Source organism: Micromys minutus (assembly GCF_963924665.1).
Source record: "Micromys minutus genome assembly, chromosome: 12".
In the NCBI taxonomy this organism is placed as follows: domain Eukaryota; kingdom Metazoa; phylum Chordata; class Mammalia; order Rodentia; family Muridae; genus Micromys; species Micromys minutus.
The window spans coordinates 6,697,360-6,841,538 of record NC_137981.1 but is presented as its reverse complement, the minus strand read 5'-3'; the positions used below and the strand labels follow the sequence as shown (position 1 = coordinate 6,841,538).

General features: G+C 39.0%; 1 pseudogene across 1 annotated transcript; it reads left to right on the top strand.

Moving 5' to 3' along the window:
- The first annotated feature begins 34,078 nt into the window (after positions 1-34,078).
- On the top strand, positions 34,079-108,912 carry LOC308428019 (protein FAM98A-like; annotated as a pseudogene). Its single transcript has 2 exons — positions 34,079-34,218; positions 108,147-108,912. The product of its transcript is annotated as a protein FAM98A-like (transcript).
- Positions 108,913-144,179: the final 35,267 nt, after the last annotated feature.

Sequence of the window (144,179 nt, the reverse complement as noted above, 5' to 3'; positions counted from 1 at the left end):
GACACTCCAATATACAACAAAGATACATGCACCACAATGTTCATAGCAGCTCTGTTTATAATAGCCAGAAGCTGGAAAAAACCCAGAGGTCCTTCAGTAGATGAATGGATACAAAAATTTTGGTACACTTACACAATGGAGTACTACTCAGCCATCAGAAACAATGACTTACCAAATTCTTAAGAAAATGGTTGCATCTAGAGAATATCATCCTGAGTGAGATAATCCAGTCACAAAAGAACAGACATAATATGCAGTTACTGATAGTGAGATGCTAACCCCAGACGCTCGGACTGCCTCAGAAACAACTCACAGACTGTGTGAAATTCAAGAAAAAAAGAAAACAAAACAAAACAACAACAACAACAACAACAAAAAAGTCATGCTCAATCCTTACACAGCAAGAAAATGTTGACTAATTCCTGGTTACATCCTGTTTTACATGTACTTTTTGCTCATTGTAACTAGTAAGATCTTAATGCAGAGTATCAAACCTTAAAAAAAAGAAAAAAAAAAAGCCAAGCATTGACACAATTGTATTTGTATACATTTATGCAAAAATGTTTAATTTTTTTCTTTTATCTTTGTTTTTTAAAATAAAGTTTAAAAAAAGAATCATATACACTCTAATCATGTTTTATAAAAATAATATAAAATTTACAAAAAATAGAATTAAGACATGTACACAAATACACTTTTCCCCTTTTACCAAAATAAAAGATAAGACATATTAAAAAATTAGAATTAATAAATTTAGATTAAACTTTCTAGATTCTTTCATTAAAAAAAAAAAAACAAATGCTCTTGGGAGTACATTTCCTAGACAGACATCCATCACAGTAGAATGAAGTACACAGTAGGGGTAGTCTCTAACCTATCTGTGCATGATCAGCAAACAAACACATCATCAAACTTTGTCTGTGAATCTTAGAGAAACTAGATGAGATGTCTTTATCATTTCCTTGTCTTTAGATATGAGAAAAAAGTTTAAAAAATAGCAAAGGCCACACAGATATTTTGGAGTTGTATGCAGACCCTTAGCATTTTCTTCCTATCATAGCAGTTTTCCAAGAAAGGCAGACAGTCACATTCCTTCCCGTAGAATATTACCCTTGAAATTGTCCTGGGGGGGTCTGCCAAAACTACCTTAGAGTACCTCACACTATGGAGGATGTAGAAGTCAACCTTGTAACCAGCGAAAAGTGGGATGGAGAACAAGGTACCATAGGCTCCTGCAATTCCTTGAAGAAGCATTCTGATCTGCCATACAAGGCACTAAACTGGGTAATGGAAAACCGGTGAAAAAGCAAAACACAAAACAAAACAAAAAACAAAACCAAAAACTGAGGCCAGGGCGGTGGCTGCTTCCTCCATTTTCTCAGAAGTTCTTTTATTGGGCAATTGGCCAAGGATTTAGGTGTTCAGGATTAGCTTAAACTTTGTATACAAGCAGAGCAATAAACTCAAATTTACATCCTGATGCTTGTCACCAGAATAGGATTTCCCAGTATATTTCATGTGACTCCTTCTCTCACCCCTCCACCCTCTGTTCTGATGTGATAACTGACCTGACTCTTTCCTTTGTCCTTGTTCACGTCCTGCTCAGTTGCTCTTACTTTTTAAGAAAGAGTTTCTCACTGAATGTTGAGTTCACATATTCAGCTAAGATGTCTGAGAAATAAATTCTAGACATGTGCCAATATGCTTGGAGTTTTTTTTTACATGAGTGCTGGAAATGCAAACACATACTTTAACAGTACAATTTCTAAAAGGCAGGGGTGGGGAAAAAGGTAGGGAAGGGGTCAAGAGAATGGCTCACCTGAGTATGTTTTATTGTGTGTGTTTGCACATGTTTGTGTGTGAGGGGTAAACATGTGGAGGAATGTTTACACCTGAGTGTGCCTGCAGGTATAGAAACCAGAGTATAATCTCAAATGCCATTTCTCAGGCACCATTACCTGTGTTTGATTTTGTGACAGAGTTACTTACTAGCCTTAGACTTGTCAAATAAGGTAGGCAGACTGGCCAGCAAGCCCAAGAGATCTTCCTGATGCTGCTGTTCTAGTTCTGAAAATTCAAGAACCAGTATGCCTAGCTTTTTATGTAGGGTTCTAGGGGTCACACTTATTTCACTGGTGGATGCGTCTCCCTAATCTCCAGTTAATGACTGATTATATAACTCTGTCTTTTACCATGGATGTTATATAATTTATCTCTATGTTATTTTACAATTTTTTCTCCTGTGAATGTATTTATTTACATTTTCATTTCTCATAATTTGTACGATTCCTTTAGTATCATCACATGGAGAGAATGGTGTCAATACTGTAAATTAACATGAAGAGTATTGTTCAGGAAGTATTATGATTTAAATGTAAAATGTTGGTTCATGTGTTTAAAAATTAGCCCACAGCTGGTTGGTTCCATTTTGGAAGACTGTAGAACTGTGAAGAGATATAATCTCAGGAGAGAAAATGGGCCTCTTAACTTTCTGTTTACTCCCTGTTTTCCTAATATGGATACAATATGATCCACTGTCTCATGGTGCTGCTGTTATGTGTCTCCTCATCATGATGGACTGTCTCTTCTCCTCCTCTACAAAAAAATAAATAAATAAACCTCCCTTCTCCTTCTTTAGATTGCCTCTTTTCAGGTATTTGGTAAAATCAATTTGAAAATGTAACTAGTACACCCACAAGCATTGGCTTACTCCCTTTTTATATGTGACATCTCTACCCATTGGAAAACAGATGATGAATCTCAGGACTATGGTCAGCATGAGGTGAAGATAAGTTAGCACAAAGGATATATTGAAAGTCATCTCTTGGCTGACATACATCTCCAATTCCACATCTCTTCCAAAACTCCAATACACATTTAAAATACTAACAGAAGACATAAGTCTACATAGAAGCCCAGTAGACACTCCAAAGTCATGTCAAAATCAAAGGAGTTTCCCGAGAACACCCTTTTGCCATTTTTACTTAATTGAATGGAAACATGTTTCCTCAATACACATCCCTAATCATGACTGACCAATGTTGTCATTACAGATAAAACATACCACAATGTATGCTATGCTGGGAAAGGCAAAATCTTTAGTAGCTACAGTAAATTTGTTTTTAAGAGTTTTACTTTCTATGTATCCCAGCTTGCTAAATGGGCAGCAGAGTGAGTGGACATGTGTTTCTTTACCAAGCTGACTAATCTAATATCCAAGTCACAGAAGTACATAACAAGGGACACTCTGCACTTTATAAGTGATTCACTTGCTATGCTTTCTGCCTGGCACTCCTTGCATACTTGATGGAATTTCCTTACTAAAAATATACAACTTTTAGAAGTAATATTTCAAATTATTTTGAAGATTAAAAACATTTTTAAATAATGTTTGTCAATGAGTATCTCATCCAATTTTCAAATAACTCTGAGGTTGGAAAGGCACTGTACATGTCTAAATTATTTGACAATGATTAAAAATAATTAATAAGAATGGTAATGGTGGTGGCATTTACTGAGCATTTGTCAATGCAAGATTCTGTTTTAACGTCTTTCAGCTGTTAATTCTTTAGTTTTCTCAGCTTATGAGGTGGGTTACTAGTATAAAACACTGCTTAATTAATGAACTGTTAAGCTCTCTGAACTGTTCCTGTGGGTTGTAGTGCATTGAGTAGGATTTCAAAAATGGTTGCTGAGCCTTCATCGCCAGCTCTTCTGAACAAAATCTTTGTTAATATAATTGTCACTGTTATGGTATATATTAAAAAGATAGCTTATCCCTTTATCAAATTGTTTAATCAACTAAAAACAGTGTATAAACCTTAAATCTGTATCAAATGAATTCTATAGTACTGTAAAGGTTATACCTTTAGCTTTGTATCAATTAGAAGGATTCATACCAGTGAAGATATAACTTTAGTTTAGTTACCAAAAGAAGATTATGGCTGCATAATTTACTCTGGCTAATTCCTCTCTGTAATTTTATGACCATTTCTAAATTCTTCATAGAAACAAGCTTATAATAACCACTTTTATCCCCAAAAGTCTAGGGAATTGGGCAACAACTCTTCATAGCTTCTTCAAGCTGGACATATGGGTGTTGAGAATTTAGAAGGCAGAAGGGGAATGAGAAAGTCGGACAGACCTCAAAAAGAAAAGCCACACCGATAACTGTTGTCATCTCTGATGTCTGTATTCAGGTCAGTTTAGCATTTTGATGACAAGCTTCACCATGGTTGTACATTATATATATATATATCACTCAAAAGAAACATTTTAGTATTGAGAAATACTTTGTTTGATCTTTTTGAATTTAGTTTTTCAGGTGGTCTATCTCCTTCAAATCTAATCTATATAACTTTGGAAGGCACACAGAGCTGAATAACACCATATAAAAACACAAATACAAAACCTTTCTCCCAAAATAACATGTTCGTTAATTGGCAACTAGAATATCTTGTATCTTGTAATCTTTCCCAGATAAATAATATAAACACAAATCTCAACATTATATTCATTTTGAAACAATATAAATAATTAAGATAATCAAAAACCCTCATTAGCTGGCATCTGATAAGTCCGTGACCTTAGCAGAGTAATTTACTAAACAAAATAACTTACTATCACTTACCAATCAGTAAGTAAGCAATTTGTAAAACCAGAACCTTAGTCCAAAGTATTTCAATCTGTTCAGCTCTCAATCTGGAGCTTCAGATCTTCATTTATTAATAACTCCCCTAATACATGTCTGTATTCATTCTGTCTGGTGTATAGACTTCTGTTAATAATGGTTTTTTTTTTTGGCTTGTAAAAATAACAACTTTTTCTTGAAGTCAGTGACAAATTTTCTTTATCTAATTTTGAACCAAAGTTTCATACATTTGCTAAACATTTTTTGTAAAACCAAGACTTTAGTCCAAAGTATTTTGATCTGTCTTTTTCTCAGTCTGGAGCATCAGATCTTTATTTATTAATAACTTTTTAAACATATTTTGGTATTTATTTTGTCTGGTGTACATACTTTTATCTTAGTTCTGAACTGAGGGTGAAAATTTCCATGAGATTAGGGTAAACTCTGTAATTTCTTCTAACTAAAAAAAAAAAAAAAAAAAAAAAAAAACAAAAAAAAAACAAAAACAAAAACAACAAAAACCCAAAAAAATAACTTGACTTGATCATTAATTCTGTATAACATCTTTAAAACAAACAAATAAGCTTTTTAATTTTTGAAAATAATTTTGTCACAGAATTAAATAGTTACTGATCTTTCTCTGTGTTCATGGTCGCCTGCCTTTTCACCATAGGACAGCACAGCCTGTCAGCAGAGGTTGTCTGTGGTTCTTGTTTAAGGTTCTAGCACTTCAGACATCACATGACTCAACATGGTGCTGCCCCCCTCTTATTTAGAAAACAAAAACTTTCTAACTAACTTTTAGGCTGATAGCCATAACCTTTTACTGGATTCTTGTCTAACACGTTGGTTTGCCACCTGTTTCGGTAAACATGAAGAAGATGGCTTATCCCTTTATTGCCCCTTCCCTGCGGTCTCACTCCGAGGACACTGCTCTAGTGTGGAGCTGAGCACATGGACTCTGTCTGTCAGTCCACAAGCCACACTCTCCTGGGGATTCCTTTCCCAGGTGGTTCACTCTGCCTCCCTGCTGCCTCTGTCCCAGGTGGATATAAGCACCCCAGCGTGTTTCTTTATCGCACTGCCTGGCACAAACATTACTCTAAAGCCCAATCGATTTTCATGGTAGGTTTATATATTAAATTCTCAATCCACAAATCCTCTGCACAATAAGATTATATCTAATAGACAAATATACAAACTGCCCTTCTATATGAGACTAAAAACCTATAGAATCCCTTAAAATATTCATATCTACCTATCGCCAATTAAGGCCACCCGGGTTTATATCACCCTTCTTGAGCTGCATCATGATTTTTCTTTTTCTCTGCCCCCTCTTCCATTTCCTACCTTTTCTCTACCTACCTCTCCACTGCCCAATTATGCATCCGCTTAACAATAATCCACATGTCACAGATCTAAGTAGGGGAAGAATCCCACATTGAGACCAGCCTTGATTCAGGGTTCCCCTTAGGTCCAGTAGCTGGAGCCTCAGAAGAAAAAGACAGCAAGGATCCTGTGACAAAGAAGTTGGAACTAAAAGAATACTCCTTTGCCCTTTCAGTTTTTTCCTAGGGTATTTTTTTAAACATACTTGCTCACTAGGTAGATGCAACGAATCTAACAACTAAGAACTCTGAACTTGTAACAAAACCAACAGGAGATGCTGATTGACCCACTGGCTTTGAGAAGGCAAAACTAACATACAAGATTATACTAAAACCTCTGCCTGGCAAGAAATGCTGAAGTCCAGCGCTAAGCAGCACTAGCTCCTACCCAATAAGTAGATGTTAGAACACTGGGAGTGATCTTGGGAGCTGGGTAGGAGAGACAGGCCTCTAGGGAGAGAACACACCCATCCTTCTGTTGTCTTCTAAGGTCCTTTTCAGTCCCATGAAATCATTATCATAATATATTATTTGGATCCTCAAATGCGTAACTTGCCACCAAGAGGACCATGAAGAAGTTAATTTCATGTAAGTGTTTCATAAACACACCCTGCTCCGCAAAGGGTTTCATTTCTCTCTCGTCCTCTTTTGTGTGTTTTCAGGAATAAAAGGTATATAATTTTCTTTAATGGCATCATCCTTTGGTTATGAGACTTGGAAACAAATGCAAAACAAACAAACAAATTGCTAATAGTGCAAAGCACAACAGCCTGATCCCACAGCGGCATGAGGCACAGAGCTCAGCAGGCTTTTCTCTCCTGAGGCCTGTGGCTTCTACAGACCAGCTACTGAAGTACAGGGAGAATTTTAGCCCATGTCTCAGGAAGGGTGTCATCTAGTCTTCATACTTCATGAGGAACAACTCAGGGAATTCTGATAGCTGCATATTGGCTTGAGCCTGACTCTGCCCCAAACTGTCCTACACCCAAACTTACCCCCTTTACTGAGAATCTGCAGTATCCTATCTTCCATGTCCCTATCTCTTATAGACACAGAACAATCTCACTTTCTAGGAAATCATCCTAGAAGATGACCATGGATACTTTTTGTCTAAGAACAAACCTAAAACAAAAAGCCCAGATAACTAATCCATTTGTATTGTCTTTGTACAAATGAAGAGATGGTGGTGGGGATAGAACTTGGCCACCTCAATAATGCTCGGCAGCCAGGCCAAGATTTGGCCACCTCAGACTGAAGTCTTCTCTGCTGGAAGATCTACATTAATTTTTTTTTGCCACCTAAAAGGACTCCCCAGTTTAGTACTAGGAAGATCTGTCTACTGTGTGCAGAAGATCTAGAAATCAGTTTTTTTCCCATTTTTTTCTACCTCACTTTCATTTTCTGGGAAAGATTCTGCAGTCTAAAAGCAACAAAGAACCTGTCACCATCCTCTAGGATATAAAATGTGAGGATGCTTTACTGAGCCACAACTTCTAGCTCACCCCCTTCCTGATTTTTATAAGCAGTTAGCATACGTGAAGTTAGATCCAGCAAGAGGAAGGAGGGCCAGGAAGGCTCATGAAACAGTCTGTCCTTGGGTATAACCAAGCTCTGCCATCAATCAAATAGACAAGGTTTGGAAATTTGGCTTTTCCGTTAGACGTAGTACTCATGTGAGACTGGACTGCCACAACAGAAAGGATCTGGTCAGTGTTTGAGCATCACTATCCCTTTTCCTCAAGCATCACCCTGAAATCTACTTATCCGGCATTATAGAAGAACCCTTACCTGATTGATGCATAACCCCTTTTCTTGCCTCAAGGAAGAGCTGCTATTTGTGTAGCAGTGGGGTCCAGCCAAACCTGCCCTGGACTGCAAGTTTGTACCCCTAACCTTACTATGATGACCTCCTGGCAGTTCGCTTACTCAGGGCAGGAAAATCCTTCTTGGAAATTCCTCTGCGCATAGTATGAACCTGGCACTCTGCTACTAAAAACCCTCCAGCACTTTGTCTGGGATAAATGTATACATTTGTCAGGTTAAGATGCTGCTGAAATAACCCCAACATATAAATGGCTAAGCCTAGCAAAAGTCTATTTTCATGTCTAGCTTCCAATAAAAAAAAAAAAAAAACTTTGTAGGAAATTGGACTGTTCCATGCTACCAGGGAACATTCCAATTACAGCCTCTTACAGCTTCTGTCAATCTTTAGAATTTGAAGGAATAATATTTAGATAAGCATTTGTGTGAGCCATTTTTTGAGCCATCCTTGAAGGTCACACTTATATATCTCTACAATATTCCATGCCTTACTGTAGATCTATCTGATCAAGGGTTTGGGAAGAATTGGTAGGTACTTGGCTGAATAAAACATTTTTTTAACACTTGGTGTCAAGGCTATTTGTGACCTAGTGCCATCTATATACAAAGAACTTCATTCTGTTACAACCACAGGCATGTGATTTTCCTTTTCATGATACATTTTTTATTCACTGTTACCTGATAAAATTCTAAACATTCTGTTTCCAACTGTGCCCAGATAGGTAACTAGAAGCATATCTGTTAAATATGTTTCAATGGGACCATCTGCTTCCATTGAGTAGTGTGTGTGTGTGTGTGTGTGTGTGTGTGTGTGTGTGTGTGTGTGTTGTGACTACTGTACTAAACCTGCACTCTCCATTCTGCATCCCACATGAGACTATGAATCCTATGAGAGTAAGTTTTATTCTGTATTGTTTATTGAATTCCTATTGCTTTTCTGTGTTGAGTAAATGGGAGACATTCAGTAAATATTTGTTAATGAAGGAGAAAAGGGAGAAAGTAAGAGAGAAGGGAAAGAGGAGGGGAAGAGAAGGGAGGAAGGGAGAAGAAAAAGAAAGGACAGAGGAAGAAAGTAAAGAGAATGAACGAAAATGCAAGGAGGAAGGTTGGGAAATGAGAGAAGGAAAACAAGGAAGGCATGGGGAGAGATGAAAGGAGAGAATAGTGAGAGTGAAAAGGGATGGGGTAGGGGAGTGAGACTGGCATGAGGAGTGTGGATTGAGGGGGCACAGGAAAGAAGGGTGTTCAGGAGGAGAGTTTCTATTAATGGTAACATGCCACACAGAAATTTTCATCTCCTCATTTTTGGTTTTCTTGATGTTAAGATTCCTTCATTTTTGAATCATATGGAGTCTGCTACTTCTTCAGTTCTCCGGGATTCCTAAACATTTTCTAATTATCTTCCCACCATGGTTTAAAGTAAACAGAATTCAAGTTGCTTCCTAACAAAAGATTTTATGTCCAAGTTTCTCAGATGTGCTCTGCTGTGCTTTGGTTTCAGGAGCTCACTTGAGTCACCTCAGTCACTGATGTCATTTCCTGGCATTGTCTTCACGATGCAGCTATGTCCACAGCACCAGCAACTTCTGTGAGATTGATTTTCTGCATAACTTATTGCTAACATTGCTTTTTTATTTGAGGGGAGTCAACATGTTTTATTTTGAAGTTATAAGACCATCTGTGCCTGGTTTACATCTCACATTAATAGATCAGTTAACTGAAATGTGACTGTCTATGTTTATTTTCTCAAGACAATACATGAACTGTCCCATCCATGTCCAACAGTCAACCTCCTCAAAATTCTATACGTGCTTTTGAGGATTAATTTTATTTTTTAAAAAAAAATTATTGCATTTTACATTGGATCACTCTTTGTACCATAAGAAACCTGGTGTCTCCCAGTTCATTCTATTGTCTATACTCTTCATCATTGTTGATGTGTGTCACACGTTCCAGCACTATTCAGGGATTCACTGTGAGCACAGCTGTTCTCCACTGTGGGAACAGTAGGCTTCCATAAGAGTCCTGTGCAGAGGCACCTATTTTCTGAAGGCCCTTGAATGCCAAGAGCATTGCACAAACTTCTGCAATAATCAATAAGCTCAAGACTGAATCTATTTCATCAAATCTCTTTTGATCCGCAGAGAACTCTAACATAATATCACAACTTTAAGTGACATCACATGACCTGGACTCTACCTGTAAGAATATTCAGTTGCCCTCAAGGAAGAAGCAAATTTCTACCTTTCCAAGTCAAAATAGATTCCATCAATCTAGACACTCATCAACATGTGAAAGAAGAAAATGTGGTACATATACACAGTGTAGTGCTGTTCGAGGATAAAGAGAAATAAAATTATGCAATTTTAGGAACTAGTTGAAACTGGGTCTGTATGGGAGTAAATGAGGACCAGAAAGGGGACAGGGAAGTGTGAGCAGGTATTGGTGAGTATGATCAAAGTAGTGATGTAAATGTCACATTAAAATTTTTAATTTTTTACAATAAATATATAACTCTGCCTATATATGTGTGTCATTATTTCAGGAGTTTTCCACCTTATTTTAGAGAGACAAAAGTGTGCTATATCATCTTCCATGGGAATTAAAATTCTATTGCCTATTTTCCCCATCCTTCTGCTTCACCTGTTTCTTACTCTTGGCCTTCTGGGTTTTGCCAGTACACCTCTTTTGGCTTGAGGTGAGATGAGAATCCACTTGAAGTTTACTGTGAAGCTAAGCACTCTATTGGGGGTTGAATCCGACAGAGTGGGCCTCTGAGAAATAGAAAACACATGTAATCAGAGGTGGTTAATATTTGAAAGTGTGTTCTAAAGTGTTAATAGTATAACAGGTTAACAACGATGTTTTTCATGAGGAAAATAGTTTGAAGGAAACAAACAGAAAGTGCTAGCAAATTATGGAGAACCTATTTACAAGAAAGCTCTGAACTGCAGCCGGTAGAAACTGAAAAGGGAAACGTTTGACCACCATCTGTTTACACTCTGGTCAGGGTTTCATAGAGTACAAGAGATTTAGTGTCTAACCCTGAAGTGTGGTGTTGCTGTCTTGAAGAGGAAAACAACTGGAATATGACACCTCATAGCACGTGTGTTATTCTTTGTGCCGTTTTTGTGATCTCTCTATCAGTTAGCTGAAACTTTCTGAATTGAACTAATACCTATAGATATACTCTGTAGATTATCCTTAAGCTGTTTGTATTTTCATGCTAATTCCACTTCCCCAAGAAGTGCTGCCTCGTCATATACACAGGACTTCATCAAAAGCTTCCCATTTTAATTAGTAAAATAAAAGCAAGAGTTGGTGATTGGGCAAGGTAAGGGAGGTGGAGTGATAGAGGGTGAGAGGTCGGAGAATGAGGGAGGAGAGAGGAGCTCCAAGACGGACCTCGGGAAGGATGAATTCGATCCAGGTGGACTTTATTGGCATTAAGTAGCAATGAAATTTTAAGGGTTTTACAGGTCTAATATCTCATATAGAAGAGCAGTTTGTATCTTTGTCCATTTGATGTAATCTTGTTGTGTAGAGGGATTGTTGGTTGAGAATTGAATACATAAACCTGTATGAAAAGCTATCGGGCCCTAGAGTTGTGTTTGTGTTGGGATTTGGGGTAAAGATACACCCTGGGACAGAGGCAATTGAACAAGCAGAGGAACACCACCAAGGGAAGGGAGTCATGCGAATGGAGTGAGACACGGTTGGTGGCTCAAACCAAGTGACAGAGTCTATGTGCTTGGCTCGTACTAGAAATGGCAACCACAGTGTCAGACCACTGGGCCAATAAAGAGATAGAACCTTTTATTTCTTAATATTTACTGAAACAACACTCTACCTAAGGGTTAATTTCTCAGTTTTCAGACAACTCTCTTTATGAATAGATAGTCAGAAGTCAGCAAAAACCAAGAAAAATTAGTTGAGAAATGTGTGAGGCTCTTAGGAAATCCCAGACATTTCTGTGTTAAGAATTTTCTAGAAAACAGTTACACCTTGCTATCTGAAGTTCTCAGGCAACACTAATGCTAGGCTCACAACAAAACTCGTACAGCTTTTCAGGAAGGAAATGCTGCCCAGGTGCTGGCAGGACTGCAATATTCTGTCTAGTCAAGCAATTGGCAAGACTGTAATGTTAGCAGACATAATGACATTGAATAAACTTACATTAGATTTAGACTCACTGTCTCAGTTTCACTAGGCAGATTTCAAGGGCCACATGTGGCATGATTACCACATTGATGGCAGATTAGAAACTATTTCTGTCATCACCCAAAGTTCTATTGGAAATCTCTGGTAGACAAGATGTAGCTGGTCTTTTGTAGCTTACAAATCCCCAGTTCATGCCCACACACCATCTGTGTTAGTCTTAATAACAAGCATGGACTCCTGGACCAGAACAGTTGCCCTTGTATGCAGAGCATGGTAATGAGGGTGGCATTTGAAATGAAATGAGCTTGGGAGTGAGGGACTGGCTGATTCTAGTCTTCACCCACCAACAGATGCATCCAGGAACACAATGGAAAACCCTGCTAAAGAGCTGTGGGCTGAAGAGAGCTGACAGACAGATGGCATCCGGGTTCCTCATTCCCCAAACTCCCACTTGGTTAAACTTCTGGCCAGCACAGTTCTCAGATAATAAATCATTTACTGTTTATTCATGCAGAATCTTCTGCCTCTGGGTAATTCTCAACTTAGAACCCAGTAAATTCTCTGAGAGCAGAATCCAGAAATATTCAAAGAAAACAACATGCTGAATTTACCTGTCTAGCATGTCTACAAAAAACAAGCCAGTCAAAATAACTATATACCTCTGCTTGAGAACAATGTGTTTGTTCCTAAGGTCAAATAAAATACCTAGCTTATTTAAACTCATTTTTCTGGATCTGAGGTTGTTGGGTTTATGATTCTTGAGTTTAAGGAGGTTCAGATCAGGAAAGAGAGTGACTAGTGAGAGTATCATGGGATGCAAGCCAAATGGAAGAAGCTCTTCACTGTGTTCTTTCTGATGCATTGTAGAAAAGCTCATAGACAACTGGTCTCTTTCACTCCTAGATAGTTAGAATAGACAAAACTCCACCAGCACTACCTATGTTTCAAGATGCATTAGGTGTACTTTATCATTTCAGCCTTTCAGCCAAATTATAAAGTAGGGGATATCATTGCTCCCAATTTACAGTGTGAAACAGAGACACAAAGAATGGGAAGAACTTGCACAGGACCACACACCTTCAAGGTAACAGCCATGGACTCTGCCCTCAGGAATCAATACTTCCCCATCTTCCTGCCTCACCAGCCTTCTTCATGCCCAATACATCTGGAGAATGACAAACTAATTATACGTAAAATATAAAAATTTCAGGTGAAGATACATTATAAAGAAGACATAAAGAATGGTGTGATTCTGGTAGGAACTGGTGTCCCAATTGGAACCAAACCGCTGACCATAATGGTCTCACAAATAAAAACTCAGATCATCAGCAAGAGGCTCCTAAGTAATATGTACTGACTAACTCAACTGACTTTGCTCTTTTCTTATCTAGAGACCAAAAACAGGGACATAGTAACACAACTGTGAAAGTAGAAAGCAGAGCAGCCACAAGTAAGCAAGGATCTAGATCTGGGAATGAGGCTAGTGAGAGAAGCCTGTCCCAGACCAGGCTGTATTGTTTGCCCTGCTCTAGGAAAGCCTGCATGAATGAAAAGCACAAGGTTTCCTTCCTTGGTCCCTGGAATTTCTTTTTGGATAAAAACATTTCTTATTTTCTGAGGTAACCCTTTGCTTCAGTCAGAGGCCAGAGAAAGACAGTGGTATGCAACTTTTCATGGCAGTTCCCTTCTGGTAAGAAGCCACATCCTGAGAGTCTTAGAGCATGCTACTACATTATGGACTATCATAAGCATTAGTGTAAAAGTCATGGATCATCCAACAACTATGTGACAGATGTTCTGCACCCTGTTGTACAGACTGTCACTTTCTCTCCTGAATGATTTTCTCGGTTTGCAGGTGGTTCAGGGAAGGTTGACATTTCCCGGAGACTGCCTATCTTTCTCATTGTCAGCATCTCTATTTCTACCATGCTTGTTCCTCAGCCACAGTTTCAGCATGGGTGATTTATCACTCCACTGACCAGTTGCTCTCTCTCTCTCTGTGAAGTCTCTATCCTCTTCCAGTCCTTAAATAACAAGAACCTCCTAATCTACATTTTAGGGTGTATATAGTATAGACCCAATGATCAGTAAGGTATTATCTGGATTAGGCATTCGATAGCAGGAGATATTAACAAGTGCTTAGTAAGTGCAAGTAGACACACACACACAAACACACACACAGACAGACAGACAGACAGACAGACACACACACACACATGCACGAACACACACACACACACACACACACACACACAAACGAATACACAACTGAATGAGGGAGGTTCTTCCATGGTTAACAATGTCCCTGGGCTCAACAGAGTTAAGCGCCATGCCCACACACACTAATTGAGGAGACTCTGGTCATTAGAATTCTCAAGTCCTCCTGTCATTAAAAACAAAACAAAATGAACAACAACAAAAAACAAGCATATGCCTTCTTCCTTCTGTTTATGCCAGTAGAGATTTATGGAAATAAAGCTATTATACCTTTGGTTTTAAAATAACAATAATTCAAAATGCTATCATACTATTTAATTTAACCAAATTATAAAACATTATGGATCACAAAATTCCTTGAATAACAGAATAATATGATATTGATGGAACTCAAACAGAGTGGTGGGCACCTGCCCTGCTAAGATTTGGTGTTCGTGATAAAGCAACCACAGAAATCCTGTAAATATATTTAGTTCAGGTCCCTCATAGCATTTCTAGTGCCTATGTAGCCGTTCCCAGGAATCAAAGATACAAGCAGTTACTTAGTGATGTGATTCTGAAAGATCTTTCAAGTTTGTGAAATCTGAAAACATGGAGACATGAGTAAGAAAATTGCTACATTAAGGTGCTGTAGTAAATATATTCTTGATCATTTTAAAAGTTTGTCATGTTTAAAAGCATCTTGCCTTCGAGAGTAGTATCCCTGCTTCCTAATATAATAAACCTATCTCAGGTAACATCTTCAGTCACTTACCTTGCTGTCTAAAACTTGGCACTGTTAATACAGAGCATCACTTCTATTTTCATGAGTTTTATTGCACATTTGAGCAGAGATTTTAATACAATGAACTTGTTTTCCTGTCATTTTTATAAGGAGAAATGTAATGCACAAATTTAGAAACAAAGATTAAATTATTTGAGTTTAACACCTGGAATTTCAAACAGGACAAAGTATTATTTGGAGTTTCCTTGAATAAAAAAGATTTATAGTTTTCTGATTTTGAACAGACAAGATCAGCTATGTTCCAGTGGATGACCACACATCTAAGAGAGTGCAGGAAGCACTAGCTGGTTTATAAAAACAGGGAGAAAACAAAGTTGTGTGAGCATGGAATGGAAGTAGACCTGGGAAAAGTTGGGAATGAAGATATTCAACAAAAATCTATGAAAATTTCAAAGGATCCTTAAAAGTATCTTTATTTATTTATTTATTTATTTTTTAAATTGAACGACTTTATTTTTAAAAACAAAGATAAATGTACAGATTTTAAGCATTTGGCATAAAAGTATATGAATACATTTTTGTCAGTACTTGATTTTTTTTAAAGGTTTGATAGTATGCATTAAAATCTTACTAGTTACAATGAGCATAAAGTACATGTAAAACAAGATGTAACCTGGAAATAGTCAAAGTTTTCTTGGTGTGTAAAGATTTAAAAAAGTATCTTTTCAAAGATGTGTAAATATCTTTAAATAGGAAGAGTAGATTGTAGAATTTATTTTAATAAATACTGATGGTTAAAGTTTAAAAAAAATCTGGGTAATCGTTTCTGTTAGCTGACATCTCTGGGAAGAATAGAAAACATTCATGATAATCTTGGGGTTTGCCTTCTTTTTTTCTTCTTTTCCAGACAGCCATTAAAAAGTGGGATAATGACAGCAGGTGGGGTCAAAATATACTCTCTAGGAATATGCCAGGAACATGACGACTGCCTTGGGTTTATTTCCACAGGAAACCATGAACTGGGCAAATGGGCAGGTGGAGGCTTCTCCCACAAGCATATCCAGTGTTATACATGTTCTCTCCACAAAGCATATACATGATAGAGCGTGGAGGAAAGTGGAGAGGAAAATCTTGGAAAGTCGGGGGAAAGGAGAATAACAAAAACCACAGTGTCAGCAAAGAAAAACAAAATTAAACCACCTACCCTGCACTCCAATGGGGTGCACCCTGAACCTTCCACTCCATACTGCATGGCGATATGTTGAGCCTGAGGTGAGTTCATCAGAGCAGACCTGAGAGAGCTGTTCCTCAAGCCTGAGAGAAATTGGTCCTACAGGGAAAAGGCAACTCAGTTCACTTGTGTTACAATGTTTTGCAATATTCTACTGTGCATTTCAAAGTTAGTAGAAGGATTTAGAGTGTTCCAGTCACAAAACATGACAGATGCTCCAAGTGATGTTACGAGTTAACCACCACAAGTCGATATTACAAGGAGATATGCATGTGTCCAAATATCACACTGTACAGCACAAACATGTGCAGGCAAAACAGAATTAGAGGGGGTGGCTTAGGAGGTCAGAGTATGCACACTCTTGCAGAGGTCCTGGAATTGGTTCACAGCATTCACTCGGCAGCTCACAACCATCTTGTAAATTCACTAGACATAAATGGCAAAGATTCATAACACCAAGATGCAATGATTAAGAAGAAATACATATTTAAACCTTGGGTGGAGAAGAGGAAAAGACAGCTGGCTGAGAACAGTAAGGACAGAGAGGTGACAAGCCTTAACCAATAGGACAGAGTAAGATGCTTTGCGATTTTGCTGATGATGCTTCTGTCCAAACTAAAAGTGACCACCTGCCATCAGTTTTGACTACACCAGCACAATGAAGCCTGACACCACACTGCACTGGTGGGAATGGGAAATGCCTGCATCTGAAAACACAGGAGGGTGAACACCTCACAAATACTAACAAATGGAGCAAGGAAAACAGCATTTTAAATGAAGTATCCCAGGATGGACTGCCAGAGTCCTGGTGGCACAGGTGTCATAGAATTGCTGTCATTCTAGAGACTTAAATGGCTGTTCCTGGATCAGGAACATAAGACTTATGAAACAATAGCAACTTCTCATGAATGCTATCACTTACTTGGTTCAACATGAGCTCTGAAGTCAGAGGACATAAATGGAAGAGTGTGTGGGAAATAAAATGTACAAATATGAAGCCTGTATCAGAGAATAGCAGCATTCTGATATTGCTGGGTCATGTCAAGTTACTACCACAAAAATAATATTGCCATGGAGAGAAACAGTTTTAACACCTAAACAGCAGTAGGTCAAATCACACCGTGTGGAAGGAAAAGAGAACTGTGAAAAAGAAGTAGTTCTTATTTCTGTTTAACTGATAGAAACAAACACATTTGTCAAAATTCCTTAAATTCAGGAGTTTTGCAACTATACTTAGATCACTTTCTAATAAAGTGTCCACATAAACACACAGGGGTACATTAGTACTACCGCTTGGCTACATTAAGTATAAGAAAAATAACCTGGCAAAAATGGCAGGCACTAGAACTCTCCAGCATGGCTGTTTTAAAAACAGAAATGTTTGGAATCAAATTGAGAAAACATTAGTATTTGTTACTAAAACTAAATTCACACCTTTGTGATAATCTAATGAATTGACACACCTGTGCTGTGGCCCTAGCTACAGGGCAGATGGTAGGAGAGACCATATACATACATATATACATATATGTATATATATGCAAACATGCATAGTAAATATAAAACAGTTAATTCAAATAAAGAAAGCATGGCACATCTGTGCAGTAAAGAACTGCAGAACCACGAACACAAGTGGTAACTCCATGACATAGGAGAAAAACCCAGGAAAACTCAGCTGAACCAGAGAAGGAGCACACAGAAGAACCTGTGTTGGGTGCTCTCATAAGTATGCGGTAGTAAAGTAGGAAGAATGTAGTCATGGGGTTAAGATAGCAATTTCACAGGAGCAACTACATGGACGGGTAGGAAGAATGATGTTGAGCAAGTGGACCAGGTCCTCCTTATTGGCCTGGCTCTCAAAGCATCAGTCCTCCACCTGTGAAAGTTCACAGACTCTGCAATTACTATGAACTACGCTTGTGCATGTGATCCATAAATAAGAATTTGTCATTTTTAAAAGTAGGAATGAAGCACAGGAGAAATAAGTCAGCCTGTGACTCACTCCTTATTACCCTGACTGGGCTCACAATGGCTCACACATGTGAAACAGCTGCATCCACATGTTAAAATCTCAAGATCTGCCTGGCACCATGGAAACAATTGATGACAGAGTGTGTGACTTGGCCAGCCAATCAGATGGTGTCAGCAAGGAGGGACAAGATGTCATGGACCAGTGGGACATGTGTGGAGGGCATAAAGGCACTCCCCAGTTCTGCAATAAACAAGTCAGCTTCCACACCTTCCCTGACTCCCAGAGTCTATCAGTGATTCCTCACCATCTTACCCCCTACCCCTAGGAACATCTCAAGGGGCCGAGCTTGGGGCAACAATGAAGTGTTCTGTTGCCTCCTTCTTTGCCTTCTCTTTCATCTGCCTCTCCTAAGTAGCTATATGCTTGGATCATTTCTGTGCTTGCTTCCTTGTTGCCAAATGTTTGGGTCACTATGGCGTCATTCTGCCTCACACTCTCCAGCACTTCAACATGTTTTGTTAGAACCTATGGAATATCATCCTGAGTGAGGTAACCCAGTCACAAAAGAACAGACATAATATGCAGTCACTGCTAATTGGATACTAACCCCAGAAAGTTCTGAACACCCCAGAAACAACTCACAGACTATATGAAGTTCAAGAAAAAAAAAGAAAAAAAAAAGAAAAAAGGAAATAAAAAACCATTATGCTTAATCTTTACACACCAAGAAAACTTTGAATAATTCCAGGTTACATCTTGTTTTACATGTACTTTATGCTCATTGTAACTAGTAAGATTTTAATGCACACTATCAAACCTTTAAAAAAAATCAAGTACTGACAAAAATATTCATATACTTTTATACAAAAATGCTTCAAATATGTACATTTATCAAAAGAACCTAAGGGATTTCTCTAGCTGACCCAATAGAGAACTCAAAGTTTAGCTAAGGGTAGGTATTCATTAAAGAAAAAAAGTCAGATACTTCTAGAAGAACCTCTTTTCCTTGACTTAGTTAGAGATACTTAGACCTTAACAACTGTCAGCCTTGGGTAGCCGTAAGGTGGTGGCTGTACTCTGACTGAAGCTTCAGAGTGGAGAATGTGTGGCCTGTCCATCCATGACTGTCACCCAATCACAGGAAGAGAAGCACCAAAGAGGCTGAGACCCTGGTGGGAATTGCTGCTACCAGTGCTTTGGCTGTGTTCACTGGAACAGCGTTGGCATAGTCAGAAGCCTTTGGTGATGTGACGTCTGCAAAAAGATCTGTCGGCTTGTCAGCTGTGTATGACAGGATGGACACAGCTGCAAACAGCTGGAAAACAGAGCTGTAGCTCTAATATACCAGAGGAGATTTGCTCCTACAATGTAAAATCTTGGGCTGAAATGTACAGCATGATGGCTCACCGACTTCTGTGTGTTCACAGCATCCTCTCGCCTGTATCCTCTGCAGTCTCATTTTTATAGTCCCGAGAAGAGGGTATTGGAGAGATCGGAATGCAAATGTGCCCCATAAATTTTCACCTGCATGGCAATAGGCTGTATGATTACCAAAAAAGTCTTTGTTACAGTCACCTGTATTTCTGTCTGCTCACCAATGCACCAGTACACATAGCTTAAAATTACTGTGGTTACAGGTGAGAAAGTGTGGGTACACACACAGACACACATACACACACACACACACACACACACACACACACAGAGGGTAGGAGGATTACAGAGATTGGAAAGGATTTTTAATTAGATTGGGAAGGAATATTTAACAAGATACTTTCATATTGATATTTATTTCATGTTCTTGTTTTATAATTACATTTGTATAAAACAGATATTTTAAATGTATTTTATAATTAAAAATGTTTAAACACATCCTTCTAGACAATAAAAACATGATCTTTGCAAAATCATTTGGGGAGGATGGCAAAAGATTCCATGAAATAATTTTATGATCAATATTTTTCACAAGAAAGGCTAGGTTTACTATCTAGAAAAATGAAAGTTTCAAGTATTCATGATGCAGAACTTTAATGACGTCTACAGAACAGCACGTGGGACACTCTGAGCTTGCCTCATCCTGATATTGACTGCCTAGATTGATCGCAGCCAGAGTAGAAAGGAGTGTTACGTGGATGTGAGTGTGTATGACTGGGATGGGGAGTGACTGATAACTACTGCCCTAGCAATATCATTCTCAGGCACCAGAAGCGTTTTCTTAGCCACTCCATCTTCCCCAATAGAGTGATGATTTGCTTAAGCATTAAGAGTGAGTTAGTGCAAGGCTGATGCTACCCTGAACATCAGCCTCAGTTTGGCATGTGTTTTCTGATACCACCATAGGGGCCCAAGTGTGGAGGGAAGATGTAAACTTTTTTATTCATAGGACAAATCCCCAAGACTCTTAGCTGAAGGCATTATGAGTTGAGTCAATGTGTGTGTGTGTGTGTGTGTGTGTGTGTGTGTGTGTGTGTGTGTGTGTTTGTGCATATGATTAGGTATGGGTATGGGGTGTGGGTATGAGGTTTTCTGATTTGAATGTGAAGTATTCTCTACAGGCTCTTGTAGTTGAAAGCAAAAGTGAAACTGCAAAGACCCATGCAGGGATGCAGCAGTAAAGCCATCAGCTCCAGGAGCCTGGATTGACAGTGTATTCGTTCCCTGGTCAAGGGGAAGAAAATTAGAAAGTCTCTGAACTGTCTTACCAGGACAGCTGACAGCTATGTCTATGATAGTGGCTTTGTGAGCTTGAAATGAACTGGTTGCCCTTCAGCCTTCAGGCAGGTAGACACCGCCTGCGTTTGCACTACTCATTTGCTCAGAAAACTCTTTGGCCCATGGCACTGGCCTACTGTCTAAGGATAGGTTCAGCCCCATCTTCTGGAAACACAGCAGAACATGGCTGGGAGGATTCCTCACCAGCATGATGTGAACATTTCACAACAAAGCGTTGGGCAGGTGGGTGAGCTATATTCTGAGCCAGGGGCACAGCTTGTGCTCAGAGCTGTACTGTAAATGATAGCATTTGAGTATGGATAGGAGACATGCCTGACAATGTAACAGCCTCTGCAGAAATGCACCTTGCTGTACCCACAACGCTTCCTTTGTGGTGTGCTTTGTTATAGAAATTTGGTACAACTGAACAAACAAGACTCAATATCAACTTCTACAAAATTTTTGCCAAGCCAAGCCCTTTGATTATCAAGACAGATAGATGCTGGCACCAAGACTCTTCCAAGTAGAGAATCCAAAGTTTCCCTGTGACTTCTCTACCCTCAGCTGACATGCACTCCCACCCAAGGAGAACTTATCATGGCCACTCATTGCATTCTTCTCAGATCCCATCTCTACCAGCAGGGTGCTTGTGGTGGTTTGAATAGGAATGGCTCCATGTCCCTTAGACTCATGTGTTTGAGTGCTTGGCCCATAGGGAGTAACACTCTTAGGAATTGTGGCCTTGTTGGAATATGTGAGCTCTTGTTGGATGAAGTGTGTCACCATGGTGGTAGGCTTTGAAGTACATCATCTCCTGTTGCCTTCAGATGAAGACATAGAACTCTTAGCTTCTTCAGTACCATTTCTACTTGCATGCTGCCATGTTTTCCACCATGAAAATAATGGATTAAACTTATGAACTGTAAGCCAGCTCCAATTAAATTTTTTGTATTGTTTTTGTTTTGTTTTTTTTTTTCCTTTATGAATTACCATGGTCATGGTGTCCCTTCAAAGTAATAAAAGCCTAAATGAGACAGTGTTTTTTCAGGTTTCCTTTGAAGTAGAAATCCAAATTCTCTTCAAATAATTCTCAGAAGTACGCAGTAAGCATTACTGATGCTACTGGGACTACTTGCCAATATTGGAATTTCAGAGCTTGCCAGGTGGTAAATTCATATCATGATGCCTGCTGAAGAAAATTTCAGTTCTAAACCCCTTTGCTCAGCTCCAATTTGTAATAAAACAAATAGAACTTGTGAGCTAGCCTGTATCCATATGGGGCTCTCAAGAGTTGTGCATAAATTGGCTAATATTTATAACACATCTGCTGGGGTTCTTTGTGTCTTTGCAGTAACTAGAGAATAGCATAGGGTGACCCTGAACAGTCAGGTGAAGTTCTGGCTCAAGCTTCATCATCAGACTTCTTGTATTTATTCTCTCCCATGAAGAACTGCCAATTCCAGAGGTGACAATTCTTTTTTGTTCATGAGAATTATTATTTCTCTCTCTTTTTTTTTTTAAGTTGCAGCATGACTTCAGCCGGACTTGAGGCCTAAGCAAATCTTGGTTTAATTTGCTTCTTTTTAAATCATTTTAATTACATGCAAAAGGTAACATTGGTTCCGAGACAGGGATCAAACGAGATAACAACCAAAGATCCTGTAAACATCTTACTGGAGGTCAGGTGAAAAGATCAGAGACAAAAATGGATACTGCTGCGCCTACATTCTGAAATCCACCCTACCTGGAGCATGAAATACGAATGTACTTTTTTGTGCAACATTCTAAAAGGTCCTGCCCCAAACTACAGATGTGGATGTACTTCCTTATAGCCTTATTCTTGCAAGCCCTGCCCAGACTACAGATAACGATGTGCTTGATTATATATTTTATGTATTTACATTTCAAATGTTACCCCCTCTCCCAGTTCCCCCCTCTCCAAATGCTCGTTCCCCTCCAACATACCCACTCACACACCACGATTATGGCATTCCCCTACACTGGGGAAACAAGCCTTCACAGAGCTTTTCCTCTTTTTGATGCCAGAAAATAACATCCTCTGTTACATATTGGGTTTGAGCCATGGATCCCTCCATGTGTACTCACTGGTTGGTAGTTTAGTCCCTTGGTGAAGTGATGGGCTGATATTGTTGTTCTTCCTATGGGGTACCACGTTTTCTGTATCCATTCTTCTGTTGAAGAACATCTGGGTTCTTTCTAGCTTATGACTATTATAAGTATGGCTGCTATGAACATAATGGGGCATGTGTTTTTGTTATATGTTGGAGCATCTTTTGGGTAAATTCCCAGGACTGGTATATCTGGGTTCTCAGGTAGAAGTATGTCCAATTTTCTGAAGAACTGCCAGATTGATTTCCAGAGTGGTTGTACCAGCTTGCAATCTCCCCAACAATGGAGGAGTGTAACGCTTTCTCTACATCCTCACCAGCATCTGCTGTCACTTGAAATTTTGATCATAGCCATTCTGACTGGTGTGAGGTGGAATCTCATGGTTGTTTTGATTTGCATTTCCCTGATGACTAAGGATGTTAAACATTTCTTTAGCTGCTTCTTGGCCATTCATAATTTCTCAGTTGAGAGCTTTTTGTGTTTAGTTATGTAACCAATTTTTATAGGGTTATTTGGTTCTATGGAATCTAACTTCTTGAGTTATTTGTATATATTAGATATTAGCCCTCTATTGGATATATTATTGGTCAACATCCTTTCTCAATCTGTTGGTTGCCATTTTATCCAATAGATAATGTCCTTGGCCTTACAGAAGCCCTGCAGTTTTATAAGGTCCCATTTGTTGATCCTTGATCTTAGAGCATAAGCCATTGGTGTTCTGTTCAGGAAATTTTTTCCTGTGCCCATATGTTTGAAAGTTGCCACTTTCTTTTCTATTGGTTTCAGTGTATCTTTTTTTATGGGGGGATCCTTGTTCAAGGAGATAGGAATGAATAGATTTTCATTTTTCTGCATGCTGACTGCCAGTAGAACCAGCACTGTTTGTTGAAAATGCTGTTTTTTTTTTCCACTGTATAGTTTTAGCTTCTTTGTCAAAATCAAGTGACCATATGTGTGGTCCTGTCCAGGTCTTTGTTTCCAGGTCTTCAGTTCCATTCCATTGATTTACCTGCCTGTCTCTGTGCCAATACCATAGAGTTGGTTTTTCGTTTGTTTGTTTGTTTGTTTGTTTTTTATCACAATTGCATTGTAATTGAGCTTGAGGTTGGGGATCATGATTCCCCCAAAAGTTCTTTTAATTTTGAGAATAGTTTTCACTATCCTGGATTTTTGTTTTGTTTTGTTTTTCCAAATTAAGTTGAGAATTGATATTCCTAATTCTATGAGGAAGTGAGTTAGAATTTGGATGGAGATTTTTTAATTAATTAAATATTTTCTTCACTTACATTTCAAATGTTATCCCTTTCCTAGTTTCCTCTCTGTAACCCCATCCCATCACCCCTGTCCCTGCCTCTGTGAGAGTGTTCCTCCCCACACCCACTACCTCTCACCTCATTGCTCTGGTATTCCCCTACATGGGCTATCAAACCTTAAAAGAACCTAAGGCCTCTTTCCCCACTGATGCCTCACAATGCCATCCTCTGCTACATATGCTGCTGGAGCCAAGGTTCTCTCCATGTGTACTATTTGGTTGGTGGTTTAGTCCCTAGGAACTCTGAGGGGTCTGGTTGGTTGATATTGTTGTTCTTCTTGTGGGGTTAAAAACCCCTTCAGCTCCTTCAGTCTTTTCTCTAACTCTTCTATTTAGGACCATGTTCTCTGTCCAATGATTTGTTGAGAGTGTCCGACTATGTATTTCTCCAGCTCTGGCAGAGCCTCTCAGAAGACAGCTATATCAGGCTCCTGTCAGCATGCACTTCTTGGCATTCAAAATATTTTCTTTGTTTGGTGACTGTATATGGGATGGATCATCCCCCCCCCCCCCATGCCCCAGTAGGGAAGTCTCTAAATAACATTCCCTTCAGTCTCTGCTTCACAGTTTATCTGTGTATTTTCTCCTGTGATTATTTTGTGTCCCTTTTTAAGAAGGACTGAAGTATTCAGCCTTTTGTCTTCCAACTTCTTGAGCTTCAGGTAGTCTGTGGATTGTATTGCGTTGAATCTGTTGATTACTTTCAGCAAGTTGGCCATTTTTACTATATTAATCCTGCCAATCCATAAGCATGAAAGATCTTTGAATCTTCTTAGATCTTCATTGATTTCTTTCTTCGGAGACATAAAGTTCTTGTCATACAGATATTTTACTTGCTTGGATAGAGTCACACCAAAGTATTTTATATTGTTTGTGATTATTATTAAGGGTGCCATTTACATAATTTCTTTCTCAACCTTTGAGTAGAGGAAAGCTACTGATTTATTTAAGTTAGTGTTATATCCAACAATTTTGCTGAAATTGTTTATCAGGTTTAGGAGCTCTTTGGTGGAATTTTTGGAGAAACTTAAGTATACTATCAGTTCATCTACAAATAGTGGTATTTTGACTTCTTCCTTTACAATTTGCATCCCTTTGAGCTCTTTTTATTGTGTAATTGCTCTGGCTATGACTTCCAGTACTATATTGAATAGGTAGAGAGAGATTGGACAGACTTGTCTATTCCCTGATTTTAGTGGCATTGCTCCAATTTTCTCTCCATTTAGTTTGATGTTTGCTACTTGTTTGCTGTATATTGCATTTATTCTGTTTAGGTATGGGTATTGAATTTCTGATCCTTCCAAGACTTTTACCATGAAGGGGTGTTGAATTTTGTCAAATGTTTTCTCAGCATCTAATGAGATGATCGTGTTGTTGTTTTATTTTTTTAATCTTTAACTGTGTTTTTTATAGTGGTTTATGTTGATGAATTCTGTTTATTAAGCCATCCCTGCATCCCTGGGATGAAGCCTATTTGATCAGAATAGATAATTATTTTGATGTGTTTTTTGGATTCAGTTTGCAAGAGTTTTATTGGGTATTTTTGCTCCAATGTTCATAAGGGAGATTGGTCTGAAGTTCTTTTTCTTTGTTGTATCTTTGTGTGGTTTAGGTATAAGCATAATGGTGGTATGAACACACTAATTAGTGGAGATTAGCCCAAAAGCTAGGAATACCCAAGATACAATTCACAGACCACATGAATATCAAAATGGAAAACTAGAGTGTAGATGTTTCAGTCCTTCCTATAAGGGAGAACAAAATACAAGAAGAAATTCAGGAACAAATAATGGAGCAGACACTGAAGAAAAGGCCACCTATAGGCTACCCCACCCAGGGATCCACCCCATATACTGTCACCAGACCCAGACAGTATTGCAGATGCCAAGAAGTGCATGCTGACAGGTGCCTAGTGTAACTGTCTCCTGAAAGGCTCTGCCAGAGCCTGGAAAATATAGAGTCGGATACTCTCAACTAACCATTTGACTGAGGACAGCGTCTCAAATGGAGGAGTTAGAGAAAGAACTGAAGGAGCAGAAGTGGTTTGCAACACTACAGAAAGAACAGCAATATCAACCAACCAGAACCCCCCTCCCCCAGAGCTTCTTGGAACTAAACCACCAACCAAAGAATACACATGGAGAGACCCATGTCTCCAGCAGCATATGTAGCAGAGGATGGCATTGTCAGGTATCAGTGAGAGAAGAGGCCCTTGGTCCTGTGAAGGTTTGATACCACAGTATAGGAGAATGCCAGCAAAGTGAGAGGATCAGAGAAAAGATGAAGCAGATGAAAATAGTTGGGCTGCCAAATTTTTCATATAGGCAGAAAACATGTTAATCAAGCAATTGATTTTCACTCAGAACCATTATATTATATATGTATGGAGTGGCTAGCCTAAAGGACAGGGCCCTGACCCAAAAGTCAGGACAAGATACCCATATTTAAATGTGAAGGCCTATGCTCACACTGAGCTTAGAAACTGCATCGGTCTCCTTCACCTTCTGCCTTCCTTCCTTCTGAGATAGGACCCTATATATTTGGTATGATGCTCCTTCATTTTCATGGGCATCAGTGTGCCCTATCAATTTTGGCAGGTTGATTCAATCAAATTTGAGTCCTGGGTGTTACTGGTTCACAAATGAGAAGGAATATGTACCAGGGTGAAATAAATCCAGATTCTCCTTTCTATCTAACCTAGATCACTTCTATAATTTGATTTGGGACTTTGGAACCTGTGAGATTTTGGTGTAATTTTTAAATTTGAGATGATACTCTTAAGTTGAGGCTTTGGAGTCTCCAGTGATGAGATGAATTTATTTTGTGTGTGAGACGGACATGAGTCATTGTTACAACTACAATGGGAAATAGTACTTGAATTATTACAATATTTCAAAGGCAGCAAAAGTAGCACAAGCTTATAATCCCAGCACCAAAGAGACTAAGGCAGAAGAATTATGAAATTGAACCCAATTACAAACTTAGGCTATATAGTAGACTCACCTTAATGTTTGTTTCTTTAAAAAAGAAGCAGTAATTTTATGCTAATTTAAGTTTTGTTGCCTTTATTGACAACTATTTAAAATTGAATGGATAATTCAGACATGAACTTTTTTTCTGTCATCCATTTATCATATTTGGAGCAAAATATTTACAGAACCATGTTCTTTCTTCTGCATGTGTGTGTGTGTTTGTGTGTGTGTGTACGCATGTGCAGGCGCACACATGTGTAAGCACATGAGCATCTGTCTGTCTGACAGTCAGTTGCCTCTTAGTCTCTCTAAGCAGACAGATTTTTACCTTGAGATTCTCATTATACAGTGCACTGTGAGAAAATCCATGTATTGGATTTGTTTCTTTGAATTAAGATAGAATCTCTAACAAACCACTGCTCACATCCCTTGACAAACAATTCCTCTTTTATTATCATTCAATCACAGTCATCATTAACCTGCTGTTCTACTCACATAACAATAAATGGTAGCTTCAATTTTTTGCCAAACTAATTATGAATTCTTATAGCTCGATCCTTTCTCACCATAATGGAAGCCTTCAAAAAATATCCATGTTATTGATTTTATGTTGAGAAAAATTAAATTAAACTCAGCTAAGAGTTCTCTAAATACTAAAAAAAAAAAAGTTTTGCTCTTTCTATTCATTTGAGGTCTTAATAATTTAAGTGAACAATAATTTGTGAATATTTATAAAATTTAAAACCTAGTCCATAAATAAATATTATAAAATATATTTTTTAAATTATATTCACCATGATGCTGTAGATTGGATATAAAAAGTCTCAAAGTTTGTGTGTTTCATGGTCCCCAGCAAGAGGCACTTTTTTGCAAGGTTCTGAACATTTCAGAGACAGAGCCTTGATTGAAGAGTGAGGTTGGAATGTGAGTGTTGAAGCCAGCTTTATTTGCCTACTCCCTTGCTTCCACAGCCAAAGGCTAGCTGCTCCTTGCACAGTTCTTTCCTTGAATGATTTGACTCCTCAAAATGAGCAATAATACATTCTTAAGATGCTGCTTTGTAGCACAAAGAAAACTATTAGCCTTTCTGAGAATTATTAAAATGATAATATTCAATTGCAAAACAACTGGATTTTGTCTGCCTTTCTAAACATGCAGATAATTTGATGAATAATGAGTCAGTGCTACAAACAATTCAATGGGAAGGAACATAATTAGTTGATCAAGTTTTTCAATTATCTGAAGTAGGGAGTTAATAGCAGTTTGTTTTAATTGATCTTCTAGACACTACTGATATTTGCAGAAACTGCATAACTTTGGTCAGCTATAAGAGGGTCCTTGCCTTCAGAGCCCACAATCATAACTCAGTTGCAAAATTTCAAATTGCAAATTTGCTGACTAGTGAGACAGGGTCCCCTCCAAGCAATTGCAGAGCCCAAAAAGAATAGTTTTTCTTTCACTCTAAGTTACAAGAGCTCCTAAAGAAGCAGAAAAGTGTGTCGAATTTACTTTGTTAATGTCTTTAGAGAAATCCATAGTGTGAAAAACCAAACACCACTTTATTGTGAAAGAGAAAAAAAGTACAATATTCCTTCAGTTAAACACTTGGCTGGTCTGAACTCAAAACACTTTGCAAGTGGGAAAAGTTCTGACAAACCCTCTTTCAAGCTCATGCACTCTAACCCCAACAATCCGTGCTGCTTAAATACCAGCTCTACATAGGCCACTTAAAAGCTGGGCCAGCAGCGTACACTACTTCCCAACATCATGAGCAGGAACTCAATACTTAGAACCCATCCATCACTGTGGATGTTATCATGAGAAGATGAACGATGTTTGCGGAGGTGAATGCATTAGTGTTGGGATGGAGCTGAACTCTAGTTGACCAGTGCTCACACGCTGGGTTCTGGCCACACTTCTTCTCTCCTAGTAGGCAGTAGCCTGCTGAGCTGAGAGGGAGCTGAGCTGGGGCTATCTCAGTCAGAGCTCCAAGTCAGAGGGTTTGCTCCTAGGAAGATTTTGACATCAGCCATAGGTTGATATAAGCAGCTATGTTGAGGTGGGGGAAGAAGAAAGGAATGACAAAAACAGGGGTGGGCGACTAATTAGAGAGCATCAACTAGTATCCCAAGCTTAGCAACAGGAAACACCAGAGAGTAAAACCTTGCAATCTGACAGCAGAAGAAAAGGTGAGAAAGAAGAAGATGATGGAAAGGGTGTAACATTTCAGGCTTTAATCCAGAAATTCCAGTGAGAGCCAACCACAGTTTCATAGTCAGAGAATTAAGATTCTTTTGTTTATGATTCTTCAGCAGCAGTTATGAGGCTGTGACAAGTGAGAAAAAAGACAGTTTGTAAATAATTCAGGTGAAGACTAACTTTCCAATTCCCAGCTTATTTGTGTCAGTGAGTCCCAAGATAACTGCACATCATCAGACAAAGCAGTGGTCTGTCACCATCACCATCACTACATCATCTTCATGGTGCCTCATCCCTGGACTCATTCCCTTTACTCCTTCTGACAAGGAAGTAACGGTACTTCATCTTCAAGCATGTGTAAAGAGCAATGATAACATTAAACAGAGAATTAATGCTTCCATTTCATTCACTGCTCTTGTTGAAGACCTGACTTGGTTCCCTAGCACCCACATGGTCACTTAAACTGTCTATCACTCCGGTTCCAGGGGATATGGTGCCCTCTACTGGTCACTGTGTGCCCATGCGCTCATTCTCTCTCTCTCTCTCTCTCTCTCTCTCTCTCTCTCTCTCTCTCTCTCTCTCTCTCACACACACACACACACACAGAGAGAGACAGACACACACACAAAGTGCATGTACATACATCCAGGGAACGCATTCATATACATAAAATAAAAATAAATATTTAAATTTTGTTGTCTTTAAAATAGCTGTTGATTGGCCTGAAATACATAGAGAACTAAAGCATTTGTGTGAAATTGCTCATTACTTTGAAAACACAATAGAGGTTGGTCCTATTTTATGAGGGGCTGTTACCCAGTTGAGAGCACTTACTTTCAACTACAGTTATTTGGCTGTTTAAAATTGTTACAGAAACTGAATTTGGACTCCCAGAATACGTATAAAAGCCAGGCCTGGTGGTGAAAATCTATAACCATAGTGCTACAGCTATCTTTAAGACAGGCAGATCCTAGTGGCTTGCTGGCTAACCACTGTAGCTGAAGCAGAGAGCTCAAGGCTCAGCCAAAGCCTGCTTCAGCAAACAAAGAAGGGAATAACAATAGAGGGTTGCTGACATCAACCTCAGGTCTGCATATGCGTGTGTACACAGGTAAGCATATCATTGTACACATATGAAGACACATGTACCTAACATGCATGCACAGCAAATATATTAGAAAGGCTAGATTCTAAATCCTTATGGTGAGATTCTGCTTCTATGACAATGAAAAACGAGACAAGCCATTTGACTATATCAGACAGGACAGCAGGTCTTTTAATATATTTGCTAGGGGAGAATATTCACTATCAGAAAATATTGTATTTTAACCACTTATTACTTTTATTTGTATTTATTTTGTAACAGCTTGTCTAACATGTGATATGTATATATATATATATATATATATATATATATATATATATATATATATATATATATATATATATATATATATATATATACATATATATAACCTATGTGTGATACTCCTTTGAAATTACGTATGACAATAATGAGTGGAATTTATGCTAATGGTAACAATGTTAAAATATGAAAACAGATAAATATAAAAATGACATTTCTTTTCATAATAAATTCAATAAAATAATTTTCTGACACTATAAGGAAAGGTTTCTCATTTCAGATGTCAAAGAATAGTTTGAAATTACAAAATCTGTCATTAATTTCTCTTGTTTATAGTTATTTTTATAAAACAGAAATCATAAATCTTTAAAAATCTTATGTTATACAGAAAAACACTGAACAACCCCCTTCCTCAAAATGGTGAGATTAAGATACTGTTTTGGAATTGACTTACAGGTACATTAGTTTGCTTTTGTTGTCTACTTAACACAACATAAATTCATCTGAGAAGAGGGAACCTCAGACGTGTCTGTGAGACACTGTGTTAATTGATGATTAACATTGGAAGGCTGAGCCCACTATGGGCAGCACCATCGTTAGACAAATGGTTTGTAGCAGGATGAAAATGGTAGCTATGCATGAGCCATTAAGGAATGTTCCTGCACAGTTTCTGCTTTAGTGCCTGCTCCGACTTTTTCAGTAAAATGAAATAAACCTCCTTAAGTTGCTTTTGAAAGGGGTGCTTCTCACATCGACAGAATAAAGTTTGTAAAGGAGCAGATACTGTACTATCTTCTATTTCCTTCAATTATAATATCCTGCTAAATCTATGCAGTATTTCAGCTCCCTTTTGTTATGATTTCTAAAACGCTCACTTTCTACATTTGTCTACTTTTGCTTGCACTGTACATTCACTGCTGGTCAATCACCCAGGGAGAGTTCAGCGTTCCTTTTGTGTTTTACTCACTATTGAACTGTCCCATGAGAGAACTACTGGAGAGGTGGATGGCTGTTTTCAGGAGTGTGTGGAAGAAAGGCCAAGTTCTAGATGAAATGGACCCTTGAAAGGGTGAAAGAAAGAGATTTGGAGCCCAGAAGGAATGGTGATACAACTCCACCATGTCATTTCCAAGGTTCTAGTAACTGGAAGTATTGCATTAAAAATCAAAACTCAATTTGATTTCTCATGGGAAATTACAGTGAGGACACTGTTAATTGTCAGATATTTGAAACATAGATTATCCATTGATAGATACAAATGTTATGAAAAGGAGAAGAAAGTAAGCCTGGCTAGGTGACTGGAGACCCAGTCCATATACTCCATCAATCAGACCTTGAGGAGGAGAAGAGAATATGGGGGAGAGGCAGAAAAGGAAGAGGAACTTATTATTTAGCACTGCAGATTCTCTCAGCATGGATGGCTGTAGAAATATTTTATCCCTTGGGAATAATCTCAGAGTGATTTTTGCCTTCTTCTTCCTTCAGTATTAAATGTATTTATCTATTCACGATTTAGGTAATTCAAACAAAGAATATTATTAGCTATTAAATAGGCCACATGTTTACATGTTAATCATTCTTAATTTTTTCCCCAGAGGCAATGCTATTCAAAAATAGTTTTCTAAACACTGAATCTACCAGGAGTTGCTTGTTTTATTTCATGTCATCAACAGACCACTTGTCATGTGCATTTGGAAATTAAAATTATTCTAAAACTACATGTTATAATTAAATTATTCACTCACTACCTCTAGAATAAATTTGAACCAAGTTATATACCTCAAAGTTGAAACCAATAATTTGTAATAACATTCTGTGAGAGTTTTGACTGGGTGGCATCATTCAATTCTTACACATTTGTGCACAGTAGGTATATTACTACAAGAAATTTTCTCTCTTTAGTTTACCTAGAGGTAGAACAGTATAGGAGCCTCTAGGTGTGGATTAGGAGGAATACCGAAACAAGATTGTTTGAAGATCCATGGTAAAGACAGCCACTTGTCAAGAATCATAGCAGGTGGCTCCTGTTTGTCAAACTCAGGAGCTTTTTGAGTCACTGAGAGCTACTGCTGAAACACACCTGGCATTGTATATGGTACATATCCTCAGAGGCATGCTAGTGTTGATGTTGAGAGTTTTTGTTCATTATTGATTGATTGCTTGATTAATTTTGTGATAGAGTTTTTCTTTGTATCCAGGGAGAGATAGCTTCAAATATAGCACAGTTCCCCTGCCTTAGCTTCATGAGTACAGGAATTATAAGTAGGATGATCAAACTTCTTTCCTAGCTCCAGTTTGCTTCTCCCTGATGATAACATTTGAGGCTCTTCAGTTACTCTGTGACCTAAATGAAATCTGTGTTACAGACCATCTTATACATAAAATGGGCAAAAATTAGATTCAAAAATTATTTGTTCAGAGATAAATATCAACATCACTCCTATTCACCACCCCTTGGAGTGTGCCTCTGTCAGACTCACTTTCAGGAAGCTGATCATAACTTGTAGGACCACCATTACCCACATAACAGTAAACTTTTTAATTCTTAGTTCTTCAAGTGAACTTTAAAAACTTAGTATATGTTCTAAGTACTTTATAAAATGAACAATAATGGGGACAAGAAGCCATGGGCTCTCAAGCATCTGACTCAATATTTCTAGGGCCACAAAATATGTAGGTGTTAAAATCAAATGTAATGTCTTCTTTTATATGTCCTGGCAGCTACCTTCCCATTGTAAAACTTCAGGACACTGTGTCACTTGAGTAATATTAACAAGTGAGGGGTAGTGAAACTATTTTCGGTGACTCATCTTCTACTTCCTATTCTTTCAGCACTGTCATGCACCCAGGATGAGCAGAAGAATGGGGTCAGTGCTACTCTACAAACAGGGATAGTGGGGTTGTCCCAACTGGTTAACACTCATCCTCTAAGGGATAGCCAGGTTGGTTGCAGATTTTAGCTGTTATGGTACAAGTAGCTCTGAATTTTTAAAAGAAACATTCTCTAAGTATGAGACTGGAGCTCTGTGTTGGAATGTATGTTAGGTGGAAGGCATTATATTAGTCACTGTTTATAGATCCATGTCAGACCTATTTTTTATTTGCCCTCTGCCTCTGGATACTAAAGAGCAATAGTCTAGGTTCTGATGATTATCGTGATAGACACATGTCAGAATGTAGAAGTGGAAAGAGGTGAGTGTGTGAGAATATGAGACGTGTGACAGGAGCAGCCTCGGTTGATGGATGTCTCAGCAGCGTAGTGGGGAGAATGGTTTGAGCAGCTGTGGCCAGTGCCTAACTCAGGCGCATAACAAGCAGCGTGGTGTCTGCAGTGCTTTGCTTCAGGAAGCCCGTCACAGCTGTGTTCAGACACGTGGTACGAGGTATGGAACCAGAAAACAGTCACGCCAGAGAGCCAAAGTCCAGGAACTCAGTGTTCTAACAAATTCACTGCAGAGAAAATAAAATAATTATCTACTAATTCGTCATTTGGGGAGATGCGTTGTCCAGTGAACAAATGTCATCCAAAAGTAAAATAAAGTGCAGCTAGAGAATTACAATTAGGAATACCACTCTGAATCTTTAAAATAAAGTTCACCTAAAGACAAAAACAACCTTAAATCTTTAGCTTAACAACAACAGGATATCTACCTATAAACAGAAGGAGGAAGTACAAAGGCTGCAACTATCTCCACCTCATAAAAAACAAACCAGAACAACTATATAATCACTATATTTTTTTTTAAAAAAAAAGGATACCTCTGACCTGGGAAAGGACACAAAACTGCACCAACTAAGTACTACAGCAAAACAGTTAAATCTTAGAAGCAATGCAGTACAACTAGAAGGAGGGAGAGAGAGTTCAGAGTTCTGCAGGTCACCTAGGTCAGCCCTGTCCCTCCCACCTTGGAAAGAGCTGCAGCTAAATGCCACAACTGGCTTTACTCTCTATCACTGAAACCTTGGACAGAGAGACTAAGACACAGTAGTCTCTCCAAACCTTGAAGCCAGACACTTCCAGGGTCCTCACTTTGGTTTCTCATCAGAGGCACAACCTTTGGGGGACAAGAAGTTAATCACAAGGAAGGTTTGTGGTATCATTCAATAGGAGAAATGGATATAGTTGTATTAACACAATTTTAAATGTAGGAGATGAAAATGCTCTGGGACTGGAAGTTGTTGAAGGAAGAAAGACATGGAGAAAGCAAGTGTTACAGACCCCAGTGGAGCTCAGATTCAGGATGCTAAGTACACAGCAGGCTGCTGCTATTACAGATGCTATTCAGTCACAATCCTTGTATTACCTATTAGCTGTGTGGCTACTTATCCATCCTATAGAAAATAGAAACCATATGCTTCTGCTAAATAAATAGAAACCATATGCTTCTGCTAAATAAATAAAACAGCAAAAGTAGCTGGGTGATGTGGAAGACAGGTTATAGTTGACCATTTTAGTTATATTTATCCCACATTCTCATGTACATGATATAGATATGTTGGAACTTCAATTTTGAAAGAAATAAAAGATACATCAATGGAGGTGAACCAGACTTTGGGATTTTATCAGAATTTTTAAAAATTGTAATGTAAATCGTACAATGAATAATTGAGGCTGCATGTAAAGTTTGGCAGATATCCAGAAACTATAAGGATTGAACCAAACAAAAAATGTTATTAGTGAAGACAGAGCCCAAAATTGATAATTGATGAAAAGAACAACACATTATACACAGAAGATAATCAGATATCAAAATATAAGTCAAGAGCTCAAAGTTGTTTATTTAAACTGAAACACTAAGAGGAAAAATAAAAACTGAAGAGAAATCAGATAAAGATCTGTGAGGCACTGCCCAAAAGCCAACAGACAGATGAATGAGACAGAGGAAAAGAGAGAAAAGCCATGATGGAGCAATAGGAGAGAATGGGGGGCCATTAAATCCCATCAACAGAACAATACAGAAAACAACAAAAGAGCTGCATCGGAAATATCAGAAGTGAAGTGACGAAGACAAATGCATTATGTAGCAGCAAACATAGGCAGGTTGCTGTGTTTGTAGTAGGTTCTGTATACTTCAAACAAACATACTTTTAGCCATAAGGAAATTTAATGGTGTTAAAAAGCCAACTCATTAAAAAGTCTTAAATATATAATTGTATCTAATGCAGTATGAAGTGTGTACAAATTAACAACAGTAAAGGAAAAACACAAAAAAAAATTCACTCCTATGTCAGTGATTGCTCAAAAAACATATGGAAAGAACCAGTGAGAATACAAGTCATAAAAGCAGACACACACACACACACACACACACACACACACACATACACACACACACACACACACACAGAGAGAGAGAGAGAGAGAGAGAGAGAGAGAGAGAGAGAAAGAAAGAAAGAAAATTTGTTTCTTTTTTTAAAAAAAAATCAACTCCACAGAGAATGCTTCCAATAAGAAGTTACAAGAAATTTCCAAAGAAGAGTTATAAAACATTTAAGAATCTCAAAAACAGATGCATACAAACAACCGAATGAAATGAAATCAGTTGAAGGTATTGGAACAGAATACTATAGAGCTATAAATACTTTCACAAAAAAGAAAAACAAACTGAAATGATGCTAAAAAGATCATTCAATAAGTAAAATAAAAACCTAGCAGAAAGCCTCACCAGTACAGTGAATTGGGTAGAGGACATACTACTAGAGTGAGAAGCCAAGGCAGAGGAATTACGTCACTCAGTCAGAGATAAGACTTGTGGAAACTAATAAATGGAACATGTTATGTTTTGAGTACTATGGAAATAATTAAATTTATGAATTATGCATATAGAAATAGGAGAAAATACCATGTCAAATACACAAAAATCAAAGAAATGGAAATACCCATTCAAGTACAAGAGGAATAAAGAACAGAAAAAAATGACTCTCCTCATGATAGTAAAAAACACTGCTGCAAGAAAAAAAGGCCAAGTCACAATTCAAGGCATGATGATCAAAATAACAGTTGATAATTCAACATAAATGTTTAAAGCCAGAAAGATTTAGAGAGATTAAGTCATGTTCTGAAGAATCACATTTGCTGACTCTCAATAATATACCCAGCAAAATTATCTATCAAAAGTGGAGTGATAAAACTTTTCTAAGACAAAGGCAGGTTGAAGAGTTTAGGAACACCTAGCTTTCTCAACAGGATACTGAGTAGTAGGAATATTTCTAAATGAGGAGGAAAAAAATTAACAAGAGGCCTCAGCAGAAAAATAAACATTGATATAACAGGAGTTTGCATAGGAAGAACAAAAATATCAACCAACCAGACCCCCCAGAACTCCCAGGAACCAAAACACAAACCAAAGAGTTGGAAGCCAGGGCTCCAGCTGCATATGTAGCAGATGGTGGCATTGTCTGGCACCAATAAGATGAGAGGCCCTTAGTCCTCAGAAGGCTCATTTCCCGTTGTAAGGGAATGCCAGGGTGGCAAGGAGAGAGTGGGTAAATGAGAAGGAAGCATCTCAAAAAAGCAGGGGCAGAGGGGATGGGAGATGGGGGACCAGGAAAAAAGATAACATCTGAAATGTAAATGCACAAAATATCCAATAAAAAGGGGAAAACAGTTAAGTAAACGGGGAAGACTATTATACTACACAAGAAGTAAAGTAACAGAAATAGATGATTTTTGACACTGAGTATTAATAGACTCAGTTATTTAAAAAAAAAACCATAGAAAGCAAGATTTGTGTTTCACTACCTCCAGGAGACAAACCTTACCGTTACCTTAGAGTAAAGAAATTGAAAAAGAAAATCCTAGAAAATAGAACCAGAAAACAGGAAGGTGTGGCCACTGTAATGTCTGAAAGACAGACTTCAAACACAAACTCATCAGAAGAGAAAAAGGTCACTACGTATTGATCAATGAAGCAATCAATCAAGAGAATATTGATACTTTAAACATATACGCCAAATACAAGTATAGTCAGTTTTATCAAATGCCACTAGATATAATATGCATTCACCCCCACATAGTAATAATGGCTGGATTTAATGCTTCCTAAATATTTCTAGTATTAAAATATTAGAAAATAAATTAGTATGACAATGTAATGTACACCTCTACACGAATACATGAGTTTTATTTTAATAATTCAAAATGGATTCACCTCTAAGATGTGAATGTATAAGACATCATTTTAGTTGGATGAAGAAAAAATAAAATCATGCAATCATCAGAACTGGTCCAGAAAAAAAGTACTTCAAAGAAATGAAACTCATGTAAAAACCAGATGGACAGGATATTTGATAGAGGGTATCTCCAACTATGTCAGAAACTATACTCATAAAAATATTGCTAGCATGACTTTCTGCATAAGAGCTGAACAAGAACTACATGAATAAATATGCTAATATATATGGGGTTGGGGCAGAGGCAGGAAGCTTCGGAAACATCAATTCTACACAAAAAAACTTAAGGCAACTAAATAATTCCGAGAGTGGGAGGAATAGTCTTCCTTAAGGAAAAGAATTGAAACTAGCTTCCCCAAATCAAATGGTTATTCTTTAAAACACAATATAAGTAACATTCTACAGACTGAGCAGATAGTATTTGTATACCTAGGAGTGTGTGTGTGTGTGTGTGTGTGTGTGTGTGTGTGTATGTGTGAATGCACTGGTGCATTCATTTATGTGTATGCACACACATATATGCAACAATATTTAATGTAAAAGTGAATTTGAATTTGAAAGATAGCAAGGTAGGTGTTTGGAAAGACAAATGAGAAAGAGAAATGATGTAATTATATTGCAACCATAAATTAATAAAGCTTTAAAATTGAGCAAAAACATAGAACATTTATGACAATCCTATACAGTAAACCCATAACTGCACCGTGAAGCTCTGCAGTGCAACACAGCAAAAACTAATGCACAAGAACATCCAGATTGGAGAATATTAAGTTTTGTTTTGATTATCAACTTGACAAATCTAGAATCCTTTGACAAAAAGATCTCTGAAAATGTCTATGAAGACTTTCCCAGGTTTTTCATATGGAAAGGTCCGTTTTAGTTGTAGGAGAGACCACTCATTAAGCAGAACACCCTGGATTATATACAATAGAGAAGGCACACTGGACACTGGCATGCATACATTAATCTATTGCTCTCTGTTTTTGTCTATGAAATGAAGTGGAAACTTCTGGTTTCTTTGAAGAGTCATTTATGTCAAATGTTGTTTCACTGGGACACACAGGTGAAAGTATGTTTTTGCTAAAGCAGACACAGGAAAGACTGTATTGCTGAAGCAGACACGGGAAAGAATGTTTTGCCATAGCAGAAATGTGAAAGGATGTGCGATGTTTAAAATATAAATATGACCCACAAACAGTGGAAGCTCAAGCACTGGTTGGCCTTGCTCTTCCACACTATTCTTTACTGATGGTGCACAGATACCGAGCTTCTCTTATGGTGATGTCATAGAGAGAAACTCACCACGGAACTTCTCATGAGGTTTCTGCGGCTTTTTGCCACTTCTGCAGCCTTGGGCCAGTTGGTGAGCCTTGAAGTTTCTTCTGGGTTGTAGTGCAGTTGCTGATTCCTGAGTGATGATTGCTGAATTAAATTAAATTCACTGCTGCTGATGGTATGCAGGCACTATGTGGCCAGCCATCAACTACTCCTTTTGCCATAACCTCTTCACTGTGATTAGCTATTTTCTACTAAACTGTAGGTCAAAATAACTCTTATCCCAGAAGTTATACCTTCTATGGCTTTTTTGTAGTACCAATGAGACCAATATATCTAGTAATAACAATATATCTAATAATAGCAATATACCTAGTAGTAACAATATACCTAGTAATAACATTTTCAATAAATATTCTCAAGTACTAACTATTAAAGCAAGAAAACATCTACCTTGCTTAAAGATTTAATTTGTAGGTTCAGTGAGTCCCATAAAGCCTTTTCACTGTTGTTGGAATTCATATAAGATGAACTAAAAAAGACAGTAGGGTGAAATAGTCAAGTTATCTTAGATTAAACAAGATAATGTTGAAAGACATATGCTACCAAATTCCAAGACTTGGTGGATATCTTGGTTAAACAAAATCCAACCATAACACTACCAAGCAGGCCAGTGGAGCACCGAAGACCAGAAAGAGCTGTATACACTGTCAGCACTTTTGTAAACCGAGGAACTGAGTCAATTCAACAGGAAATTATTGTCAGAAAGTGTTATTGCTAAAACTAGATATCCATCTTAAGAAACAAATTAAATTTTGATCCCTGTATTATTCCATACATGAGAATTAATTTGATGAAGATCATAGGTCTATACAAAAATAAGCTTTAAAAAAAACCAACTGGAAGAAAAGATAAGAGTATATACATGTTAAGAAACCTCAGGGGCAAAATTTCTTAGATAAGATGTCAAAACTATCTATAGCTTAAACTTCCACATATTCTAGAATGTTTTATTAGCAAAGCCATTCTAAGAAAAGGAAAGTGCCATAGAGCACTAAAATGTATTTGTGAAATAATATGTAGCATCTATAATATCATAAATAAAAGGGGATCTCATAATATAAATATATCTGACTAGGTACTTTTGCACAAAACTTTTTTTGAAATGCTAATAAATCACCTATAAAAGGTGAACAACCCTCCAAAGGGACACAATATTTTAATATATTTGCAATAAATATATCAAAAAGATGCATTAATATGTCGTGGAGTAAATTCAAATAAAATGTGATGTCGGAACTCTATAGACTATCTAAATGACATCACCAATATTGGCATGGATGTGCAGCAGTTTTCACTCTTAGGTTTTTAACACATGGGCATAACCCAAGCATGGATTCATTTCTAGATATTTACACCGAGAAAGAAAGTATCAGCAGTATATCATGTTGCCAAGTGGCCTTATCTGCAGAAGCTGAGTCTTTGGAGCCTTTTCTATATTGTCATGAGACCTCACTAATTGTAATGCATTAACACAGCTTAACACCACACACCAATAGCAATACTCAAGAAGTAATAAGGGGGAAAATTCCTCAAGGCCAAACACTGTATACATTTACACAGGCAGAAAGATGAATAACCCTAGTTTTATTGTCCAGGGGAAAGTTGTTAAAGCAGGGCTGGAACTTCAGAAGGACATTCCAGGGCAATGCCGTCAGTCTGTTCTCTTCTGAGGCCTATCTACATGGTATTCTCTCTGTTCCTGGAAGTATAGAACTCAGCGCTCTACATGGAATTCATGGCCTATTAGGTACCAATTTTGCTCAGTAGAATATGAAACAATACAATCCTAACTTAGTCTGCTTATCTTGCCATTGTCGGTTCTTCAAAAATTGAGAACCAGGAGTGCATTTCCCTGAAGGCTTCAAGGCCTGAGAGTTTATGACTTCATTCAACTATATTTCCATAAAGGTTTATCTCCAAGTGCCTCAAGAGTAATAGCTTCAATACATAAATTGGGGGAAGTATACAGGCCAACCATATCAAGTAATAAGGAATGTTTTCTTTTTAAAATATTTGTATTTGTAATGAGGAATTTGTTTTTACTTGTTTTGTTGTGTTTCTTTTTTCTTCAAGACATGTTCATGCAACATGAAATTGTAAGAAAAAAAATCAAGTTTTACTTCTGAAAATGTCCCTAGTCTGAACTGAAACAAGTAAGTTTTGTTTTGAAATAATTGTGCCAATGCAAAGGAGGCAACAATTAGCATCTAGAAGAGTAATGGCAATCCAATTAGGAAGCTGTGAACAGCTGCAAAGAATTGTAAAAAAACATTTCATGAAATAGTGTTTTAAGACAAAACACTGCAAATACCAACTATGTTAAACGACCATTTTTCTTTTGAGAAATACAGGGAAAAATGGCATGACTATAATGAAAAATTACGACTTAATCAGATAGTGTATTGAAAAGGTTCAGAAAAATAATTCTATGGGAAGAGTGTTTAGGAAGAAAAATTAATCTGAAGACACAAATAGGCTGTTCCCGGCTCCTAAAATAGATCTCAATTTGAAGAGGAAAATGCCCTCCTTTTCCTGTACTGCATCTGAAATATTCAGGTCACTGCAGGGCTGAAAATATCAAAAAGGGTCTTAGCACCTAACCTTTAATACTTCCCTGGGAAATGTTTTTGTCTTTTCCTTTCTGCAATTAGCTAGCAAAAGTAAACCTCCATCTAGCACAGCTAATATGTAACCAAGGATGGAGAATGAAAGCAGGAGCAGGTGGTGGAAGAGTGTGGCTCCCAGATGTTGGGTATGCTTGAACATGTGTCAGCTACAATAAAATAGCATCAACGCCAAGAAGGGTATTGCATCATTGCCTTCAAAGCAACAATGACATTCATTTTCTCCTCTGTTACTATGGTTTAGCCCCATGGAGATGTGTTCTTTTTCCTTCGTGGCTTTATTTAACTCTTAAAACCTGATTCTGTTCGCAAGGTGTTGCTTCTAGCAATTTCTTTTTATAACAAATTCAATTCAGAGATCAGACATCTCTATAATATTGCTTTTCAGAAAATAAAGATGAGACCTAGGAATGGGAAGATAAATTTAACTATTGAGCTGTTTAAAACACATTTTCAGATATTTGAGAGAGAGTATTTCATGGAAAAAAAATAAGAAATCTGTGTTTTTTTCCATGACACTTGAATAGGCTTATTTAATTTTCTGCAGAGATGATTTACTTATGCTGTAAACAAACAGTATGAAGACGTATTTTATCATAGTGTTTAACGCTTTGTGGGTCAGTAATATAGGAATGTGTAAAGACAGCTGTGAGGAGATTCAGTTCATTATGCACAGAGAAACTTCCAGAGCCTCCGAAACTCTCCATTCCTACAGACTTAGTATCCATCTCCCTGGATTTCACCTGCATCCTCGCTTGCATTTCCCAGGTCTTGGAGTATCCTTTGCTACATAAAAGGCATTAATGAGCCCTAGAGCAGCTTTCCACTAATAGCTCTTGGAGTGAACAGACCTCTCCTATCACTAAAGCAGGAGAACATTGACTTGAACTCGGTATCACTGGCCCAAGTAAGACCGTGATGATATGGCCACTATCCCTCTCCAGTCTCACTCCTTTCCTTGTTCTCCAGGAGAACATCCAGATAGGCCTGGCATTCCTTAATATATCTCTCTGGTTTACATCTGGAGATGTAAGATGTTCGGAAACCACTGCTCATTATACTAGAATTGTTCAGAAATGTACTTGTCAGGGATGATCAATCAGTATTTCGTTAGTTTTGGCTATAAGGTTGACAGTTAGAAGGTTGAACCCAAGTCCTTAACCCAAAGACAAGATTGTCAGAGGTTTGTGAGAAAGGGTAGATTCAATACAAACTTGTTATGATGTACAGAAATGACTTTTTCATTATTCCTCTCCAACTTCCCAACTGTAGGTGTTTAGGAAAAACATTCACCTAGAGATCCTGAATGGCTAGTTATAGCTTTCGGTACTGACAGTCTGTGAGAAGTAAACAAGGTTGGTCTGAATAAAGCAACCTTCCTCCTTTAACTCCAATGCTGTATCTTCTACCCTACCTGGTTTTTAGCTGAGAACCTTGAGAATTTGTGTCCATTTTTTTTTTTTTTCTCTGAGAGGTGCTACACAAAACCAGCTTCCCGAAGGTAACTGTCATAACAGTGACTAAGTGTACTGTGTACAGTGTTCTCCAGACTTCCTATTTTCTTTGATTTCTAGTATTATAAAGTCATTGGAAGAAGTCACAGAATATAGTATAGAAACTAATTCTGCATAACTACTGTATGTCAAAAGCTTCTACTTAGGGTTTACCAATTAGCAATGCAGATAGAGTATGCCAGAAAGCATTCAACTGAGTATAATTTAGCATTTTTCTTCTACTGCCTATGCCTGCTGAACTGCAGAAAGGAAAATTCTGCCTACCATTTTACTTTGAGTTTTCAGAACAAAGGCAAAATCCAACTATCATAAAGCACCATCCAATTACAAAATAATGTGGTATTTAACATCAGAGAGAAGGAGAAACAGAGAGACAGAGGATGGTATTGAAAAAGAAACAGAGGAAATAATGAGAGAAAAAGAGACAGACAGACAGACAGAAGTTTACAATTTACAAGCAAATATTCTTAATAAATGTTTCTTGGAAGTGCAGAGAAGAAAATTCTGATATGATCCAGTTCCTAGCATACAGAAACTTTAAAAAATAGTTTAGGAAGAGGCTTGATGTAGGAGCTTGGCTTCTCTCAGGAGGCTTACAAAGAGTTAGGTTTCCACCTCTGGTCCCCCATGTGACTATTGAAGAGACCAGAAGGAGCCTATATCAACTGTGAACTTTAAGTGTGGCTGAGACATTGTAGAAAATGTCAGCATCTGAGCAAGAACTCTAAGATCTATGAATCTTTCTAGGCAACACTGCTGTAAGTTGATGTCAAGGAGATATATGATTGAACAATAGAGAGTGGGCAGGAATAGAGTTTTGGGGAACTAGAAGAGGAGAAGAAAGTGGGAGATTCAAGAGGAGGCAACATAGAAGCAAATGTGGATGTGTCTCTTGGTGCATCTCTATATGAATAAGGTTGTTATGAATATTTTAGAAGGGATGGAATTCTACAGGATCATTTGATTTATCTAGGTGGGCAAATTATACTGTACCAAGTGGATCAGAGTAGTTTGGTATGTTCTTTGATGTGGTGACTTAATTGAGTTCAAAGCCTGCCATGTTGGGATGTGTACACACAAGGCCTGGCAATGACACATCAAAGGAAAGTGAGTGAAAACAACACACTGGGACAGTTGTGAACCACCTGAAACACAAGCAGCTGAGGCAGGCAGAGTGGATCACGCCTTGGGTCTGTGAGTACTTAGAGGTACTTAGGAACCTCTAAGATAAAGATACCCTGCAGTGCCATGTGGCCCTATGCTTGCAGGCAGTAGCATGGGATTCAAGGTTATCACTTTTTATTTTTACTGCAACAACCATGCCTATCAGAGATTAAACTGTAGCTAAAGCCCAGGGGCCATAACAGAATTAGAAAAGTAAAAAATGCCAGGTATCAAATACTCATTCCTAAGAATAATGCATAGTTAAATCTTCTGTTGGCTTTCTATTGCTTTTACAATGAAACCTTAACTTTTTCAAACTGACAAGCATAGCTTGCTCTCTATATTGCACAAGGAATCTTATGCTTCATTCACTAAAATCCTGCCAGAGTCAGAATTCTATGTAACCAGGGTGATAGTCATCTCTGGACAAGTCACACTGTACAATAAGTATGGGTGGCCACAATATAACTCTGCAATTAAACACACAAAGCTTTGGGTCTCTTTACCAGTTCCTCTTCCACATGTGTGATCTTCTGTTGTTTTAACAATAAACTAACTTACAGAAAGTCCTTAAAACCAAGTTAAATAGACAGCTGCTATCTGGTGCTTCTTTGTCATTTAACGGCCCCATTACTAGAAACTTTTATATGCCTTAAGATTTGATTAAGTACAAAATAGAGTCAAATTTTATAAATTTAAAAAATGATTAAAGCGAAAAATTATTCTTACAATGTTGAGTTTTACATGCTTGTTGTAATTTAAAAATTTGATTACCAAAGTCTGTTAAACTATTTCTCATTTTGTCCTTTTTTTAAACATTATTTCTGTTCAATGTTTAACACAACAAATTTCAGTTTGGGAGAAAGAGATAGAGGCAAAGACAGATGGAGAGAAATGAAGGAAGAAATCTTTAAAGAAACAAAGCTATAAGGAAGTAGGGGACATCTCAAGGACAAAACAGAATTCAGGGATAAAGGAGGCACCCACAAATCAGTGGGGGTGTCCTTAGCTGTGATTCACAGCTTTGGGCATATGGAACCTGAAGATGCTACCCCTTGTACCCAGATAGGAACACCAATGGAGCTATAGAGACACAAATCCACCCACAAAACTTTTGATCTAAAATTCACCCTGTCAATAAGAAATGCAGGGACAAGGGATAGATCAGACACTGAGGAAAAGGTCAACTAATAACTGGTCAAAACTGAGATCCATCCCATGGGCAAGCTTCAATCTCTGACACTATTAATGATACATTTTTATGCTTTAAGACAGGTGTCTTTATGACTGATCACTGACAGGCTTTATCCAGCAGCTGACTTAGACAGATGCAGACACCCACAGACAAACAGTGGGTGGAGCTTGAGAACTACTGGAAAAGAATGGGAAAAAGGGTTGTGGACACCAGGCGGGGGTAGGGCAGAAGGGAATAGGAACTTCATATGAAGACCAACAAAATTAACTTACCTGGATCTTGGAGATCTCAATGACTGAACCAGAAATGAAAATAATATACACAGCCTGGACTTAGGTCTCCCCACTTATATATAGCAGATGTACAACTTGGTCTTCATATGGGTCCTAAACTACTGGAATGAAGACTATCCCAGAAGCCATTGTTTCTGCATAAGATGTGTTTTTGTTTCTGGGCTGCATTGTCTGTCCTCTGTGGGAGATCCTGGATGCACCTAGCCCACAGAGACTTTATATGCCAGGGTGAAGGGATACCCAAAATAGCTCCAACTTACTCAGAAGAAAATGGGGAAAATGGGGAAAAGAACTAAATTATGGGAGTGAGTGACCAGTAAGGGAGCTGTGAGGGAAATGTAAAGTGAATAAGTAAAGTAAAATGAGAGAGAGAGACAGGCAGACAGACAGACAGAGACCAGGCTTGGTATATAATAGAGTCCCAGTTAAGGTCAGGTGACTACTGTGATAGAAAGGAATATTGATACATGAGTATCAGGAAACTTCACAAAAGATAGAGCAGAAGGAATATAAGAACAAGATGGGAAAGACACCAGCTGCTAGATAGTATCTTCTAGACTAACAGGAATGCTGTATCCATGAAATCTCAACAAAAACATCTGTCTAAAGAAAACCTTCTTAATGATCATAGCAGTCAGTATGTCAATGGGGAGAATTTCAAAAGGCCCCACCCTTAGATGAAGAAGTACAGGAAATCAGTGACTAGTGAAGAAGAGAGAACCCATTTTCTTGAGAGACAAGACCCATGTTGTCATCCAACTCCAAGTAGTCAGTCCAAACACATGCAAATAACACAAAAAGATAGTCAATAGGTTGTGTGCGTGCATGTGTATTTATGTGCCACAATAATAATTATAGAAGAAATCATCACTTAGAGGAAGAGTAGGGGACATAGCTTAATGGGAAAGAAGAAAACATGGAAATAAAGAAATCATGTTGTACTCATATTCAAAATTCTTGAAAGTAAATTAAAAGCTATGTAGGTAGTCTTATCAGTCTAATATATATTTTATCTTTATTTCCATCCTATATACTGAAATGTTGCAAGAACTTTAGGGGAATTATATTTACCTTTTCTTTGTTGTAGATGCTATTGTGTTGCACTACCAACTATTAATCACATATTATTTTGGTATAGATATATATGTGTGCATGTGTACACACACATACCTGGAATCAATACATAGACTTGTAGTGTAGCAGACACTATTTTTAGGCAATCCAAATGCCTTCAAGTGTTTACATAAATGTGTAAGCTAGTGTTAAGGTGATATATGATTTGACAGTTGAGAAGTTGGTGGAAAAGGTATAAGAAGGCAGAAGAGGAGGCAGGAGGCAGAGATTGACAGAGGAGAAGATGGAGGCATATGTATATGTTTTTCTCAGCACACTTCTATCTTGATGAGGTTGTCATGATTACTTCTAAGGGTTTCTATGGGCCTAATTTATCTCATATAGATGGGCAGTTTATATCTTTGTCTATTAGTCGTAAGTTAATTATCTTTATATGCTTTATCTCTTGAAAGAATAATTTTGCTGAGTAGATGACTTTGAATGTGTGTATGTATCTATCTGCAAATTTTGAATATTTATTTTTATTCATCTTGAATAAGTTCTAGAAATCTCATAGCACTTAAATCCTTAAATGCCTCCCCTCTTCTAACAAACTTCTCTTTTTAGGATATTGTCATTAGATCATCTCATTGTAATCTGAGTATTGCACCCTTCTTGGAATTTCACATCTTTTAACATTTTAAACCTTTTAAAACCTACTTTTCAGATCACCACTTCTTTTTTCAGCCAAATTTAAGCCAGGTCCAGTTTTTGCAGTTACTCACTGTTTTATTTCTGTAATTTTGGGCTGGTTATTTTAAAATTTTATAATATGGCATGTCTACACATTTTTATTGCTTAATTTTAGCTTACAAATGCAGAAATAAAAGTCCTTTTAAATGTTTGACAGACACTGTGGCTTTGTGTCTACACTTCTATTTAATTTATCTTACCTTCCTTTAAAGTATATCTATAACTTCCTCATAGTTTCTGCTCATTATAATAAAAACTTCGTGAATACATTTATATATGAATAATTTTTATCTTTTTTACAGAGTAATTTTTATCTTTTTATATCTTCTATCTAAAAATCTTTATCTTTTCTAGAAACTGGAGACAATAGTAAATACAACCAAGGCTTAAAATGCTTTTGAATTTCTAAACACTGTTAAAAACACCTCGTAAGCCATTTTCCAAGTTGAGCTCATTTATTTCCTTGACACACGACACCACATTGTCACCAAAAAAGTGAATATTCAAAATCTATGCTACACACACACACACACACACACACACACACACACACACACACACATACACACATCACCACTACCCAAAATACATCCATGAACTACAGGTTTGGAATGTCTAAGAGTCATAAGAGTCCTACAAGCGGTCCTTGAATATTGTGCCTGGTTCCTAGACCTGGTTTCACTCTTTGTATCATTACCTCCTGCAGTGTGAACCTCTGTCTCATCAGACTGCTGCTGTGGAGTGTTGTCTAGCCCTCTATGATGTCTAAACCTTCTGAAGTGAGGGACAGCACAAGCCCTTTCGTCTGACTTGTTTCTGTCAGATATTGTGGTCAAAAGAATGAGAAAGTAACTGATTCAAAAAAGTGGTACTGATAATTAGGGGTCATTGCTCTGAATAAAGCTGCTTCTTAGGCTGTTAGAAATGGTCTCCAGGAGAAGGAAGGCTTCGGGAATATCCTCTGGGAAAACAGTAAAATGTAGTAATCCCACTTACCTGTGATTTCAGTGGGCATTTACAGGACTAAAAATAGAGACAATGAAGTGCAGGTTCATATGTGTTCAGATGGGAACAAAACTCTACTTGAATTGGACTAGATGTAATTTATAAATCTAAGCAAAGAATGTGCTATGGCTTGCCTATGTTTGGAAATATGAATGTGGCTGAATAAAAAATGGCCTAATTAATTTTATGGAGAGGATTTTAAAACAACATAACATTTGGCTGTGGCATGGTCATTGCTGTCAGCTTTAGTTGATCTACAAAGAGAATCAAGAAAGTAAGTAGATCCAGAATGATAATTGAAAAATATATAATTATGGCAGAAGAGGGGTCTATTTAAATCCAAAGGCAGAGTAAGTATTAAAAAGTTTCCAAATTTACTAAAGAAGTCAGTGACATTAAAAAGAAGCCAAACCATTTGTTCTGAGACAATAAGAGAATGCCTTAAAGATATTTCTGGATTGACAAACATACCCTCAAAATACTAGCATATAAAACATCACACTAACTTCAGAAAAGAATCTTCAGAACGCCCTACTACAAAGGAAGCCTTTGTTCTGTCCCACTGCCTAGGCTGGAGAGTGCTGATTATTGCTTAAGCAGGCGGCAGAATTCAGCAGTATCCATGTGGTATTGGTTTAGGAGGCATATGAAATGCGTTATAAAATTAATGGTGTAAGGCAAATTCCAGAAAACCAAGTATGTGTCACAAGGTCAGGTTCCATAAAGCAAGCTCCTGGCAAAGAAATGTGTGAACTGTATGGCTGAAACATAATCCACAGTGAAAATTCCAGAGCACTAGATGCCAAAACCTGTGGAATATCTTTCTAGGAATGCTGTGGACACCTGTTTGGTCCAAACTAAGAAAGATGTCATAGAATATCAGAGGGTAAGAGCATAGGGATGGAACTTCCTGCATGTATTGGTATTTAGGAAATGCCATCATTGTCAATCAATGTGAAAAATGAAGCTACAGAGTTTAATGGCTGCCATGCTCATTTTCATTCTTGCTTTGCTCTCATGATTCATGTCTATGTTTCTATTACTCCATTTTGAAATAAGACCACTCATTCTGTGAGTTGTGTGTCCTGGAAATGTGTGTTATCTTTTAGTTTATAGGCATTCATAGTTAAAGTACTTTGAGTGTCAGTGGACACTTTGCACTTAAAATTTAGACAATGTTGGAACTGTGAAACTATGAGAATTGTTAAATTAGACTGAGTGAATTTTCAACCATGAAATGGGCAAGAACCTTTGTGGTGAGGTGTACAGAAAAGGCGTTGAATTGGAAACTATCCTCCTGCTCAGAGGCTCCTGATTCTAATGTTTGTTCTCCAGCTGAATTACTATTCAGGGAGAGCTAAAAGGAAGCTTTTAGGAGGTAGAGCCACAGTAGTGGAAGTAGAGCACTGGAGGTACCTTTGAAGATTACAACCTGGCTCTAGCTTCAAGCCCACTTTCCATTGTGTGAGAACCCTCCCCATACACTTCCACCATCATAAAATAAATCACTCTACTGAGTCTTCCCAAGGCAACTATGTAAAATCATAAGTCTTTCAGTACTTAAGTTAAATATAGTAATCACAATGACATGGGAGTACTGTGATAGGACAGCCGTCTGTTTTTATTGGCCTCTTCATATCTATAAATGATCCATAACAGAAGCAACAGCCTCTGGAACGTCTACCTTAGAAACACAGGAGTAGAGTATACTCTTTATGAGATATAAATTGGCTCATAGGTGTTGTGCACCATTTGCTAAAATTGAAATGCCCCTTACAGCTAGAGAGAACAGACTGTTATGTGATCAAGAGCACTTGCTGCTCTTACCAAAACCAGAAGTTTGGTTTCTAGCTCCCATATCAGTTAGCTCACACCTGCCTGTAACCTCTGCAGTAGATCTGATTTGCTCTTCTGTCCTCTGTGGGCACCTGGACCCATGTACACATAATCACCCCCCCCCCCACACACACATACATACACTTACACACTTGATTAAATGGTTAAAATACACCTCTAGAAGTAAAATACAATAAAATGCCGTAATGCTAAGCTCCAACTCTAATATCAGCAATAATTAGTAATGATCACTCTGTGAAGCATCTATATTTCTCCTCTTTGAAGATGAAGCAGAACCCATATTAGGCCTAGAAGCCTCTCATCACCTTACTATGATGCTTTTCAAAGACAATCCCTCTCTCACCCAGGGTGAATAACTATCTTGACCAAAGAGTTAAAAGCACTTGATATAGCCCAAGGTAATGAGACATTGAAAATTTCATAGATACTTTGATCTGAGTACCTTTTCATATTTTATAGATTGTGAAAGAGATAAGCAAACTAGTAAGTTTATCTATGTGAAAACTTAAAATAATAGAAGCCTTATGCATAGAGATAAGAAAGAAAATGAGATAACAGAGATAGCAACAAACAGAAAAAATTTGTTTTATTAGAAAAAGCCTATAGATTTTACTAAAAGTTTTTATAATAAAAATATGCTTAAGATTTAAAGACAACAAAGAGGATATTGAATTATTTTTACAATTTCAGTAAGTGGTATACAGGAGAAGAAAAGCAAGAGACTAAACAAGCCTCTAATTAGAAATAGGAGGGAATGGCTGGTGAAATTGATTGGTACTTATTGTCCTTTCTGCTATTCTAGTGACTTCAGCTATATCTCCAGCACATACATTATAAGAGTCACAACCATTTCTAACTTAAGCTTCAAGATGGTGATGCTCTCTTCTGGTCTCCATGAGCACCTAACTGCACACATGTAATATAAACTCCCATAAATACACGATACACTCATAAATAAAGCTTATAAAATATGGCTGCGCTTTATTAGATGAAAAATAAGGAATTGTGGGATATAGTATTGAATGTTTCTTTTCAGGAAAAAATTAACACTTAGATATAAACAAAGACTCTGTTGTAATAGTCAGGACATTCCTGCAGATTCCATTAAAAAGGCTGTTTTATTTTCCAATACATAGCCTTCCCTTTGAGCTATTACTGTTTCCTATCTCCATAACTTCAGATGAGAAATCAGTTTGTAGATGAATAGTCACCTCACTATATAGGGTTACCGAGCAGTGGGCCCGCAGTAACAGTTGTTCATTTGTTGATGCCTACTGCAAGGACAGTAAAATGTGTCTGTTGCAGACACCTTCCACACATCAAGCTCTCTTCTTCCCTGACAAGGCTGATATTACAGACACTAGTGAGATTCCACTCTCCAAAGTGGAAATTTCTGGTTTCTTTAGTGACTTAGTTGTGTCACGTGATTTTTTTTTTTTTTTTTTTTTTTTTTTTTTTTTTGGAAACTACCTTGTGAGAGGATATATTTGCTGAAGCGGACACTTGGCTTGGGAGGATGTTTTGCTGAGAACAGATATATGGTGTTCTTCTGGAAGCAGCCTGGAAAGGGGGAATGTGATGTTTTGCTAGAGCAGATTCGTGAGAGCATATGATGTTTGGAAAGGATATGAATAGAGTACAACAGACAGTAGGTGACGGTTGATGGTATTGGTCCATCTTTTCATTCTTTGCTGGTCATTTTTTGTCCTGACTTCATAGCGGAAAAAAAATGCACCTAAATACTACTGGTAGTATTCCGGAATCTTGTTGCTTCCATGGATGATTAGTAGATCCTCATAGCTTCTTCTGGATCAACTTGCCATTGCTGATTCATGAAGGCTGTTTCCCAATAGATCAAACTGACACTTCTGATTTGTGTGAACTGAACTGCTGCTATCCTGACAACATAGATTGGTTTTGCTCCGAAGAACTATTCTAAGCAAATCCACAACCTTCTTGGTTCTATTAACCTTTCCTTTCTACTACCTCTGGTGGGTAGTGAGCTAGAAAGGACATTAGAGCATTTAAGAACCCTTACTAAAGGTATGTTTGAAAACTCTAAGTCTATGGGTGATACCTAACATAGTTTAGACATTATAAATAACTCTGCTTTTAATGTACTTGAGGAAAAGCTGGGTTTTGATGAGTTAGCAATGTTTTTGAAGGAAGTTGGCAAAATCAGCTACTCCCACTTGGGTAACCTCCTGCCTTGCTCCCAGCAGGGCTTTTTTGGTTTTGCTTCCTAGCTTTCATGTATATTATTTTGAAAACGATTTTTGAGGAAACCCTACAATTATCTTCTGTTAGAGAAGATTGCAGAGTTGGCTATGTACTTAGAGAGTTTTCAGATAGAGGTAGAAGAGCTTGGAAAGCAACTAGATCAGTGGGAGAACAACATGCTCCAGGATTACTGCATGATCCCAGAGTTCCTCCATGAAACCATTGGCCAGGAAGAACAGGAAATGGTAGAGGTACAATGGGATAATTCTTGGGCAAGTGAACCACCAAAGCATTTGCTTGGGCCTACACAGGGACTTTTAGCCTTCCCAGTCTTTGTGCAGCATATGCCCTCTAATGAAGATATCTCTGTCTATAATGGATTGGCCTGGGATCTGACAGAAATACTAGATGAAAAGCTTTCTAAAGAGGTTATTATATTGTATGAATTGCATTCTCCATCTGTTATAGAAACATTAAATAACTGTGTTACGTAGCATAGGATTATCCCACAAGATTGAAAAGAACTGGTGTCAGCTGTACTAGAAGCTGGACACCAATTACATTGGTTGTCACGTTAGAGGCACAAACCCAGAAAAATAGAAAAAAAAAATGTAGCAAGTGGGATAAATGTTACTAAACACCAGCTGCTTAGTGAATGGCATTATGATGGTTTACAAGAACAAATCCAATATGACAGTGGTATAATTGAACAATGTTGTGTTTCAGCTCTAAGAGTTTGAGATGATTAAGACACTTGGAGAAAATATGCCTCATTTACTAAGTTAATACAGGGTTCTGAAGAAGTCTTTACAGAATTCTTACAGAGGTTGGGTTAAGTTGTAAATAGAGCCATATTAGACCCTGAAACAAGACCATCATTAATAGAAATATTGGCATTTGAAAATTCGAAAACCAAATTTAAGAGAGCAATCAGACCATTGAAAGTACAAGGGGCCCCAGCAGATAAAAGGATAACAGAAACAATTGGTCTTGGTTCTCAGGAGCCTAATGCAAACAACTTAGAACAAATTATAGCTAAAAAAATTTAGGAATCAAAATTCCTGATGCTTTAATTGTGATGAGTTTGGTTATTTCCAAAGACATTTTAAGGCTAAAAGGCTCAGAGCTCAAAATAGCAGTACATTGACCATAGAGAATATGGTTTTTGTAGAAGAAAACAAGCAGGTTATGGTGGCTTTGAGAACAAAGGCTTTCCAGGTCTAGTAGCCTCTGTAGAGGGCATTCATTGGTTTAAGGATCGTTGGTATAAGAAAGACATACAAGGCAGCCTCTTCCATTGGGAAACAAACTGAAAAGACTGTCAGCTCAAGACGCCACCACAACAACAACAAAAAAATAAGAGCTGTCTCTCTCTTTTCTTTTAAATCAACCAGGTGGTACCAAATGAGAAAGAAAGTAAAAACTGATTATTTCTGATCTAATTTATGTTACAGAAGAAACTTCGGCTTTGAAACTAGCCACAGATACTCCTCTTACATTATCCCCCAAAGTTGAAATGTTGCCAGTTAAACACTAGTATTTACAGTCCTTTACCGTCAGGGACAGTGGAAAGAAGTGGATTGACTTCTCATAGATTTATCATGTGTCTAGGTATAGTAGATGGGAATATCAAGGGAGAAATAAAAATTTATGGCATATGTGAGAAGAAGATGCAAATGATAGAATCATTCATTTATCCACAACCTGCCATTGCTGATTCATGAATGGTGTTTCCAAGTAGATTGAGCCGATTCATGTGAACTGAACTGCTGATATCTGGACAACATAGGTTAGATTTACTCCAAAGAACTAGTTCTTAAAAGATCCACATCCTTCTTTGCTCTATTAACCTTTTCTTTGCACAACCTCTGATGGGTGGTAAGCTAGCAAGGAAGCTAAAGAATTAAAAAAAAAAAACTTATTTAAAGTAGGTTTTGAAAAAGTGTAAGCCTACATCTCCTACCACACAATTTTCATTGTGACTTTTTTGACTAGTTTCTTTTACCTTGGAGAAGTTTATGGGAATATATAAATGGATATTACTTTCAGTCATTAAATAAAAAAATTAGAAGTTAGAATCAGAATTTCAGAGAATTTGGGGAGTCTTTCAAATGATTTCAGAGACAAGTTCACTAAAGGCCACTTTCTCAGTGCATACTATTTTCTACCAGTGGCAGAAAAGCTAGAAGCTAGGCTTTACTGAATGCAGGAGGACTTCTTATACCCTTTAAAAATCTACTTACATAGTGCTGGAGCAGACATTTGAAAGCTGACATGGGTAAGTTTATCAGCAAACTAACATTTTTTTGTCAATACACATTGTATCAGCCACATAAATAATGCTGACATCATGATAACTGTTAACCTGTGATGTCTACTGGCAGAAATTTTCAGCAAAATTTGTGCCTTTCTGGTCTGATTCACTATACTATGACAGATACTGTTTTGATACAGACCTACATATAAAGAGATTTCAACAATCGCTAAGTTGTCCGTAGACTTCAGTCTAATGTAAAATTTGATGAACATCTTCTTATCATACCTCTTGGTTTTGGACTTAATTGGACTTATCAGCAGAAATAGAACTACTTGTCACCTACTACCTCATTGATAGATGAAGATGTGGATACCTAAAGTTGTCTGGGGTGTCAGAGAGGATTCCACAATTAGCAGCTAATATTCAGGTCCTACTTACTGTTCTTTCACTGGATTAATTTTTCTATTCACTTATCTACAGACCAGTCTTTTGTAAGACAGAACATCATATAAGAATGTTCACACAAGGCAGAAAAGATCATAATCACTTGTTCATTTAAGAAATAGAGCAGTTGTGTTTCAAGAAGGGAAGAGAACATTTCTGGAGCTTGTATTTTAATCAGGAAGGAAGAGAAGAATAGATAAGCCAGATGAGTTTACACAGTGACCCAGTCCAAGAAAAATGAAAAAGGAAGCAGAAAATTCTAAAGATAAAGGTCTTTCTGGTTTCTACTTTGCTCTAGAATTTGAATGACAATAGTCATGCATTCAGCTCTATTAGAGATTAGATAAGGCCGCTCTAAGAATAACAGTGGTAGCAAAGTACCTGGTGCTAGAACGTAGGCAAGAAAATTGGAAAGAGAAAACTAGTGAGGCCAGGATATGCCCCTTGGCATTGGCAGTGTGAGTGGAGTAGATGAGGGAGCCGTAAGTATGTAGTTTTCTAACATGACCATGATTGGATAATTTAATATTAATCTAAAAGTAAGGGGGTCTGACTGAAACATTTATAGTAACAAATTTCATTTCTCAATTAATTTTTCAGATAATGTGAGAATAGATCACAGTGATGGTGTAATCAAAAAAATATGACAAGGCGAAGTAACTAGAATTGGTCTGTCATTGTGCTGTCAAGGCAGCTGTGAAAAGAAAAAGCACATGCATGCACACAATCAACTAGAATCTGGAAGTCTACACCTCTGCCTGGTCATGAGGAGATGCCATTGATATCCAATGACACTCAATAGGCTTTATAAATTCTGAAACTCTATAAATGGCCATTAAACCTATGACAGAAATTACGTGGCTAACAGTAGTCCAATCTGCCAACATCATAGTGGCTTCCCTTTTTTGTTTGCTTGGTTAGTTGTTTGCTTGGTTTTAAGACAGTATTTGTGTAATATCCTGGAACTCTCTGTAGACTAGTTTGCCCTGGAATTCCGACATCCAACTATGTTTGCTTCTTGAGGGTTGGGATTAAAGGCATGAGCTACCACCACCAGGCCCATAGTGATGAATATTAATGAGAACATCCATTATCATATTCTTCATCAACACATTTTAATGCCCATCTTTTATGACTTTGATTTTTTATACTATTCTCTCATGATCTGCCATTGAGAAATGGAGGTGCTTCATAACCAACTCAAATCGTTCCACAAAGCACATTCCTGCTGAGACCCATTTGTTATCAACAACCTGACCCATAAGTGAAAAGAGTATAATGTAGGTTCTTTTATGGGTTGAAAACAACACAAGTTTTAACCACAGTATAGCTTACTAACATGTTTCTTACTGGATTTCATGTCTGGTAGTGGAATCCTGATCAAAAATCCCTTGGCCAGTTATAGGTCGTCAAAATAAGCTTACTATTGTCATTTGGCTAAATTGTTATAGTATTAAACTACTTTTTAAATTTGTATGCTTGTACCTTTAAGTTAATGCTTTTCTGGCTCAGTTAGGAAAAATTCTTTTTACAGTTCGAGCAGACACTCGTAACTAGACAGTGTACTGACAGCGTGCTGAGAATAAGAGTTTGTGCCATATACTCAGCTTTCAGTGAGGTATCATAGAGGGGAGACAGTATGTTCTAATGAATGGAGAGGAACCCTGGGAACTACCTACTTCCAGACATAACATGGCTGCTTGCCCTTCTGAATGCAATAGCTGTGTCGACTTGCCCAACTCCTGAAAGCAAGCAAGCCAGCCAAAATTCCAACAATAACAGTGGAGAAACTCAGAAACAGCACCTGTAGGCCAGAAACTCTTGGCTGCTTGGGGAAGGAGAGCTATTTTACATGTTCAAGTGGATGATACCACCTCATACAAACACACACCCTCACACACACACACAAACACACACATTCACACAAACACACACATACACACACTCACACAAACACACACTCACACACACAAACACACACATTCACACACACATACATTCACACACACACAAACACACACACTCACACACACAAACACACACATTCACACACATACACACAAACACACACATTCACACAAACACACACACACACACACACATGAACATATGGGCAGAACAAATCAATGGTATCCTTTAACAAAATGAAACAAGAGACAAGCTTATGAAGTTGGGAAGGTAATGTGCTGAAGGGAGTACAAGGAAGTTGGAAAGGGGACATAAGGAGTGGTTATAATTAAAATATGTTGTATGTATGTGCACAATTATCAAAGAACCAATAAAAATATTAAGAGAAAAAGTATACTTTGAAACTATACAATATACTGTGTGCATAAATAATACTTTATATGTTGTTGTGACCTTTTCTCCAATTAAATGGTTTACAATTTAAAGATGGTGAGGAGTCTTGTTAATAGAGTGTGGGTAATTTGTAGTTCAATTGTTTTTGGTGATCAGATCATACTTGCTTTCACAGTCCTGAATTGCTACTTCAAATAATCCTTGTATAAATCTTCAGTCTACAGTGCATTAGCTTCACCTCCTCCCTTTAAGGCCTACTGATGGGTTTTACTTAGGCACATTCTAGAATAAAATAACAAGTAATTCACACCAGCACCCGGTTAGTACAGCTTTTCATTGTTGTGGTAGTGGTTTTCTTTTTAAGAGGAAACAATACAAGGTTCTCCTTTGCCTTGTGGGTTTTAGCATATACATGTATTGATAAGGAATGCAACCGTAGCTTATTAGACTCTGCTGATCAAGATGGGCTAGGTGACATCGGGTGAGGGCTCTGGGAAATTCTCTTTTATAATGATTTCTAAATTTATTCTAAGTGGTTTTTATATTTAGTCTATAATAATTTTAGGCTAATTATATACTATCAACTAAGTAAATACTATAAATACTCACATATACACAAATACCTCATATATATATATATATATATATATATGATTATAAATAAATAAAGTATGTTAGTATGGCATTATGTATATTATGAATACCATGCAATTTCTCAAAAGACAGTGTTAAAGTAGATACTGTTAGTCATTTTGTAGGCAAGATGTTTAAAATGTAAAATATTTAGCAAATTGTCCTCAGTAAACATTTGCGATGAGATATTAAACCAAGGTTGTATGACCCCAAGAGTAATTTGCTCCTCTTATTGCCATGAAAACTTAAGGAATGCTGGGTAGAATTCTGCCTGGTCTTCCAGTAGGCCTGGACTTCGAGCCACTTCTCTCTCTAGTTATATTCCTTTAAAAAATATTTATTATATATTAAGTACACTGTAGCTGTCTTCAGACACACCAGAAGAGGGCATCAGATCTCATTAAGGATGGCTGTGAGCCTCCATGTGGTTGCTGGGATTTGAACTCAGGTCCTCTGGAAGAGCAAGCAGTGGTCTTAACCACTGAGCCACCTCTCCAGCCCATGCACTGCCATAGCAGTGTTTTATATCCATAACCTGGGTTTTACCTATCAAACACTGATAAAGCTAGGAGCTTAGGAGGTGCAGCACTGCAGAGCCTTCCAGATGAGAGGAGAGCAACCTCCTAGAGAGCTGCACTTCCTGTGAGGATCTTTGTCAACTCCTAATACAAGGAACAATGCTAATTATTTTCCTTTTTGTGGCAATTTATTGTTTCCCTGGGGCTGGTGTCCTTAGTTTTAGAACCTGGCCTAAAACACTGAAGCCCAGGAATACAGATGCTACTCAATAAGAATTTCATTTTCTGCTTGATGTTGTAAGTGAAATTATACTTTGTCGTCATCCCTGTCTGCTGCTACCAGTGGTGTTAATGAAACACGACTTCTGGGATTCGTTCTCAAGATTGAATTCCATTACACTCAGTTGTCTGAAAATTCTTTTTAAAATCTGTGTCTGGACACAATGGGGTACGGGAGAAAGTCACTCTTGGTAACATTCAGTGAGGCCTGATAGTCACATATATTGTTTAATCTCTGGATTGAAAGGTCAAAATGTGCACAGAGGTCTTAGCAGTCACAATGGAGAGCTGTTCTCAAATGAAAACTACACAGATTCATGTTTCATTGTTGGAGCCCATGTTTCAGGTTGTCTTTAAAATTGAAGTTTCAATTCATCAAAACCTCAGAAGCTGATACTGAGCCAATGAATTCTGAGTTCTCATTCTGAAGGAAACACACTCGGAAACAGTCAGGATGAAAAAGAAGTAAGCAGCATGCTGTTCACACAGCTTTAGCCACAGGGCCACCCATCAGAGTCTCTTCAGCATCTCTTTGTAAACTAACCAATTCATTGTGACTTAATGTTTACATTGACCTGATCAAGGTCAGGGAGTTTTGTAGTCAGGCTGTACCCATGGGGCATGTAGAGATACCTGGGAGTCATAGCTTTGTGCTTCCAGTCCACACATGACATCAGCAGCTCAGACTGCTGAAACTTGTGGCACTGTTAACACAGCACTGTGAGAATAGCTCCCTAGCTAGAATTAGCTGACAGATGAGAAAATGCATTAGAGTATTGCTATAGCCCCAGGTAAAGTGTATTTCTACCTAGGCTGTGATAGAAAAACACGAAACTGCTCTTTAAATGAATAAACAAGCAAGCATTTGAGATCTGTTTTGCATATCATATCAGCCTCTTAGAGGTAAGTTTTGGAAGAACCAATTGTTAATTCTCATATTTTTTTAAGCATTGATGGCTTATATTAATCTTTAATTTTAATTTTCACTGTCTTATACCTTTAGTTTTATTATATAGGTAGGAAATATTTTTCCCACTACTGGTGGCATTGTTTGGGAAGGTTCTAGAACCCTTGGTTTCTAGGGCCTAGCTTTAGGAAATATACTTCTTGGAGTATGGGCTTTCATATTCATAGCATAAGCATGCTTCCTGTTCAATCTCTACATCCTGTTCTGCTGAGATGTAAGGAGGTAAGAAAAAATAGCAGAACACTACACCAACCCTTGCTGCTTTCATGGACATCAGCCTTCCTCTCTTAAGTTGTTTGTTGCCTGGCATTTGATTGCAGAAATGATCAAAGTAACTAACACAGAAGGCTGACAACAAGAAGTTGGGTTGTAGATGTGAGTATATGATTATGTAGCGCATAGGCCAATAAAACTGCTTTCAGAGTCATGTGAAAGCATTTAGAGCTACAGACTAGGAAAGTCCTAGATCTAAGTAGAGCTTAATGCATTATTCTATTGGAAACTCACAAAACGAAATGGAGCAAAACTGGAGATATCAAAGGACTTTTCTGCTTCCAGTTCTATAGAGATACAGGTGAGGAGACCTAGCATGAGAGGGGTAACTAAGGCAAGATGACACAGCATAAGTTGCTCCTGTTGGGCATTTTGTTACAACAGTAAGGAATTTAGTTAACCTTCCAACCAAAGTTAATCCTTCCTCTCTTACATTGGTTCTTGTCAGGAATTTGGTTATGGCAATAAGAAAAACAATTAATATAGATACAGATAGGTAAACAGACTAATCAATACACAGAGAAAATAAGAATTTGTTCTAAAAAGGTAAACAAGACTCATTTTTGATTCGGTATAAACTGCTGATTTTTACCCTCAGTAAATCGGTTAATGTTAGAATCTGCCTTATTGAAACTGATATCCATGAGTTAGAGGCATCATGAGATGAAATCAGGAAACCTGAGGACTTTACTACCTCCTCCCATTCTTCCTACATGCTTTGTTGTTGTTGTTGTTTTAAAGATAAGAAAACTCTAGGCAATCAGCACCTCCTGGAGTAGGACAGAAAGAGTTCGATGGAGTTCTCAACTTTCCCCTAGTTTTCTGGGACACCTCCTGACATGGGTCTATGGTGACAGAAGTTAGAAAGGTCCTCTCTCTCGTTCCCACCTATACCAGCTCTGCACTAAACAAGAAAGACAGTTAAGTACTGGTCAATTATAGTTAGATATCATGGAAGAAAGAAATAGTCATTCTTCTAAGCCTAGTGTCTATTCTGAGCTCTTGCTGCTAGAGATCATTATCATTAATAATCTTGGGCCCTAGGCTAAATGACTAGTAGACATTAGCACATTTAATACTCATGGAAGTCCAGTGAGATGCATAGCTACTTATAGCTTTTGCAAATTATAATCATGGAGATTTTAATTATGCAAATCTGAATTGTTTAATATAAAGTATCAACACATTCTCACTTCATTTGCAAATTTCAAATATAGCAATAGCAAGTCACTCTCAATTTAAAGGATTGCAAAGAATTCCCTAATTCAAAATTAAGTCTAAAATAATAGGTTTGATGACTTGTGTCATAGTTCCAGCTACTTGGGAGGCTGAGGCCTGAGGATAATGCTATTGAGAACAGGCTGGCCTACATAATAACACACTTTCTCTATAAGAAACTAGATGAAAATTCACAAAAAACTAAAGGTAAGCCTAGAGAAAACTTTCAGTCTGACTTTTACCTTGCTTACATACGGCTGCCACTTTTGCTGAAAAATAATAATTATTAGGGTTTAAAGTCAAAGCTTGCTGAACACTAGCTGAGTGCTTCCTGGGTTTGAAGCCATCTATTTATAATAGGAAAAAAAATCCTGCAAAACAGAACTACTATTATCCCCAATCTGCAGAGAAGGAAGGGATGTGCCACTATTGAAGAGGAAGATGGAACCCAGCCTCACAAGGATTAATGCTGCATTGCATGTATTTTTAATTACAGAGCTTTAGAGCTGTCCCCCATGATGTATGCTTTCCAAGTTGATTTATCTTCTTACCTTTGAAGTCAAACTTGGAGGCAGTTAAGTTAGTTGCCCACAACCTCAAAGTTAATGCACTTCACATTCAATGGACAGGGAGGGTGTCTAACATACACAGGCAGATCTTACCTGGTGCCCAGCTAGGCCTACATCAACCCTGCATGTTACCTTTGTAGCTCTTTGCTTTCCAGAACTACAAAGAGGCATTTGAGAAAGTTCGAGTGTCCACGTGCTGGACAACCTTCGGACTCCTTCAGTTCCAGTCTTGACAGAAAGCATCTAGGCACTTTCTAAAGGCTCCCAGTCTGCTGCTGTGTCCTCTCTAATGTCACATGTCAGACAAGTGCTAGAACACATGCTTGGCTTGGGCTGAGTCCCCTGGAAGCTCAGCTAAGGCTGAGTACCCTGGAATCTGGGGGACAGTTGCTGACACACACAGCTTATGTTTTCTACTTCAGGCTGATTTAACAGAGCACGCCTTACTCTACAGAAAGTACAGGATAGATACAGTGTGGTCCCAGAATCAGCAAAACCTTCACAGTAATTTGTGAAAAGAAGGAACCTGTCTTTCCACTGTTACCTGAGCAGAATGCCCCAGCACCAAGACAGCTCACTACCATCATTTCCCATTTCCACACTCTCCAAAGTACCCAAATAAAGTGGTGTGCTCTGAAGGATGACTTTGCATGGAAGGCACTTACGTATTCTACCTTTTATGTTGTCTATAGGCAGAGTGTTACATAACCCAGTCCTCATGGGAGAGGGGCACATTCTCATGCTAGTGCATGCACAACTTCATGTGTTCCACACTGACTGGCTGAAACAGACGTTTTCTCACACAAGTTGACCCCAGCCTACCGATTACAAATTGTTTTTGGTACAAATTAAAAGCTCCTAGAAATGGAAAGGATGCCAATATACATCATGGTGCAGTCACTACCACTGTGTAAGGGTAGGAAGCTGGCCTGCTGAGGACTACCAAAATACCTTCCTGAATAGAGTAAAATTAATATGCAGACATTAACTTCTATTATGTTTCAAGTTAGTTCTATTATGCTTAGTACATTGATATATATCATACGTAAATTTACAATTAAATAAACTGAGTATATTTTATTTTATTAATTTAGTTAGATTATCTAAACTATATTAAGTACAAATATAATTTATTATATTAATCTAAACAAAATTACATTTAGTGGATTTGTTAAATATTTGCTTATATAACAGAACATACACTTCTGTGTAAGTGTGTACATTTTAAAATATACACACATTAATTTAAATAAACTGCACAGCTGTTTCTTCTGTCTTGTCTTAAGCATAAGTACCGGTATTCAGAATTAAGGTTTTCTGGTGCCTATGAGTGCTTTGTCTACAGCACATTGAAACTGACGTGGGAACTCTGCTGTCAGATACAGGAGTGGGACGTAGGTGCCTCTGGTTCTATCCACTGTGCTATATCAACACTCGGCACCTGTCGGCAGCTCACGGCTGCTGTCACATACTTGGCTCTCCTCTCACTGGAGACTTGGACCTGCCAGGGAAGTTCCTCATCTCCCTGCTGCTGGCTTTCGGGAGAAGCTTCTGACTCTTCCTCTGTTTCTTTTCCTCCTTCTGAATAAATACAGAAGAGACAGTGGAGTGCCACTCAGGATAACTGCAGCCCTTAGAGAAGACACACACCCTGACTAGGGACAGGAACAGCTTGATCAGAGAGGCCACAAAGTCCTCAGGCTGTGGACAGGTCTGCTCAGACAGCAGGTGTGGGAGTGAGCACACTTCTCCCTGTCCTTCGCAGACCACCAAGTGTGTGGAGAACTAGGAACTGGAGGAAATGTCAAGAAAACAAGCTACTTGTTAAAGATCAGGGTTGAATCTGGCTGCCAGGGTGTAAAGTAGAGGTGTCATTTATGTAAAGACGGAAGCCCACACTGGGCTTCTGCCAGTGCCGCCAATTCCCAGTACCAGCAGCTCATAGCTCCACCTATAGGTCCAGATGGAACCCAACTCTGATAATTTCTGAGACACGTGAGGATGCCCCTCCTCCTTCCAGATAAAAGAGATGATTGCAGAGTTACCAAATCGTAGATACAAGTACTCAAGTGTACTTCAATCTACACTTGGAAGTGTATCCTTTTGTTGTATTTCAATGGACATTCAATGAGTGGGGAGATGTTCATATTTTTACTGTTAACATAAAGAAATCTGAATTCAGGATTCTGAAACAGGCCCAGATATGGTGCAGTGGTGTGTGCCCTAAGCCACAAGCATGACACACTGATACCAGCTGCCTCCCTCTCTGCTGCATTTACACTGATGGTGTCAGGGCCAGTGGGGGAAAAATGAAAATGTAATCAAAGCATCCAGGTCAACTCTAAGGATATTTGGAGGAAATCCATGCATTAGTGTGTGATTAGGGTTTTTGTGGATTGATTGATTGGTTGGTTGATTGATTTTAACTGTTCCAAGTGATTCTAATGAGTGACTAAAACTGAGAGCCATTATTTAAAAAACAACACACACACACACATACACACACACACACACACACACACACACACACATACACACACACACACACACACACACACACACAAACACAATCTGAATGACATAGGCAAAAGCCATTAGTGAATAACTGACGGCATGTTAAAGCTGCAGCATACCCTATTGCACTTTAAGACTCCAGCTCAAAGTGTGAACTTGATTTACATCAGGAAACTCTAAAGACAGCAGATTGAGAGGTGGTTGGGTTTGCCAAGGGCAGTCTCATTTATCATGGAAACAGGCTGGGCTGGGGAACACTGCAGAACGGGCAGCCTGCAGGAAGGTGTTCCGGAGAAGACCCTGCTGGCTGGTTCTGTTCATCAGCAGACACTGAGCACTACTTTCTTCACCCTGCAGAAAGATGGCTTCCCTCTGTGCATGAAGATATGTTTGTGTAACAGGGAAGTCTGTCTGTCTGCCACACCTCCCTCAAAGAGCAATGCTAAGTCACTGAACAGGGGGAGGAGCCAGAAAAGAGAGGACAATTTTTCCCCTAAATTCCTTCCTGGTGTCCTTTAATGTGTGGAACACTCCAGTTCTCTGTCATTTAAGAACATGAGCATGTGTTGTGGGCCATCTCCGCAGGGAAGAGAAATAGCTTGGGATTCAGGCAACAATCAGGTCAGCTCTGGAATATCACAGGATGTCATGGGCAGTGTGATGCTGAAAGTAGTCAGCCAAAAAAGTGTCTGCAAAGGAGTTAACAACAAATTCCACAAGAGCAAGCCATCCTAGTCTGTGACAGCTAGGCTTAGGTTCCTTTACAATCTCAGGCCAAATGGGTATGATATGTTCTCATGTCCCTGCAGTTGTTATTTAATACAGGTAGCTGATAGTGGGGAAGGAAAAGTGCAGAGAAAGGAAGCCTAGGGAACCTGGGTTTCTTAACACAGCCTCAGACACATCCACGGTTCCAAAGACCACAGATTACAGTTTGTCGGGGGGGGGGGGGGGGGCCTTGCACATGCTAATCTGTGGCTCCACACCAAGCAAAGGCAAACAGAGATGTCATAAACCACCGCGAACTCCCACCCACCTATATCTCCGTGGTTTGAGTGCCACATGGTGGGAACTAGACATGGTGGGTTGCATCCTTCATGGGAGGTGGCTCAGCTCTTTTTCTTCTCATGGCTCTTTGTAGGATGAATAAGAATGCCCTCTTTTATGGCTGTGACCAAGCCAGAGTCAAGCCTGTATCATTCTAGCCATGCCTTTTCTTTGCCTGAGCAGCGCTGGTCAGTGCCTGCATGTCAGCTTATTCCCTTTGTCTCCTGTCGCCATCCTTCCCATGTGTCCACTGTTTGTCTCACGTCTGTCCTCTGTGCCCCTTTACACTCAGTGCCAATCTCCCCATCACAGCGAACCCAGCACACAGACAGCTCAGATAACATGCCAGGTTCTTTAATGCAGGCATGGATTCCATTCATGTATTCACAGTAAAGAGGGTGGGGCTAGAGAGGTGGCTAAGCAGTTAACAGCACTTGAACTCTCCCAGAGGACCATGGTTCAATTTCCAGCATCCACAAGGTGGCTCAAAAACACTCATAACTGCATTTGCAGGGGTTTGATGCCCTCTTCTGGCCACTATATGCTCTGCACACATGTTTCTCAGAGATACACACAGGCAAAACCACCCCCACACATTAAACAAACATTTTTTCTTTTAAAAACCAGAAACTATCCTCAACAACAAGAAAACATCTGTGGGAATCACTATCCCTGACCTCAAGCTATATTACAAGGCAATTGTGCTGAAAACTGCATTGTACTGGTACAGAAATAGGCATGTGGATCAATGGAATAAAACAGAAGATCCAGAAATGAGCCCTCATGTATATGGTCACCTGATTTTTGACAAAGGAGCTGTAAACATTCAATGGAAAAGGACAGCCTATTCAACAAATGGTGTTGGTCCAACTGGCACTCAGCATGCAGAAGAATGAAAATAGACCCTTTCTTATCTCCTTGTACAAAGTTCAAGTGCAAGTGTATCAAAGATCTCCACATTAAACCAGGTACACTGAAACTATTAGATGAGAAAGTAGGGAAAACCTTAGAACTCATAGGCACAGGAGAAAATTTCCTAAACAGAACACCAATAGCTTGAGCTCTAAGGTCAAAGATTGACAAATGGGACTTAAAGAGATTGCAAAGTTTCTGTAAGGCTAAAGACACTATTATGAAAACAAAATGGCAGCCAACAGAGTAGGAAAAGATCTTTACCAACCCCACATCAGATAGAGGCCTAATTTCCAAGGTATACAAAGAACTCAAAAAGCAAGATACCAGAGAATCAAACAACCCTATTAAAAAATGGGGTACAGACTTAAACAAAAATTTCTCAATTGAGGAATATTGAATGGCTGAGAAACATCTGAGGAAGTGCTCGACATCCTTAGCCATCAGGGAAATGCAAATCAAAACAACCCTGATATTCCACCTCACACCAGTCAGATTGGCCAAGATCCAAAACTCAGATGACAGTAGATGCTGGCAAGGATGTGGAGAAAGAGGAACACTTCTCCACTGCTGGTGGTGTTGTAAACTGATACAACCACTCTGGAAATCAGTCTGGCGGTTCCTCAGAAAAATAGACATAGTACTACCTGAAGATTCAGTTATTCCACTTCTGGGCATTTACCCCAGAAACACTCCAACATACAACAAAGATACATGCACCACAATGTTTATTGCAGCTCTATTTATAATAGCCAGAAGCTGGAAAGAACCCAGATGTCCTTCAGTAGAAGAATGGATACAAAAATTGTGGTACATTTACACAATGGAGTACTACTCAGCCACCAGAAACAATGGCCTAACGAAATTCTCAAGAAAATGGATGCATCTAGAGAATATCATCCTGAGTGAGATAACCCAATCACAAAAGAACAGACATAATATGCAGTCACTGATAATGGGATACTAACCCCAGAAAGCTCTGAACACCCCAGAAACAACCCACAGACTGTGTGAAAATCAAGAAAAAAAGAAAAAAAAGAATATATTTTAATTAAAATAGAACTGTATCACATCCCCCTTTCTTTCCTACAGCCCCTCCCAGTTTCTCTCCTATCTCCTCAAATTAATAGCCTCTTTTTCTATATTATTGTTACATATATACATATGTATATGTATATGTACCCACAAATACTTAATAACAACCTTATAAAATGTATTTGTATACTTTTATGCAAGAATTTTTAAAAATCTGTAGATTTATTTTTGTTTTTTAAAATAAAGTTAAAAAAAAAAAGAACCAGAAACCAAGCCATCCATGCCTGCTAGCATTCAACTTCCTGGCTACACTTTAGAAAATCTAGGGTCTCCTGCTCAGATAGTGGTCCTTCTCACAGTAAAAATGGACCTTCCCATACTAATTAAGTCAACCCAAATTGTCTCCAGAGGCATGTCTAAGGCCCTTCTCCCAGGTGAGTCTATATTCTGTCAGCTAGCTAACTATCACGACATCCCATGAAGGTCTCACTAGGAAAGCGCATGTTTGGCTGGGAAACAAGTCATTTGGGGGACTCACCTGCTTTGTTTCTGGTGACAAGCTGACTCTCATAAGCATAGGAAAACCAAAGTAGATCAAGTTCACCCTACTGCTATGCTGAGCATCAGGCATATTGTGGTGTTTGGGGGTTGTCGTGCCAAGACACTCCTAGTTAAATGACTTAAACAATAGAATTAATGGCAATTAGGCAAGACACCATAGGATTTATAAACTGTTATTGTCATTTATCTACCATACTTTCTGACAAAAAAAAATCAAGCAACAAAAACTGTCTTTCTACTGCTTGAAGACAGAATCACAAACAGCACATTTCTGGGAACATGAGCTTTTTATGCTAGAGAGCTGGACAGAATGATGACTGAGTCAGACTGGTGGCATTTAACTTCTTCAAGGTACATTAACTGTTGAAGTATCTTTACTGGTTCAACCTTCTCCCCCAAATTCTCATCTGTGAGCATCACTGGCTACTTTAGATTCTCCATTTGGAATTTTCCAACAACTCATGGAAGTTATTTTCTGATAGTTTATTGTGTGAATCACTGGTGTTTGGGTTGTTTGTTTGCTTTCTTGCTATATTTGTGGAGAGGTTTGTTTTGTTTGGAGACTGAGAGACCCTAAGGCCTTTTACAAACTCATACCCTTCTAACAGCTTCTCCCTCCCAGTGAGAGTCTTACAGCTCTCCTCTTCCATTAGGGGTTTTTGTGGTCCTGCACCCTCCAGGAAGGAGTGCTCCAACCTTATCTGGGCAGCCCCTGGAATGCAGGTGAAGAACCTTAATATATGACCTAGGTAGGTGCCAAGCAGTACTCCTTCCCGGAGAGAAGTGTCTTATCTGGGCAGCCCTGGAATGGAGGGCATAGGTCCTTAGATGCAATCCATGTTTGCAGCAGCCTCTCAATTTAAAGTTAACAAAACCCACCAATTCTTGCATGCCTAGTCACCATCAATGTAGCCCATCCATTACTAAAGGTATAAAAACTATACTGACAGAGGCCAGGGGTTGCCACTCCTCTGGATGTAGGCCATCCCAGTGTGCTGGACTAATAAACCTCTTGCTTTTGCATCGATCCCCAATCCCTTGTCTCATTCATGGGCGCCTCTAATAGATAAAACTTAATTTTGTCTTACAAGACCAGGTCTCATGTGGCCCAAAGTACCTTCTAAGTCATTCTATAGTAAAAAATGATCTTCAACTTCTGATGCTCCTGCCTCTGCCACCCAGATCCTGGATTATAGGCCTGTGATACCACACTAAGTTTATTGGTGCCAGTGATCAGATGCGGGTCTTCATGAATGCTAAGGCAAGAATTCTACTATCTGAATACAGACTCAGTCCCATGAGTTCCATTTCTATACTTTGTGTACATTTTAAAACATTCCTAGCTAGGTCTTCAAAGTTTGAAGAAATGAGAAACTTTTCTGGCTCCTTGTGCCAACAGCTCTGACAATTGGGAAAAAACAGAGGAGAATGTTTTAGTTCCTGCTTTAATAAAATGGTTCCAAGGAACAGGAAGAAGAAATCACAGCACACTGTGGTTTTGGACATAACTGTCTCATGGTTTGAAAGCTTGTCCCCAGTGCACTTATGCTAAGAGGTGCTTGGAACTTTAACAAGTCTAGCCTGGAGAGTTATCAAAGACACTGCTGGGGAAGAATTCTAGTAATTCTCAGGAGCCCACAGGCTAACTCTGTCACACAGATTATAATCTCAGGCTGGACCAGATCCTGAAAATCCCACTATCAGCTCCTGTTACTGTGTACTCTGTCCCTCACGAGTGTCCTTACCAGATCCTTGAACTTCTAGACTGGGAGCAATGAAAACCCACTTTTTGAGGTAACAGAAAACAGAATACTGAGGGAAGATGTACTGCTGAGAAATTTATGGTGTGCTTGCTAGGTGAACATGACACAGACACTTTACTCTCTCTGAAGTTCCATTTCTTTATATAAACTAGCATAAGAAAAAATCTGCATTGCTTAGGTCACAGGGTTGTGGTCAGATAGAACAAAATGTTACATATAGAAGCATAAAGAAAGCAACAAAGGGCTTTCGGAAAAAAAAAACTGTAAAGCTTTAAGTGGTGATATAATCCGTAAATTAAAGCAAAATGATGAAGATGAAAAAGCAGATATTTTCCTTAAATGTTCCTCTTAATGTTGTTAAAGTGATTCTTATTCTTAGCTGACAGCTAACAGTTCTGTGTATAGCAGATGCTTCCAGCTCTTCCTTCAAAATAAATCTCCCATCTGTCCATGGCTTCAGTGCCCAGTGCTGCAGAAGGCAGCAGCATCACAGAAAGGTGGAGCAGTCTCGCACTGGACTTCAAGTCCCCACCCCATGGAGCAATAGAAGGCATCATTTGCACTGTCATATGTTCTTGCATAGTTTACTGTGGTTTCTATGCACATCTCCCAGGGATCTTGTCTGACTGGGATAATAAGAGAATGAAAAGACAAACACAGACAAATGGACACACATCAATGAAGGTATTGGGCACACTGTGATTTCTAATAAAGACACCTCAGCACCTGGGAAGCTTGGTGTGCTTATTATATTGAGTTGAACAGAGAGGTGTGGGGCTACTGCACACAACTGAACAGGGAGGCAGGTATATCACAGACAGACAAGGAGGAGGGGTTATCGCACACAGATAAGGAGACAGAGTTACCACATACAGGTAGTCAAGGAGGCAGGGTTACACAGAGATAAACAAGAGACAGGGTCATCAAATACAGATAGACAAGGAGGCAGGGTTTTCACACACAGACAAGGAGGTAGGGTTATCACATACAGAGAGAAAAGCAGGCAGAATTATCACATACAGATAAACAAGAAGCAGGTTTATGGAGTACAGATGGATAGACAGGGCAGGTTAAGCTAACTTCTCTAGGAGCACTATTCAGGTCATAAATATTTATCAAGACTAAGCTATGGTAGACATTTTTCTGTATACACTATCAACATCATCAGTACATGGATGACGGGATGAAGACTACAGCATCCCTTAGAGACTCACCTCAGAGGGATGAGGGAAATGTTGCTGCCATTTTTCTATGAGTCTGGGGCTATGGCTCTTGGCATGGCATAAGTGTGTCAACAACAGATAATAGCTCAGGACTGCACACACTCAGGGCTTCATCTGTCTGCACAGTTTATGATCACACTTAAGTTTCAAATGGTTGCCAGGCCCCAATCTGTGCCCTGGGACCTTCTTACACATTCCATTTGTGAAAAAAAAAATAACTTCCACCTCCCGTGTTTAGACTGGCACAACCAAGAATAGGAATAAGATATCTACCTGTTCAGAAGCCACTCCACTGGGGGTCTGTGTCCCACTACCTCCTCTGTGACAGCACTTGGGAAAGAATCATGAGCTGGATGTCCACAACCTTCAGTGGACAGAAGGACATTTGAACATCAGGAAACAAAGGGCAAGTTATATTTTTGAAGGGATTTCAGATTTTGAGACATCAGATTGCAGAGTCTGAGCCTGTGTTGGGTTCAACATTAAACAAGAGCACTGGATGTGAGGGTATAGTGCTTACTGGCCAGCCCTATGTCAAGTCTCCATCTGCAAAAACACATGAAAGGGTAACAGTTCAATAATGTTAAATAACATAATAATAATTTAAAATTTTTGGACATTAATACATAAATTAGAATTTTTCAGCAGAATACACAAAATGCAGTTCAATCTACTCTGAGTCCTAAAGTCACTATGGTCTGGGACACCATAGCTACCCTTTAGGGCCACTGACATTTTCAGGTCTTTCTCTCAAAATCTTAATTGATGAATATGGACATTATTGGTGAATAGAAAAATGTCTATCTACTCCTTCAAGATGTTTTGGGCAGATGACAGGCCTGAAAATATTTAATTATCCAATATTAAATTCAGACTTTGCATAAATCACTGATAATTGGAGTACATGGGAGATATTCTTCCACCTAGGATGTCTTTTCTGGCCTCAGTGGGAGAGGAAGTGTCTAGCTTCAAAAAGTCTTGAACTGCCAAAATGGAAGGTTATTTAGGGGACCCTCACTCACTCTGAGGAAAAGGGCGTTAGGAGAAGGATTGTAGGAGAAGGTGACCAGGCGGGGACAATGAGAAGGGTATAAAGTGAATAAGTAAAATCAAACAATCAAAAATACATAAAAATAAAATAAAAGACTTTGCAGAAATCACTGATAATTTGAGTCATGTGTTCCCACTGCTCCGAAGACTCTTTGGTGCCTTTTCAGTTTTCCACATTCATGAGTGATGTTGTTAGATCTCAGAAAGTCTAAGTAAACTCTTGCTAGGAAATATTTAGAAAACCTAAGCAACAAAAAAGCAATGGAAAAATGTTGCCAGAGATACCTATACTCCATATTTAAAAAGTCAATTTAAATATTCTGTAAGGAAAGGAGAAATGACAACTCAGGCAATCAATCCACATATTAAAGACAAAAGTTGGGGCAAAAGAGTGATGTGAAATAAAAAAGTGGTGGGTTGGACTCAGAAATAAATACCCAGTCCATGGCTTCTTTAGAAGAAAACAGGTATACATGGAATATATTATGTAAGATTAGGAAACAAAAGCAAATCACAGCATAGATGTTATACACATCAGCAAAAGTCCTACTGAATAGCCAATTGTAACAAAAAGCACTGAGCACACCGATCCTGAGCATTATGACAACTGTGGGATTTTGGTGACTTTCTTTTTCTAATAATAGAAACACCATAGAATGAATAAAGAGACAAGTAGATGAACAACGGCATATTATTCAGCCTTTAAGAAAGAAATACAACCTTTTGCATTTGTGCCAATGACACCAAGTTACTCTTATGCCAACTCTGAATGCAGCTAAGAATGATGTCACAAGTCTCATTAATCAGTTTTGACAAACATGTCACATTCACATGAAAATGGGGTGTCTAAAAGAGGGGTGTGTAGACTGGAAAGAACGGAGCTAAGTCTAAGATTGTCCCATTAGTAACCACCAAATAATTTGATTTTGCTTGACAAAATTTTCTAGCTGTTTTGTTTTTTCTGCTTGGGGTTCATTGAAGTTATTGGAACTTATTTATAAATAGGCTAAAATTTGAAAAAAAAATTATTACTATATTACCAGATGCAACTTTCTATCTCTACTTCTCTTTCTACTCCTTTACGAATGAACTCATTAGACACACTTAAGTTGCTTCATGTTGTAACACAAGTTACTGCCATGTGTAGGGAGATGTATGTGTTCATGTGGTATAGGATGACATGTGTACATGTGGGTACATGCGTGCATATGTGTAGATGTTTAAAGTCAACAATAGATATATTTATTCAATTGTTCTTTAGTTAATTTTTAGATAGGATGTCTAATTGAGCCTGGTTGGTCAGCAAGCCCCAAGGCTCTACATGTCTTTGACCACCAGCCCTTGGATGATTTGCTGTGCTCAGCTTTGACTAATGATTGAACTTTGGTGATGTGAACTTAATTCAGGTCCACATGTTTACACAATAAGCACTTTAACAACTGAGCTATCTCCCCAGGCCATGCAGGCTTCTCATTTGTGTCTGTTTACTTACCAAATCTACCTTTGATCCTAGGTTAGTTTTTGCCCTGAACACTGTAATCCCTGCATCTAAAAGCTCAGTCTAAGACTTCTCTTTGCTCAACAAATGTGATTGAGTTATAGTAACTATTTTAATGCCCTGTCTATTAATTCTAATACTTATGGCAGCTCTGGCAGAGCTTGAATCAATTTGTTTATTTCAAATCAATGAGACCCACTAACTTGTGGTTATGAACTAATTATCAACTGGCAATTGTGATAAGATGGCTCCCTGGATGCCAGGCATTGTCATACCTCGAAGCTATTCTTGGACTTTGTTCTGAGATAAAGTTAAATTATTTGAAATCACTTTGAACATTTCTAGTATTAAACTTAAATATGTTTATATTTGACCAAACATTACATTTGGCCAGAACTAACTTTGTTCAAAATGGAGGCAGCATCTCTGAGATCCCCAGCCAGTGCTGCAGTGAACTGTGAATTCTTTTCTGCTGCTGGACGAACAGGCACCATTTGGGCCTTGATAGCATCACAGGCTTACTTTCCATTATGACATGATTAATGTCTCAGACAAAGTAGTTTTTCCATGTATGGGACTGATGTCATATAAAGGTTGCTGGCTACTTGTACAGATCTCCAGAGCTGTCTATGAACTGTGTGAGGAAGAGGAAGAATTAAAGTTTAACGTGAAGTTATGTTATAGTAGAGCAGAGTTCAGGTTGTGGCTTCTACAGTGAGTCTGTGTTTAACTAGTCACTATTTGCCAAGAGACTGTCAGCAATATTGTTATTTCAGAATCCATTTATAGAATACATTTATTGTGAAAACCATATGGTGAATTCAGGTTTACTCTGGCTCCTCACACTTGCTTGAGGTATATCACTCTATGGCCGGAGTCCCTGGAAGTCCATCCATTAAGCACAGATTATACCACCGAAAACTTTATATAAACCAGAGTTGCACAAGGCAAGTGTCCATGAGAAATCTTTATCTGCTCTTTTCTAAGTTATGTTTTAGACAGAGTAAAACATAAACACATTTTAGAAGCTTTAAGATAGAAGTATAATATATACATAGAAAAGTATATGTACTCTAAATATACTCCTGGAAGGACTTCTAAAATTTCAGTTCCAGGGCATGATCTTGGCTGGGCCACTGTGTCTATATTCAACCAAATGTAAACTGAAGAACTTCAGATGATGTCTGATAGAAGGAGTTAATATCAGCAATTGAGATTAAACAAATAAGATTGTTCTCTGTGATGCAAGTGGCCTTGGCCAATCAGTTAAAGACTTCTTAAGAGAAAACTGAGACTTCTCTGTGAAAGCAGAAATCCTACCTTCACACAGCAGCAGCAACAGAAGCTATGGTACAAAGGTTTCCAGTGACCCTGTTTCTTCTTCTGAAGTCATGTGCATGCAGGTGTGTGTGTGTGTGTGTGTGTGTGTGTGTGTGTGTGTGTAGAATCTCAACTTAGCCTATCTGCTTTCCTTAGCTGAAAGCTTCCCCAACTTAAATGAGTAGTATAGATTCATAATATGAAAGAAACCACCATTAAAAGCAAATTTGTTAGACCTTATAGGTGATAGTACTCATGGCAGTATGCTCAGTAAGGTGACTGCTCTGGGTCTTGGGGACTCCAGTGCTGCTCTGTGAAAGAAACAAGCAAAAGATCAGAGAAGTTAGATGTCTGGAAACAGCTATGAAGCCATCAAATTGGTGGCAATAGCTCTCTTAGGAAGGGAAGAATACCAATCAACTTTGTCCTACATAAGAGATTGCCCAGCTAAGACAAGGTCGGTCCTTGGGCTGTACTGAGGCAGCACTGGGACAATGTACAATAGCGCCCAGTAAGCCTTGAAGACACTGAATGACTGGCATCTATCTGCCTTAGTGAAATATAGCCAGACAGCCAACCATTAAGCACAACATACAAGGAGGAAGTGGATAAGGGAAAGGATTTCTTGGAAGAGACAGCTGATCTTGACTGCACCCCCACATCCAAGAAATGAAAATGTTTGGAGTCTCCTAACTATATGCATGAAGGAACGTTAAAAGCTTTGGGAAATCGGTGGTAGATGATCCCAGGGTGCTGTGAACACCATCAGTCAGCTGAGGACTGGTGTTAACATGAAAAGCCTAAAGAAGAGAGGTTCGTAGTTTTACTGAACAGGATCTTGATCATGAGGATCTCAATGTTTCTCTGTGCCTCCTGTTTCCATCAGCCCACTCAATCTTTCCCTCATTGGTCTCAAGATAATTTTCCAAAAGTTGAGACTCATAGAAAGCATTCCCAAAAATCTGTATCTCAACAGTCCCCATCCAGTGACCTAGAGCAAACAGAAGCAAACAGCTAACTGGGTAGCAAGCATAAGCCACCAGGAAGGAAGAACAGGTTTGTCCACATGGGGGCACACATAGACATTAAACCCATCTTCTCCATGTGTCCTAGCTTCTGGGCTCTACCTAGAATGGGTTCATTTCCATCTTTTCCTCCCAACCCCCTTTGGCAGTGTTTACCCACAGTGTTCACATGCTAACTCCTCAGGCCATCTTGCTCAAGAAGAACAGGCCACACTGACTGGCTTAAAACCTTTAAAAAGACTTTTCTAGCCCATCTTCTATTATTCACCATCATTCTAGTCAACACCAGCACACATGTCAAGAAATCAGCCAACCACAGGGAAAGCCACACACAATCATTTATGAAGAAAGTGAAACCCAGATATGAAAAGAAAATACCATTACCATTACCTTCTATAATGACTCACCTCTTGGTAGATATTGTCTTTTGGTCTATTTAGTTTATTTATGATATTGTTTGGTTTGTATATTCCACCTCCACATTGCTTTTAATTATATCATTTTTTATGGAAGACAAGACCCATGCATAATTGTAGAGCTCAGACTATAGCTTCAGGTACATATTTTCTCACTCCACCATGTGGGTTCTGGAGATTAAACTCAAGTCCCCAGACTGGCCTGCAAAAGCACCTTTACCCATGGAGCTGTCTTGCTGTTCTCAAATGGCTGGGTTTGGGTGAACTTGCTATCCATATTTTTGTGTTGAAAAGAGTCATTTCACTCCAGGAGCCAGAAATAAACAATTGCCTAAGAAGATGCCTTGAAAGGGTAAGAGGAGCTCCACAGGTAACTCAGTCAGAGGCAGTGGAGGGGTGGTGTTAGAAATAGGCAGCAGGAGAGGTCTTGCCCATCAAGAAAGTAAATATTAGTGAGGTCCAGAAGGAGAAGCCCTAAGAGTTTGCTTAAGAAACAAAAGAGCCTCAGCTCAACCCTAATCTTGGGAGTCAACAACCTACCTCTCTTTCTCTTCTTTGTTATTCCTTTTGTACACTGACCCTAGCAAAGGACTCTGTGCCAGTGCCGTGGTCTCTATCCCAGGGAGAGAAAGACCAAGAACACTTGGTCATTGTCAGGCTTTGGGTGCTTTGGGAGCAGACCACCTTCAACAGCAGCAGTGAAACAATCATATGATTCATTGTGCAATGAGAACCTATTCTCAAGAGTGAGCACAGAAATCCTGTGTTGCCTCCAGTGTCCCGGCTGTTTCTATTTGTAAATAAAGGACCATCCACTGGGCCTGTTTCAAGGGTGAATGAAAAACAAGAACTGACGAATTTTCTGGCAGTATCATGGCTCGCTTTTGGCAGTGTCGATGGCAGTTTCCACACCAGAAGTATTAGGGCATTATCTGCAACCACATTTCCTACTTCTGCATTTAGACAGTTTGGAATATTGGTGTGGGGTGACTGCATTTGAAAAGTGGCTTTGGCTGATCCCATTACGTTTATTTTTACCAAGTGTAGCTTGAGAATGTTTGAGCACTAAGGGAGTCTCCTGGAAATGCATCTGCCCACACAGACAGCCCTGCAAATGAGCCTGCCCCCAGCAGCCCCTTTCTCTCCTCTTAAACATGATGTATGCAAGCTTCCAAGCTCAGCATTCCACTTACATACAAGCCTACACTTTGCACCCCAAAGAGCTCTCAGTTTTGCAGGCATCATTATTTATATTCTTTCCCATGCCATCCCTACTGCATTGGTAACTACACAATCTGCACAAGCTGTCAAAATAAAAAAACAAAGTTTCGGTTTGCCTTAGCTCACTTCAATCATCTTTTACATATGTGAAGCTCCATTTTTTAGTTGAAAACAGAAAATTCGGGACTTCCAGAATGGGCCTTATACCAAACAGATATTCTTGGAGTTTTTCTTTTCAATGTCAAGCTCAGTGAGCAAGATCGGGCGTAGACACAAACAGGAGACTAGAGCATAAAGCATGAGAAAAGTCTTATGTGTGTGGCCTTCGGTGTGGGGCAGTGCCCTCAGTGGGCTGGTCAAGATTTCAGAAGCAGGGTCCGAAGTGTGTAGTTATAAAGAACATAGGTCATTCTCATTGTCAGAGGCATAACTCATTTATTACCAAAACAAAATGGTCACATGTAATTGATGACTAACGATTACTGGGAGAAACTTTTAAGAGGAAGCATTCATTTGAGGGACAGTGAGGTGGATCAGTAGTTTAGGGTGCCAGCTTAACTACTTAATTGTAAATTTGCCACCAAGCTTGATGACATGAGCTTAATCCCCAGAACTTACATCACAGAAGGAGAGAACTAACTCCCTTGAGTTATTCTCTGACATTGACGTGTGTTCCATGGGATGTATGCACACACATGTACATACATTTTTTAGTTATTCGTGCTCTGACCATGACCATGTCTCAGATGTTCCGGACATAAACTAAATGTTTGCATTATGCAAGTTATTTGTTATTACTTTCAGATACCAGATAAAATAAAAACTCAGAAAGTATAAATGACTTGTATGAGGTTGTACTTTAATACTATCATATCATCTGCAAATATGATATTTTGACTTCTTCCTTTCCAATCTGTATCCCTTTGACCTCTTGTCAAATTTCTCTGGCTAGGACTTCAAGTTCTATATTGAATAGGTAGTGAGAGAGTGGGCAGCCTTGTCTAGTCCCTAATTTTAGTGGGATTGCTCCAAGTTTCTCTCCATTTAGCTCAATTTTGGCTACTGGTTTGCTGCATATTTCTTTTACTAAGTTTAGGTATGGGCCTTGAATTCCTGACTGTTGAAGACTTTCAATATGAAGGGGTGTTTAATTTTGTCAAATGCTTTCGAAGCATCTAATGAGATGATCATGTCGTTTTTTTTTTTTTTTTTTTTTTTTTTTTTTTTTTTTTTTTTTTCTTTTTCTTTGCATTTTGTTTATATGGTGAATTACGTTGATGGATTTCTGTATATCAAACTATCCCTGCATCCCTAAGCTGAAGACTCATTGATTATGATGAATGGTCATTTTGATGTGTTCTTAGATTCAGTTTGGGAGAATTTTATTAAGTATTTTTGCATCAATGTTCATAAGAAATACTGGTCTGACGTTCTCTTTCATGGTTAAATCTTTGTGTAGTTTAGATACAAGTGTGATTGTGGCTTTATAGAACAAATTGGATAGTGTTCCTTCTGTATCTATTTTGTGGAATAGTCTTAAGAGTATTGGTATTAGATCTTCTTTGAAGGTCTGATAGAATTCTGCTCTAAACCCATCTCATCTGGTCCTGAGTTTTTAGGTTGGGAGACTTGTGATGACTGCTTCTATTTCTTTGGGGGTTATGGTACTGTTTGAATGGTTTATCTGATCCTGATTTAACTTTGTTACCTGATATCTGTCTAGAAAATTGTCCATTCCATCAAGACTTTCCAATTTTCTTGAATATAGGATTTTTGTAGTAGAATCTGATGGTCCTCTTTTTATTTTATTTCTATTGTTTCTGTTGATCTGTCTCCCTTCTGATTCTGTTAACTTAGATACTGTCCATATACTCTCTGACTAGTCTGGTTGAGTGTTTATCTATCTTGTTGACTTTTTAAAAGAAGCAGCTCCTGGTCTTGTTCATTCTTTGTTTAGTTTTTTTTTTTTTTTTTTTTTTTTTTTTTTTTTTTTTTTTTAACCTACTTGGTTGATTTGAACCCTTTGTTTAATTATTTCCTGCTTTCTACTTCTCTTGGTTGTATTTGCTGCTTTTTGTTCTAGAGTGTCCAGGTGTGCTGTCAAGGTACTGGTGGTGTTCCCTCCATTTTTTTTTTTTTTGGAGGAAATTAGAGCTACGACTTTTCCTCTTAGCATTGCTTTCAACGTATCACCATAAGTTTGGGTATATTGTGCCTTCATTTTCATTAAATTCTAAAAAGTCTATAATTTATTCCTTTATTTCTCCCTTTACCAAATTATCATTGAGTAGAACATTGTTCAGCTTCCATGTGTTTGTGGGTTTTTTGTTGTTTTTGTTGTTATTGAAGACCAGCCTTAGTCTGTGGTGATCTGATAGGATGCATGGGATTATTTCAATCTTTTTGTATCTGTTGAGGCCTGTTTTTTGACTGATTATATGGTCAGTTTTGGAGACAGTACCATAAAGTGCTGAGAAGAAGGTATATTCTTTTGTTTTAGGATGAAATTCCTATAGATATCTGTAAAATCCATCTGGTTCATAACTTCTGTTAGTTTCACAGTGTCTCTGTTTAGTTTCTTTTTCCATTATCTGTTTATTGATGAGAGTGAAGTGTTGATGTCTCCAGCTATTATTGTGAGTGCTACATTATATTCTTTGAGCTTTAGTAAAGTTTCATTTGTGAATGTGGTACCCTTGCATTTGGAGCATAGATATTCAGAATTAAAAGTTCGCCTTGCTAGATTTTTTTCTTTGAGGAATATGAAGTGTCCTTCCTTATCCTTTTTGCTAACTTTTGGTTGAAAGTTGATTTTATTTGATATTAGAATGGCTACTCCAGTTTGTTTCTTGAGACCATTTGCTTGGAAAAGTGTTCACCTGCCTTTTACTCTGAGATAATGTCTTTCTTTGTCACTGAGGCAAGTTTCCTGTATGCAGCATAATGTTGTTCCTATTTACAGGACCTATATCCAGCCTGTAAGTCTATGTCTTTTTACTGGAGGAATTCTGTCCATTGATGTTAAGGGATATTAAGGAATAGTGTTTATTGTTTCCTGTTATTTTTATTGTTAGAGGTAGAATTCCATTTGTGTAGCTATCTTTTGAGTTTGTTGCAAGATGATTCTTTTGCTTTTCCTAGTGTGTAGTCTCCCTCCTTGTGTTGAAGATTTCCATCAATTATTCTTTGTAAGGCTGGATTTTTGTAAAGATATTATGCAAATTTATTTTTTGTCATAGAATATCTTGGTTTCTTCTGTAACTGAGAGCTTTATTGGGTATAGTAGCCTAGGCTGGCATTTGTGTTCTTTTAGCATCTGAATGACATCTGTCCAGGATGTTGTAGCTTTCATGGTCTCTGTTGAAAAGTTTTGTGTATGGTGCCTGCACCACAAACAGCTACTCCAAATTGGAAGAAGACCTGTGGGTTTGAAATAAAAGACAAAATTCAATTATTAGTGTTATCAGAAACTGCTTTACTCCATCTCCAACTCCAATTGAACTGCAACTTTTTCCAGCTCCAGATATATACTTACAAAAGCAGTTACAAAGGATTATGCAAATTTCCTAGCTGCTGGGTGGAACCGCCACCCCCTGGGGTGAAGTCTGTATCCTGAGGTAGCCAAAAGCAGGAACAGGAACAGGTGTGGAGAAGGTTTGTGACTGGCCATTAGTATTAGAAAGAAAGGTGTGTTTTCCCAAAGTCTAGGCATATAAGCAGGCAGTTCAGCTAACCCTTAGCAGATGGGGGTTGGGCATAACTCCTAACACTTGTGTAATTCTGATAGGTCTTCCTTTATATGTTACTTGACCTTTTTTTCCTTACTGCTTTAAATAGTCTTTCTTAGTTTTGTACATTTGGTGCTTTGACTATTATATGATGGGAGTTATTTCTTTTCTGGTCCAGTCTATTTGAAGTTCTGTTTGCTTATTGTATATTCATGGGCATTTTTTCTTTAGGTTAGGGAAGTTTTCTTTAATAATTTTATTGAAGATATTTACTGGCCCTATAAGTTGGGAATATTCTTTCTTTCCTATACATACTATTCTTAAGTTTGGTGTTTTTATTGTGTCCTGGATTTCTTGGATGTTTGGGTTAAAAGCTTTTTGCATTTTACATTTTCTTTGACTATTGTGTCAATGTTTTCTATGGTATCTTCTGTATCTGAGATTCTCTCTTCTATTTCTTGTATTCTGTTAGTGATGCTTGTATCTATAATTTCTAATTTCTTTCTTAGGTTTTCTATCTCCAGAGTTGTCTTCCTTTGTAAATTATTTATTGTTTCTGTTTCCATTTTTAGATCCTGGATGGTTTTGTTCAATTCTTTCACCAATTTGTTTGTGTTCTCCTGTATTTCTTTAAGGGAGTTATTCTTATCCTTCCTAAAGTCATCCATCATTATCATGAGATACAATGTTAATCTGAATCTTGCTTTTTAAGTGTGATGGTGTATCAGGACTTGCCATAGTGGGAGAACTGGGTTCTGATGATGCCAAGTAGCCTTGGTTTCTGTTGCTTATGTTCTTGTGCTTGCTTCTTGCCCTCCAGTTATCTCTAGTGTTACCTGCCCTAGCTGTCTCTGTCTTGAGCTATTTCTTTTTGTCATCCTGGTTGTATTAGAACTCCCCCAGAATCCAGGTCTCTCTGTGATTCTGTGATTCTGGGATCCAGAGTGTGTCAGAGCTCCTGAGTATCAAGGTGCCTCTGAGATACTAAACTCCTACTGTGACCAAGCTCCTGAGTTCCTGCTGTGTCAGAGATCCTGGGATTCAAGCTTTTCTGGGTGATGTAGGAGTGGGTGGATGCAGCCAGAGCCCTGAATTTGCTTTAGGCACACATACAGGCTGGAAGAAACTAGTGCATCTGGCTGGGCGAGGGTTTATGTTTCTTAGTTCCTTCAGGGTCCCAGCTATGATGGGTACTGGAGAACATGTTGTGACCTCTACTGTAATCTTGAGTGTGTCAGAGCTTTAGTGCTCCTCGGTGTGTCCAATCTCCTGCCCCTGTTAGTATGGCTGTGATCCTGTGTTCCTGTGGTCCTGGGTGTGTTAGAGCACCTGGGTGACAGGCTTTTTCTAGATGTTGTGGGGATGGGTGTGGAACAAGCACCTAAGGTCTGCTCAGGGCACAAGTTCAGATTGGAAGGACCCACGCCACTGGCTATGTGGGGGTTCCTGTGTCCCTTGATCCTGGGGGACCCAATTACTCCGGGTCTTGGGCCAGATGTTGTGCCCTCCTCACCTGTGTTTCTGGGTGTATTAGAATACATGAGTGATGGGCTTCCTCTGGGTGCTGTGGGCTCTTTATTTTTTTATAGACAAAAAGAAGCCTCTGAATCAATCAGTACTTACAGTTTCCAGTAACTAAACTATAATTTATTTCTTTATTGAGCAAGCATTTAGTGTACTATTGTGTTATTGAAAAACAGATAAACAAGGACTGCCTTACATTACTTAGGAAGAAGTAACTAAAAACAGCACAGCCAGGACAATAAAAGCCAAACAATTTACTCAAGTATATCACACCCACCTTTAGTATCTGTAAGATATGTTTTAAAGGCAGTTTTGACACATTTTTCCTAGGCAGTATGATGCTACTACTTGAACGCTTTTCAAAATTTTATTGTAACTACCAAATTTGATCTCCCCCTTTTTTTCCCTGCCAAAACAAAGGAAACCTTCTAAGGGTTGCAATTGGCTTCAGCCTTTTCTGGCTTCAAGTTGATGCTGCAAAAGTAGGAAAAGTACAATGAATTTAGCTAGCACACTGCTACCTCCATATGCTCATCACCTGACTGACTCAGGAACAGTACAGAAGTTTCCCCTAAGAACTTCCCAGGAACCATCAGAGCCTCCAAAATCAAAGTTATATTAGATTAAAGATTAAAGATCTATATAGTTCTCCAGAGTGGGAAACACTTTGCTAGTGACAGTTCAATCAGGGAAAAATGACTTAGGCTGTCATAAATAGAGAAATACGATTTATAGAATTTGTGCCATGGGACATAGAACAGGTAGGTGAACATAAGGAATGCCAAGGTCCTCAAAGGTGAGGATAGTTTAGAAGCCACATCTCCTGAGGTTACAGGAGGATGACAATGTTCCATAGTGGGAAGGCTAGGTCTCAAACACAGGACAAATGGCTAATTGAGGTACTCATTAACATCAAATAGGATTCTGGCAGTTTCTCTCTGATTCTCTTAGTCTCTAACAATTACAGAGTATGGCTGGAGTACCCTTCCCTACTCTAAACTTCTCCAGCCCACAGCTGCCTTTCATACAAGCACCCTTCCATATATAATCCAGACATTTTGGTTACCTGGTCCTTTTGGTCTACCCTCTTGAAAATTCTCTTGGTCCAAGACAACATTCTTGATTTGTAGCCCCACTCTCCTCCCCTCTCCCCTCATCCCTCTCCACACATGTCATAGCTCATTTTCTCTATGTTTGCTCAGGACTGTTCCAGATGTTCCTGTCCCTGGCTACAATCTCCCTTTTACCCCAATAACCTTCTTCTCCATGATACCTATGAATTACTCATATCATTTTCATTTTCATTTTTTTTCTGTTTTTGTTATTTAGGGACAACTAGAAGAAACAGGATTGTTGTAGGTTTGTTCTTTCAGGGAAGAGGAATCACCAAGATGGTCAACCTATGGCAGAGTGAAAGACAATATCCCCTCAAATTCTCCCTTCTAGTAGGTTTCAGGAATATAAGCAATACATTTCAAAATGAACAGATTCAGAGCATTAAACAGCCATTTAAACAGAATTATTCCATTATAATATATTGGCAAAATGGAGCCACACATGGTGGGCCCAATAAGAGACAGCTCCATCAGCAACCCCAGGCCTCTCTCTCTCTCTCTCTCTCTCTCTCTCTCTCTCTCTCTCTCTCTCTCTCTCTCTCTCTCTCTCTCTCTCAGAAGCATCAATCAGATAGAGGGCTGCAAAAAAGATAAACACTGAGGACTGAGTTTCAAACTCATGTTTGATGCCTGTACCACTGTCTTCACAACAGCTATCCCAGAGTCTTCTGAATAAAGCTATACAAAGGAAGGAAAGTCATATTGAATGCTCATTGAATCCTCCTCCATGCTCTCCAATATTTCCGAAAAAAAAAACCTGTGCAACATTAGTAATTTGTAGATTTATGTTAAGGTACTACATGACTGGGCATGAGAGAGATAGACAGGAAGAGGTCGAGGAGCAGAAGTGGAGGCAGGAGGCAGAAGGCAGGGGGGAGATTCTAAGAAGGAACCAAGATGAGGCTGGAGAAAGAGGATCTAGATCCAGGTGGACTTACTTGACAATAGATAGATATGAATATTTTAAAGAGATTCTGTAGTTTTTTTTTTTTTTTTATCTCATATAGAAGGGCAGTTTTACCTCTGTCATTTGGATGTGAGCTTATTGTGTAGAGAGTTTGTAGTTTGAGGATTTAATATATAAACCTGCTTGAAAGGCTACCAGTCTTTGGAGTCATGTTTGTACCAGGCAATGGGGAAATGGAAAACACTGGGGCGTTGAATCTACATGGGACAGAAACAACAGGGGGAGGTGGAGTGAACTGGGCTTGAGTTCCTAGAGGTGGCCTGGAGTGCCAGGTGTGTGGGGAACCACATGTAAGTGCTCCACTCCGCACTAGAGTTGTGTCCTCGGAGTGAACAATCCATTTAGTATTTACCACAACAGTGATTGCTGTAGATATGGCCTGAAACTCTGCTGCACTGGTGATTCCTCCTTGTGCTATATGGTTGCTATTTTAACAAAGTGCTGGAGAGAATGGGCTACAGAGAGAAACCTTAGGTTTGGGTCATGCTTTCAGAGCTGTCTGCCCATCATTAGTTAGGTCCATTTTTTTCTGGGCAAGGCAGAACATCATGGTGAATAGATATAATAAGGCCAACCAACCAATTCCTCTCTTTAGTTGGGGACCAAGCTTTCAGCTCATGCACCTCTGGAGGACATTCTATGCACAAAATCCACTCACAATGAAACCTACTTGTAATGAAAACTATATCAGTATTAATCGTGTCTGTAATAAAAACACTAATAATTATGTCTGTATTTCCAACAATTTCTGCAAAGCCCATGTTTTATTTTATTGTTCTCTAAGTTTTTAAAGATAAGATACCATATTCCATTCTATTTAAGTAGTTGATGTTGTCTTTTTTTTTTTTTTTCCCCTGCTTGGACTTTGACTCATGCAGCGTTAACTAGGCAGTGGGCATCTGATTATCCAGCTTGAAGTGGCTCAGCTAGGGCCTACTCTCCAGCACACAGCTTGCTATATCAGGTTTAATTGCCCTGGCCTGTCAGAACTGGGCATCCAGCCTTGACGAAGGAACTCTGCAGAAAACCCTAAATCAAAGGAGAAGCTCTGCCCAAGACAGTCTTTGCAGCTGGCAGGAAGTTCAGAGAGGCCTCTGCTATTTGCAGAAGTTCAGACAGATCCCTGCTGTTTGCATAAGTTCAGACAGACATGTCCTGTTTGCAACCCTCTGGCCTCCCATTTCTTATATCATGTACTTTACAAAATACAATTGCCAAATTTCTCTGCATCCTTTGAAGTAAGTCACCTTAGAAGACTGTAAAACACTGGATGGACATTTGTTTGATGTGTGCAAGGTTCTGGGTTCAATTCCCAGCACCAGAAAGAAATAAAAGGAAGGAAGCGTCAAGGAAAGGGAAAATATAAAGGAACGGAGGAAAACAGGAAAGTCCAGATGAACAACTTTGACTTCCTGCCATCAGCGATGTCAGCAAAAAAAGAGATCCTGAAGCCTCAGTGCCAACTTCAGATGACTGTAACCCTGGGTACCATGCTGACCACACCTACAAAGCCTTGAGCCAGATCACTCAGGCAAAGTGATTGGTGAGCAATTGTTACACAATTGTTACACAATGCCATACAACTTACCCCATCACACTAAATCTATCCTGCGTCTATCCGTTCTACCTCCACTAGGCTAAAACCCTGTTAACCATTAACTACCAGTAGTCATAATTTCTTTCATTACTAATTTATCTTCTTATGTTTTTATCATAATAATGAGCCCTAGTCTTGACTCTAAAATATTCAAAGGTATGTGAACAGTGGCTATAATGTCCCCAGTCCAAATACCACAGTCCTGCCAATGTGTCATTCTCTATTTTCCCAGTGGAAGGACGGGGATGCTTCTTTTTTGGTCTCAGGACCTGAAGTTTCTCTCATTTCTACTCCAGAAAGTTCCATCTGACTACATATGCAAACACACACACACACACACACACACACACACACACACACACATCTTGAGAAGGTTCAGGCAAAGATTGTGGGTCAGTTTGCATAATTGTGGACGAATCTCCATCTATCTCTCGACCTAAAGATGTTTGCCTGCTTTTCTATGAATCTCAAATTCTGTCGACTCTGCAATCTGGAGGAAGCTCACCAAGCAACTCACTCTGAATATTCATTTTCAAGTTAATTCTGGATCTGAGCTATGTCTACTTTCTGGAAGCAGTGATAACTACTCTTGACAGACAGTTGGAAATCCACTTCAGTCTTGGAGCACTAACGTTCAGGCAAGATATTTGTCCTTCATGGGTCACCGTTACTCAGGCCCACGTAGGCCCACAGTTGCCTGCAGATCCTCTGACCATGACTGCTCTCAGCCTCTGTTTTAGTCAACAAGCCCACACACTCCTGAACACTACAAAGTCTACATTTCAGACTCCTTATAAAAAACTATCCCACTAGGACCAGTTAAGCCCCCTATCACCTTTGCCCATCCTTACAGCTGTCACTATTCAAACGATTTGTGGGAGGGAGAGAGAAAGGACTCTCTACCAACAGTAGAGAATCCAGCAAACAGAGAGCAAGAAACAGAAGTCTCCTCTTTATAGTGCAAATTACATTAACTGAACAGGAGCCCCAGGTTGGACCACATTAAACATCCTCATGTTGACTCAAACTTTCTGGATACTCAACCATTGGCTAGGCCATGTTACTACTCCCTCACTTGTGTTTAATTTGAATTAGTGTCAAACATATTACTGTCTTGCTTTGAAAAGTTTCACAACCATATTGAAAAATAATTTATTCCAATAAATTTACTCATTTGAGGTGAAATGCATGAACGATCTGTGAAAATGTCCATACTAACATATATCACTGAAGTCTAGCCTCAGACTACTTCTGTACATTTGTAACTTGGCTTTGAATCCTATCCCAGCTCCCATCCTCGCTTGGCACATGCCTCTTGGATGTTCTAATAGAACTACATCCTTCATCCTCCACCTGAGCTATCTAAGAGCCTATATACAAGCTTTCCCTGCGGTGTCTTGCTTTAAACAAATTTCACTAGTATAGATTTACTGTGCAAAGTAACAAGTTTTATGACGACATTTTTATATAAATCCACTTTGACCATGGCTATTACTATCCTCTCCTGCATATCTGCCTCCAGGTTTCCTTCTGCTAGCTTCTTTTCTTTTCTGAAATTGTCCCCTTCTTTTTTCAGAATGTGTGTGCATGTGTGTGTGTGTGTGTGTGTGTGTGTGTGTGTTTATGTGAGAAAGAGAGAGATAGAAAGAGAAAGAGAGGAGAAAGAGGGAGAGGCAGAGTCAGAAACATACAGATAAGGGCACACACACACAAAAAAGACACGGAGAAGGGTGTGTTACATTTAAACATGTGAAATAAGCAGCATGTGCCTTTCTGGGTCTGATTCTTTCACGTAATAATCTTCATTTTCATCTATATTTCTTGAAAAGGAAATAATTTTATTCTTCATGGCTGAATTAACTCCTGCCTTTTCTGCTGCTTCTCCAAGTGGCAGCCTGTGACTTGTACTTTTCTGCCTATCAAAATGGAATTTCTAAGTCCAGGCAGCATCAGGATCCCTTTCTTGAAAAGGGCATGTGAAACCTTTGAAGAATTTCATAGGAACGGAATCAGACATTGCACAGACTGTCCTATCATCTTCCCTCATGAGCAGACACTCCTGAGTCTGTCAGGACATGACTACTGTCCCCGGTGTATGAGATCTGGAGCAGTCTTTTGCCTAGGCTGGTATTTAATTCCACAGGTGTCCCACATCTCAGAGCTCACTGCATTTCCAAGTGGACAGTGCTACATGGCTGATACTTAGACGAACAGCTTCCATTTCCTGACAACTCCCGACCAAACTAAGCCCAACGGGTCAGCATATGTTATACCATGTGCTTCATTCTCCAGAGCGCACACTGAAGTGCAAGGAGAGTTTTAGAGGCAGATGTTTTCCACAGCAATCACACTTGGGGACTGTTCAGATAGTGTTAGGAAATTGAGTGTTGGTCATTGGGTGTTTATATTCTCCTCAGTATTGTCGTTCTTTGCAAACAAAATTTCTTCTCAGAGTAGGACATTCTTCTCATATCTTGGAGAAACCGTGTGAAGCTCTTCAAAAGGAATGTAGACAAAATTGAGAAGTTGCTTTCTGTGCTGCAGGACTTATTTTTCCCTTCAGCGGCCAGACACTTGAATCAGATGTTCAAAAGCCTCCACAGACCTGCAGAGGAAACATAATCTCTCTTACACAGACTTTCCCCTGCATGGTGATCTTTGTCAGTCTGCGGAAGCCAATTAAAATCCATCATAGTGTCAAAGCAAGCAGAAGGAAGAACAAAGCAAGGATATCATCAGAGCCCCAGGAAGTAATCCTAAACTGGGCTCAGAGCTTTCAGGGTCTCCTCCCAATATTTAACATGAGTCAAACAATAGAATCTTCTTAATAAGTACAAAGTCATCTCAGTGATTTGGTCACAAAATACAGACCCTTTAAGAAGAGAGAATTTACCAGCCCCAAGTATCATGAGAAGTTGGAATATTCACTGTCAAGTGTTTATAGGAAGTTAGCTTCCCGACCTGGAATTGTAGAGCCAAGGAAGGGAAATTTAGTGAGGTCTAGTTGGCACAGGGCACAGAGCTCAGGGCACAATCCCATGGTGTTTTTTGCTCAGAAGCCTTTTACTATTATCTCTCCTCAGTTTCAGTGAAGCCTGCTGGGACATAATTGCCTGCTATGAAGCCAGTTTCATGTCTAAGAATGCCATCTACACTTCATATGCAGTGGTAAAGGGCCAAAAGAACAAGAGACTCGGGCTGATAAGGTGGCTCAACAACTAAAAGCACTTTCCCACGAACCTATAGGCGGGAGTGTGATTCATGGGGCAGTGACAACTAACTTCCAAAGGTTGTCCGCCTCCACACACACTGTAGGATACGAACCACCTCCCTTAGACACACCATACCTAATAACTAATAGTAAAGAGGAATCAATTTCTTTTCAAAATTCCTCTGACTTACACTTATGCATCATTAGCCGATATCAACTAACAAGGAGGCATGATCCCTCGTTCAAAATGAAATAAAAAGTGTGGGGTTACTTTTTTAATTTACAGAAGAGATGTAGGTAGGGGGGAACCCAGAAAAGTAAGTGTATTAATTGGGTTGCAACCTTTGCCCAGGTTCCACAGATTAGGATTTGGGTGTAGGCAATGAGAGAATTAATAATGGTCACACACACACACACACACACACACACACACACACACACACACTCACACACACAAACACACACACAAACACACACACACAAAGACAGAAAAGCTGAGATCAGATGGACTGCGTTTTCTGATGGAGAAACCACAGCACCTAGGAAGTTCAGCATATTTATAATCTAGAAGTAAACATGGAAGTAGAACTATTGCATACAGTGTCCAAGGGCAGAGAGCTAATTCATACAAATAAACAAGGGACCAAGGCTTACAGGATACAGCCATATCAAGGTGAAGATTTAACAGTCTCCAGGCCTCTGTAGGGGAGAAGAAAGCCATGATGGGCATTTTCCACACCTACTGCCAACAGTGGAGCTTGATACCTGCAGGAAGGCTTTGCCACTTTCTTCTGAACCTCATTCCCAGAGTGAGGGAAGGTGTTGCCATTGCTCTTTGTGTCTGAGGCTTTGGGGTCTTTGTCATGGCTCTACCAGTGCCAGCCACACAAGTTCACTCAAGACTACACTCTCTATGGGTTTTCTCTGCTCCTTACAACTGTTAACATTGGGGATGATTGATTAATGAGCGTTCCTGAAACAAACATGCATTTACCCTTGTGGCTGCCTCTTATGTTTGAGAGGAAAAAAGTTTCCTTTCAGTCCCCAACAGTTTGAGGGTAAGGAGGCTCCCCCTTTGCATACACTCTGAAGCTACCCTTCCCAAGTAGCTCTCCTCCTGCCCTTGTCTCCCACCCTCCTGGAGGGACTGACATTTTGACTATGGCATAAGTTCCAATTTGACTATTGAAATGTCTCCCACAGGCTCACATAGCATGTAATTATGAAAATCGAGCTACGATAAGGATGGCTAGGTACAGGCACCAAGACCAGCAGTCTCCTTCTGTTTCCAGCCCAACACACAGCCCAGCTAGATTCTTTCCCTCTGGCCGACCAGACAAACTTAATTTAGAATCAACAGATAACACAACCACTGGGTGCATTATCTGTCATCCTGAACTCAGCTATGTTAGAAATGTGCCTTCCCCAGATCTATCTCTCAGTCTACGTCATGTTCCTCTCACTTTTGCCTTGCTGTACATCAATGAGTGCTCCTCCCTCCGGCTTCCCCCACTTCCTCTCTCAGACCCGGAAGACCTACCTCCTTGTCGCCTAGTGATTGGCTTCTTGTTGTCTTTATTATCCAATCAATTAATTAGGGGAAATCTTCTTTACAGGCTCATGTTTGAACATTTGATGTCCAGCTGTGAGCTGGGAAGTTTGTGAAACACAGGGTGCAGTTGGGTGACATAAATCACAAGAAGAAGGCCTTGAGTGCTTTAGCTGGGCCCCACTTTCAAGTGACTTCTGTGCCTCCTGCTCTTTGGAGATGGGAACAAACTGAGCTGTAAGTTTCAACTACCACTTATGGGAGCTGACTTCCACACATTCAACCTCAGACTTAGCGTGTCTTGCCAGCGAGATGCTTCTTTGTTAATCTACTCGCCTACTCTGTCAAGTTGAGACTATTCACACTTAGGGATAACATACTGATGGATTTTCAGTCATGTGATTTTTCTGTTGTTTTCTTTTGTGGTTTCAATCATTTTTATTCCTTTCTGTCCAGTGTTTATATTATGGAGCTGTATTAATTAGACATGACTGTCGATTAGTTCTTCTTTATCTATTCCTATAATAAAATTATTCTTTTTTATGCTTTTATGGCCAAATAGATAGATACCCATGTGTGATCTAAAAGGGATATTCAATTTTCAACCATGAAAATGAATGTTCATCTTCAGGGAGTAAGTCGGGCATGGCTTAGAGCAATGGAATATGAGAGAAGAGACAGAAGCAGACACTTGCTGACTTCTACAGGAAAGAACAAGTGTAAAAAAAAAATGTATCCAGCAAAATTTTCTCTGCTAACCACTGATGTTATCTAGACAGTGGTCTCCAGAACAGGAACGCAGCACCACAGGTTAGCTTGTATCCTTTTTCAAAAGAAATTTATGTCCGCAAATAGCCCAAGATGGAAACTATAATCAAGGTGCTTGCATAAAGGAAATCAAGCTGTTTCACAGTGACAGCCCAGCACTGTATGACAGTTCACCCTTCAGGACATGCCCACAATATGCTCTGTAGCAGCCCAACCACTGTTTGACCCTTTGAATAGCAGCATGTATGCACACACATTTCATTTTCAATACTCAGGCACCTGGACAGCATTTATATCTGCCTGGCATACATGCCTTACATTTCAAAACTCTCAAATCACTTAAGCTTGCAATCCAATATTTTTTTTAGGATATTCACAACCAGTTTATGATGTCTAAATGTAATATTATTTTGGGCTTACTAAATTGGACACTGTTTTAGTCTATCTTTTAATACGAAATTTAACACTTAACATTTATATTTTAACATTAAGTGTATCAAAGAATGCTGCTTAAGGAATGCTGTTCCTAAAGTCCATCCTTACATTAATATTTAATCAAATCTGAGTCACAAGATATGTGATTTCATAAAATTCCAGGGATAAGGGATACTTGTGTCGTTAGCATTCAAAATAACATAAGGAACTGTTATTTTAAGCTCAGTTCCTTCTGTAGAATGATTTTGTAAAAGAATAAAGTTAAATACTTATATTGCTGATTTTGATGTTTACTATAAAGTTTTAGTAATTGCAGTATTGACTAATGATATGAAAAACAAAAATGCAACAGATATGTGTGTGTTAGGGTATGGGTGTGCATGTACATATGTGTGCTCATGTCTGTATGTGCACATGTGTGTGTTTATGTGCAGCTAATTTGCTTTTAAATAGATACTAAGAAATCCAAATGAAGTGATCATATTAAATATGTTTAAATAACTGGGAAAATGAACAGTCAACTTTGTCTCACCCAATATTTACAAATTATCTGGAAAGTGAATACAAACTTTAAGATGTGACTATGCTAAAAGGAAATTGACTAAAATCTTTGTACCCCAATGAAGGAAAAGGCATTTTAGGAAATGAACAAACAAAAGGTACAAACAACATAAGAAAAAACTGCTGATTCATTGCAGATTAGCATCTATTCTCTGAGAAAATAGAAAGTATGTAAGACAACATATGTATTTGACCAGTAATGTGTTGCTACACTATGCAAAGAACTTCCCTAACTCCCCAATAAGTAGACAGACATCGTAATAAAAATATATAGTAAAAATTCACAGGCAATTTATTATAAAAATGTGAAAAAGGAAATTACACACCCAAGAAGCTAACTTTGCTATCACAGGGAAAACAAAAATTTACAAGGAGATGAAATTTCAAATTTACCATAATGTGATTAACAGAAAAATGATGATACCAAAAGTGGATGAAAACTTTAGTCCAGTCAATTTATGAACCTTTGACTGTTTCTTTAATAACTAAGTATTTTCAAAAAGAATGAAGACTTCCATTCCTAGATATTTACTCATCAGAAAAAAACAAAAACAAAAATCTATGTTCACAGAAAGAAATGTTAAACCTGCTTAGACAGCCTCAGTCCTAAGAGCCTCCAAATATGCAAATGAAAATAACCTAAGTATTCTTAAACTAGTGAGTATTTGCAAGTTACTGTCAGTCCACAGGATATGGTAGTATTTGGCAATTAAAAAGTAAACAAAACACTGATGTATATATTATATTAGTAATATATTTTTACATATTTATATTTTATTGGACATTTTATATATAAATATTTTATATTACATAAATATTTTGAATAAGTATATAATATATAAACACTTATATATTATATACTTATTTAAAATGATGCAATGTTTATCTTTATTAAATGGTACCCATGCCTTCTATTCATGAATATCAAGTAATTCTGCTTGGTTGATAATAGGCTGACACTTTTTGGCTCCCTCTAAAGTTAGGAAATACACCCAACTTGAATTTCCAGCTCATCCAGCAGACCATACATAGAAAAGATGTCTGGATCCATCTTAGCCTTTAAGGGCCTCAGTCTTTCTATCGAGTGCTCTCCCCATGAAGTCTCTGCTTTACCAAGATTTGAATGATGTGAAGCAAGGAAAAGCTCTGAAGATGTGCAAAGGAGCTGTGGCCACCATGGGAGCAAAGCTCTGTGTAGCTTGTTATAGTCCATGTGCTGGGAGGATTATGTTATGCCATATAATTTATAATCACATGGATCAATTCCAAGATGAGTTTGTTTTTTCACCATTTATGTCACATTTCCTAAATATGAACAGGCATGAAATACTGAAGAAAACATTCTCATTAAATCTTCTTGCCAGCCCCCACTCAGGAGGTTAATTTGATGGCACATCCTACATTTAATCTAGGGTCTAATCTCTAGAGAAGAGTCCGAATACCACTTTCATTTACAAGACTCTTCCTTCTCTTTCTTGCCAGTTAATATTCTGCACCTGCTTCTACATTCCTTATTTTGGAAGCCTGGAAGCATGTCAGAATTTTCCTGTGATATTTCTACCATAACATCCTAGCCAGCCCTTTAACGTAAAGAGGTGTGGTCTGGATGGAGGGGTAGGCCAGCCCTCCTATTCTGTTTCTTTCCTAAATACTGCACATGGCCAACAAAAAGCAATCTTCCTTGATGGAAGAGAGAACATTTACTTCACACAGCCCTATGGAAAAGTTTTTGTATTTTGATCATTGAAGAATTTCAGTTGTCCCCCTTCAGTGTATGTATATCATGCAGAACAGAGGGACCCATCTTACTTCTTTAGTGCTTCTACAAGAGCCAAGTAAATAATTCCATTAAGTGTGCAGGAAGGTTAGGGAGGCTCTTTCTTAGATAAAGCAGCCAGACCAAACTCTCTCTGTAGATACCTTCCGATTCATACAAATAACTTGAAAATGATCATATAAACTCTTCTGCAAATTCATCATGTCAGTTGATAGGAGAAGCCCAGATGCTTCATTGTACCTTAGTTTTGCTCGTATTACCTAAAAATTCTTTTATTCTTTTATGTAGCATACACCAGATATGTGTAGTAAAGTTATTCCTAGAAAAGTTGTGGTGAGCTCTATGGTGCCACTGGACAGTTAGTGGTGGGAATTTTGACATCTCCAGGACAAAAGAAGTACGCTCAAGGAAAGAATCTGACTCTGGCCCTGGGCTCAGAAAACAGGCCCAGATTAAAAACATTTACATTGGCAGAACATTTAACATGTGTGGCAGTCCCTTTGTCTCTTGGAAGCCCATTTTGTCTCACTCTTCCTGCCTAGCTCCCCAGAAAGACGTTTACAGGATTTTTGCTTATTTCCTTGCGTGTGCCTTGACTCAAAACTAATCTTATCTTTCTACTTGTAACTAAAGTGGTTTAAAAGAGGACTGAAAAATAAAAAGTTTACTTTAGCCTCAGAAATGGCTGGAGTCATGTTATAGTTTTGTCTAATTGTTTTTTCAATCCTCGCTCCTGCCCTAGGAATATTTGACCAAGCTGGACTTGGCCAAAAAGTAAATTTAGAGATGCAATTAAAACATTCTATTCATTAAGTAAATTTATATCTATATGTGTTAGGAAAAGGATGAAGAAAGTGAGGGTATATGGCCTATGGAGGTGTGGTGAGGTCTGGGGCAAAGGAGATGCCTTTGGGGGGCCCATGCTGGGAATCCCTTGCCCCTGAGGAACTAGCCACATGACACGGTATAGTACAGACTAAAATTTAATCAGGTCATGGAGGAGTTAAGATGGTAGTAGAGGCAGAGAGAGAGAGAAGAGGAGGAGGAGAGTAGAGAGGTATAGAAGTTGAGAGGAGTAGAGGAGTAGAGGCCCTGAGCACCTGGAGGGAGAGGAGGCAAGGGATAGGGGAGGAGAGGGTCACGGTGGGGAGAGCAATAGAGAGAGGAGGGCAGGAGAAGCAAGAGACAGAGGAGAAGGCAAACAGCCCCTTTTATGTTGTCAGGTCACTGGGGCCGAGCATACCTGGCTATTGCCAGGTACCTGAGGGGAGGGTTATCCCTGGCTGTTGCTAGGAAACTGAGGGGTGGACTTTACAGAATCCCAACATTCCCATTTGGGTTTAATTAAAAAAGAGAAATCGGAGGCAATGGTGGAGCAGGAATAGGGTTGTTTTTATCTCTGACTTCTTCACGCTTGATTTGTGGCGATGTTTCAAGAGAGTCTAGAAAAGTGGAATTGGGGATGTTTATCCAGTCTCAGAGTTGGCTATTTCCTTGTTGTCCAGGGTCTGTGGAACCATCTGAGGATAGGTCAGAAGAAACAGGTTCAATAGAGAAACGTCTGTGTCTGCAAGAGAAGCCTGAAGCATCTGTAGGTTGCTTCTCTGGATCTGTTCTAGATGTAATGAGCGCATGAACTTAAGACGCTGGAACACACATACGTATACATACATTATGGGTAGAGAGTAAGTGCATTTAGAAGAAATAAAAAATTTTGTAGGAGCAGTCCTAGTGCTGCCATTCCTCCCCATCTCTTATTATAAAAAGGAGGAAAATGGGAGGGGGAGGCCGATGGTTAAAGGAGAATAGGGTTGCCCAGTCTCATTGGCTACTTCCTGCTGCCTTGGGGTTTCATAGGGGTGCAACTGGCTTTCACTATCGGGGTCCACCTGGCAAATGTTCACATCAGGATCCTGCATGGACAGTGGCTTGTAATCCTGTAACAGGAACTGATTAATAGTTTGGTGACAATTTTTTTTTTAATCTATCGATGAAGGAATGTAAAATCAAAATTGATAAGGCAGGGAGCAAATAGTCAAATGATGAGATAGGAGGGGTCAGGGTGGGGAACCTCTTTTCATTAACCAGACCATTGGCAGTATGTATAGTTTTAGAGGTTTGAAATTTTCTAGGAGACATCTAAGTGGGGAGCCTGGTGATACATTCTGAGACATTGAGTTGCCCATTGGGACAAAAGGGGGAGCAGAGGAAGAGCTACTGAGTTATCTCAAACTAGTGTCCCAGTGGATAAACTCTGTAGAGAAAATTCTGCTGATGTCCAGGGGTCCAGAGTTGTCACTCAGACTCCTGGAGGCTGTGTCAGGTCCTGGACCTGGCAGAAAATGCCCCCACCAAGCCTGGACTTCAGTGCTAACACTGGCTGCAAGAGCCCTGGGGTGAGCTGAGAGGTGTTCCCGAGGACGTTTTCCCAATGGTCAATGCCTGTCTCAAACCTGTAGCTGCAGAGAACTAACCTTCCTCTCCCACAAAGACTGGCCAAACCTTGTTTGGGAAATCAGGAGTTCTCTTTGATAACCCGAGTGGTAACCCCTATTAATCTGTCAGTGTTTGTGTGAGAGTCTTAGCCACAATCTGGTATCAGGAAAAAGTGAAACCATGTGGCATGTGGTTGATCTATCTCAGTGGCCCACATGGCGAGAGCTATTGTCATGAAAAGAAAGAAAATCTTTTAGATGTACATTTGAAATCTAGAGAAATCCCACCCTTTAGAATATATAGTGAGCTTTAGGCAGATGTACTTATCTGGGTGGAGTTATATTTGGTCCATGCGAGGCAGATCTGATTGGGTTTCCTGTAGCTTATATGTTTATAAAAGAGATTACAGGAGTTAACAATATAAAAATTCTTTAAGATGAGCTTTTGTAGAGCAGAAGGAGAAAGAATTATGTATTTGAATCATATAGTAGAAAAGAAATGTTTAGTAAGTAGAAACATGAAGCATTAATGGAAACTGAGTTTACATAAGAAAATAACTCGTCATATTTTTGAAAGCTTATATTTAAACTAATTTTTAGAAAATAGCAGTCTGTTTCTTTCAGTGGTTAGGCAGCAACTACCTTAGCTGTCAATGAAATAAAAAGTCTGGCTTACATTAAATAAAACCTTATTCTAGCAGGCATATCAATTAAAAAGTAAGAGTCAACAGTTCTCCTAGGTCTCTATTGTCTTCACGGCAACTTGGACGCATCAGTCTGGCTTTGGAGTATATAAGATACAGGGCCCTATTTTTGTGGACTAGATGAATACATATCACGAGAAATGACTCACTTTGCTTTAGACAAATCATTTGACTCCAAAGCATCCAATTTTGTCCACTCTGTTTCTCAGTGGTTATTCCACCACAATCTAGGAAGCCTCTTGAATGAGCATTCATGTCTTCTGAGACCTTGTGCGGGTCAACTGTCAATGGCTTTGGGAGATTCTGTCAGTCATGATTTAAATATTAATGATTGACAGGTTTTGACAAGATTGAGGGCTTTATTGATTACAGCACATTATAACTTAATGGCGGTAATAAAAATTCATAAAGACAGAATAAGATTGAAAATAGTAAAGAGGAATAAACATGTGTTGTGTTTGGGACAGGAACTAGTGCACACAGGTGAGAGTACAGTTGATACTCTGGATGCGCTCATGAACGGGGAGGAGGCGTGGTTTTGTGGCAGTAGAGCAAGGTTAGGTCTCTGGCAGGCAGAAGCCCTGAACTAGTGGTTCCGGACATGGGATGGCGCCACACCACCCCCGGTGGAGAGGGGAAGTAGAGGTGCTACCAGCACAGCTATCCACCGTGGTGGGGGACCATGTGCATGTTCTGGCTAAGCTGCTGCCTCCTGGATGCCCACTTGCTGGCTGGCTCTTTGGCTCTGGCTCTGTTGGTTCCAGGTGGTTAGCTCCCGATTCCTGCCCAGGGCCAGGCACTGCCTCGCCCCTTGGTGACCTCCCGTGGGACCAGATGCCCACCTACCAGCTCCTAGTCACACAAACCAGGGGGTCCAAACAAAGCCACGAATAAGGCAGTAGCTGGAGCTAGAAGCAGATAGAAAGAGTCTGGAACAGAGTCTGGGATGACGAAAGCACATGTGGGTTGGGAACAGTCAGATCTAGCAAACAGAGTCCCAGACAGGAGGCTAAGGGAAGAGCCAGACCCGCTCTTTCTGGTAAACCAGCACTCAGGGCAAATCAGCAGATGGCATGAGCTAGAAGTGGGCTACCGTTGTGGGAGAGTAAGTCTTGCAAACAGAGCACGTAGTGGAACCCAGGGGTGGGACCAGGCTCCTTCTCTACACAGCAAGCCGGGCAACAGGTAGAGGAACAGGGAACCTATTCTCTGAATTGCTAACAAAGGAGTGCAGTTTACTGTTTTCTGATATTGTAAATTAAACCAAAGCATCCCAGGAAATAAGGACAGACAGTGGCAAAGACTGGCTGGTGGGTGAGAGTAGGGATAACGGCCCCATCAGCAATGGGGCTACACTTGGGGGCAGTGCTCCACAGAGCCCGTGCTCCAAAATGAGAGATGCTTATCCAGGTCTGGCCTGGCATCAGTAAAAGAAGGAAGAAATATTGTACCGAAGGGCAAAAGTCCTAAAACAAGGGTCAGTAAAAACATCTGTCCTCAGTAGTAGCTTTAAGCTCAGGAACTCTTCTCTGGCAAAAAATGGATGCTTATTCTGACCAATGTGGGGAGTGAGTGTACCAGTTCTCTGAAGTTTAGGCTAGTCACTGTTGCTAGGTAAACCTCACCCCTCAGTATGCACTACCCCAGTGACCTGACACTAGAAAAGAGGCTGATTCCCCCCCCCCTTGCTTTTCTTGCTTCTTTTGACCTCCTCTCTCTCTCTCTCACTCTTGCTCTCCTCCCATTGTCCTTCCTCTCCCTCTTCCCTTCTCTGCTCTCTCTGCAAGTGCTCAGGGCCAGGCAATACTTCTCTACTTCTCTACTTCTCTCCTCTCTACTTTTTTCTTCTGTCTCTCTGCCTCTATTATCCACTTAACTCCCCCATGACCTGAATAAATTCTACTCTGTACTACACGGTCATGTGGCTAGTCCCTCAGGGGAAAGGGATTCCCAGAATGCACCCCCAGAGGCATTTCCCTTGCCCCAGGTCTCACTGCACTTCAGTGGGTCACATTCCCCCAACTCTTTTCATCCTTTTTCTAACAATATCAATATTTATATCTATATATCTATATCTATCTCTATGTGTACATCTATATGTGTATGTATATAATTTATAACAATACTATGATATAATACTATGACTCAATGTGACTTAATATTGACTGCAAACCTAACAGGATCAGGAGTCACCTCCGAAAGTTGTCTTTGGGAACACTGTGGTGGGTTATGTTGGCAAGGTCATCTGAGGCGAGAAGACCCGTCTCCATGGCTTGACTGCAAAAGCAAGTAGGCTGAGCATAAGTGTTCATCAGTCTGCTTCCCCATCTTGGATGTGATATGACCAGCTGCTTCAGGCTCTTGCTACCTTGACTTGCCCATGGTGAACTGTATGCTGAACATCAAACCTTTTATAAGTGAGTTATTTTTTTTAGGGTATTTTATCACAGCCTTGAGAGAAGAAACTAAGATGCTTAACAGTGGACTTTATATAAAATCTCATATTTACTCTGCAGAATTCTTTGTAGTGGATTCTTTCATCTCCCCACTATAGAGTTAAGACAAAGGAAGTTCCAAAATGTAAATTCTTGGCTTTCTAATGTTTGTTCTTATATCCTGAAATTTATTGGATTATTTTATAAAGTTTTCTCTTTAGCTTTTTGGATGCATACTGAAGTATTGACAGAGTTTTTTGTTACCTGTTTGTTATCTGTATGGCCTTTCTCTTGCTGATGTTGAGATTAGAACAATATTTGTCTAGCTCTTTTAAGGGTGGTGTTAGGTTGATTTTTTGTTGAAATTCTTTTTTATACCAGTCATTTATAACTTCCGTATCAGATACCTATATCTTACAAGACTGGACAGAGCATATGAATAGCCTCAAAAGATTTCATCTTTACATTTTTCCTTTGATTTCTTTTATAACCTATTGGTGATTCAGAAGTGTGTTGCTAAATTTCCATGTACTTGGGAATAGCCTTTTGTTGGGTGTAGGGTGAAGAAATTTTTCCATCTATAGACGGGTATATTGTCCTATTGACAGTGTCCTTTGTAGTTTCCTGAGGTCCCGTTTATCAATTGTTCTTCTTAGAGCCTGAGCCATTGCTGTTCTTTTCAGGAAATTATCTCCTATGACAATGCATTCAAAACTTTTCCCCACTTTCTCTTTTACTAGATTCAGTGTATCCAGTTTTACACTAAGGACCTTGATCCACTTGAACTTGAGCTTTGTTCAGGGAGGTTCTAAACAAAGAATTCTCAACAGAGTAATCTCAAATGGCTGAGCACATTCAACATCCTTAGTCATCAGGAAAATGTAAATCAAAATGGTCCTTAGACTCTACCTTACACCAATCAGAATGGTTAGTATAAAAAACTCAAGCAACAGAAAATATTGGAGAGGATGTGGAGAAAAGAACACTCCTCTGTTGCTGGTGGGATTACAAATTTGTACAACCACTCTGGAAATCAATTTGGCAGTTTCTCAGATAATTGGAAATAGTTCTTCTTGGGCGATTAGGCATCTCTCTTACCCACTACAGTCCTCAATGGTTGCAAGCACCAAGGCCTCAGAAACAGCTCAGTCCTGTGGAGGACAGGAGGAAGTCTGCATCGCTCCTGGGGAGCTCCTGCATTGATGGACACTGGGGATGTCTTAACGGTGCAGCAGTGAACCTTGGTATTATACCTCAGGGGGGAAAAAGACTTTTGATAATGGCATGCTTTTCCAGGCTGGAGACTGTAGTGCCCAAAGCCTAGGCAGAGCAGCAAAGGCTACAAGTGACAGATTTAAGGGAAACGATGAAAGCAGTGTTAAAAGAAAAGTTTATAGCAGTTAAGTGCTTTCATAAAGAAATTAGAGAGATTTCATAGCAGCAACTTTAACAGCATAGCAAAAGCTCTAAACCAAAAAGAAGAAAACACACCAAGAAGAGTAGACAGCAGAAATAATCAAACTCAGGATTTTAGTCAAAATTGAAACAAAGAGATCGATACAAAGAATCAACAAAATCAAAAGCTTTTTCTTTGAAAAAAATCAACAAGATAGACAAACCTTTACCCAAACAAACTAAAAGGCATAGAGACAGATTAACAAATTAACAAAATTAGAAATGAAAACAGACCTAACAACAGAAACTGAGAAAATCCAAAAAATTATTCAGTGCTACTTCTATAACCTGCACTCCACATCATTGAAAAATCTGAAAGACGTAGACAATTTTCTCAATAGATAGCCAAAGATGAATATATCTCCTATGTTTGTGAAAGGGTGGGATTAACATATTAACCATGACCATTTTGCCAAAAGCAATCCTCAGATTCAATGCAATGCCTCTCAACATCTCAACATGATGCTTTACAGAACTTAAAAGGACAGTATTCAACTTCATATGCAAATAAAAAAGCCAGGATTTCTAAAACAATCCTGAATAATCAAAGCACTTCTAAAGAATCACTATTGCTGATTTCAAGCTGTACTAAAGATCAATACTAATAAAAACTGCATGATATTGGCATAAAAACAGACAGATTTGTCAATGGAATGGAATCAAAGACTCATAAGTAAATCCAAACACATATAGACACGTCCATTTTGACAAAGGAGATAAATTATACAGTGGCAGCAAAAAGAACCTTCAACAAATGATGCTGGTCTAACTATTCTTCTGCAGAATGAAAAAAGATCCATATCCACTACTCTGTACAAAACTCAAGTCTAAGAGGATTAAAGAGCTCAATATAAAACCAGATACACTAGGTTGGTAGAAGAGTAAGTGGGGAATAACGTGGAATGAATTAGTATGGGAGACAATTTCCAGAACAGAACACCAATAGCTCAGGCACTAAGATCAACAATTTAAAAATGGAACCTCATGAAACTGATAAACTTCTGTCAATAAGACAAAACCAAAAATGGCAGCCTATAGAATGGGGAATGATCTGTCAATCCCACATTTGACAGAAAGCTATTATCTAATATACATATAAACTAGGTATTAGCAAACCAAATCATATGGTTAAGAAATGGAATACAGATCTAAACAGAATTCTTGACTCAGAAATCTCAAATAGCTGAGAAAGACTTGAAGAAGTTCATCATCCACAGCTATCAGGTAAATGCAAATCAAAATAATTCTGAGTTTCCATCTTGCACTTGTTAGAATGTCTAAGATCAAAACCTCAAGGAGCAGCACATGTTGGCCAGGATGTGGAGCATGGGAACACTCTTCCATTGTTGATGGGAATAAAAAATTGTACAACACTTTGAAAATCAATTTGACCACTTATCAGAAAATTGGGAATATCTCTACTTCAATACCCAGCTAAAACACTATTAGGAATATACACAAAAGATGTTCTATAATCCCACAAGGACACTTGCTCAACCATGTTCTTAGCAGCTTTCGTTGTATAGCCAAAAATTGGACAAAACCTGGATGTCCCTCAACTGAAAAATGTATAAAGGAAATGTGGTACAACTACACAATGAAAAACCACTCAGCTATTAAAACCAAGAACATCATGAAATTTGAAGGCAAATAAATGTAACTATAAAAGATCATCCTGAATGAGGACATCTAGACCAAGAATGACAAATGTGGTAAGAAGCCACTTATAAGTAGACATTAGCAATAAAGTACAGAATGACCATGCTATGATCACAGACTCATAGAAGCTGAACAACAAAGATGGTTCAAGTGGAGATGCATGAATCTCACTAAGAAGGGCAATAGTATAGGCATCTCGGGTAGATGGAGTGAGATGCCAGTACAGTGGTGGAGTAGGGATGGAAACAGGAAGGAGAAATAAGGTGGGGGTAGAATGGAAGAGGAGAGTAATGGGAGAGACAAGTGAAAATTCTTTGGATGAGCTAGAAACATAGGGAATGGAAACTCTCAGGTATTTATGAGGGTGACCCTAGCTAAGACTCTTAGCAACAGGGGATATGATGCCTGGACTGGCCATCTCCTATAACCAGGCAAGAATTCCAGTGGACAGATTGGGAAACCAACCCAGCCACAGAACCTTCAACCTGCAATTTGTCCTGCCTACAGAAATTGCAGGGGTAAAGATGAAGAAGAAATAGAAAGAGTGGCTACCAATGACTAGTCCAGCTTGAGACCCATATCATGAGAAAGAGCCTACCCCTGACACTGTTAATGATAACCTGCTATACTTGGAGACAGTAGCCTACAATAATTGTCATCTGAGAGGCTTTATCCAGAAACTGATGGAAAGAGACGCAGAGACCCATAGCCAAGCATTAGGAAGAGCTTGGGGAATCCTGCAGAAGACGATGTATTGTCTGGCTTTGTGTGTCAACTTGACACAAGCTAGAGTCATCCAAGGGGATGTCTCAGTTTAGGAAATGCCTCTTTGAAATCTAGTTGTAAGGCATTTTCTTAATTAGTGATCAACAGGGGAGGACCCAATCCACTAGGTTGCCATCCCTAGGTTTCTAGTCCTGGGTTTCATAAGAAATCGGACTTAGCAAGCTATGTGAAACAGGCAAGTACACAGCACTCCTCTATAGCATCTGCATCAGCTTTTATCTCTAGCCCTGTGTAGTTGCTGTGTTCTCATGCTAATTATGTTACACAAATACATGTTTGCAGTGTACCACTGTAGGACTAAAGGAAACCTATTACCAGTTTTTGACTGGTCAATAACGTTACTGGAAGCCAATGTTTGGACTGGGGAAACAGATATGAGATTTTTAGGATTCCTGGGAAGGGACCAAGAAAGGCGTAAGAGGGGATTTCACCATGAGGAGGAAATACAAGCCATACTGGGAAGGAGCAGGAGGGAGACAGCCTAAGACAGATTCAGTCTTAGAAATAAAAAAAAAAATGGGAGATGTGAAGAGCTCTTGGGGCTGTTTTAACATTATTGACAAGAATATTTATACTGGGCTAGGACAAGGGAGTAGGCTCAAACTAGAATTTGACATTGGGCTTGACAAGGCTCAAGATGAATACAATTGAGGAATGTGTACTTTGTGTGTTGATCATTTCACTAAGTTCCTGAATCATGGGACAGTAATCATGGGACGGTTTGTTTGTTCCTTAACTATTCTGTTTATGCCTTCTCTGTTCCTTGACTACTTTGTCTTTGACTTAGAACTGACCCTATTCTTTGCCTGGTATAAGATCAGACTGGAAAAAAATCCTGCTTCAGCACTGGCTAGAGTCATGTTATAATGTTATCTCATTGTCTTTTTATTTTTAATCCTCACTCCCTCCCTTGATACCCTGTTTACTGAATAAACTGGAGTGGAAATATAATCAAAACTTAACACTACTTAATCTGTCTCTAAGATAAAATTTGACAAGCAGAAAAAAAAGAAAGGGAAGGCAATAAGGAGGGGGAGAGAAGAGAAGAGAAGAAAAGAGAAGAGAAGAGGAGAGGAGAGGAGAGGAGAGGAGAGGAGAGGAGAGGAGAGGAGAGAAGAGAAGAGAAGAGAAGAGAAGAGAAGAGAAGAGAAGAGAAGAGAAGAGAATAGAAGAGAAGAAAGTTACCCCTGACTGGAAAACCATTCCTTCATCTAACATCTATCCTACACTGACCATTTCACAACTATATTTTAATTTGTGAGCCTTATAGCTTCAATTTTCTCTATATAGGTAGGCTTTCTATCTGCTTCAGAAAGGCAGTCAAAATTACAGAAATAGTATACAAGATTCAATTTCCATATATCAAGGGTATCATGACTTGTGTGTGGGAGGAAAGAGATTCAGAATGGTAAGCTCAGCTTACTAGTTTATCATATAAATTATCATGCATAGTATAGGTTTTTATTAGTTATTGGTTTGTATGGTGGCTTGTTCATGTTTGAGAATACAAGATGGTAATTTCAGGAATTGCACATTTTGGGAATTACCAAACCTAAGTCTACATGAAAGGTGATGCCTTAGTTATTCTTCCTGTGCTTATGACAAAATGCTTTATCAAAAGAAACATAAGAAGAAAAGGGTTATTGGCTCTCAGTTCAAAAGTATAGTTCACCATTTTACAAAAATCAAATCAACAGGAATTAGAGGCCACTGTTTACCTGGCATGCAAAGTTAAGGAGCTGAGAACTCAGCTCTCTTTGTTCTTTTTGTATAGTCTCTGGTCCCAGTCAGTCCAGGGAATTTTTCTATCCACAAAGAGTGGGTCTTTCTACCCTTATCAGCCCAATCATATAATATACTACCTTGCATGCCAGAAGCCAAGTCCTGATGACTACAGAGCTCAGGTAGATGGCTGAAGTCAAGCATCACACTGCACATAGATGTTTATATCAGGTTTACTCAAAACTGACAAAACTTGAAACCAAGCATGGCATCCTTTGATGGGTGAATGAATAGAGTGCATTACAACCAGAAAGCAGAATGTTATTCAGCACCGAGAACAAATGAGATATTAAGCCCTGAAAATGCATTAAGAAAACAAAATTCACATGAGAAAAACCAGTTTAAGAGAGAGTAAATGTCTGATCTCAGCTACAGATAATGGAAACTGAGTATACTCAGTATAGAGGGGAGACAGGGCAAACAGGAGACAGGGATGGTGAAAGCATTTGGTATGATGTCATTCATCCAAACTTTAGATCTAAGTTTATCTTTTAGAGCCATGGTGTGTACCCTAATGGAAGCTTTGGGAAATGCTGACAAGCAGGGGTGGATCACCAGTGGAATAATATCTGAGAGTCTTGACATTGGGAAAAAAACTGTACTGGGCCAGGGCTGGAAGAACTCTCTTTGCCATTCAATTTTAATGCAAATCTACAACTTCTCTTTCAATGTAGTCTGTTTTAAAAGTAAAGAAGAGTCATGACATTTGCAGAAAATGCATGTAACTGGGTATCATGTGCTCAGCAAAATAAACCAGATAAACCAGATACAGAAAACGGTAATATTTTTTCCTCAAATATAGAGCCTAGATTTGGTCTCTCTCTCTCTCTCTCTCTCTCTCTCTCTCTCTCTCTCTCTCTCTCTCTCTCTCTCTGTGTGTGTGTGGGGGGGGGGGGCTACTAAAAAGGGCTTCAAGAGAGAGGAGGAAGTCTTAAGTAAAATAGGCAATATGGGAACACAGTACATCTGATAAAACAAAGCCTAAGTTGGGACTATTTGAAAGCAGAAAATGTACTGGAATGGGGGAGGGGCAGAGAGGTAAGTAATGCAGGACAAACAAAATGAAGGAATAATAGCAACATAAATAAAGATGTCATACTATTCATAATCCACAAATCTGTATGCTAGCTGACAACTCCATTTAAAAAACCTTTTTTAAAGCAGAAGAAGACAGACCAAGCAGTACATTCCTGTAGTGCCTGCACCAGAGAAGCAAAGGCAGAAGAACTTAGTCCAGACTCAGGTGCACCTCATGGGAAAGACATTGTTCAAACAACAGAAAGAAAAGCCAAGGAGAAGACACTTACTAACCCTGTGACTCTAAGCTTCTCTATTATCATACTTCTCAGGACTTGTAATTTTCTTTCTTTACTCCATGAACTAAGCAAAATCCCCAAGTCTCTATGGCTCTGAATGTCTTGGTTTGGGGATGTAAGGGGAGGGGTATTAGTGTGGGTTAACTCCTTGTATTCAGAGACTGCCTTGTGATAGAATTTGTGTCTTTCCAATATTTTCTGCTCTCCCTTTCATTTTATAACTGGGTTCAATACCATCTTTTCCAAATCTGGTAGATTGTCTTTTATAATTTAGCAACAGCAACATTGCTCATCTTTTGGCCGCCAGACAAGACTTGTCAGAGATTCTAAGGACAAGCAGTGGGTGCATAAGAGAAAAGACTGCCTGTGCCATTAATAAGGTGCTGACGGGCAGGGTGCCTGACAGAGGTGGCAGACCTAATAAAATTGAGCCTCCACCCCCAGAGATGCCACCATGGGAGAAAAGACAAGATGGCCCCCAGCAGCAAGCAGGAGGCCGAGGCGGAGGGAGAGGTGGTTATGAACGTTCCTCATATGGAGGCCGAGGAGGTCATGAAGAAGGAGGGAGAGGTGGACGTGGTGGCTATGACCATTGTGGCCGAGGGGGAGGAAGAGGAAGTAAGCATCAAGGAGGCTGGACAGACGGAGGCAGTGGAGGTGGAGGTGGCTACTAGGATGGTGTTTATCGAGATTCGGGCTTCCAGCCCGGTAGCTGTCATGGCAGCCACAGCAGTGGCTACCGAGGTGGTGGCTATGGCGGTTTCCAAACATCTTCATATACAGGAAGTGGACACCAGGGTGGTGGCTACCAGCAGGACAATAGATACCACGATGGTGGGCACCATGGCGAACGAGGCATTGGTCGTGGGAGAAGAGGTGGTCGAAGAGGTTGAGGAGGATGCAGAAGCCAGGGAGGAGGCTGGGGACGAAGAGGGAGCCAGACTTATCACCAGGGGGGGCAGTTTAAACAGCACTTCCAGCACGGGGGCTATCAGTACACTCACTCTGGGTTTGGACAAGGAAGACATTACACTAGCTGAGGCTACAGACTCATATTTTGCTAGAGCTCAAGTAATAGAAACTTAGTTTCAGAACCCTGAATCCAACATCTATTTCGAATGAATATGAGACCACAGGTGGAAGGCACACTCCTGCCTAGGACAACCATTTGCTGGTCTTCATTCAGTTCTTTCTCTTTTTATTACTAAACAGTTTTACATAACACTGTTTATTTAAGAAACATATCTCTTCTTTCTATAAAAAACAAATCATAAAGGCAATTTAAGTTGCCTTTAATTGACCAGTAGATTAATCCAGTTGGAACATACATGCTTTTTTGAAGAAATTACTTAAATAAAATAGTTTACACACTTTCAATATGCAAGTTTTGAAAATGAGGATTTGCCTAGACTTTTTTTTATATTTGCTGCTGGGAAACCTTCCTTATATTAACAACGATGTGTGATTTTGTAAACTATCTGATGTCTGCTCTCTGAGCTTAGCTCTGCCCTGATTGGCATTTTACTCAGAGACTTCATCACCTTTCTTTCTGATAGACCTGGTGGGTTGGTTCCTGTTACATGAGCTCTTTTGCAGACGGCACATTCAGTAGCCTTATCCTGTTGGTGAAATCCTGTACCACATGCTCCTCCAAAACCCATGAACATGGCCAAAATCCATTAAGATGACAAAAGCAAACTAAGTTGTGAACCTTGGTACCTGTACCCACTTAGTTAAGTATAGCAACTCAACAGACCTGCATCTGTCTGAGACAGAAGTTCCTTCTTCAACCTTGTCTTTACTTGAAATTTGCTAGAAGAAATGGTGAGCAGACTAGCTTTATGCACTAGTTCGTGCTACTGGCTCAGCAAATGCAAGTTAGCTTGCTTTAGGCGAGAGACCTTTCTTGTGACAGAAGTGCACTACGAAGTGGGAGCGAGTCCTGCTCAGTGCAGGGGACCCTTCATTATTTCTGCAGAAGACAGAAGCCTGGCCGAGTCACCCTCCATGTCTGTACCGAAATCACTTGATGCTTCTGCCGGGTTTTTGTACGTGTAAACACTGTCAAGCTGTGAAAGAAAGTGGCTGGAGGTGTGTTTTGTGTGAGAGGTGAGCAATAAAGTTCCTGTACATTCAAAAAAAAAAAAAAAAAAAAAAAAAAAGAAGTACATCCAACTTTCAAACATTTCTTTACACTACCAAAAAAGGTTTATTTAAAACATCCAATGCTTACTTAAAGTACATGAGAAAGTCAGTTTGTATGTGCACAACACAAATGTATTACAAACTATAGGAAAATAATAGAAGTAGAAAATAAGCTATTCAAAGCCAGGCCAAGACCTTATCTTATTTGACATTAATATCTACCACATATTACTTTTAATAGAAATCAAACTGTATTCACTCAAATTTATTTTTTCAGTAAAAACATAGTTATTTGTTGTGTCTGGGAGTGGTGGTGGAACAAAAAGCCAATAAACTGATTTAGGCAGAGAAATAAAATAATCAGAAAATTATGTATAATGAAATTCAATGTAAAAAATAAGATGGAAAATGCTTCTTGGATTTTTGTGTGTGACAAATAATAGGAACTGACATATATACATATATATGTGTGTTTGTGTATATATCTATATCTCTATATGTATATATATACACATATATAGAGATATAGATATATACATATATACATACATGTATATATGTATATGTTATCCTTTCAATTATTCCTTTTTTCAATAACTTCCAAAATATTAGTCATTCGACATTTTGCTAGGTTACATAAAATATATAAAATGTTTAAGAGCCAAGTATAGTGGCACACATTTGTAAATTGTATTTGTAAATGCATCTGTAAATGGTAGCACTGGGGAGCTGGAAAGATGAAGATCATGAGTTCAAAGCCAGCTTGGATTATACAAGGAGGCTTTCTAGAAATAAAAATGTTAAGACATAATTCATGTCACTTTGGATGCTTTATCCAGTAGGTTGTACAGAAGATACAACTTTAGCTCACTTTGTCGCTCAGTGATAATTGGCTGATATGGTCTTGAATGACTCCATCACCCAGGAGAGTCCATAGACCAAGGACAGCATGAGCAATATTGCCTTCTGTCCACAATGGGGAGTCACAAAGTCTGAGAACAACTGTGTAGAAAGGTTGATGTCACCTGGCGATGGTGCAGCATCCCATGAGCAGGACTTTCCGAGACTGGGAGTATAACAACAAATATCAGGGGTTAATGTCCTGTACATTTCTTCATCTTATTTTTCAGTATTTTGTTTTCATTGTAACTTTAAATGGATCATTTTACACTGGATTGGGAGAGAAGATACTGCCTCTTTGGCGATATACTTTTAAATGGTTGTGAGAAAATAATCTTAAAAGCTCCCAGTCCAGGGAGATAGCTCGACTTTAAGGTAAAATGGGAACAGCAAAGGAACTGATTGATATATTGAGGGGAACTTAGGAGATAAGATTTCAAGAGGGGGATTTAAGGTATGTTTTAGGAAGGAAAAACAGCTTGAATTTCAAGTGTATTTGCCAGGAAGCTTAAGTGACTGACAGCAGGGGCAGAACCGCAAAGATAGCTGGGAAACCGGAAGGACTGAGGCTAGAGCTGGTGTTCCACAAGAAATCTGCATCAGTCATTTAGCAACGATGAAATAGCATTGAGTTATCTGGGTCTCACAGACTTTTAAGAGGCACAAAATGCACTGGCAACGACCTCCTAGAGAGCAGAGGACAAGGTGGGCTCTATAATAGCATGGTAGGTGTTATTATAGAAGAGGGTTGCCACTGGGCAGCGAGACTCCACAACAAGGCAAAGCTGACTTCTGGGAGACCTTGTGCAGTGTGGTTTACTTGATTTGGTGGTTATGTTGTAACAGGAAAGTTGGGGAATTTTACTAGGTGGAGCCTTGTTGGAGGAATTTGGCCACTGTGGATGGAGCATGAGTTGCTATAGCTCTACTTCCTGTTATTCTCTGTGTTTTCTAGGCACTGTTGGCTGTCAGTCTCCTGCTGCTGGCATCACATCTTCCCTTCTTGCTCCCTTATCTTCCCTTCATGATAGGCTTCACCCCTTGTGTCTACAATTGCTCCCCACTTACTTTTGCTTGGGTGCCTCCCCACCCCCCTCGTAAAAAGGCATCCGCATCACACCAAAAGAACATTCTCTGACATAACAGCAAGATTTGCCATATATGCTGTGCTCCTTGAGAAGCAGCTGAGACTCGGAATCAAAAGGTCCTGTTGCTGAAACCCAGCTCTGTGTACCTTCTGACTCTTATCCTCTCTATTTCTTTTCCTATTCTTTTAGTTACATTCTTGACCTCAAGAAGTTCCGAATTAAACAGGTGGCTCAGGTGTTAAATGCAGCCAGAAGAGTATGAAAATGTATTTTGTATTTGTTACTAAAGAAGATGGAGATTAAACACGAAATACTGAAATCCAGTTGCTGCCTTATTCATTTCAAGCTGCTTAACTGTACATTTATTAGACCTTGAAAGCCTGGACTCCTATCAGGCTGCCTGTTAAAGACAGTCATTTCTGGGTGCTAGAGAGATGCTTGGTGGTTAGAGTGTATACTGCCCTTGCAGAAGATCTTACCTCAGTATGTACTTCATCCAGCAGCGCACAGCTTTCTGTAACGCCAGCTCCAGGGGTGTGCTTTTGACCCCCACGAACACCCCAAACATGTTCCTACACACGGAAGGAAGGAATACTCACACATAGATACACATAACCACAATATACTCATACACATTCACATAAGTAGATATGCACACCCACACATACACAGATACACACACAGACACACATGAATGCACACACATGCACAGAGAATGGCCACGCACATACATGTACACACACAACGAGAAAAACAGAGAGAGATCTTTGAGGGGGGTTGTCTCTAAGCAAGCCACTTCTACTGCTCCATCCTCACTTGGGCTGTTGGGCATCTCAAGGCATATCCATCTTCCTACAGGGAGGTCTTTCCACACACACAGAGCCTTTGCCCAGCTCACATCTTTCTACAAAGCATTTGTCTTTCAAACCTCTTTTTTCTCAGTTCCCTTCAGATGCAGCAGCACTTTGAGTGGGTACACAATAAAGCCTCAGGAAGATGCCACCAAGGCTGCACAGGAAGCAGGAAGCTATGGGGAGCCAGGTCTCTTGCATCAGACTGGCTCATTAAATAATTCATTTAACAACTTCTCCCAAGACCCTGGTGCTACTTAATTACTTGCTTGCTTTCTTCTCTCTCTTTTCAACTTTTCTTTAATTGAAAATCCAAGCCAGGCATGTCACAGCCTGAGAAGTCTGATCGCTTGGAGACATCTTCTGTCTCATTAGGTGTCCAGCCACTGAAAAATGTATGATGGTTGAAGTAAAGGGTGCAAGCATAAACAACTACAGAAAAAACTAGATTTTCCGACAATACCTGACGAGGAAAACAGCACTTACAAACTGAACTTAGTTTTTTTCCTTAACAAGGGAAGCAATAAGCAGTAGCCATACAGTGTCTGAGGAGTCCAACCATGATTCGGGCAAAAGAGGACAGTAACACATGGTGGAGCCAGTAATTGGCAGGACACACAGCAAAATGAAGACAAGGCCTGTACCTCATTGTTACCTAAAGGGACTGAGAGAGCAAGTGGAGAGTCTGAACTTTGTACTTTAAGGATGGGTGGAATTCTCTGGAGCAATTTGAGTCTGAAATAGGGATCAAGTTGTACAGGAGGCAGGAGAATGATTTGATTTCATAAAACCTTGTGGGTTTCAAGAACAGCTAGGTTCTTAGGGTTCCCAGATACAGTGGTAACGCTTAGCAGTGGCCAAAGCAGATATGCCAGGAACCTACAGCCCTTTGTTAAATGCCTGTTCTGAGGGATACAAAAGCTTATTTTAAAAGAAAACTGTTCATTCCAGAAATAAATATAAAATTCTAGAGAGTCAAAGTGAATATGAACCACTCAAATAAAGCAACCTGGCTCCACCCTGCAATTGAGCATTTGGGGTTCATAAAACTCTTCCAATTCTTATACAAGTGGCCTCTGCTCTGTGGAGCTATGCCTTTCTCAAGAAGAAAATTGAGTTTAGAGATGCTGAAATGTTTGAGAGAGTCAGATAGGAAGAACAGAAGTTTTATGCTTTTCTGGGGTTTAAATTCATGACATTTTAGCTCCTGAGTAAAAATTGTAATGAGGAATAAGAAGCTGAGATTTGGACTAGAATGGGAGTTGCTGGTTTTCTGCTGGAAGGAAACTAGGTTGGTTCTAGACCCTCTCCATAGCGATCTCCTTGCCCAGAATCCTTAAAGTCATGGCCTGGTATTATCCCAGCCCTGTATTAGCTTTGACAACCTAAACGAAACATTGATGCTCCCTCAAGAGAGGCCATGAAGTCATCATTACAAGAAAAGTGCTTAACTGCTTAACGCTCTGAGTTTCAGTCACTGAATTGTTCTTTTACAGTTTAATTTTTTTTAACTCCCATAGACCTTCTGATATTTCTGTACTCTTAAATACAAAAAAAAAAAAAAAAAAAAAAAAAAAAAAAAAAAAAAAATCCATGCAATCACCATGACTAAGTCTTTGATGTACAGCCTAGAAGTTCAGTCCTAGAATTAAATCTAATTAATGATGTTTATATGATTATGACTTAGTTATGTGATAAATTGAAGCTACAGTTCCTTCTCTGTGTCAGGTAGAACAACAACATCGAGCTGATGGGGAAGAGGTTCTTCCTACAAAGATCTAGGGCATTCTCATTCTTTGGCCTAGCAAACTTTATAGTCTTTATAGTCTGTGCTTTCTCTCTCTCTCTCTCTCTCTCTCTCTCTCTCTCTCTCTCTCTCTCTCTCTCTCTCTCTCCCCTCCCCTCCCTGCCCTGCTCTCTGTGTATGTCGGTGTGTGTGTCTGTGTGTGTGTCTTTGTGTGTGTATGTGTGTGTGTGTGTGTGTGTGTGTTTCTGTCTGCATGTGTCCATGTGTGTGTGCCCATGTGTTTGTGGAGTGTTTGTGTATGTGTGGTATGTGGGTGTGCATGTATGATATGTGTTTACATGTATGCATATGTGTGGGTATGCATGTAAGTTTGGTATGTATGTGTCTGCATGTATGTATGTTTGTAATGTTTGTCCATGTATATGTGTCTGTAGTGTGGGTGGGTGCATGTGTATGTATGTGTGTATGTCTGTGCTTTGACTTTCTCAGTAAAAGAAGCATGCTTTCCACCCTAGAACAAAACTAGCTTCACCTCTTCCTGTGTTTTGGTAATTTCAAATTCATTCTAGTCTTCCTTTGCTAGGGCTTAGATAAAATATTAAGAACTGTTACCTAGACAATCCACCATTATAAGGAAACTTTCTTGTATGTTTCTGCTGTTACTAGGAATCTTTCTAATGCTAAGATGGGTTACATATTTTGCAATATTCTTTGCCCCTGGAAAACAATCATGGTAGAAGTCAGTAGAACTGTTTTGTATACTTACCCACAGTAAGCTTGGACACAAACCAACCACCCAACAGCACTTCCTGCACCTGTGTAGAAGCTTTATGGTATAAGCTTCCCTAGGATAGACCCTAACATAAGAGAGACACCTGCACCAACATAGGAAATTCTTTGGAATAAGACTCTTTGAGTAGGGGTTCAGTAAAGTTTAAGTTCCCAAGAACTTCCTTGGAACTGACATCCTACTTGGAAGAAAGAGACATGTGCGTGAGTAACTGACATCCTGGCAAGTTAAGACATGAATGTTAGACAACTTACATCCTGGTAGACAAGTTAAGATATGAATATTAGACAAGGCAAGTCCCCTGCCAGAGTTGGATACCCCAAACCAATGGGAGCAGGATAAATGTACAACAAAGACATGTTACTAAATCCTGATTGGTAAAAGTAACTTGGCACAGATTTTTGTGGATTTGGGGCTTAAAAACCCTGCAGAATCTCAACTCAGGATCATAGTTCAACTCCTAAATTTGGACCATGGCCCTTGCCAACCATCTGGAGCCTGAGTGAGGTCAGTATTTTGTGGTTTGTAAGCCATTTCCTGGACCCTAACACCTCAAAGTTAATCTACTTTTCTACTTCAGTGGATGTCCCCTGTCCTAACTTAGAAGCTCACAGATGTGTCACGTGGGAGTCTGACATGGTTCCATAGCCCTTCTCTCCCCACACCTCTCCATGACTGGAGATCTTCTGCTTTCTTGGCTTGGTGACATCTGTCTTTACACAGCTCCCTGGGAAATCGCCTGAAGTGAGAAACTTCCTGAACTTTTGTCATGTCGAAGCACACCTTTTGTCTTCTTACTTTTGACAAACTGTTAGGTGATTTTTTCAGTTTTACTGAGTTTTCTCTGTGACTTGAAATTGGTGGTTCTTCTTCTATCAGACTCTAGAAGGAAGCAAGGCTGAAGTCTTTGCAACTGTCTTTTCTATTGTGGTTGTTCAGGTGTTTCCTGACGCTTGTTTGATAAGAGGCCTGTAATTTTAATACCCCCACTTCAGCAAGATTTTTTAACTTTCCAACCTGATAGTTTTAATTAGCCCAAGAAATTTGCCTTTCATCACTTGAGCTTTTGCCTTCTTCCCCATGTCTTCCTCAATGATTTCCACAAAATAAATAAATAAATAAATAAATAAATAAATAAATAAATAAGCAAATAAATGAATGAATAAATAAAAATTGTGTGAGCCACAAGTATGAGCTGCAAATGGAACTTCAAATATTCCTTTGCTATTTTCTTCTTTTGGTTTATTGAGACAGGAGCTTTCTATGTAGTTCAGGCCAGGTTAAACTTGAGTCTCTCTCTTCCTAGTACTGGAATTATAGGTATATTTCATTATGCAAAATGAGAGGGGCAAAAATAATTTTAATGACACATCATTTTAATACATTGGGTTTTTTTATAATGTTATTCAAGATACTATGTCACCACTTAATATAAACTACTTTTAATATATTTGCTGTTTGATGTTTTGTGTTAAAGCTTTAAATTTTGATGTATATTCTGTAACTGAGGTAACCCTACACAAGACTAGCCTCATTTTGAGTGCTGAGCCCATATTTGTAGTAGTTGCATGTGACCAAAGACTGCAATATTTAGCAGCGTAGACACACACTATGTATCTTCCTTTTCTTAAATTTTGTCTTCTTTTCACTCTTAGAAGATCATCAAAAGTTCGCTTTCAAAGCATTCTGCTGATTGATATATGTTTTGTAATCACTTGAAGTCACTCAAACATTTCTGGTGTGTTGCTACCTTAGTCTTGTTTTTATGTGAAGCATATGTTTTTAAAGAAGCCCTGTGGGTTTTGGGCAGCAAAAATGCAAACATCCATAAGTCGGTGGATGCTACAGGGTAGAAATTTCACTGGGAATGAAGAACCACTCATTCATCTCTTTCAACTGTGAACTTACCTCTCTCAGCTCCTCTGGTGAATATTCAGTCCCAGAATCTCTCTTCAGGGCTGGCTTCAATTGCCTTGGCTTATTAATTTACTTTCTGTTTTGAGAACCTTATTAGTAGCTGTCATCCACTGATGACCTAAGCAGATGTGAGTAATTTCAATTGTCAACTTGACTGGATCAAGAATACCCTCTGGGAGGATGTTTCCAAAGAGGATTAAATACAATCAAAATACTCTCAGAGTCTGGGTGGTAGCAGTTCATGGGCTGAGGACACAGAGTAAGAACAAGGGAATAGGTATGTGGGGGTGGAAGGCCCCTATGTACCTGCATTCCCCTCCAACTTTCTCCTGATCTTTGGAGAAATGGACAAGCTGCCATGGATCAGAGCTCTGCCTTCTTGCCTTCCTTCCTTCCTTCCTTTCTTCCTTCCTTCACTCCTCCCTCCCTTCCTTCCTTCCTTCATTCCTCCATCCTTTCCTTCCTTCTTTCCTTCCTTCCTTCCCTTCTTGCTTCCTTCCTTTCTCTCTTCCTGTGCACCCACCCACTTGGCTTAGACAATCCCTACACCCAGCACCCTGTTGGGAACTTTGAGCCCCTACCTGATTCAACTGCTTACCTTCCCTTAAACAGTAGAGTTGTTTTTTGGTTGGTTGGTTGGTTTTGTTTCATTTTACCTAAACAACTCCTTGATAATATTGTTTTTATTCAAATATGTGTAAGACCCAGTTATCCTGTAAGCCCAACCCATCCCAAAGATGAAGTAACTTCCTAGAATGGTGGGAGTTGTAGTTCTTGGAAAATAACAAAGCCCCGTTGGAAAATATGGTGGCTCTATGGGATTATCCTTATAAACCTCTGCAAACAAACAAAACCAAAATGAAACAAACAGATAAAACATGTCCCAGGCCACTTACCTGGAAATTCCAGGGAGTGACCCTGACCCTGACCAAAGCCCATTCTTCTATTCTTGACAGTATGTAATTAAAAGCTTTCTTCAAATTTGGCTCAAATGGTGGAACTATTTTTTTTCTCCAGCAAATACCAGGATTCACATATGTAGTTCCAGACTAGGTTCTATAAACAAGGAGAACAAGCATCTAGGGTCTTGAATGGTTTTGGGTTTGTGCATTATAAAGCAAATTGCTCTCTGAAGGAGATAAAGACCCTTGAGCTCTCTACTTTCTCTTACTATGATAAACACTGGAAGCAAATGCAGTTTGTTTGCTGCCATTTGAAGAAACAGTTGATTCTGGCTTAGAGAGCTGAAGAGTCCACAATGGTGGGGCTTGTCACCCCGGCAGAGGTAGCCAGAGCAGGAAGCTGGAAGATCACATCTTCCACTGCAAGCATAAAACTGAGAGAGAACTGGAAGTAGAGCAAGTCCGCATAATCTCAAAGCCCACTCTCCCCAGGACTTACTTCCTCCTGCAAGACTGTACCGTTTACACCTTCCCACCAGCTAGTCACCAAGTGTTCAGACACCCAAACCGATGGAAGACATGTCTCATTCAAACCACCACAGTCCCGTGTTTGCCTTCTTATTCTTGAGCGAAATAGAGCATACATAGGACAAAAATCAGAAGCATGATAGGAAATGATGATGTACAGTAGAGAAAAACTTACATAACCTGTCAATCAAATAAAGAACCAACCAAGCTACACTTCTGACCAGGGAGAAACCACCACCACCCCCATGTGTGGTGCTTCCAAGATGTCTCATATTCACTATCGTTTTACTTTTGAATGCTGACACTTTTCCATCCATGAGTACTTTCTCATCCTTTGAAAGGAGCACCGATCACCTGGAAACACCCAGCCCAGACAGTAAACCTAGTAGCCGTTGCAGCAGGGACAGGCAGGCTCTCTCTGCTTTACTTGACCTGAGAAGTCATCCACAGCTTCTACTGTGTGAGGCTACTTCAGTTTCAAATCCCCTTTCAGTTATTTTAATGTGGGGAGATGGGTACCTGTGTTTGGTGTTCCATCTTGAACCAACACTTCCTTTATATTGCTTTGGAGTGCGTTGTTCTTACCAAAAAATAAAAAGAAAATGTCCTTGAATAGCATGCATGAAACTATTACTCAGAGAAAACAATCTAAAATTCAGCACATCATAATTCTTCTAGGAGCGAGAATGACAGCCGTACAGAACTGTCATTTGCTGGCACTCTTCAGTATTTGGTGTCTGTCATTAACCTCAGCCACTGGTTTCATTTATTGAGAGAGGAGCAAACCGTGTCTCTGGAAGAAGTATCACATGTGTAACATAATTAGTTCTTCCTTTTCACCTCAGGCACATCTGTTAGCCTCTGTGAAGCAAGCAACTGGACCTTGGTTTAGTAACAGGTATGTAAACCAAAATGTTCAAGATATATGCTCTCTGAGACAAAAGGAGATATATCCTGAGGACACACATTGTGGGTTTAAATACAATCTTTTAATTGATTCCCCTAAACTGTCTGTTCTGTATGAGTTACAAATTCCAGAAGATGATTGCCCTAAAATAAAGTAAATCAAATGCTCTGCAGCTGAGATTTAATTTCAGCCCTCAAAATCCAAAAGTCATGCCACTTCCTCATGATCAGGAGACCTGTGACAAGCGCCAAAGCCCCTTTGGTGTGAAGGTGTGCATTTAATCTCGTTAGGCTCAGATCGAACTCAGAGCTCAGCCAGTTCATTAAATATTTTTTTTCAAGTACTATAATTGGTAGCTCACAAAAAATGCAGGAGTTTAAGAAAGTATGCTTTTCATACTTGTTATCCGAATCAAAGCAGCAAATATAGAAATGACTTTGACCTCCGTCATCCATCTTTCTGGAGACAGACAATGGGGAAAATACTAAGATTGTCATTTATTCCCGCTGTCAAACGTGATTGACAGCTATCCCATACAACATGGGAAGGCTGGTGCATTAGACTTTCCCATTAGTTGACCATTAACCCTGGGAAAATGTCACCACTGACAGTTTCTAGGGGATCATTTCTACTGAGGACTTCTCAGTCCTGATGAAATATTTTCTCTTATAAGTTAAATTGGTGCATAGTTTATGCTTTAAATATTTTACAGTCGATCAATAATAATGGCTGCCCTCAAAGGTTCCACCTTTCTTACAATTAGTACTAATGTCTGTAAATTCTCTAAATGGCTTTTAAGTTCCAGAGGAAAACAGAAAACTTCTAAAACAAGATACTGGTTCATGGGTTTTAGTAGACTAGGAATTTACCCTAAGGGATTATATCAAATTTTAAAAGACTCCCCCTACAATTGCCTCCGCCAGTGAGTGTCAGTGGTGGCGACAGAAGAAGCCCTGTCTAAGATCCTGACAATACATGGAATGCAATTTGATTTCATCAACAGATTGCTACTTTTCTTCTTTACTAAGAAAGTTAGGACCTGGTAAGAACTCCACATATCAGAAGCCTAGGATGGCAACAACTCTGCTTGGAATGGTTGGGGCTGGCAAAGAGCTTTCCGGTCATTTTCCCTCATATGTTCCTAGACAAAAACACAAGGAGAACCTATGCAGTTGGTGAGTTGTAAAAGATACATGAGGCAAATAATCATTTCAGTGTTTCTATGATGGTCTTCAGGACAGTTAAGGTTGTAAGAATAAAGACAACCAAAACCATCATAGTGCTATGTTGCAGTGCCATATTACAGTGCTGGGTTACAGTGCTAGGTTACAGTGCTGAGTTACAGTGCTGGGTTACAGTGCTGGGTTACAGTGCTGGGTTACAGTGCTGGGTTACAGTGCTGGGTTATAGTGCTGGGTTATAGTTCTGGGTTATAATGCTGGGTTACAGTGCTGGGTTACAGTGCTGGGTTACAGTGCTGGATTACAGTGCTGGGTTACAGTGCTGGGTTATAGTGCTGGGTTATAGTGCTGGGTTATAATGCTGGGTTACAGTGCTGGATTACAATGCTGGGTTGCAGTCCTGGGTGACAGTGCTGAGTTATAGTGCTGGGTTACAGTACTAGATTATAGTGCTGGGTTACAATGCTGGGTTACAGTGCTGGGTTACAGTGTTGGGTTATAGTGCTGGGTTAAAGTGCTGGGTTACAGTGCTGGGTTACAGTGCTAGATTATAGTGCTGGGTTACAATGCTGGGCTACAGTGCTGGGTTACAGTGCTGGGTTATAGTGTTGGGTTATAGTGCTGGGTTACAGTGCTGGGTTATAGTGTTGGGTTATAGTGCTGGGTTATAGTGCTGGGTTATAGAGCTGAGTTGCAGTGCTGAATTACAGTGTTGGGTTACAATGCTGGGTTGCAGTCCTGGGTGACAGTGCTGAGTTATAGTGCTGGGTTACAGTGCTGGGTTACAGTGCTGGGTTACAGTGTTAGGCTACAGTGTTAGGTTACAGTGTTGGATTACACTGTTGGGTTACAGTGCTGGGTCACAGTGCTGTCAACAGTTATACCAGAAATCGTAGGCTTGCCAATCAACTAGTTCATCAAAGCTAACAAGTTGTTCATCACAGTGAAAGGCACTCTTCTCACTGCTGCCATCGATCTCGCTCAACTTCTACTTATTTTTTAACTGTGGACCTTGAACTGAAACCTTTGTTTAGATCTATAAATTTCCACTTTGACTATTTTATTTCTCAAATGCATTTTATGCTTATTTTTGTATTATTATTTTCAAATTTTCTGCTGAGATGCACCTGTGCATTCTGTGAACACTGATCACAGTTCATGCTCACGAGTTACATGTCACCTGATTAAACCTAGTTCAGTTTCCGCTTCCTTTACTGTCACCTGCTTTCCAGTGAACCTGGTTATTTATTTTTGCTTGAGTTCTGAACTACATTATGATGTACAGAGAAAGTAGAAACCTGAAAGCTACCTTCCTCTAGCAAGACCCCCCTGTGCTGTTTGGCAGCTAGAGGAAGACTGACTGAATGAAATCAACTCAGTAGCTGATTGATCACATTTGGCTTTTGTGTTTACTTCTCCTTACTTTTGTTACAAAAATCCAAAAAAAAAAAAAAAAAATTAAAAATTCCAAATAACGTCTTTAGGACTTCTATTTCCCCTTTGGTGGGTCCCAGAATGTGTGTTTTTTCCTGTTGTCTCCAAGAGTTTGTCAAAAATTCTGCTCAGCTTCTATATGTTCTTCTTTGGTGCAATCATCTTGAGGGCTGGGAAAGAGAAAGTTATCTGGACTTTCAAAACTTGTATTTGCTTTCAGCTCAAGGATGACCCAAGACAGCCTAGTTCAGCAATACTGTGAGAAAAATTTCCTTTTTGACCTTAAAAACAGTTAGTACATTCCTGTATTAGTTTTTTTTCCTCCATAAAAGTAAAATGCAATTTAAATATTTAAAAATTCCCAAATAGTGGAAAGTTTTTCAAAGGGAAAATTTTAAATTAATATCTGCAGGTAGATGTACATTTCTACCAGGTATAGTGATTGGATTCAGAATCTCTTCACTATCTTAGTTTCTTCTTCTGTTGACAACAAAACACCACTTAAGAGACAATGCTTTTCTTCTGAATAGCACGTAAAACTATAGTCTGTTATGATGGAAAGTAATATTGCCTGCGACATTATGTAAATAATCGCATCATAATCACAGACAAAAACAGAGAGTGATACGTGGGAACTGCTGTCTAATTCACACCCTGGCCCAGGTCTTTTTTTTTTTTTTTTATATTCCTCAGATTTTTTTATTTTATTTTTTTTAAACAACTTTATTTTACAGAACAAAGATAAATGTACAGATTTTAAACATTTTTTGCTTAAAATTATATATTTTTGTCACTACTTTTTTTCAGATTTTAATATAATTTTTACATAAAATTATATGAATATATTTTTTAGTCAGTACTTGATTTTTTTAAAGGTTTGATAGTATGCCTTGAAAATTTAATAGTTACAATGAGCATAAAGTACATGTAAAACAAAATGTAACATGGAAATAGTTAAAGTTTTCTTGTTTTGTAAATATTTTTTTTTTGTTTTGTTTTGTTTCTTTATTTCTTGGACTTCATACAGTCTGTGAGTTGTTTCTGGGGGAGTGCAAGCCTCTGGGGTTAGCATCCCACTATCAGTGACTGCATATTATGTCTGTTCTTTTGTGACTGGGTTATCTCACTAAGGATGATATTCTCTAGATGCAGCCATTTTCTTAAGAATTTGGTCAAGTCATTGTTTCTGGTGGCTGAGTAGTATTCCATTGTGTATATGTACCACAATTTTTGTATCCATTCATCTTCTGAAGCACATCTGGGTTCCTTCCAGCTTCTGGCTATTATAAATAGAGCCGCTATGAACATTGTGGTGCATATATCTTTGTTGTGTATTAAAGTGTCTCTGGGGTATATGCCCAGAAGTGGAATAGCTGGGTCTTCAGGTGGTACTATATCCAATTTTCTGAGGTATCGCCAGACTGATTTCCAGAGTGGTTGTATTAGCTTACAATCCCACCAACAGTGGAGAAGTGTTCCTCTTTCTCCGCAACCTCGCCAGCATCTGCTGTCATCTGAGTTTTGGATCTTGGCCAATCTGACTGGTGTGAGGTGGAATCTCAGGGTTGTTTTGATTTGCATTTCCCTGATGGCTAAGGATGTGGAGCACTTCCTCAGATGTTTCTCTGCCATTCAGTGTTCCTCAACTGAAAACGTTTTGTTTAGCTCTGTACCCCATTTTTTAATAGGGTTATTTGATTCTCTGGTGTCTAGCTTTTTGATTTCCTTGTATACCTTGGATATTAGGCCTCTATCTGATGTGGTGTTGGTAAATATCTTTTCCCATTCTGTTGGTTGCTGTTTTGTTTTCTTGACGATGTCTTTAGCCTTACAGAAACTTTGCAATCTCATTAAGTCCCATTTGTTAATCTTTGACCTTAGAGCTTGAGACATTGGTGTTTTGTTCAGGAAATTTTCTCCTGTGCCTATGGGTTCTAAGGTTTTCCCTACTTTCTCATCTAATAGTTTCAGTGTATCTGGTTTAATGTGGAGATCTTTGATCCACTTACACTTGAGCTTTGTACAAGGAGATAAGAAAGGGTCTATTTTCATTCTTTTGCATGCTGAGTACCAGTTGGACCAGCACCATTTGTTGAATAGGCTGTCCTTTTTCCATTGAATGTTTACTGCTCCTTTGTCAAAAATCAGGTGACCATATACATGAGGGCTCATTTCTGGATCTTCTCTTCTATTCCATTGATCCACATGCCTATTTCTGTACCAGTACCATGCAGTTTTCAGCACAATTGCCTTGTAATATAGCTTGAGGTCAAGGATAGTGATTCCCGCAGATGTTTTTTTGTTGTTGAGGATGGATTTCGCTATTCTAGGTCTTTTGTTATTCCATATGAAATTGCACATTGATCTTTCCAATTCTATGAAGAACTGGGTTGGAATTTTGATGGGAATTGCATTGAATCTGTAGATTGCTTTTGGTAGGATGGCCATTTTTAAGATATTGATCTTTCCAATCCATGAGCATGGGAGATCTTTCCATTTTCTGAGATCCTCCTCAAATTCTTTCTTTAGAGGTTTGAAGTTCTTGTCGTACAGGTCCTTCACTTGCTTAGTTAGAGTCACACCAAGGTATTTCATAGTTTTTGTGACGATTGTGAAGGGTACCTTTTCCCTAATTTCTTTCTCCACATGTTTGTCCTTTGAGTATAGGAAGGCGGCTTCATACCTGGGATGCAGGGATAGTTTAACATAAGGAAATCCATCAACGTAATCCACCATATAAACAAACTCAAAGATTAAAATCACATGGTCATCTCACTAGACACTGAGAAAGCATTTGACAAAATCCAACACCCCTTCATGTTAAAAGTCCTGGAAAAAACAGGAATCCAAGGTCCATACTTAAACATAATAAAAGCAATATACAGCAAACCAACAGCTAACATCAAACTTAATGGCGGGAAACTTGAAGCAATCCCACTAAAATCAGGGACTCGACAAGGCTGCCCACTCTCCCCCTACCTATTCAACATAGTACTGGAAGTCCTGGCTGGAGCAATTAGACAGCAAAAGGAGATCAAGGGGATACAAATCGGAAAGGAAGATATAAAAACATCACTCTTTGCCGATGACATGATAGTGTACCTGAGTGACCCCAAAAATTCCACCAGAGAACTCCTACAGCTGATAAACAAGTTCAGCAAAGTGGCTGGATACAAAATTAACCCTGGCCCAGGTCTTAAACCATGGAATTAAACTGCCTTTGGTGGATGTGTCTTCCTAATTAGCACAACCAAGAGAACAATCCTCCACAGGTTTGTCCAGCAACCCTTCTCCCAGGTGATTCTGGGTTCTGTTAAGTTGAAAATTAACATTATCATCACAGTTATGGAAAAGACATACTTCTGGCATGTGATTTAACTAAAGAGCAAAGGCTCACCCAATATTTGAATGGTATCATTCTGTGCACTGGGGTCTCAGATTGAATAAAAAGTAGAAAGCAAACTGGGCCCGAATAGTCATCTCTCTTCTGCATTGTGACTGTATATGCAGGTTGACTAGCTGCCTCATGTCCCTGTTGTCATAGCCTCCCTGTCAGGATTATCCCTTCACATTGTACCACAAAGAACCCTCATTCTCTCTGGTTGTTGCTTCTCAGGTATCTATATTCACAGAATGAGAAAATTAAACTAATATATGAGGCAAAACAGGAATCCACCAGCAGGTTTTCACTTGCTTTTAGTTTTTATTTGTTTAAATTTTTGTTTGTTTCATATACATGAGTGCCTTACTCTCATACAGGTCTGTTGACCATGTCCATGACTGGTGAGGATGGTCAGGACTGGGCGTCATATCCACTGGTACTAGTTGTAGAAAATATTTAATCTAAAATCCTCAAATGGGGTTTATGCACTGCAGCTTAGGATCACTAAGTTATCGAAGGAGGATTAAACTGATTAAATGAATACATCAAGAATATGTCTGAGTTCAGAGCAATGTGAGTTTAAACACAGCCCATTTCTAGGTGTGATATGTCCACATCTTCAGATCTTTGTGTTCCTCAAAGTTTAGATCTCTCTGGGTCCAACCTTTGGCCACATATCAGCATGTGATACTAGCTAGTCAAAACCCCTCACCTATATCTTATCCTTTGAGAATGGTGACTGCTGGCAGATCTGAGGCTTGGCCTTAGCAGTAAAGGCCCTGGTTTGTTTCTTCACAGGACACAAAGTTTCTGTGCATTGCCTCACCATTTGACCTGATCCATTGATATACTTGATTAATTCCCATAGCTCCAGATTCCATATTCATATATCTACTCTTCTTTTCACAGATGGATGACAGGAAAACTTTCAACTTTCCCTCTGAGTGAGAGAGTAGCATGTGAGCAAGGGTTTGATCTGAGTGCTCGGTCTTCCCTGTTATTTCTGCAGTGGTTAGGGGAGATAGGCATCAGCCATTCAGTTTTCCATTTAGGAAGGAGTCAAAGAAGTTGAGTGGTGGGGTCAACACTAAATCAGAAGTTCATGGAGCGAGCATCAGAACTGGCCTGACTCAAGACACTAACAGAAGACATCAATTGTCCATCACACCCTCCGTTATCACAGCAGGAACCACATTCTACCCATTTGACATTTTGTTATCAAGAGAGAAAAAAAGACTTTCTTCAAAAACAAGTTTGATGACTCATGATATGGATGTTAAGTAAACCATTAGGTAGAGGTATCAGGGAGGATAAAAATTAATGAAGATGTTTTTTAAAAAAAAGTACAGTGGGGAAAGACAGGAATTGGGCTTATGATTTTATTTTCATATATTTTTTTCTCCTAAAATTAATTTGCTGTGTTTTAGCTTTATAAACATATATCTTTAGTGCATAAAGAAATTAAACCAAATAAGAGCAGATAAAGAAGAAAATCACCTAGAATCTCCTCATACTGATGCAATATTGTCACTCTTTGAAGGATATTTATACTGGTATCTTCCAAATATTCTTTAACACTGAATGTTATGGTATGAAGTGGACTGACCATGTCTGTGAACTCTAGTTTTACTGTGTGAATGGATGCTGCTTCTAATGTAATCATACACAGCACTTCAGTGAATGTCTTATCCCATGCACTTTTGCCCTGACATGAGAGGTAAGAATAGATTGATATGTCTTTGATATTTAGATGAGACCCGTGCTGATTTCCATGCAACCCATGTTGTTGAGTTACAGACAATGCTTCTTCATCTTGGAGGTCAACCTGCTCATGTGAAAGCATGAATTTTCTGTCTATTGCACCTCTGTGATCAACTTCACCTTTAGCATCAGGTCCTGGCCTAGTTATATATGTGTGTCTAAGTGCGCAGCTTGCAAAGTCTAAGCCTGGTAAGTCCAGAAGTTTAATGTCAGGAAGACCATTTGTGTTCCTTCATATATAGGGAACATAAATGTGTTTTGCTGTACAATACCTTCTTTTTAGCTCAGTTTCACACAGCCACATCAAACTAGGCATTGTCAGTGTTATTAATTATTGCTAACTTTCTAGTTGAGGACAGCAGCTTGATATATTAAGATGCTACTTTTTGACAACCAATGTGACCTCAAATATTCATTAAACTGCATGTGATGGCTTATATCTGTAACCTCTCTATCTAAAAATGTGAGGCAGACAGAGCCCACATTTGGGGCTAGCTTGGAGTACAGCATAAGTGCCAAGTCAACCCGGACTATATAAAGAGATTTTGTCTTGAACTACTGAGAGGAAGAGGTATGGAGAAAGGAGAGGGCATTTTTGTGTGTGTGTGAGAGTATGTGTCCATATGCAAATGTCCATAATAAAATCTTAAAGATAATTTTTTAAAATTATGCTTGCTATTTTTTCATGTTCAGCAGAGATTTGGACTCTTTTGTATTGAAATCTTTGTAATTAAAACTATGAGTGTTGCAAATTTTGTTACTACAGTCACAATTTTGAATAGGTCCACTTTACCTATTTCTCTTGAGTTCTGAACTTTGTGAGCATGATAAAGGGATGTTGCAATTGGAAGCACTATATCCTTTCTGAATGGTGTCCTGAGAGGCCCTGTTCTTCCTCTTCCTCAGTACAAGGCACTGGGTGATGTTTGTAAGGACATTCTAGATGTCTATTTCAATACTAACGGTAGTTTCCAGTTACCACAATGAAAACAATACTGGTTGCTAAAGTCATTAAGCTCACATCATAAGTACCCACGAGAAAATGACATATAGGCCCTACTTCTCTCCTTGTCTACATTACACAGCTTTTATAAAACCTCTGACATAGAGCAGGCTCCAATTTATTGGTGTTACCAGTAGAAGGGTAGAGGAGAAAACTTTTGTTTCTAGCTTGTCCTTTTCTTTCTTCCTTCCTTCCTTCCTTCCTTTCCTTCTTTCTTTCTTTTTTTTTTAATGTAACTGTAGAAAACTGACCAACCGATATCTGTTTTGGTTGCATTAATAAAACATTATGAACTTCATAAATTATTTAAGAAATATTTTTATTTAGCTTATACTTTGAGAAGTTAAAAGCTCAAGTCTGGCTCACTCCATCTGTTTAGGCTCTGGTTTGCCTGCCCCTCAGTGGGTCACAAGATAGTAAAGAAACTAAAGGAGATATAGCAACATATGGGTAGAGTCAAGCACATTGAGTAGTCTCACCTTGCAACAACCTTCATGAGAGAGAACCAACTTGATGCTTAAGATTAATGTTAATGCATTCCAAGAGCAACACCCAATGAGCACATTATTTCCATTAAGACACGCCTTCTAAAGGCTCCATCGTTTCTCTCTGTCACTGAAAGGGGAAGCAAGATTCTGCTAATGAGTTCATGGGGACAAACCATATCTAAATTGTAGCAGTAAGGGTGTCCATGTTAATGGATTTTTACTAAATTAACTCATCTTACTGGCTCCAATTCAACATCAGAACTTTGCTAGCAACAGAAGACAAGTGTATTCCCTTTTGATCATTCTCCCTAACATTAAACTCACACCTAATTCCTAAAGTCATAATTAGATAGGTACATACATGAATGCTTATATCTTCATTTTGCCTTCTTTGATTCAATATGTAAGCTTTGAGATCATTCTCTCATCTATACTGAGTCATACTGTCCAGCACCTACAGCTTCTTCCATGGATTTGCTTCTCATTTCTGTTGTCACATACATGCCAATCATTCACATACATGTCACTCATTCACATATATGCCGCTCATTCACATACATGCCACTCATTCACATACATGCCAATCATTCACATACATGCCAATCATTCACATACATGCCAATCATTCACATACATGCCACTCATTCACATACATGCCACTCATTCACATTCATGTCACTCATTCACATATATGCCAATCATTCACATACATGCCAATCATTCACATACATGCCAATCATTCACATACATGCCACTCATTCACATACATGCCACTCATTCACATACATGCCAGTCATTCACATACATGCCAATCATTCACATACATGCCAATCATTCACATACATGCCAATCATTCACATACATGCCAATCATTCACATACATGCCACTCATTCACATACATGCCACTCATTCACATACATGCCAATCATTCACATACATGCCGCTCATTCACATACATGCCATTCATTCGCATGCTAATCATTCACATACCATTTATTTTCTGATTTGATTTTTTATTGAAATAATCCACCCTTTTAAAATACCTCAAACTAAATCCAAACATCAATGAAACAAGACATTCTGTGTTAGTTTTGATTGTTAATACATGTTAAATGAGTGCTTTTAATGTTTAAGAAATGTGTCCACGGGACACTATTCTAGTTTCGTTTCTGTTATTATGATAAGATACTCTGATCACAAAAAGCAACTTGGAGAAGAAAGAGTTTGTTCAACTTAAATTCCAGGCACTGTCTATGACTAAGAAAAATCAAAGTAGAATCCCAAAGCACCTACATCCATGGAGAAAAGCAGAGAGGAGGGAATGGACCATGCTGCCTGCCAACATCATCCAGCTGTTTTCTGTCCAACATAATTCAGGACTCCTGCCCAGGAAATGGTGCCACCCACAGCAGACTGGGTCTTCCTACATCAGTTAACAATCAAGAAAATTCCCTCACACATGTACATGAGAAAGCCCAAACTTGACAAGTGATTCTGGGTTAAAGCAAGTTGGTATCTAAAACTAGCCGTCATAGTCATTTAGAAAAATTATATGCCATACTATATAGACGACTCATTGAAAAACCATTTCTATAAAGAACATTAAAAAATAATTTGCTGTGCTTCATGGTTTAGCATTTACCTGGCTTAGAAGCTAGAAAAGTCATATCCTGTCAGCAATCCTCTGTTGTTCCAGTCCTTCAGAGTTTCAGCAGATAAAGGTTACAAAACAGGTTCAGAAATGAGAATGCTAATTTAAGAACGGGCAATGAAACTGTCAACTCCCAGTCTGCCTATGAATTTGAATTAGCGCAGCAGAGCACTCTGTCCCTACAGCAAATACCTCTGAGGCCAGCTAGAGATCCACCATTGTTCTCTGGAGAGTGGGACCAGAATATGGTACCATCATGGTAGAAGTCACAGAGCATAGTAGCTTCATGGTGACAGAAACAGAACATAGTAGCTCCGTGGTTACAGTTAAGCTTTGGAAGGCCTAGAAGCAAGAATATCTGCCTCCAAGGTAACTAAAAAACCATTTCTTCAGCCCAAATAAAGTCAACTCTGGGTCTTCCCTAAAAAGCACGTCTTTCATTTCCTAGGTTACAAAGTTTCATGTGTACTAAAGTCATTAAAGTAAGGACTCAATACAGGGCAGATGCCTATAACATAAGACCAAGGGTATAGTTATGTTGACAGTATATTTGATGAGCCTGAAATGAAAATTATCTCCTTTACCTAGATGGCCAGATCTAACCAAGCTATAAGGAGAATACGACCCTTTCCTGTCTAAAGCCAAAAAGAGAATTTTGCACAGGATTGTCAGATGCATGCTGCTTTGAGAATTGTGCACAGGATTGTCAGATGCATGCTGCTTTGAGAATTGTGCACAGGATTGTCAGATACATGCTGCTTTGAGAATTGTGCACAGGATTGTCAGATACATGCTGCTTTGAGAATTGTGCACAGGATTGTCAGATGCATGCTGCTTTGAGAATTGTGCACAGGATTGTCAGATGCATGCTGCTTTGAGAATTGTGCACAGGATTGTCAGATGCATGCTGCTTTGCTGCTTTGAGGATGCAGGAAGGATCCCAGAAACCACAGCTGCAGGTAGAACCTGCAAACTGCAGAAATAAACAAACCAATGAATGAATGAATGAATGAATGAATGAATGAATGAATGAATGTAGTCTCTCCTGAAACCTGATAATTTTATTTTTATAAAAAACAATAAGTTTTAAATGATTAAATAAATATGTTAACAAATAATATTCTCCCCTGTTTTTATTTCTTACCCCAACCTTCTTTTCTACTCCCTGGAAGAAATATTAAAATTTTATTTATATACTCATTGACTAATAATTTTAAATTAAGATCTTACTAAAATATTCTAAACTATTAGACTACTAAATAATATTTGAGAGTCATAATATATAGAAATTTAAGTTATTGAATTCATATGAATATCTTAAATACTTAACTGGGGTACTTAAGAGAAAATAGTATATATTAAATGCATAGATTCAGTATAAAATATTTAAATGAGTTTAATTAAGAAAGCTTAAATTTTTTCAACATTATGTGCTTATTAAGATATTGCATCTTAATACACATTCAGGGAATTTTTATTTCCCGAATGTACTGCTAATGAGGTTGAGATGGGATCCTTGTTGTTAACTTTTGCCTCTAAGAAGGTTTCATTTGTTGTAAGATAGTTAAGGTTTGGAATAGAAGCAAGGTACTCTGAAATGGCCAGAAGAAACCAGCTGAGGTTTGATATTCAACCTGGGACAAGGAATGCCCAGAAAAGCCACCTGTCCTGTCTCAGGCTGAGACGGCTGTAAGAAACACAGTTCTGTCAGTGACAGGCTAAAGCCGCAGTTCTCAACCTGTGGGTCTCGTCACACACCCCTCTCACAGGAGTGGAACATCAGATATCCTGCATGTCAGATATTTACATTATGATTCATAGCAGTTATAACTATAGTTATTCAGTAGCAACAAAATAATTGTATGGCTGGGGGTCACCACAGCATGAGAAAAGGAATCAAAGGGTCTCTACATTAGGAAGGCTGAGAACCACTGCCCTAGAGTTTTGGGGACTTGTTTGTTACTGCAACATAACAGAGCCTATCCTCACTACAATATAACAAAGTCTATCCTCACTACAGCAGTCATATAAAGCCCCTTTCCAATGGATTTTTTTTAATCATCAACATTTAACAAATAAAAAGACTTTAAAAGCTACAAGTGTTAATGAAAACTAAGTATTTAAATATACAGCTTATGGGAATGGGGAGAAAGTGGGTAACATTTGGAATGTACACACAGAGAATATCCAATAAAACTAATACAGCTTTAATAAATTTATAATTAATATTTCATCTCCCATTTTCTATGAAAAAAATTAAGATTATAGAAAAATTAAAAGATATTACATTGAATACCATATGTTCTTTGCCTTGCATCTACAATTAAGCTTTACCATGGCTTCTCCCTGCTGGTTAGCTTTCATACTATTGAAAGGTACTACAGCAGCATTGATGTTATGTGGGCAACCAACTGATCTCTGATTGGATTCCTGGTCCCAAGAGAGGGAACTCAAACATGGGCATGTGGCTGGATGACTCTCTATACACTTGGGTTTGTAACCCAAAGTAGTACTGCTCACCATCTTGTTGGAAAAGCGTCACATTGCAGTAGGTGGTAGAAGTTATGGAAAAGACTAAACTGTTTGAAAAGCTAAAAGTAAGGTGCAGTGTCAGTCTCAAGTGAGTCATCCACACCATCCTGTGAGGCTGAGGAATGTCGAGGGAGAAAAAGCAGAAAGAAAAATGAAGGAAAGAAAAAGAGAGAGTCAGAGGACAGGAAGTATACTGTAAACAGACATCAGAGGACAGGAAGTGCACTGTAAACAGACATCAGGGGACAGGAAGTACACTGTAAACAGACATCAGAGGACAGGAAGTGCACTGTAAACAGACATCAGAGAACAGGAAGTACACTGGAAACAGACATCAGAAGACAGGAAGTACACTGTAAGCAGACATCCTCTGGACTTGACTTGCTTGTGATCCTCATGAACTCACTGCAGATATGGTTACAGAAGACCTTCACACACTTGGATCTGTCAGCTTTTCATCATGGAAGAAGGCTCATGAAGCCCCATCCCTCCTTGAGGGGCTGCAGATTGTTAATGTTTCTTCAGTGTTGCAGCTACTGATAAATTGCCAATTTTTCAGTAAACAACATCTCACCCATGCTCATGTGGTTAACACCAATTAAAACCAGAGAAACAACACACACACACACACACACACACACACACACACACAATAGAAGTAGAAGGACTTGTCAGAAGGAAGGACTTCACTGGTAGAAGGGAAATAAAATGGAATTGTGAGAAGGCTAAAAAGTACCAAAATTCACTATACATATGTATGAGAACAACAAAAAATAAAAAATGACCATGTTTGCCTTCTCAATTGTCTACTTTTATCCACAGCTCGCTATAAACAGTATATCTTCTATAAAATTTAATGAAAACTATATCAGTGTGTTTCACCACTAATGCTTACAGTATATATTATTAACTATATAGTTAAGTATTTAACACATTTTAGATAAAATTTATATGTAATAATTTTATAGTATGAGATGTAAGAAGGAGAGTGGGCAGCCTTGTCTAGTCCCTGATTTTGGTGGGATTGCTTCAAGTTCCCCATCATTTATTTTGATGTTGGCTACTTGTTTGCTGTAGATTGCTTTTACTAATTTTAGGTATGGGCCTTTAATTCCTAATCTTTCCAAGACCTTTACCATAAAAGAGTGTTGAATTTTTTTAAGTGCTTTCTCAGCATCTAATGAGACAATCATGTAGGGTTTTTTTTTTTTTTTTTTTGAGTTTGTTTATATAGTGAATTACATTGATTATATAGTGGATTTCCTTTTACTGAACCATCCCTGCATCCCAGGAATGAAGCCTGCTTAACTGTGGAAAGTGATCAGTTTGATGTGTTCTTAGTTTCAGTTTGAAATTATTTTGTTGAGTACTTTTGCATTGATGTTCATGAGGGAAATTGGTCTGAAGTTCTCTTTATTTGTAGGGTCTTTGTGTGAGTTAGGTATGAGCATAACTGTGGCTTCGAAGAAAGAGGTGGGTACTGGTTCTTCCATTTCAATGTTGTGGAAAAGTTTGGAGAAAGTATGGCATTAGGTCTTTTATGAAGGTCTGATAGAATTCTGCACTGAACCCATCTGGTCTCGGGCTTCTTTTTGGTTGGGAGGCTTTTAATGACTGCTTCTATTTCTTTAGGTGTTATGACTATAGTTTATCTGGTCCTGATTGAACTTTGGTACCTGGTATCTATCTAGAAATTTTTTCATTTCCTCTAGATTTTCCAGTTTTTAGTATAGGCTTTTGTAGTAGGATCTGATGATTTCTTCAGTTTCCTCGGTTTCTGTTGTTATGTCTCCCCTTTCATTTCTGATTTTGTTAATTTGAATGCTCTCTCTGGACCCTCTAGTTAATATGGCTAAGGGATTATCTATGTTATTGATTTTCTTTAAGAACCACCTCCTGGTTTTATTGATTCTTTGTATAGTCCTCTTTGTTTCTACTTGGTTGATTTCAGCTTTGAGTTTGATTATTTCCTGCTGCCTAGTCTTCTTGGGTGTATCTGCTTCTTTTTGTTCTAGAGCTTTCTGGTGTGCTGTCAAGGTACTAGTGTATGCTCTCTCCAGTTTCTTATTGAAGGCAATCAGATTTATGAGTTTTTCTCTTAGTACTGTTTTCATTGCATCCCATATGTTTGGGTATGTTGTATTTTCATTTTCATTAAATTCTAAACAATCTTTAATTTCTTTCTTTATTTTTTATTTGACCAAGTTACCATTGAGTAGAACATTTTTTAGCTTCCATATGTAAGTGTTTGGCTGTTTTTTTTTTTTTTTTTATTGTATTTGAAGATAAACCTTAATCCATGGTGATCTAATAAAATGCATGGGACCATTTCAATCATCTTGTATCTGTTGAGGTCTGTTTTGTGTAGAATATATGGTTGATTTTGGAGACAGTACCATGAGTTGCTAAGTAGAAGGTATTTTTTAGAACAAGGTTAGAAAAATCATACTATTCAATTTTAATTATGCAGTGTGAAGAAGACCTGGGCACGATGGTGTGTCTTAAGGAAAACAAACTAGTTATAAGCATTCGAAGAGTGACATCTGATTTTGCCTCTGCCCATCCCAAGTGCATGTGCACTGCTACAAGCATGCACCCACACAAAGATGCACACCAGATAGAACACCAAGATGGTAAATAACCAAATAAATAGATATTCAACTACAGTCAAAAGAAAATACAAACTAAACCAATGGATTACTATTCTAAACATACAATATTCTAAAATAAGATTGAGTATACCAACTGTTAGAGAAGATGTGGGAAAATTGGTTTAAGAGTATAAACAGGGATACCAAGGTAGATCAGTGGATAAAGGTGCTTGTACATGGTAGAAGAGAGAACCAGTTATAGCAAGTTGTCCTCTGATCTCACATTCATTTTTTAAAATTCTATTGGATATTCTCTGTATTTACATATCCAATGTTATACCCACCCCCCACTCCCCTCCCAGCTCCCTCAACTTGATTTCATAAAGGTGCTTCCTCTCCCAGCCTCTCCTCTTCACCTCAGTGCCTTGTCGCTACCGTCCCCGACCAGCAGAAAAGGAGCGACGACACAGCGTTCTTCTCAAAGAGGTTTATTCAGGAACCTTACAGCATGCCAGTGAAAATCATTCTGTCTCCTTTCTGTTCCTCTTTCTGTTTCTCTTTCTCTTTCTCTGCCCCCAAGTGCAGTCCCTTTATCCTCTCTCAACTCCACCTCCTCAGTCCATGTTGCATGACCGCAGTTCATAGGTTCGCGTCATCTGGCCTGATTTCACGTCATGGGTGCGCCTGTGCAGCTCGCATGGTGGGAGTGGCTAATCTGGGGGGGGGGGCAGGAGGAAGTCAGGTGCTAGTCACAAGGCTAGGCCGGAGTCCCAAGTGCCATCTTTGGACTGCCGCCACACCCGCTCTCCACATTGACTGATGATGATGTTGTTCTTCCCATAAAGGTGCAAATCTTTCAGCTATTTCAGTCCTTCCTCTAGCTCTTTCATTGGGGTTCCTATGTTCTGTCTGATGTTTAGTGGAAAACATCCACATCTGTATCTGTATGACTCTGGAATAGCCTCTAAGGAGACATCCATATCTGGTTCCTGCCAGTAATCACTTCTTGGTATCAGCAATAGTGCTTGAGTTTGGTGGCTCCATATGCAGTGGTTCTCCAGGTGAGGCAGTCTCTGTAGATCTTTCCCTCAATCCCTGCTCCATTATTTGACCTTGTATTTCTTCCCCTGAGTGTTTTGTTCTTCCTTCTAAGAAGGACTGAGGCATCCACATTCTGGTCTTCCTTCTTTTTGAGCTTCATAAGTTCTATGGATGGTTTCTTGGGTATTCTGAGCTTTTTTTTGGGGGGGGGGCTAGTATCTGCTTATAAGTGAGTACATACCATGAGTTTTCTGTTGTGACTGGGTTACTTCACTCAGGATGATAGCTTCAAGTTTCATTCATTTGTCTAGGAATTTTATGAACTCTTTGTTTTTAATAGTGAATATTACTCCATTGTGTATATGTACCACAATTTCTGAATCCATTTCTCTGTTGAGGGACATCTGGGTTCTTTCAATCTTCTGGCTATTATAAATAAGACTGCTATGAACATTTTTGAGCATATGTCCTTGTTATATATGGGACTATAAATATCTGTTAATTCTATTTGGTTTATAACTTCTGTTAGTTTCATTGTGTCTCTGTTCAATTTCTGTTTCCCTGATGAGAGTGGGGTGTTAAAATTCCCCACTATTATTGTGTGTGGTACATTATATGCTTTGAGCTTTAGTAGATTTTCTTTGAAAAATGTGGGTACCCTTGTATTTGGATCATAGATGTTCAGGATAGAGACTTCATCTTGATAGTTTTTTTTTTCCTGTGATGAGTAAAAAGTGTTCTTTCTTATCTTTTTTGGTAACATTTGGTTGAAAATCTATTTTATTCAATATTAGAATAGCTACTTCAGCTTGTTTCTTGGGACCATTTGTTTGAAATTTTTTTCAGCCTTTTACTCTGAGGTAATGTCTGTCTTTCTCAGTAAGATGAGTTTCCTGTATACAACAAAAAGCTGGATCCTGTTTATGTATCCATTCTGATAGTCTATGTCTTTTTATTGGGGAATTGAGTCTATTGATATTAAGAGATACTAAGAAATAGTGATTGTTGTTTCCTGTTATTTTTATTTTAGAGTTATAATTGTATTTGTGTAGTTTTTATTTATATTTATTTTGGGTTTGTGTCAAAGAGATTATTTTCTTCATTTTCCAAGGGGGTAGTTTCCCTTCTTGTGTTGGAGTGTTTCATCTATTATCTGTTCTTTGTAGGGATGGGTTTGTGGACAGATATTTTGTAAATTTGGTTTTGTCCTAGAATTTCTGGTTTCTCCATTTATGGTAATTGAGAGTTTTGCTGAATATAGTAACCTGAGCTGACATTTATGTTCTTCTAGGGTCTGTATGATGTCAGTCTGGGATCTTCTAGCTTTCATAATCTCTGTTGAGAAGTCTGAAGTAATTCTGATTGGTCTGCTTTTATGTTACTTGTCCTTTTCCCCTTATTGCTTTCAGTACTTTTTTTTGTTTGTTTGTTTTGCACATTTTGTGTTTTGACAATTATGTGTCAGGAGGAGTTTCTTTTCTGGTCCAATCTATTAGGAGTTCTGTAGGCTTCTTGTATGTACTCTTTCTTTAGGTTAGGAAATTTTTCTTCTATAATTTTGTTGAAGATATTTACTGATCCTTTTAGTTGGGAGTCTTCCCTCTCTTTTACACCCATTATCCTTAGGTTTAGTCTTCTCATTGTGTCCTGGATTTCTTGGATGTATTGGGTTAGGACCTTTTTGATTTTTGCATTTTGTTCTGACTAATTGTCTATGTTTTCTATGTTATCTTCTGCCCCTGAGATTCTCTCTTCCATCTCTTGCATTCTGTTGGTAATACTTTCATCTATGACTCCTGATCTCTTTCCTAGGATTTCTATCTCCAGGGTTGTCGCCTTTTGTGATATCTTTATTGTTTCTATTTCCATTTTCAATTCTTTCACCTTTTTTTACCTGTTTTATTGTGTTTTTTTGTAGCTCCTTAAATGATTTTTGTGTTTCCTCCTTAAGGGTTTCTACTTGTTTAAATGTGTTCTCCTAGTTCTTTTGTAATTCTTTAAGGGAGTTACATATGTGCTTCTAGAGGACTTCCACCATCATCATGAAGTATGATTTTAAGTACATATCTTGATTTTTCTGGTGTGTTGGGATAGCCACTGCTTGCTGTGGTTGGAGAAATGTGTTCTGATGTTGCCAGGTTGTCTTGGTTTCCATTGCTTAGGTTCTTAGGCTTATCTCTTGCCATCTAGTTATCTGTGATGCTAAGTGATCTAGTTGTCTTTGACTGGAGCTTGTCTCTCCTGTGAGTCTGTGGTACCATGGGCTCAAGTGGGAGATTGCTCCTGGGTGTTCATCTCTCTGTGGGTAGGCTGTGAGTTCCGATGGCAGTGGACCAGCTCTGGCTCTGGACACAGATGAGTGCCGAACCTGTCCAGTTCCAGCAACACTGAACTACCTGCACTCTGAGAGTTTCAGGCAGTCTCTCCCCAATAGTCAGTGGAAAAGAAGTATTGACTCACCCGTGGGCTCAGGAGGGAGAACGCTCCTTGGGCTCTTCTGATGGCTCAGCAGTCTGCAGGCAGGCAATGACACATGATGGTAGTCTCTCTCTGGGGCAGAACAATCCGTTCACAGGCAGCACCCCGAGAGTTCTTGGTGGTCTCTTCCCAATAGTCAGTGAAGAGGAATTGGGGACTCAGCAGTGGGCAGGATATGATTCCTGATTGTGGTGGCACAACTCAGGCTCTCACATTTCTGGTCTTATGATGCATCTGGTTTTAATTCATATATACTTAATTCTGTAGAGGTATAGGATGGTAAATAAAGGCCTTCTCCCAAAGAGTTTATTTACTTTTTAATTATTTTTATTTATTGCAATGAACCTAAAACCAATTTCAGCCAACTCAGACCCCTTCCTCCTGTTCCTGGTTCTTGTTTCAACAGAAAAGAAGATTATCAAAGAAACAAAGTTCACTCTAATATGAATATTTTGTGGAAGTATTCTACAGATTATATTTGCATTATTCTGGAAAATGCCTAGACATGGGATTCCTGGGTTGTGGGGCACATGCTTATTTCTATGATAAGCATCCAGAACTTTTCTAATAAGAATTTTACCATAATATAGTCTGACCCATGAAAATCATAAGGCCATGATTCATGAATATTCATCCAATTTTACGAATCTTTCCATTTTAGCCTGAGAAGTGCAAAAGAATCACATTACACTTTTGATTTTCTTTTCTTTTTTGGTGGCTAATAATGCTGTTTTCCTTTGATAAACTTGCTAGTGTTCAAATACTTGTCCCTTTTCCTAAATTGAGAGGGGCTAACTATTTTAGCATTAACTTGAAAGAATTTATTTTATATAAAGAATGTGACCACTTTATCAGACATATATTTTGAAAGTATTTTGTCTCAAATTATGCTTTACCTCCTCATTTTTTCCATGTCCTTTATGAGGACAATTTAGACCTCAGAATTTTTAATTCAGCATTTCTCATTTTATGGTTTCTCATTCCCTAAGGAGTAACCATAAAGATGGCCTAGGATTTTCTACTGAAAAGCTTTGTAGGGGTGCTAGAATGATGAATGTGTGCCTACCTCTACTTGACTCTACTTAGAGTAGTAGTGGAATAGTGGTCACCTTTTGCAGGAAGAGGGTCCTCCTTTGGATTGACCCACACAGCAGTAGCCATATCCTACCTACTGCAGTTAGAGCTAAAGCCTCAGCAAAGAAACAAAATCACATCTCTGGGGTTGCACATGGTGCATCTGTATCCATTCAGTCACTGGCATTCGACCCAAATTATACTTGAGACTGAGGAGACCCTTGTTGAGGAAAACCAGAAAACTCATTCCATCCTGAGCAGTCCTCCATATCCAATTTAGTGCCTGGATCCCATCTTCTGTTCAAATTGTGACTCATTCCCTTTCCTTTTTATGAGTGATGGGATTGGGTTTTCAAAGTTTAGACAATAAACCCTTTTGTTATCAAAGAGTGACAAAACCCTACAGGTACACTTCTGGTTCCCAGGGGCAGGGGGATGATGCAGGGCCTGACTCAGAGCTGGGGGTGACAACAGATCTCTTCAGAGGCTAGGTCCACACTTGGAAGGCTGGCTCTTTTTTCTATGCTGAGCCGGGGTGTTAAACTATATTGTGGCAATTGGAGAAGAGAACACTCTTTGCAGATATTCAGTTCTACAGAAACGGGATTCCTGCTGGACACATCTCAGAAAGGCTCTCCTTGGTGATCACCCCACTCTGTCCTTTTTATCTTACTTGGTTTCCTGTCATTGTTGCCTCTCTGTATTGTACACTCTGCACTAAGGATAGGTGCCGAGAAACATTACCGCCTTTAAAACTTGATATTATGTAATGCAGTGTTCTTCAAACTGTTTTCCATGGATGTTTGTGGTTTTGAAGGAAAAGTAAAAGAAAAATAAGTTTTCACATAAATTTAAGAATAGTAACTAAGTCAAAATGCAAGTCTTGTTTACTGCAGTATGGGTTTATAGATGTCGATCGTGCATTTTCTTAGTTTTAACATGTACTTGATATAGTTAATCACATGCATTTTTTATTTTGAAGACAAAACAGTTTGTGGAAACATTGGCCATCATTCCTTTAGGGAGTGAGTTCCAGCTTGCAGAAAGGAACATGACCTCGGGGTCACTGGGCTATGATTGCCCATGGTTTCAAAATGTAACTAAAGTGGCTCCTGTGGATCTTTAGACCGATATCAGAAGATCATTTTGACAACAACTCCCTTTTTATCACCTCACTGCTCCCTTGTAACAAGCCTCTAGCTACTCATTGGATCAATATTTCAAACAGGAGATATTTCATTATGGTAGCTATCTAACAGAACAATGCAAAAACTACCTGGAGATTTGAGAGGAAGTAATGTACAAAATGAATTGGTCATACATCTAAATAAGCAGAAAAATCCATTTTATCTCTTTAACCCTGTAACCCTTTCTGGTTTTGTGTATTGGAAAATTCTACCAGGAAGAAAGATACCATCAGAAACGTGGATCAAATAATATTGAGCTGGAAAGAACCTAGCAGGTCACAAACAGAAAGATCTTCAGACTTGAATGCGAGTCAGAGAGCAGCATGCAAAGATTACAATATACCTTGTAAATATACACAGTTGAGATTATAGCTTAAATATTGAATAATGACCATAATTACCCAAGATATGTTAAAAATGCAGAGCTAAGTCTCACTCCCGGTGAATCTGACTTAGGTCTGGAGTGTAGGCTTTGAATCTGTGTTTTTATAAATAGTGCTTTATGAAATAGGGATATAGTCTTCATGTTCCTCAAAATAATAACAAAAGAAAGTGGAGCCTCCAAGGCCTACTAAGGAGCTGAATCCTGCACCCCTGACACTCAGGTCAGTGTGAGAGACCAAATCTTTTGGGTTCAGACTCCATCTTAGAGAACCTGACCTAAGGTTGAACTCCAGTTAACTAACAGGCCAGTACCTAGCACCCATTTCCAGGTTATCCCCAAACAAAACCTGTGTCTAACACCAGGTTCCAGGTTATTCCCCAACAGAGTTACATCTCTAGGTTACAAGCTCCCCCTGACACTTAATGTCCTAAGAACCACCAATCAGGAGGAAAACACAAGTTAAGTTTATGGTGTGGTTCCCAGCACTAGCCAATTGTGTTAAAGACCATAATGGTCCCCCAAACATATGTGTAACAGGCTAGATAAAACCTTCTTGCCTCTATAAATGCTTGCCTAAAAATGGGCCCATCTTCCCACCCCATTCTCCTGCATCAGAGATGGTGGCATTGCCCAAGCATTGAAGAAAGAGACCCTAATGCAATTGCATTGGAATTGGCTGGTCTTTGGGGGGTTCACAACTTTTTGTGGCACAAGAAACAGACTCTTGGCATCACCAATCCTGGATTTGGAGCAGGTAATAAATACAAGAGGCTTTTGAGCTTTCCTTACATCAGAGCTACTTGCTCATGTAAGTTAAGTTGATCTGAAACTGCCTAAGATCTCAAAAGGAGGGGTTGTGTGAGAAGGCCATCCCTATCAGTCCAGGTAATGAGTCACTCCACACAGGGCTACTCAGGTTGACAGGAGCAGCTTATGTCCTTAGCTGTTAGTACATTCAAGTAGAGAAGAAAGTTAATATCACATCATTAAGAACTTGTTTGCCTGGGGATCTTGTTTTAAGTTATTAGAAAATGAATGAAATATCAAGCTTGTTATAAATGTACTACTGAAGTCAATTGAAATTCAAGCTGTTAGGCATGCCTTTGAGGAGGTTTCTTAATCAAATTATTTGATACAGAAAGACATATATCCTTGTAGTCATGGCCACACTTTCTAGTAGCAGTCCACATCAAAGGATGTAGAAAGAAACTACCTTTTGCCTGCTTGCCACCGCTCTCTCCAGAAAATCCATCCATCCTGCTGCTGAGGTATCCCTTTGCCTGTGTTAAAACCAATGTGTTTGGAATTTCAGCATAGACTGAAGACCGTCATCTCTCTAGGAATCATCCAGGACTCTAGCACGAGGACAACTAAGACATTCAGCCTCATAACTGAGCAACTGAACTACCTGGTTCTCAGCCTTCGCATTGGTGGACTCCTAGAACTACAGCATCTCTCTCTCTCTCTCTCTCTCTCTCTCTCTCCCCATCTCTCTGTCTCTGTCTGTCTGTCTCTCTCTGTCTCTGTCTGTCTCTCTCTTTCTCTCTGTCTGTCTCTCTCTCTCTCTCTCTCTCCCCATCTCTCTGTCTCTGTCTGTCTGTCTCTCTCTGTCTCTGTCTGTCTCTCTCTTTCTCTCTGTCTGTCTCTTTCTCTCTCTCTCTCTGTCTCTCTCTCTCTCCCTCTCCCCCCCCCCTCTCACTCCTATCTATCAACCTACCTATCTAGCATTGGTTCTGTTACTTTAGAGAACCCTGGCTGATATGATGGTTGATTCATAAGCTTTTCAAGTTTCTGATCCTGACAGATATTTCGAAATAATTCTTTTTCTGACCTGTACCATCTGCTGGCAGGAATTTGGGCAAAAGCACATTTAAAGTCGCTGCTACACAACAAATTGAAAAATGCCATAATTTCATTTCCTATAACAAAGCATGCATTTTAATCTTTTTTTTTTTTTTTTTTTTTTTTTTTTTTTTTTTTTTTTTGGTTACCAGGAAGCATGGAAGCACATCCCTTTTTAATCAAGCAACTGAGCTGACACAGTAGTCTAATCATGTGTGCTCTTTTCTGGTTGGTCCCTTGAGGTCGTCTTCAATTGTTCCATCCATATTTTTGGCTTGATTTCACCAGCACATATGGTAGCTCCAATTTTGCTTTTACTTCCCCAAATATTCATTGAACAGATGCAAAATATGTATAAACACACCCACTAGCACTGAAGCCTGAGCCAGGTGGGACAGATATTGTCCCCGTTCCCCTAGGTCTTTTGCCCTAACCAAATTATTTATCCTTTGTATCAAACCAAAGATGAGATTCTGATCCAAAGCTTCTGAGTCTTTGGGT